This window comes from Lepidochelys kempii, chromosome 2, assembly GCF_965140285.1.
Source record: "Lepidochelys kempii isolate rLepKem1 chromosome 2, rLepKem1.hap1, whole genome shotgun sequence".
NCBI lineage: Eukaryota > Metazoa > Chordata > Testudines > Cheloniidae > Lepidochelys > Lepidochelys kempii.
In genome coordinates this window covers 49,355,414-49,477,309 of record NC_136381.1, presented here as the reverse complement: position 1 = coordinate 49,477,309, position 121,896 = coordinate 49,355,414, and the positions used below count along the sequence as shown (strand labels likewise).

The 121,896-nt window shown below is 41.9% G+C and overlaps 2 protein-coding genes and 1 pseudogene across 5 annotated transcripts; 2 read left to right on the top strand and 1 right to left on the bottom strand.

Moving 5' to 3' along the window:
* Positions 1-1,217: 1,217 nt before the first annotated feature.
* On the top strand, positions 1,218-43,961 carry LOC140906551 (uncharacterized). 2 transcript variants are annotated; one of them, XM_078851490.1, is made up of 3 exons: positions 1,218-10,463; positions 27,620-27,779; positions 29,355-43,961. In XM_078851490.1, exon 3 carries the CDS (start codon positions 34,284-34,286, stop codon positions 35,424-35,426), a length of 1,143 nt encoding a protein of 380 aa, XP_078707616.1. In that variant the 5' UTR covers positions 1,218-10,463; positions 27,620-27,779; positions 29,355-34,283; the 3' UTR covers positions 35,427-43,961. The 2 variants fall into 2 exon arrangements, with proteins under 2 accessions (XP_078707616.1, XP_078707617.1); XM_078851491.1 differs by lacking the exon at positions 1,218-10,463 and having other exon boundaries at positions 24,974-27,779.
* On the bottom strand, positions 27,034-83,056 carry LOC140906555 (carbonic anhydrase 1-like; annotated as a pseudogene). The gene is made up of 5 exons (XR_013635292.1): positions 78,847-83,056; positions 33,148-33,339; positions 31,901-32,019; positions 29,850-29,945; positions 27,034-27,936 (listed from the first exon to the last, which is right to left on the bottom strand). The product of XR_013635292.1 is annotated as a carbonic anhydrase 1-like (transcript).
* Positions 78,459-106,571, top strand: LOC140906553 (carbonic anhydrase 3). Of its 2 annotated transcripts, XM_073330665.1 has the most exons (7): positions 78,459-78,593; positions 79,168-79,365; positions 91,543-91,661; positions 94,028-94,120; positions 98,614-98,679; positions 99,439-99,594; positions 105,438-106,571. In XM_073330665.1, exons 1-7 carry the CDS (start codon positions 78,551-78,553, stop codon positions 105,555-105,557), a joined length of 795 nt encoding a protein of 264 aa, XP_073186766.1. In that variant the 5' UTR covers positions 78,459-78,550; the 3' UTR covers positions 105,558-106,571. The 2 variants fall into 2 exon arrangements, with proteins under 2 accessions (XP_073186766.1, XP_073186767.1); XM_073330666.1 differs by lacking the exon at positions 99,439-99,594 and having other exon boundaries at positions 78,460-78,593.
* The last annotated feature ends 15,325 nt before the right edge of the window (positions 106,572-121,896 follow it).

The window sequence follows — 121,896 nt, the reverse complement described above, 5'->3', positions numbered from 1 at the left end:
ACAGTGGCTGGTGAGGCAGCCAGGCAGAGCGTGTGCTCAGATGGTGGAGCAAGCCAGGTGCCTTCTTCTCTGGGTGGGATGTGAACTCACACAGATGCACCTCTGAACCCTGGGTCCTCACTGACCAAGGACAACCATTGTGAGTGGGATATGGTGAGGGAGCAGAGGAGGACACAGTAACGTAACTTTTGGTTGTAGAACTCAAGACCAGGAGGCAGAAGACACTTCCCCACACTCTTTGGGGTGGGTGTCCTGCTCATAGTTTTAGGTTTATGAATCCTGCTTGTGGCATTTACCCTAATTAATGTCAGGTGACTTCTCTCCAGGGCCGGCTCTAGGCACCATCAAAACAAGCCGGTGCTTGGGGTGGCACATTTCTAGGAGCAGCATTCTGGCACCGACCATGCAGCCCCTAGAAATGTGCCCGAGCTCGCCTCCGCTCCGCCTGTTCCCCTGAGCGCACCGCCGCCGCTCTGCTTCTCCCCGCTCCCTCCCAGGCTTGTTGCACACAAAACAGCTGTTTCGTGCGTCAAGCCTGGGAGGGAGAAGTCGAGTGGCGGCATGCCTGGGGGAGGAGGCGGGGCTGGGGATTTGGGGAAAAGGTTGGGAAAGGGTGGAGTTGGGGCAGAAAGAAAAGCGGGGGCCGCCAAAAATTTTTTTGCTTGGGGCGGCAAAAATCCTAGAGCCAGCCCTGCTTCTCTCCTTTCATTAAAAGTTACTGTTCTACACTCGGACTCCGTGCTTGCGAGTGGAGAAGTATTGCCTCTCAGAGGTGCCCAGGGATAGTGTGTAATTGTCCCAGGTCACTGGGTGGGGGTTTGAGCTGGTTCTATGTTGTATTGTTGAAAAGGAACCCCTAGATATTGAACCTGGACCTGGTTACTTCCGGCTCCACCTGGCAAAAGGGTTACATATTAATCAGGGGAACCACGCTAAAATCCCTGGTACCAACAATAGTTTAAATGCAGTTGTAGCTAATATAATTCTAATCACAGTTTTGGCACAGTCTAACCATTCTAGGAAGATGGTGTGTGTTGTGAAAACCTTAAATGGCACCCATTTTGTTCTGTCCGGTTTCAGAGTAACAGCCGTGTTCGTCTGTATTTGCAAAAAGAAAAGGAGTATTTGTGGCACCTTAGAGACTAACCAATTTATTTGAGCATAAGTTTTCGTGAGGATGAAGTGAGCTGTAGCTCACGAAAGCTTATGCTCAAATAAATTGGTTAGTCTCTAAGGTTCCACAAGTACTCCTTTTCTTTTTGTTCTGTCCAGCACTCTGAAATTTCATACATCAGTCATAATGTGCTGCTGATGGCGTATGCCACCTGGCAGGACTGGAGAGGAAGCACTAAACTAGCTTCAGTTATTCCTCTCAGATGGAACCCAGAAAATTGTGGTGGGCCACCACTCCTCTACACCAAGAACCCTATCATGGGGAATCCTGCGGGGCTCAATCCTGGCTCCTCTCTTTTTCAATATATATATGAGGCTTCTTGAAGAGGTTAGGAGATGCCACGGGCTCCAGTGCCACCAATATACTGATGACACCCAGTTTACATCTCCTTTTCAGCAGGCACAAATAACAGCAATTCCCAGATGCCAGAGTTCCTGCAATAGATAAGCATCTAGATGAAAAAGCTGCTGACTCAAATTTAATCCAGGTATGACAGAAGAGACACTGATGAGAAGAGTGGCACTTTCCTACATCCCTGCATATGACCTCTTATCCTTGGCTCCTGGCTTCTGTATGATCTGAGAAGAGGTAACAGTGGAATGGGTGAGGTGGAAAGAAGGCGAGGGAGAAAGGGGAGTCAAGGTGTCAAATCCTTGTTAGGGAAGCAAATAGGATTTTGTGCAGTATTTTGACCCCTCATTGAACCTTGGCAAACAGGGCAGAAGGTGATTGTGATGAGAGAAGTGCAGGGAGGAAGTCAGATTAAAGGCCTACAGCTTCAGTGTATCTGGTGGATGGATGAAGAGAGAGACAGTAGGTCAGGGTTAGTTATACTAGGGAAGGGATAAATGGTGGTTTTATTATCAATATGAATGTTTTGAATGTGTGATTGAAACAAGTGAGCTTTGGAAATGGTGAGAGTTGGGTGGAAATAAATTAAACATTTAGAAAAATGCAAGGGGAACATAAACATTATTATACAAAGTAACACTAAGTTAAAAGAACATGATCAAGGTTGCAAAATCAAGCACCTAAAAGTTAGGAAATGCCAGAATTAAGGCTGCACAGTCCCCTGGTGCATGTACATTATGATGACACAATCTTTAATCACATCAGCTCATATTGTGTTTTCCACAGGACTCCTTCCTCCCTCAGTTCACAGAATGGACTGTGCTAATTTAATGAGAAGCTATTCACTATTTTGTTTTATCCTCATTGTTTCATGTGTGGCCCTAGGCTGTGTTTCCTGTTCACTAGTCAAACCTTGCACTGAAGAAAGAATTAATTTCAGCATGGGCTTTTCTATAACACTCATCACCGCAATATCTAATTCACCTTTGTAACACCCCTGTGAGATGAGGGAGTCGTGGTATCCTTGCTTTACGTATGAGAAAATGAGGCACTGACAGATTAAAGTCAAAAGTATGCACTACTATTGTGTGCCAAATTTGAGGCCTATAGTACCTGACTTTTCAGAATCCTTAGCATTATATAGCTTTCTATGTTCAAAGCGCAGCTCCCATTGACTTCAACTGCAGCTGTGAGAACTCAGCACTTTGGTAAATCAGACCCCAGGGTTCCAAGTTGGACATCCGGAAATTGAGACGCACACAGTTCATGACCACCCGTGAAAAATTTGGTTTAAGTGACTCACCTAGGAACTCTGTGGCAGAGTCAGGGATAGAATCCAGTTCTCCAGAGCAGCACAGGACTGTCTTAAACACGAGGCCACCTTTTCTCCTCCAGCAATCCCCTGCCTGCCTCACTACATAACTTCCAACGTCTGCAAGAAATGAAGCAAGGATCCTTCTGACAGGCTATCTAGACCCCAACCCAGTCTGGAAGGGGTTAACTTGCAGCCAGAGGCTGCATCTGTACTGGCTGTTAGTCTTGGATGCACAACTTAAAAAGGAGAAAGCACAGCACTTGGGAGGAGGAAGGGTAAAATGCAAACAGATTTTTCTCTTGGGGCGAGCTGGAAGCCTGACTGGACAGGCCCTTTTGAGCTGTAGCCTGCCTGAACCCCTGGCTTAAGGGGAGGATTGTGCCAGCCCCTCGGCTGGGGGGTTGACTGAGGCACGGTAGCCTGTGGTTAGACAAGAAGAAGATATCTATAGCAGTGGAGGCATGCCTGCAATGAGGTGATAGACAGCTGAGCTGAGCCAGCTGGGGGGAAGGTTAGGTTGTTTACACATTTCTGCTGGACTTTGGTAAAGGACTCTGTGACACTGGAAGCGGTCTGGTCTCTTCAACCTGTCTTGGCCAGAGGGCCAGGTCACTCTATGACTGGAGTAGGCCAAAAGACAGTGGGGAAAACTGAGGCAGAGTTGCTGCATCACCTACATCTAGCCACAAGAGGGAAGATCTCATTCACCACACAATCTTGATTCCTCCCCAGATCAGGTCCATCTTGTGCAATGATGGATGCAGAGGGTCCTGTGGAAAGGATAGTATGTGATCATGTAATAGTGTGTCAAATGAATACTCGTAAGGGGGCTGAATTAAAGTTGCACAAGCAACCTTAATTTTGGCATTTCCTAATTTCTGAGTGTTTGACTTTGCCACCATAATTGTCTTTTAATGTAATTGTAATTTTCATGTGTAATTTTCTAGGTTTTTAAAAATAGCAAACTGATAAAACAGAAATTGCATCATGTGGCATATATTTGCACCTTTATCAATCATTAGCACTGACCTCTGCCACTTGAGCTAATGAACAACCAATAGCAGTAGTAGGATGTCATCCTCTAAGTGGACTAGCATGAAAGGAGAAAGAGACACATACTTTCCCAATGGGGTTTCATGGATATTTGCTGACAGAAGTGGAATGGTGAGAATTGGGAGTCTTGTGTTCCTTTCCAGGGTTTGGAGGGGTGTGCACTGTAGTGGACACAGATTCTTCTCCTGTTGCCCCAGGTTTGTCCCCTTCTGCCCCACCCAATCCTGTCTCTTCCCCACCCTGGCTCCTTGTCCCAATCCCATTCTCTTTATCCACTCAATCTCATTCTCCACTTCTCAGCCTTCTCGTCCCAGTCATATTGCCAGCCAATCCTTGTCTCTCCCTCTGGGCTTGCAGTCTGAGTCCCAATCTCCCCCTCCACTCCCATTCTCTCCTCCCTCCTGCCACCCAGGTCCAGCCACTTGGCCCAGCCATTCCCAGTTCTTCTCCCACACTGCAGGTCCTTGTGAAATCTGTCTGCCCCCCCGCACACTGCAGTTCCCTCCAACACTGGTTCCTAGTCCAAGTCTCCAGCCAGTCCCAGTCTCCCATCCCCCCTCTGCTTCTTATCTGATCTTGGTGGTCCCCTACACAGCCAACTGGCTGCCAGTCCCGCCTTCTCCTTCTGTTTCCTTTACTAGCTCCCAATCCTGAGCTCTCAGTCTCCATGTGTTTCGCCTCTCCCCTCAGGTCTCAGTCCCAGCCTCCCTTACTCCCAACTTCCCATCTCAGTCGTCTTGCCCAACCACTCCCAGTCTCCCCTCCCACTGCTAACTCCACGTCTCAGCCTCCCTTCCTCCATGGCTCCCAGTCCTATCATCTCATTTCTTTCAGTCCCAGGCTCCTCCGCCTGCTCCAGTCCCAGTCTCATCAGACTCATCCTAATCTACTCCTTTCCCTCCCCCTGGTCTAGCTCTCCTCCCTTCTGCATTCAGAATCAGGCAGTGTCCTCCTCCATGCTGCCTGAGTGCTAGCAGGGGTGCGGGAGGGGCATTGAGAAGCTCCCTGCTGTCAGTTCCAGTGTATGGGCCCAATCAGAATAAATTGCTGTTCTGGAGGGCAGGTGAATGTGTGGGTGATGACAGAGGCCCCACTTTTTTCAGATGACTTTAAGCACCAGGAGCACAGGCAGTATAGTTGCACACAGGAGCTGTGGAGGTGGGGAGGGGGAATGGAGCATACTTAGGCTAGGTCTACAATACTGCGGTAAGTTGACCTACACTCCTCAACTATGTTATGTTATGTGAATAACATAGCTGTAGTCCACATACCTTAGGTTTGGGGTCTACACCGCAGGGGGTCGATGGGAGAAACTCTCCCGTCAACTTATCTTACTCTTCTCGTCGGCGGTAGAGTACAGGGGTCGACTGGAGAGCGTTCTGCTGTCAATTTGGTGGGTCTTCACTAGACCCGCTAAATCGACCGCTGGTGGATCGATCTCAGAGCCTTGATCCTGGCTGTAGTGTAGACATAGCCTATGTCACTCTGTGGGACTGGCACACACACAGAGTCTGGTCAGTGCTAGGAGTTGTGAGAAGCGCAAGCATGCTCAGTAAGGTCAGAATCTTTGGAGATTTTTCACTGCTAAAATCAAAGTCTCTACCGAGCATGTACAAATTGCAATTTTGCAGAAATTTATCATTTGGCTTGGCAGAATTAAATTTTTATCTTTTTAAAATTTTGATGGATAATATTGATGCTTATTTTTAAGCATTTTTTATTTTTATCAATTTAAAATTTCACAGTAGCTTTTTATTGATTTAAATTTTCACAGGTCAGGAAGGAGTGGGAAGCTCAGACAATACTTATTAAATGACAGGATACACAGGTTCAAAAAGTTAAAACTATAACTGTTAAAACACAAATTGTTAATATCACGTGTAAAAATATATCAAGTAAATATCCTTAATCAACTCTAACAAGTTCTCAAGGAACATTTTTCTTACTTTGCCTATCTAAACATTTTTATTATTATCGGTGAAAATATTTTTTCATCAGTTGGTGGGTGTGTACAGTGATATCAACATTTTTTGACATTTACCAATAAAAATCTAATCCTTCGAAGCCTATCACTTGGCCAGATTTGGAAAGCGTTTCAGAGGGATGGCAAAAGGCACATCCCTGACACAAAGGCCACCCTCCTCTTCCATCCCTCTCCCTCAAATTCCCTGCTCCAAAGTATGGGGGTGCTAGAAAAGGTCACCAGATTTTTTTTTAACATGAGCAAAACAGTGTATTTTCCTATAGCCTTGTTCTTGGGAACCGCTGAAATTTTCAGAAAAGAATCAGACTGAGGCAGACTTCTGGCAACTGAAACAGTTTAAAGTTTGGCTAAGTTATAAGCAACTGAAAATAGGGTATTATAATGGGAAGCACTGGACAACATTAATAACTGGCAGGGCTTACTAGCCCTATTTATAATACTTTTCCTTTGGAGTGAGCGTATGTATGTGCATGTGCCCATGTGTGTGTGTATACACACAGAGAAAATGAAATTGAACTGGCAATAATAAAAATAGAAAATGAACTAGGAATTAATATGAGAGAAGTTACCATAAACTGAATTTAATGGTCAAGGACTAAGGTTACTGACTCTATCATTTACTCTTCTGGGAACTTTCCTTAGCAGGGATTGATCCTTTTTTCTCTGTAGAGACTTGTGCACATACAGCATTATTAGATTCCTGCAATTTGTCCTTTGACAGAATGTTTATTTGTAATTATCCTAAAGTTTTAATGGAAATAGTTTTTTAAAAAAGAGAGAAATGAGGGCTAAAAGGCTAAATCAACAAAAGAGGACAAAACATGGGACAAAACAACTGTTTCATCTTTCCTCCCATTCCTTTGTCTGTTTTTAGACTGTAAGCTCTCCAGGGCCGGACCACTCTTATATAGGCTGTGAATTGATTAGTGCACTTTTGGTAGTAAACTGAGTAATAATAGTTATTATTTATTATTGATATTTTGGTAGCATCTAGTAGTCCCAGTCATGGTCCAGTATCCCACTGTGCTAGGTGCTGTATGAACACAGGACAAAAAGATGGTCCCTAATCAGTTCTGAGTGTATTCTATGATTCCATGTCACATAATCTGCTCTGGATCCACCCCTTGCCTTGGTATCTAAGTGTTCATTTAAAAAAAATGCTTCTAGGCCTCATGACTGTGAAGAAAACCTTAAAAACAGGAAACACATGTAAACCAATGGAGTGTTGTGTTCCTGACTCTGCAAACAGAATGAGACAATAGCTCTGGGAGATGTGAACTGCCTTATTCCTCTCAGTGGGTGTTGACTCTGAAACCTAAAGATGATAATGTAAATGACAACTCAATTAACTATTTCACTGCTGATCACTTTAACAGAAATAGCCAACAAATATACTGTTGCACCCCACAATCCTAAACTGCCGCCCCAATTGGGTAGTTAAATGTCAAAGTAATACCACAGTTATTGAAGTAAGTTGATTATTCAGTATCATATTTAATTAGTCAAAACACTCCATTAAAATATTTAAATAAAGCTGCTGCAGAATTTCCAGTATATTGCGCCAGTGCCCTGCAGAAACCTAGGATCTTCCTGCATGATTTAGGTCCAGCTTGCCACAGAATACATGGGGCCTTGGTAATAACAAGAACAGAACCGAAGGCTAGGGTAGTTTGTATGGATGTCTGCTGTCGCATATTGAGTCCTTGTTTGAATACTACTCCATTGCAATTAGACTGAATGGATGGATGAATAAATAAACCTTTAGGCTGGAATGATGTAGGTGCACTAGGACATGGAATCAAAGTCATCCTCTCTCACTGCTGAATCAAAGCCAATGCAAAGAGGAGGTAGCCAACTTACTGGTAACACTGACTGGTGAAGCAGAGGCATTTGTTTTCAAAGTGAAAGATATTTATTCCCTGATAGCATTATATGCCTGTGACTTCCTTTCCACTTTACCTTCTGATTGAAATACCAATAGAAGAAACAGATAATTCAAGAACATGTTTGTTTTTCTGATCTGCATTAATACACTACAGTGACAATTACTGGGATTGGATTGATTGCGGAACAAATTTGTTTTGTGGTTAAGCCAATCAGAAAACACCTTATTTATCAAAATGATACTGTTTTAAATGGCTGTACTTTGACCAAAAGGCTCATTTCTAGTTGTCCAGTTATTTTGATTTGATTAGTAGGCAATGGTTGCAGGTTGTGTAATTGATACTTAATAATTGTTGTTAGTCTTTGAATAGTAGATAGTAAAAATAATACACAGTATTCTCATTAGCAAGGCAAGGCAAGTAATTGAAGTTTTCTGTTTGGTCTTCATACATTGACAACATTTGTATAGTTTGTCAGGCCAATAAAGTATTATAAAATTGAACTGAAATTGTACCCCATTGCTTGACCTCTGATGGCATGGGCCTCAGTCCCAGGGTGGGTTTTGGTGCCTGGATTCTAAATGATGGTTATGTTAGAATTCATAAGATTTCTTCGCCAGGCAGTGTGGAGAATGTTAGGATATGTGTTCTGTTTATATTATTTTAGGTGTGAGGTATGTGGGAAGTAAAATATATGGGTAGAGTTCAGGTAGTGGCTTGAAACCTAAAGACTCTGTGAGGCCCATTGGGTTGCTATGAGCCACTCCAGAATGTTGGTTCAAAAGTTCATTGGAGGAGTGAGTGTGGAGAATTGCCAGCTGTATGCGGTTTGGTCTGGGCTCATGGAAGTTGCCAAGAAAGTTCTCTGGCTCCTGAGACTGTCCATCGGGGATGATGGCGGTCTGGGCTGCTGAGAGGGTGGTGTGGAGACCAGATTAAGAGAACATTGGACTCTGTGGCTTATGGAAAGGAAGCCTAAACTAGGGTATGAAATAAGACTTTGCGGGGCTTGAAAAGGACAGTGGGCACTTTCAGATCAGTACCGGAGTTCATAGCTTTTAATGGAAAATAGCAAATTACAAGTTTACTAATTCAATCTGCAGTGGAGCTGTGTTGAAGGGTGATTTCTGCAGCGGCCTTTGAAGAACACTGACCATACCTATCAGAGACCCCTGCTCCTAAGGCCAAGATCCTTGTAAGAGGGAACAGAGGGAAGAGTGCCCTGAGGTAAAATTTCCAAGTAAGAAGCTTGATGATGGCTGCAGGTATCTGAGACTGTCTTGTAGGAAACCCAGGGTCATGACAATGTGGAATGTAAGTTCTTCAGGACAGAGAACATGTCTACTTGTTTGTGAGAAGTGCCTAGCATACTTTCAGGTATTCAAAATTATTATTACTAATAGAACAAGATTTTGCAATCACTCCACACATACACTTGTAGTGGCAGGGATCATCATTTTCTTCCATGATAAGGATGGTAATGAATCTGCAAAAAGCATAATAAATAGCTTTATATTAACTCAGTGAATGAGAGACTTCAACTGGGCACAAATGCTTGACAGAGGACTTGCCATGGAGAAGGAAGAAAAACAATAGGTAATGTGGTGAATAGAAGGGGCAGATCTTAGTCTTTGCCGCCTGTTTCTACCAGTAGGTGTCACTGCAAACAAAGCAGTGTTCAGTGTGTCAGACTCTTAACTTAATAGCTGGGAAAACATATATACTACATTAAGTTTAAACCCATGGGGGGGAAATGGTGTAAAATGATCTAAGGACTAAGGATGAACCAGTGGCTTATTTCCTTTCTAAAAGTGAACTGCAAGACCTTGTAAAAAGAAAGGAATGAATGAGATCTCAGATTGTTAGAAAAATATATGTGCAGGTTTGTTGGGCTGCATTTTGGGTGATTCTTTGTGCAGAATGCACATGCAACTGCTCACTTACTTTGCATGAGCAATTAGTATCAAATGTTTCGCCAAACAATAGCCCATTTAGATCCCTGACTAGCCCTTTGCTAGTGCAAATCCCCAATTGCAGTAAATGAACAAACACACAAAGTTAGGCAAACAATTGCACACACTTTTGTGTACATGAACCTCCAATCTCTCATTCACAGAATTTGACAGACATTCCAATATATTTCCTGACAAACCCTAGATAAATGATTCAGACACATCTGGGAGCCCCTACAAAATCATTCAGCTGGGGCGCACGTCTGCAAGACCCTAGATTCAGCGTGCGCATGTCTTTTCCATCTGCCACATGCTTATGCCATGCATTTTGCTTGAGCTTGGATACCGTTGCAGCTGAAGGTGGAAGAGAATAAATAATATATCCAAGCTGATACATGTGATTGTGGAGAGAATTAGTGAAATTGAGGATGGAGGTTTCATTTAAATAAACCTACCATCTTCCTCTGTCTCATGATAAAAAAGGCGCAATCCTACTTCATCAGGAGTCACAAGTTGTTATCTCAGCCAGCAGGAAACAGTGTATATCCAACACCACAAAACACTGGAATATGATTAGTAAACTTAACAGTAACATTTGTGTGTGTTCTTGACTTGCAGTTGCAGGTTTGACAGCATTAACTGCAATCCTGAACTCAGGGTTTCATGTTTCCTCTGCAACAGTTGTAAAACCTCAACCAACAAAATAAGAGCATAAAAGGAGACATAAAATCCTGAACTCCAGTATTGACAAGTAAGTGAAAGAAATATTTTCAGATTCTGGGTCTGGTTCTCCTCTTACAAAAGTGTAGCTCCATGGGCTACAGTGAGACTTCTCATGGAGTAAGGTAATGTTCAGAATAAGTAAGGGTGGCAGAATCAGGGCCTTTGAAAGCATACAAAGAGCCTCATTCTCCACTCAGTTACATCAATGTAAGTCAGAAATAACTCAATGGAAATCCATGAATTTCAAATGATGTAGAACTTGTTTATTGTGCTCAAAGTGTGTTGTTTTCTTAGACCCAAGTGAGCCATGTTCTCCGCATTTAACCATGAAACTTCATGCCCTAATACCTTGCTTACATCTGTGCAGACCTCTTCAATCAGGTGTCACAGTTATAAGTGGCAAGATGAGGATCTTTCAAGAGCTAATTGAGCAGGAGAAAGAGGGGGAAATTTTGTTTAAAATTTTATCCAGATTAGCAGAGGCATGATACAACACACCCTTTACAATCAGCAGAGAGCACTGAGACTTCTCTCTGTACTGTTCATGGTATCAAATACGTGCGGTGTACTCCCTGGAGCACTGCTCAGTCCTGATATCATGAGTGCTCCCACCCTGTAATTAGATGTCTAAGTTGCAAAGCTAGATTATTTCCTGGTTTTTGTAGTGTAGAAGTTTTTGGAAAGTAGGCAAAGGGGTATATTGTGCCTCCAATACCCACATGCAGCTGACATAAGGGACCATATCCTCAGCTGCTGTAAATCCATGTAGCTCCATTAACGTCAACAGAACACTGACTAAGGATCTGGCCCAAAGAATCTGATGAAGATATTCAGGTCTCCAACTCTTGATCCAAACAGGATGTTCTGTGTAAACGGGTTGGTCAGATGAAAATTGCTGAAAGGAAAAATCTTTACTGGTTCACACGACTCCTTTTTTGAAAGCAAACTGTCCACCTCTATTAACTGAAATGTGAACTGAATGCTTATGAAAGATAGGCAAATGTATTTGTACACAGCACACATCTCACTCTATTTGTCATGCCTTTTTTTTGTTTTTGTTTTTGTTTTTTGGTGGGTAAATAGAGAAATACAGGCATTTAAGCCTGGGATCTTTTCAGAGCATTACACTCACGTTACAATTAAGAAACCCCAGCTCACTTTTAAACCAGGAGTCAAATATGGACTGGTGAAGGTTTTTCCTCTCAACAGTGGACCTGACAGGGCTGATTATATAAACACCTGTGTGTTTGAATAGTAAAGAGCTAAGTTTGAGACCTGAATGTCTATTAGACACTGAAGGTAAAATTCAGATCCAACTGAAGTCATGGGGAGTTTTACCACTGACTTTAGTGGGGCCAGGATTTCACTCTTTATGTCAGCTTCATGTGAGTAGTGAGGGCATAATATGGCCAGTAGCCTACATTTGACAAAGCTCTACACTAGAATAATTAGGAACCAATCTGGCTTTGCAAGATGGACTTCTAATTGCAGGGCAGGAGCAATTGTGATATCAGGATTAAGAAGCACTCCAGTATGCATATTTTACTCCAGTATGTTCACTCCACATATCTGATATTGTTTTAAAAAATACAGAAGTCTCATGAGCATGCCTCAAGTGTTCTCTGTTTCCTGATGGGGGGCGGAGGGGGGAGCATTGCATCAGAATGCTGTATGCATTGTGATGGCTTCTATTGCCGCAATATCTATAACAGATGATGAACAAACTCCCCAAAGGCTGAAAATGCATCAGTATTAAGTCTCTGCTAAACTGACTACTGTTAAAAACAGAATCTTTCTCTCCAACATTATTTATGGATGGGCTTATGGAAGAAGGAAAATGTAATTGCCTCAAATTCTTTTGACTGAAATAGCGATGGCCCAGGCTCCGATTTATTTATACATGTGTACTGGATTTGGTCTCTTTGTTATAACTTATTCAGTGCTCTCTGGAGTCAGTGGTAATCTTTCCATCACTTTTAGTGGCCATTGGAACAGGTCTTTAATGCACAGCTGTCTGAGTGTCAGGAAGTTCTTCTGTACTCATTAACAAGTACTTAACACTCTTATAGTGCTCTAGTTTATAAAGCACCAGCCAAACCTATTCAGCCAAAACACAAAAGCCACTAAAATAAAATACAGGTTTCAGAGTAGCAGCCGTGTTAGTCTGTATTCGCAAAAAGAAAAGGAGTACTTGTGGCACCTTAAAATTTTACATGATTAAAAAAATTCCTGAGTTTTATATCCTTGTTGGTGCCATTTTCTATTGCATTTTCAGAGGTTACACAAAGCCACAGCCTACCATCCATTTTTTACTGGAAGTGCCCAGAGAATCTAGTGGAGAGTTCTTGTTAAAAACCGATGGTCCAGTATAGCCCTTAGAAAGAGATTGTATTCATAATAACACAAAGTTAGGATTCAAGAAAGAAAAATTGGGAGAAATTAGAAATCTGGGGCCAAATTCTGCATACAGTTACATTGATGTAAAATCACAGCAGTTCCATGGACTTCAGAGGAATTACTCCAGAGTTACACTTGTAACTTCTGTCCATGGGGCGCTCCAACCCTTGCAGAAGAGTTGGAAGAACTTTGGCCAACTAGGGCCCCATAAGACTAATGGGTGACTTCAGGTATGTTTAATGTGTATTTTAAATATGTTGATTGTTTTTTAATATGTGTTCTCTGTAATGCTTAAGAATAAATGTGCTTGCTTAGAAAGAGCTGTGGGTAACACGTAACTTTTGGCAATACACTGTTCATAGCCTTCAGCAGGAAAGCAATGTACAGGTGCTGGCCATTAGGCAGACTGGCTTGCTGGGGATATCAGTGTGTGGAAGGGGGCTGAGAAGATTTAAGGCCACTTGGTCAGTAGGGAGTGGGACAAGGGTCCCTGTCCAGAGACAGGTCATGGCTGAAGACCTGACTGTGAGCTCCTGGAGCGGACCATGGAGGTGGGGAATATAAGTGCAATTATCCTGAAACTGTGACACTGCCAACCTTAATAGTACCTGAATTCAGTTAAATTGAAATCAGTGGGACTAAAGGAGTAAGATACTACTCATTGTGAGTAAAAAGGTCAGAAAGTGATCCTAAATATTGAATTCATTACTTAAATCTGTCTTTAACAAGAAATAAAGGTGTGGCCCTTAGTGTGGATTTCACCATATACTGCTATGAACAAGTCTGCATTAACAGGTAGATAGGAAAAAATCCATCTCTAACTAGTATGATTTTATAAGTTGGCCCAGGACAGTGTGATAGCTGATGCCAACCAGCTGTCAGCTATGCTCTGAGTGAAATGAACACAGAGCCGCAAGACTAGGCTTTCTTCCGAGCTTTGCAACTGACTCTGTGGTGTTCACCAAGTCCCTCAGGGCCGACATTTTTAAACCTAGGTGCCCAAAGTTAAGCTTCTTAATCTGTATTTAGGCATTTGAATAGAAACAGCCTGACTTCCATGAGAGCTCAGCCCTACGTTTCGCATTGAAATCACAGGTTGCTGCAGGTGCTCAGCATTTCTGGGATCAAGATCATTTCTCTATAAATGACTAAATATAGACTTAGGAGCCTAGTGCTAGGCCCCCAGGTTTGAGAATGTTAGCTTCGCCTCTTGTGCCTTAGTTTTCCCATCTGTAAAGGTAGAATAACGACACATACCCACCTTTGTGCTTTAAGACCTACAAATTAAAAGAGCTGTATAGATGCTAAGTGTGTGATGCCTGTGACCATGGTATAAATACTAATCTGTATTATATAATATAACTACGTTGACCCATCTCTTCCAATCTAAGCTATATTGCTTTGGCAACTGGCCCCACCTGCTGTAGGCTCTTGGAACTGGAATTCCAGGGACCCTTCTAGAATTAGATCTTCAAGGATTCTGACTTCCTGAGCCAGACGTGTGATCTCCGTTCTCCTTTTCTAGATCACATATGCCCAAATGAGTTAAAATGTCACCTGAAGAGAGAATGTGCATGTAGCAAATGCATGGGGGCAGGACCATCACAAAAGGATGGGAGGATAGGTCCGGCAGCAGTCCTACCAGTAAAACTAGGAGGCCAGGCAGGATACAATGAGAGAAATAGGAAACAATTTTGTGTGGATTGGCAAGCCTTTCTGTTGCAATAAATATCTAAAGCGGGCTGGAGCCCCTCCGCTTGTGACATAGGAATCCAAATTGCAAGCTTTGCCCTGGGTGATGTAATGGAAACTGACCCAATTTGACATTATCTGGCAACCTAGTAAAGATCATAAGATAATAGTAACCACAAAGGGGAAGGCGTTACCCTTAATAATATAAGGAGAGTGACTCTGTTCCAGGTGTGATTGCATTTCTCCTGCATGCTTTCCCTTCAAATAGAAGATATAATTGAGCCATTGTGTAATCAAATTTGATCCCCTTGGGGAAGAAGTAGATAATTCAGCCCAATATGGCCCCTTAAGATAATTGGGAAATAAACTCTTTTCCCTGTCTGATGGTGTAAAGTTAGGCTACTTGTCAAAGCAACTAGAATCAGAGACAGAGAGCATGCTCCCATTAATAGGCCAGGGCAGTCGGGGAATGAGCTGATTCATTTTCCAGGAGAAGGGTGCCAGTGGAGCCTGATTATTATGGAAAGCTTTTCTCTCTCTCTCAGCTGAAAATTCAGAGGAAGGACAGCAGTGGTCTGTTCTTTCTCAGGATGAATCCCTCCTTTTAAGGTACAAGCGGCTTTGCTGGCCCACAGAGGTGTAATTTATTGCTCCTTGTGCCGCTGCCAGTGAAACTCACCTCACACATTTTTCAGGAATCAACTCTGAAAAGTTCCAGCCCAGGACACTGAACAAAGTTTTGTTTGCCATGTTGTGTTGCCTCCTTATGATTATAAGAAAGCGTTATTGTTTTAAAGGGAAATCAGATGAATAGATTCTGCAGCCCCTCTGCCCTCTCCTCTGGAAGCAAACTTGACTGTAGTGAAAGGGTCTTATCACAAGCCACATTACCTACCCATTTTTGTAGGTGTTTGTTAAAATATTGGCAGCCTGTCACTGTGCCTTTCGTAGTATTTTTTTATTATTTATTTTATACTAGTTATATTATTAATGAATACCGCAATGCTTTCCAGACAGAATAGGAAGTGAATCTAATAGGCATAAAAAGAGAGTCAGGTGTAGATAGTTTCACAGCGATGAAAGCTTTAGTTTCAGGATACAAGACCAGGAAGTGCTGCTGCTCTGACTGATTTCCAGATGTCATTAGCATTCTGAAATTTTGTTAGGTTATGGACTGTCTGGACAATGCTTGCAATGTGAGACCCAGTCGCTGGGTTGGGAGCTTGTTCTCTTTAGGCCCAATCCTGCCAGCTACTGAGTATCCTCGACTTTCACCAAAGTCAGTGGGAACTCAGGGCACTGAGCACCTTGCAGGATCAAGCCTTTTGTTGCCAGTGGGGTGATCTCTTTAACACTTTTCTGAACAGGAACCGTATTCCTTTGGCAGATTAAGTGTTGTAACTGATAGTCTCTAAAAAAGAGCGTCATCATACATTGGGGTGACATAAACTAAAGCATGTAGATTTATTTGTCCAGTGGATTTCTTATTTTAATACATTTGACTACAGTTACATCTAGTGAACCTGGTAGTACTATCTAGTTTGTGCTTTGAAGTGTTTGATATTATCTGGTATTTATTTACAGCACTGCAAAAGGACCATTAAGGGGAGGTGGGTGGGAGGCTGGTCACAAAACAGTGAATGACACTGTTTTTTGAGTGGTAATAGTCAGGCAGAAAGAATTGAATAACGTGTAAAGTGACACTTCTTTCTGAATCATTCTCCATAGGATCAGCTGTACCATGCCACATAGTTTTGTGTTAGGTGCTCTTCTCTGCAGGGTCCAAACATGGCTTGCTGAGTCTTTTTGCATCAGTGTTATCTAGGTTCTTAATGTGAAAAAAATAATAAATACAGGGGGTTAGAATACTGGTCATGTAAACTGGGGTTGTGAGTTCAAATCTCCCTGGTTTTGATTTAACCATTGGAAAAAACTACCAAGGGAAGTGGTGGAATCTCCGTCTGTTAAAGTCTTCAAATCAAGACTGGTGCCTTTTGGGAAGATATCCTTAGTCAAACACAAGTTACTGGGCTCAATACAAGAATATTTGGATGAAATTCTAAGTCTTGTGTTATACAGGAGATCAGACTAGATGATCTAATGGTCTCTTCTAGTTTAAAAATCTAGGAATAATAATAATTAGCCCTGCCTTGTGATTTTTGCTTCACATCAAAATGCAGACTGTATCCTGAATCCAAGATGTTTAACCTCAGAAATCACATAATTTTATTAAATTTAATTTGATCCAAACAGAGGTGCTGAGTAAAAATATGCATTTTATGAATTATTATTACTTATATCACATTAACATCCACAGTGTGTGAGGCACAGTACAGATGTATTAGAAGAAACAGTCTTTGTATGTTGCACCCTTTCCCGACACAGACTCTTTGTCTGTCTTTTTGCCACAAAGATCTTACAATCCAAAGTGGTGAAGGGGAGGACTGGCATAGGTTGTGATCATTTCATGTCTTTTAATACAGGGAATGGATCACTTGATGATTCCTGTTCACTTCATTCCCTCTGGAGAACCTGGCATTGGCCACTGTTGGAAGAAAGGATATTGGGCTAGATGAACCTTTGGTCTGACCCAGTATGGCTGTTCTTAAGTTCTTAACTCTCCCCAATCACCTCTTTACCTAATCTTGATTAGCTAATAATGTGTGGACATCACAGTAGAAGTAAATCTTATGTTGGGATTCAAATGAGGAGAGGTTGAATAATGATACCTACCTTGTAAGCTACGCTTAATGTGTTTTAACTCCTTCAAGTATCAGCAATCTTGGGGTTGTACATTATATGATTGTAAAATATATCTTTATACATCTTGCTAAGTTAATTTAATGTCTCAGAATATGATCCCTGGTTTCTGTACATTGCTTTCTTCCTTTGCTATAAAGATAACAGATTGTTATGTCACTGGTGATTGAGGTATTGAAACAGAGTGGTTTGCCATTTGCCAGGTGGATTACATTATCAAGTTCATTTAGTCTGCTTTACATTTTATGAGACCATGTGCTATAACAATTTTTCTGTGTCATTTTTGGTTGTCATCACTAGTTCCTTTGGTTTCCCATTTGGTATTTTCCATCTGTTTTCTTTTGGAAGAATTCACTTGAAGAATCTTAGTGTATGCGCAGTGTGCCTCAGGCAGCACATGACCAGGATTCATCACTGAATTTGGTTCACTGGTTGGATCATTAGCTTTCCTGGTTCAGGCCAGTTTCTGACTGGGAGTGTGATGTGAACACTTATTCATGTCCCCCTGCAGAAGAATAAAACCAAGAAAAGACCGGATCATGTGATTTGTGTTAGAGATAGGCCTGAAGTGAACAGTGGCTTGAATTTCTCCCCTGTTTATTATCACATATAGATACACACAGGTCCCCAGCCTGTAACTGGATCCATCTGAGTGGACCGTTGCACTTATGTAGAGCATCTGTGACTTCCATAGAACTCTATATTGTAAAGGTTCACCCACATGGATCCAGTTGCAGGATCAGAGCCAAACTTCAGCAAAAATTGGAATCTGGATATAGATCCAAACTTTACAGCTTGGGCATGTCTCTACCATGAGCCAGAATCACAAGTCCAAATACACCTACATTTTGGGAAAGTTTAAACTGTGATCCAAACTCCATGGCTCTGATCCACATTGAGTTTTTAAGAAGGTAGTCATGTTTATTTCAGGAAAATGGGTGGTAATTTGTAAACAGAGGATGATCAAAACCTCTTTTTATGGTGTGCATTAGGGTTATTTACTGGATTTTTGGATGTCTAAAATATACACCCAGCACAATCCCTGTGTGCATTTATAAGATATAATAAACACCACAAAGTTGTTTTACGATCATGATCCCTTCCCCAAAGGATCAGGTAGGTAATACAGTTAATATGATGGCCTTTCCAGTCTCATTTATTCTGTTAAACAAGCAGATTTATTTTTGGGAGAATTGAAGATGGTAAGCTAAAATGACATTTGGCTGCAAACCCCCCCCCCCCAAAGTAGGTAGAAATGGAGGGCATTATGTCCTACAGTGTTTGACATGCAGGCTGAGAACAGAGCTAGCAGTGCTTTCTTTTTCTCAGAAGAAGTATAATTCATATGACAGAAGAAAGCTTAGAGGAAGAGCCTTTCTGGTCTTAAGGCCAAGTGAACACGGTTCTTGGAGGTCAGGTCTAGCTAGGGTGATGTTGAAGTTGCTGCTGAATGTCAAAGTAACCAAACAGCAGAGCTACTGCCTTAGTTCAGACAGGAGCAGTCAATGGAAGATCTCTTACTGCAGCACCCGTGTTGAAAATGAAATAAGAAATTTACCTTCATCTCTGATCTATGTGCAGTTCACAGCTGTTTACTGAATTAAATAGTTATTTCCCTGAGGCAGTGACACACAGTGTGGTTTCAGTAACAGTCACTAAGCCACTTTGTTGTTGTTTATTCAGGTTTGTAGCCAGAAATCTTAGAGCCATAATGTCTTTGTTTCATTTACAGCAGCTAGTGAAAAGTTAGTAGAATTTGGTGCTGCTAATGAAGGTCATAGAACAATCTGACTGCATGCCAGTTAATCATGTAAAAAGAACAGGAGTACTTGTGGCACCTGAGAAACGAACGAATTTATTTGAGCATAAGCTTTCATGGGCTGCAGCCCACTTCATTGGATGCCACAAGTACTCCTGTTCTTTTTGCGGATACAGACTAACATGGCTGCTACTCTGAAACCAGTTAATCATGTGTTTTCTTACAGGACAAAATGTTGTTGATGAGTATAAACATCTACATCCCAAGAGGATTATTGATTTCCCCTTTTAGATATGTTTTCTGTATCAGGCAACTGATATTATTAGGTTTGTGGAAAGGGGGTTGTTATGGGGAGGCAGACATGCTTTTTGTTTTATGACTGGTGATAAAGGGCAGTTCTTATCTCCTAAGGTCTAAGTTGAAGGGTAACATTTTTGTAGTTAGGTGCTTATCCACAGGCTGTGCTCCTTCTTGTTGTTCTGAGCAGCAGGGTGAGCTCCTTGTTTCACTAGATTTAAGTTAAGAAGCTAAGGGCTGAAAAGTTTCAGAGTAGCGGCTGTGTTAGTCTGTATCTGCAAAAAGAACAGGAGTACTTGTGGCACCTTAGAGACTAACAAATTTATTAGAGCATAAGCTTTTGTGGGCTTCATCAGATGCATAGAATGGAACATATAGTAAGAAATATATATATATATATATGTGTGTGTGTGTGTGTATATATATATATACATACAGAGAAGGTGGAAGTTGCCATACAAACTGTGAGAGGCTAATTAGTTAAGATGAGCTATTATCAGCAGGGAAAAAAAACTTCAAAAACAGACTCCAAAGAGAAACTGCTGAGCTTGAATTAATATGCCAACTAGATACCATTAACTTGGGTTTGAATAAAGACTGGGAGTGGCTGGGTCATTACACAAATTGAATCTATTTCCCCATGTTAAGTATCTTCACACCTTCTTGTCAACTGTCTGAAATGGGTCATCTTGATTATCACTACAAAAGTTTTGTTTTCTCCTGCTGATAATAGCGCATCTTAATTAATTAGCCTCTCACAGTTTGTATGGCAACTTCCAACTTATCTGTATGTGTATATATATATATATATATATCTTACTATATGTTCCATTCTATGCATCTGATGAAGTGGGCTGTTGCTCACGAAAGCTTATGCTCAAATAAATTTGTTAGTCTCTAAGGTGCCACAAGTCCTCCTGTTCTTTTTTTAAGGGCTGAAAAGACTCTCCAGCCAGGAATGTGGAGCCCCTATTGGATGGAATAACAAAGTGCCTTGGCAGGGTTATTGCACTTCCAGGAATTGAGTTGGATTCAGTTAGGTGTGGAATCTTACCTCCTGCCAGACAAGCTCTAAAGCAGGGGTGGGCAAACTTTTTGGCCTGAGGGCCACATTGGGGTTGCGAAACTGTATGGAGGGCCGGGTAGGGAAGGCTGTGCCTCCCCAAACAGCCTGGCCCCGCCTCCTATCCTCCCCCTCCCACTTCCCGCCTCCTGACTGCCTCCCTCAGAACCCCTGACCCATCCAACCTCCTCCCCCCCCCGCTCCCTGTCCCCTGTCTACCCTGACCCTTATCCATACCCCCACCCCCTGATAGGCCCCCCCGGGACTCCCACGCCTATCCAACCCCCCCTGTTCCCCGTCCTCTGACTGCCCCCCCCAAACCTCTGCCCCATCCAACCGCCCCCTACTCCCTGTCCCCTGACTGCCCCCTGGGACCCCCTGCCCCTTATCCAACCCCTCCCTCCGGCCCCCCGCTCCCTTACCATGCCTCTCAGAGAAGCAGGACTGGCAGCCACGCCACAGAGCGCTGGCGGCACAGTGAGCTGAGGCTGCGGGGGAGGGGGGACAGTGGGGGGGGGGCTAGCCTCCCTGGCCAGGAGCTCAAGGGCCAGGCAGGATGGTCGCGTGGGCCGGATGTGGTCCGCGGGCCGTAGTTTGCTCACCTCTGCTCTAAAGTCTTAGAAGCAGTATTGAAGTAGTGCTTAGAACCCCAATCATAGACCTGGATCTCACTGTACCAGCTGTTAGGATATAGATATTCAGGCCTGTCTGTGAAGGCCTATACGCTAAGAATTTAGGTGTATTCTTATCACTTGGCTAGTTCTAGAGGTATAAAAGAAAGAATCAAAATCACTATCTGCCGGTGTAAGGTCCTTCTCTTACTGTGACAGTCTGAGGCCCTGTTCTTAGGCAGCCATAAGTTGGGAGCCATAAGCTGGGAAGCAAACGGTCACATCTCACATCCTCACATGCCAAACTAGTCACATTGAAATCAGGTGCTATTGGGCTGTTAGGAATACAATCCTGTCCTGATAATGCCTATTGCCTCCAGAGAAAGGGAAGTGCCTAGCAAATGTAAAAGGAAACCTAGTTTGATAGCATCCTGTCTGGCAAGAACTCGCTTATCAATAGCTGGGATGTGAAATCCTCATTTCTGTAAAAAGAAAAGGAGGACTTGTGGCACCTTAGAGACTAACACATTTATTTGAGCATAAGCTTTCGTGAGCTACAGTTCACCTCATTTCTGTGTTTGTTCTATCACTGTAGTCCCCATTTCACTATTGTTTGTCTGCATAATCTCTGTCTGGTTCTGTGATTGTTCCTGTCTGCTGTATAATTAATTTTGCTGGGTGTAAACTAATTAAGGTGGTGGGATATAATTGGTTAAATAATCATGTTACAATATGTTAGGATTGGTTAGTTAAACTTCAGTAAAATGATTGGTTAAGGTATAGCTAAGCAGAATTCATTTTACTATATAGTCTGCAGTCAATCAGGAAGTGGGTGGGTGGGTGGAGGGAATGGGGGTGGGGAAATTGGAATCATGTTTTGCTAAAAGGGGAAATGGGAACAGGGAATGGGGCTGGGGAAACTGGAATCATGTTTGGCTAAGGGCAGGAATGGGAACAGGGACACAGGTGTAAGGCTCTGTGGTGTCAGAGCTGGGAAGGGGGACACTAAGGAAGGAAACTGGAATCATGCTTGCTGGAAGTTCACCCCAATAAACATCGAATTGTTTGCACCTTTGGACTTTGGATATTGTTGCTCTCTGTTCATGTGAGAAGGACCAAGGAAGTAAGTGGGTGAGGGAATAAGCCCCCTAACACCAGCCTTTGGTATCTGGGTGCCCAGTGGTTAAGATACACACTTGCTAACCAAAAGAGAACAGATGGACCAAGGAATGTGGACAGTTTACTGACTTCATCATTTTGCCCAATATATACTCCTGGAGGAATTCTCCATTATTGCGCATGTGCAGAATTTGTGTCCCCCACAGATTTCTTTGCTTCCCTGCAAAAAATGACTTTCTGATGGGGAAGCAACAAAAGCAGCCAGGTACCCCTTCCCAGTAGTGCAGGAGCATCGTTTTGGGCACCCAGAGCAGCCGACGGAGAGGTAAATCACTGTGGGGTGGGGGAGCAGGGCTGGGGACACCCTGGCTGGTGTCTCCTACCCTGTGCCAGGGTCAGCTGCTAGTCCTGGCTTGGCTGGGCTGGGGGAGGGAGGACATAACTTCCTCTTCTCCTGCAAGGAGTGGCTGGGGCTGCGTCAGATTCACCCCGAGAAATCTCCCCCAGCTGTAGGAAACTCCGCACCCCCAGGCCCCCACTTTCTTCCACCATCGCTCCTTAGCCATGGGAAGAGGGGGTCACTGTACGGGGAGCTGTTCCCACATCTGCCCAACCCCTGTGCATCCAGAACTCCCCTGCATACAGATGCCCCTGCCAAGCCCCACATCCCAACATCCGGACCCAGCACCCAGACCACCCCTTGCTAAGCCCCCCACACTCGAGCCCCCACCACAATAGCCCCATTCCTCCTGCACCTGGACTACCCTGATGAGATGCTGCACCCAGACCTCCACACCTCTGAGCCTAACCAGCTGCACCCAGACCCCCACCCCACCAAACTCCATCCTCCCTCACCCAGGGTCCCCTGCTGAGCCCCAACCATCTTCACCTGGACCCCCTGACGAGTCCCATTGCCCTTCACCCAGAACCCCTCAATGAGCCCCTGTGCATCCAAATGCCCGCTGCACCCAGACCCTGCACTGAGACGCCCGCTTGTCCCACACAGAACCCTCTTATCCCACACCTGGATCCCACCCACACTAAGCCCCTCCACACTTGGATCCTGCCAGACCGAGCCTGCCTGCCCATACCTGGTGTGCCTGGTGCAGAGGTGCTAGGGTTGCCAACCCTCCTGGTTTCACCAGGATTCTCCCGGAATCGGGCTCTATCTCCCAGAGGCTGTTGCAGCCAATCTGGGAGATTTCAAAACACTAAAAGTCTGGCAGCACAGCAGGGCTAAGGCAGGCTCCCTGCCTGCCCTGGCCCCATATAGCTCCCAGAAGCAGCCCGCATGTCCCTGCAGCTCTTGGGGGGAGGGTAGTAGGAGGGTCTCCATGCACTGCCCTCCCCCAGAGCATCGACTCCGCAGCTCCCATTGGCTGGGAATGAGAGCTGTGGGGCTGTGCCTGTGGGCAGGGGCAGTGCACGGAGACCCCTTTGGCCCCTGCTACGTAGGAGCTGCTGTCAGAGGGATGTGCTGGTTGCTTTCAGGAGCCACCTGAGGTAAGCACCGCCTGGCCAGAGCTCGCACCCCTCCACCACTCCCACACCCCAACCCCTGCTGCAGCCCCAAACCATCACCTTGCACCTAAACTCCTTCCCAGAGCCCACACCCCACACCCCCTCCCACATCCCAACCCCTTGCCCCAGCCCAGAGTCTGCAGCCCGCAAGCAAGCTCCCTGCCAGAGCCCATACCCCAAACTCCCTCCCAGAGTCCACATCCCACCCCTACCCCAGCCTGCTGAAAGTGAGTGAAGGTGGGGGAGAGTGAGCAATGGAGGGAGGGAGGATGGAGTGAGTGGGGGACGTGGCCTCTGAAAAGGGATAGGGCAGGGCTGTGGCGTTAGGGGCAGGGAGCAGGGCAAGAGTGTTTGGGTTTGTGTGATTAAACAGTTGGCAACCTTAAGAGAGGCAGGGCCCCAGAGTGTTTCCGGGGCAGGGCCAGCCCTTGTTCTGTGTCAGGGTCAGGTGCAGCCTCACTGCTGAGTCCATGTCCTGGTGCTGGGAGAGGGCTGCAGGGTGATCTCCCACCTCTGTGCAGCCAGTGGCCTGTGCTCCCCATTGCCATGCTGGAGCCTCCACATATATTTATTGACAAATAAAATGTGCAGAATTTTAAAATATTGTGCACAGAATTTTTATTTTTTGCACAGAATTTTTAATTTTTTGGTACCGAAATTCCCTTAGGAATGGATCTAGCAGTTGTATTTAAAGTAATACTGCATTGGAATATGTTTTGAGAAAGTGGTTGAAGAAGACAAGACTATGAAACACATTCCTGTTAGCAGTTACAACTGTTTTTTATTGGTTTTGCTGTGTAATGAAACAAAGGAATACAAATGTTAAAGTAGTAGCTATACATACATTGATTTCTGCTTTAAATATTCTAAAAGATAATGGCTGATATTATGCGAGTCTTTAGCCAATTGTTTGTTATGGCTTAGCAAAACCTATTCAGTACAGTCCTGTTCCATATATGGTCCAAGGTGGATGGTACACAATTACCAATCAAAAGAAATGAGATTCTTGATAGGGGAGGGTTCAAAAATTAACCTATCCATGATTAAATTGAATTCTCTAGCTATTATTAGCACCCAGCAAGGTTTTCTTTATTACATATTTGTCTAGATTGGCCATTTATGAATATTACGGCAAGCAAGATTCACAGCTGGTGTAAGTTGACAAAACTCCACTGAATTTAATGAAGCTATGCCTATTCACACCAGCTGGATATCTGGCATCTGTTCTTAAGCATAACCCTGATCCTTCTACAGTCCCATCCTGTCCTGTTTGGGTCATATGTTGCTACCTTTACTATCGCGCAGCAGTATCTTACTGCAATAGTTTTACTGACTCCACTGGGGCTGTTTGCAGGGTAAAGTACTTGAGTAAAAGTAGCAAAATCTGGCCTTTATGATGAATTTAGTCTCAACTAGCCTGAGAAGCATGTGACTTAAATCTACACTTAAACTTAGATATTTACAGTGTGAAGGAGAGGTCTTTATCTCACTGACTGCCTTTTTGTTTCAATATTGTCATAATAAGACAAGTAAAAGTAAAGGAAATAAACAAGTGACATATTTTCCCTTGAAAATAGCAATATTTAGCACTTTTACGGTACTGTTGTTACAAAAAACTTTAATAATATCAATTAATAAAATAAAGCACCTACCAGGCAAAAAGGACAAATATATTAATTTTTATTGTGCAAACAATTTACAACAGCTAAAATTAGCATTAACAGAAGTGATGCCTTTGCAAAAATTAACACATATATTTACTATAGTTAAATGAAATCTTTGATTAGTTAGCTAAGCATGAACACTGACTGACTTATTTTATTATATTATTCAAAGCATTTCTTTTGCTATTTATCACCACAATATCTAGGTTATTTAATACATTTAGTAAAAATGTGATTATTCCAAAAATATTTTAAAATACTTAAGGTAAAAGCCACACATTAAAATGCATTTGCTTCACAATGCACAAGAAACATAGATTCATTTCAGTAAATACATTACAATCAATGGCAATAGCATCTGTCAGGATATGAGCATTGTATCTTAAACAGAGATTCACTTTTTAAAATAATTTTTGTGAATTCTTATATGGCCTTTTGTTTAGATATAGAGGTTTTGAGAAAATATTTTCACTTCTGACTAATTCTTAATTACCTGGAATTAGGTTCTCACTTTTCTGCCCTTCAATGGCTGGGGAAGCCGGTGATTGGTCAATATGAGGCTGTGGAATTGGGCCAGCTAAATGAGGGGGAAAGGGACACAGTTAGTTTCCAACTTAAATACCATATATTAAAAAGGAGAAGCAATATTTCTTAGGCTGGTTCTATAGTTAATATTTTTTGTGCATGCGCTTAATCCAAAATCTCATAATTAAAAATACCCTCAACAAATGGAAATAAAGAGTCCACTGCTATCAGTGGAATTGTGACACCATTAAATTGGAGTAACACAGTGATGGGTCAGGAGCTATACTTTTAGATGACTGTTCGAATGATCTGACCACTTTTTGCATTTTATCACCTTTGTCACTGGCAAGTACAAAAATCTATCAAATATTCAGTGATGACATTGATGCATTTGTGTAATAAATCAGTTTGATACAGAAAACAACTTTCTGTGAGTTCCCCTATCCCCCTTCCCCAATGTGGCAAGCATCCTTTAAAGTTTTAGTTTTAAAATGTTGGTAATTATTAGTTAAAACACAGAAGAGTGCTTTTAAGATCAACTTCCTTATTTAATTCAGATTTGGTTTACAAAACTGCTTTTTAGCCAAAATTGTTTGTACCAAGCTTCTATCAAGTGTACATTCTAATGGCCTAGATGTCAAGATCCCTTACCATTTATTAAGGGATTATTAATAAATGATGTCACAGTGCTTTTTATCTCAAAAGATCCAAAAGCTCTTTACAAAATCATATGCAAAACTTACACAGAAAGGACTTCATTCATACCAACATGTAGCCACCTCTAGAATGATAGATGGCAACAGTTTAATGGCATAAAATTATTAAAAAATGTAAGACATAGTGAAAAATACCTTACAAGGTTTTTTCATGTCTTATATGTTGAAAATGAGAAAAATAAACATAAAATAAATAAATCATAGTGCACAATAAAATTATATTGTTCTCCAGTTTCTCTGTGACGAACAGTCTTGTTTTCTTTGTGGTACTGTACCTGCTCTGAACTGATAGTAATGGGCTCCTTATAGATAATCCAGGTGATGCTCTCAAAAAGGGGAGGATGAGTCAGAGAACCATGATAGGTCCAGTAATCCAAGGATCCAGGAAGTAAGGTTGATGGGTCAAAATTGGTAAATGGAGCTTTTTTTACCCTGGGGAAAATGTGTTTCATTTAATGAGAATGATAGTGAGAGTATGCATCAGTCAGATATTGTTTATATAAAAGATGAGAATAAGTGTGGAAATTTTTTGCACCAGAATGAAGTACGGTTCATTTTAAAATACAGGTGTTTTCCTATGGGCTCAAACCTGCACGGCGCTGAACACTGTGATCCTGATCCAGCACTTAAGCACATACTTAACATTAAGCAGGAATATTCCTGTTGAATTTAACAGGACCAATCGTATGCTTAAGTGCTTTGCTTGGGACCTGACTGCTGAATTCCTCCCAGGATCAAATCCATAGCCCTTCGTAAATACTGTGTGGGAAATGTAGCCTGTATCTTAAATACAGAGTATTGAAATTCATAGCCTGTTTTACTTGAACATTTGGACAGGATGTATATATGTGATAGGCTGTAGAGATGAGGCAAAACTAAGACCAGTCAGTAGTTGGATATATGGTGATAAGTGCTAAAGATAAACTGTACATGGATGGATAGATACTTAAAATAACTTAAATTAATGGGAATTGAGAGCTCTTATCATTTTACAGGAGGCCCTGGCAGCTTAAGTGCTGAGAGTTAAGATTGTAAATTATTCTTTTGCACTTTTATAAAGGTCATAAAGTATACATCTACTCCTAGACTCAGAAAGGCAATTTAAGCAGGACGTTCAATATTGCCGCTACATGAGCAGCTTGAACCCTGGATTTCTATAACAAGTATACAGATGGAACTGCTATGCAATGCAATCTCATCACATTTCAAACTGGCATAAGGTAAGGAGCACAACTGAGAATTTCCAGAGTGAACTCACTAGATTCTAAATTAATACCCTACTCTAAAGTATTGTGACCGTGCTGTGATGTTTATCTTAGTCTTTATGGAACGTAATGCCTTCACAATTTCCTGCACATGTTCATTAGGGGGACCAACCTGCAAATATAAGCATAGTGAGAAAATTGTTGAATCATAAACATAAAAAATTAATTTATATTAACACTGAACCTTCTACTCCAAGATCTGAATATGGTTTAGAAATATAAATTAGTTTAGCCTCACAACCCCACTATAAATTAGCTAAGATTTAGAGCTAAGCAAATCATTCATAAAATCAGATTGACACCTATATTTGTGTGGGGTAAGTAATACTTTACCCCCCAAGTCGTGCCACTGAAATGAGTGGAGCTACTTGGTAGAATAAGCTATTACTCAACGTGAGTAACGGTGTTAGAATCTAGACTGTCATTAATAATTTATCTGACAAGCATAACCTCTTGTTATTGTGATTTCCTCAAATTTATTCTTTCTTTGAAAGTATTCAATAAAATGTTTTTCTAATTTATTTTTTGTGAACTGTTCTTTATGGGGTATTCAGTATTTAAACTGTGTTAATTGGTTGTGAGTGGCCAGATAAATCACACGGTATTGCTTCTTCACTTCAGGCATGGATGCCTATGCATATGAGTTTCATGTTTGTTTTCCAGTAATACCAGCAAGTGACTTTGAAAGTTACTTTCCATGAAAGTTCATGTCAGTAAAAGTTGATCACACAAGTCTGTGTGGGAAGGAAACACAAAACGGCGAGAATTTGACCAAAGTAAATCCTGTTAGCTCTACTAACTCTCCTTTTATTGTTGTATTGAAGTGTGCGGCTTCAAATGTAACTGAACTAATTCATGCTGTTAATCTAAAAAAATAACTGAGCCAAAGTTGTATTCAGCTTATATGGGAGGAGGCATCAGAAAACCAAGGTTCTGTTCCCAACTGTACCACAGACATTTTAGATCACCTTGAAAAAAATCTCTTAATTATGCCCTGCCTCAGTTTCCTTGACTGTGAAACGGGATATAATCCTACTGTCCTGTAGTAGGTGACTTCTGGGAACTATTTCCTATTTCCCTATCACCTATTTCCCCTTGTTTTTTCCTACCCCTCCCCTCCTCAGACGTTCTTATTAAACCCTGGATTTGTGCTGGAAATGGCCCACCTTGATTATCATACACATTATAAGGAGAGTGGTCACTTTAGATAAGCTATTACCAGCAGGAGAGTGGGTTTGTGTGTGTGGAGGGGGGTGGGGGTGAGAAAACCTGGATTTGTGCTGGAAATGGCCCAACTTGATTATCATACACATTGTAAGGAGAGTGATCACTTTAGATAAGCTATTACCAGCAGGAGAGTGGGGTGGGAGGAGGTATTTTTTCATGCTTTGTGTGTATATAAAAAGATCTTCTACACTTTCCACAGTATGCATCCGATGAAGTGAGCTGTAGCTCACGAAAGCTTAAGCTCAAATAAATTGGTTAGTCGCTAAGGTGCCACAAGTACTCCTTTTCTTTTTGCGAATACAGACTAATACAGCTGTTACTCTGAAACCTGTCAATACAACGTCTTCCCATGCTCTGGAAGAGAACATTTTGGAAAACAACAACAACATAGACTGCAATAATTTAGGTGTGTCTTGTGTAACTTTACAATAAAAACTATTTATAACTAAAGTAAAATAATAGTAATTAATTGGGAGTAGGCCAAACATTCCAACATATAAAATCAGAGACAATCCATTCAAAGATTCAGCAATATAAAATTGTTGTGGATTCTACAGAGGTAGCATGATAAAAATGAGTTTAATAATGACTTGACCATTTCACTGTTTGGGGTTGAAAAGGTAATCAGACTACTGAAATTGAAGACAAGTCAACAGAGATGTGTGTCTCTAAATACAGATAATGTTGTGTTGTCTAGTCTCCTTTACTGAATGGATTCTGTGGATAATAAATAGAACAGTTTTTAAAAGGGGAAGCAAAAGAGGTAAAAAGGGGATTTCACTATGTTGTGTAACTGACCTTCAGAAAAACAGCAATGACTGACAAACCATCAGGCTTATCTGAAGCCTCAGCAAAAATTGAATATTTCTCTGAATTCCAGTGAACCAGGTGAAGCTAAAAAGTAATCGACAGAGAAACAGTTATGAAAGCCAACAACATTAGAGACAAACCAAAGCTACATTCTTAGGGCTTGATTCTGCAATTGGCAGTGTGCACATGAACTTCTGTTCCATCACGGAGTGCCACTGACTTCACTGTGCTGTTTATTCATGCGTTTTTAACTGCAGGGTTGCGACCTTATATTGTAGGCTGCAGAGCTACAGGCTTTTCCTGTAAAATATAGGGGAATATAAATATCGATAAACCCCAAATAGAAAGGGTAGTTTTCTAACCCAGTCTCTAGCTGCCTTCTGAGAATGCCATTATTACTATTTTTCTTTAAACTTTATTCTTGGAAATACTACTTTCTGGGATGAAACCCTTAGTCATACAGGAGGTTCTTACTCAGAGGAGTATCCTATTTATTGCAATAGAGATAGTGGTGTGATTAACAGAGACAGGCCCTAAGCCTGTGATGTGAGCAGGCATATCTAGAGGACCATACATACTAGAAGTAGATATTTCAGTGGTTTTTCCTTTACATATCAGCTGTAAAGGGGCATGGTACTTTTTGTTCAGCACTAATGTTTTTGCCTATTATACCTTATTATTGAGCATTACACCTTAAAACACATGATGACAATATATTTAGAAATCTGGAAATCATATGCTGAAAGTCTTAATTCACCTGAAATTATTTTAGAAATTATTAATATTTAGAAACATTTAGAAGTTCCTCAAGTTAGCAACTATGTAACTATAGCAATCGAAACTAGTTTTATTGGTATAGCAGTTTCCATCAATAGATCAAGTGGTACAGCATATTAAAATGGCAATGGAAGATCACTAAAAGCAGGGGCACATTGCAGAAATTATCATGCAACGCACACAATTTTTAAAGAAGGTGGTTTAAAGAAGTAAAAACGGGAAAGATTTTCCCAGCTATGTTTTTTAAGCTAAATTGCAGTCTTTTTTCAACTGCAACAGCTTAATGTTTTAAAACTATTTTAAAGGGCTGATGCAAAGTGATCTGTAATACAAATTTTATTTCAGTGTTGTTCAAACGCAGTCCAAGTTCACTATCTAATTATAGCAGGAAGCAGTTCTAAAGGGAGGCCCCTTTCATATCTTGGCTGCATAAATTAGATAGCTCTAGCACCATCAACAGCGGAAAATTTCCTAATAGGAAGAGCCTGTTGGTTGTGACAGGCACTGCCTACAATACAGACAGATACGCCAGTCCATCTCATTAAATTCATATGCAATAATGTTCTAAAATATAAAGATTAGCCAAAGATAACATTGACTAAATTGTTCTTGATATGTTGATAGTGAAAAGCAAACAAAAGCAGTCAGTTCAGGAGTGGCTTTCATTTCTTGAAAAGTGGGTCTCAGTTAACAACCTTTCCTTCCTTCCTTTCCTTCCATTATTTTCTTCCAGCTTTGCCCGCTCATGGTTATTCTCCTTAAGAAGCAACAGAAAGCTACATTTCAGCAACAAGCATTAGGCTTGATACTACAAGGTGCTGAGCACCTTCAACTTCCACTGTCTTCAGTGGTGGGTAGGGGTGATCAGGCCCTCTGCAAAGCAGCCAGAGTCTGATTCTGTAAAGGGTTACACGTGTGAGTAGTTAGCTCCGTTAATGCCAGTACGACTACTCACAAGAGTGTACACACATGTGTTTTGAAGCATTGGGCCCTCTTTTGGTGCTTAAATATGGATTTAGGTGGAGTAAATTCAGGCAACCAAGTTTGAAAATGTTGGCTTCAAGTCCTAACTTTCTCCTGCAAAATCCCCTTTGCACATGCAGAGCAGGTTGTTGCTTGTGCAAACAGATGTAACTAACCAAGCAGTAAACACAGATACAGATGTTATGTGAAAATTTATATGTGCATATCCATTTTTGAGGGTGACATTTATGACTCAAGCTTTGAAAATGGGACCTTTACTTTTGTTTCATTGACTCTACCTCTGCGGCATATTTTGCTCCATCCACAGTGTGCTCAGAGCCATGGTCCTCAGTCTGGCCCCAGTGAAAGTGAAACTGATGCAGCCTGTAGTTTCCAGTCAGAGGTCCACTGGTCACCACTGCACAGAAATGAAATAACTTGTTGAAATCAAGTTCCGAGTCCAGCACAGGCATCATAACATCCCAAAACTTCCCTACCTACAGGTAGACAATTAGAATATTAGATCTATTATTAGTCTATTTTAACATGTAATTTTCATTTGTAAATTAAAAAAATAAGATTGTGCATGGATTAATACAAGCCCTTAGAAATAAAAATCTTGATATGTGCATCTTATGGCTTAGTTACAGTAAATCAGCATGCCTGTCAAATTCAGCCCTAAAATTTATGTCAACTCAACATGAACAGAGACTATTCATTACTTAAATGAGGAAACAAAAGACAGGGAAACATATAGTAGCAGCAGTTTATTGGATACGGGATTAGGATTCCAAGAGTGTCAGATGGAAACTACCTTTTAGAACACTGAGTTCATTCCGTTCCTAGGGCAGGAGAGAATCCACCACTAGAGGACACAATATTAGATCTTAAAATTGCTTTTCTGCTCAAGAAGAAAAATCAATAATATGTACAAGATATTCCGAGTCTAGTATATTAGTTTTTCTCATAATATTTTACAGCTAAGCTTAGATGTTCTTGTTAGTGATGTTGTAGGTCACCATCAATGATACATATATTTCTAACGTTGAGTTCAGTGTATTCAGTCCTCCTGGCAGATAGGGTCTGCATTTGCTTAACCATCACACTAAGAATTACTTGTCTGAAGATTCATGCAGAAGATGGTAGTAGTCTTTGCACATCAGAACAAGTAAACAGTGCCTCAGCCTCCCTTTTTAAAGCAAAGCTAAATCCATAACTCATATCTGAGTAGAGAATTGTTGCTAGGAAATCCACCAGAAAACAGTCATGATTGTGCATATTTTACTACCTGGAAATGTCCAGTAAATATGGCAAATTTTAAATTTTAAACAATGGAACACGTGCCAACAAATCCTAATTTTAAAATGACATATTTCAGATCTTACATGGAGTGTAAAGTTATATCACCACATGGTATAGCATGCTAAATCAGTGAGCACATTTGAATTGGTATTTATGCTGCTGAAAGTCCATTTGCCTTTGTTTCTAGTCAAAGGGGTCAGAAAAAAAAAGATTAAAATCAAACAAAAAAACTCTGCTCACTAACCTGATCGGTTATCCTTGTCCTCAAAGTTCACATGGAAGGAGTGTCCAACGTTGACAATCTCTTTGCAGGTGCTCAAATTCCAGGTGATCTTGAGATGCACCAGAGATGGATCTTTTTCTTGGTTTTAATGTCAATAGGGGACTGATGGTTTCCATTGGCAATAGGGTATAATTTTGTGCCACTGGTCAGGTCCTAGACAGATATAAATTTATGTTTCATTTAATTCTTAATTACTACTTTATTTTTATATGTTAATACTGAACTGTGGTGTTTTCTTCTTGTATAGCTGTAAAAATAATAGATTAGATCACTTTAAAATAGCAAGAAATATATCATTCTTATGGTTTGATCACTGATTTATGTCTCCTTTTATCAAAAAAGAAAAGAAAGATCCCATCTTGGTCAGTTAAACTAAGGAAAGTTGCTATTAAGGAAAGTTATGGTTACTATTGTTGCCTTGATAAGTCCAGTTCAGACTTGCCATGTTCATGCCGAGACTCATCAAGCCCTCGGATCGCTACCCCTTCCTGCTTCTCCACGTGGGCACCAATGATACTGCCAAGAATGACCTTGAGCGGATCACTGCAGACTACGTGGCTCTGGGAAGAAGGATAAAGGAGTTTGAGGCGCAAGTGGCCTTCTCGTTCATCCTCCCCTTGGAAGGAAAAGGCCTGGGTAGAGACCGTTGAATCGTGGAAGTCAACGTATAGCCGGTGGTGTCGGAGAGAAGGCTTTGGATTCTTTGACCATGGGATGGTGTTCCAAGAAGGAGTGCTAGGCAGAGACGGGCTCCACCTAACGAAGAGAGGGAAGAGCATCCTTGCAAGCAGGCTGGCTAACCTAGTGAGGAGGGCTTTAAACTAGGTTCACCGGGGGAAGGAGACCAAAGACCTGAGGTAAGTGTGGAAGTGGGATACCGGGAGGAAGCACGAGCAGGAGCGCGTGAGAGGGGAGGGCTCCTGCCTCATACTGAGAAAGAGGGGCGATCAGCGGGTTATCTCAAGTGCCTATACACAAATGCATGAAGCCTGGGAAACAAGCAGGGAGAACTGGAAGTCCTGGCACAGTCAAGGAATTTTGATGTGATTGGAATAACAGAGACTTGGTGGGATAACTCACATGACTGGAGTACTGTCATGGATGGATATAAGCTGTTCAGGAAGGACAGGCAGAGCAGAAAAGGTGGGGGAGTTGCACTGTATGTAAGAGATCAGTATGACTGCTCAGAGCTCAAGTATGAAACTGCAGAAAAACCTGAGAGTCTCTGGATTAAGTTTAGAAGTGTGAGCAACAAGGGTGATGTCGTGGTGGGAGTCTACTATAGACCACCGGACCAGGGGGAGGAGGTAGACGAGGCTTTCTTCTGGCAACTCACAGAAGTTACTAGATCGCACGCCCTTGTTCTCATGGGAGACTTCAATCACCCTGATATCTGCTGGGAGAGCAATACAGCAGTGCACAGACAATCCAGGAAGTTTTTGGAAAATGTAGGGGACAACTTCCTGGTGCAAGTGCTGGAGGAACCAACTAGGGGCAGAACTCTTCTTGACCTGCTGCTCACAAACCAGGAAGAATTAGTAGGGGAAGCTAAAGTGGATGGGATCCTGGGAGGCAGTGACCATGAGATGGTCGAGTTCAGGATCCTGACACAAGGAAGAAAGGAAAGCAGCAGAATATGGACCCTGGACTTCAGAAAAGCAGACTTTGACTCCCTCAGGGAACTGATGGGCAAGATCCCCTGGGAGAATAACATGAGGGGGGAAGGAGTCCAGGAGAGCTGGCTGTATTTTAAAGAATCCTTATTGAGGTTACAGAGACAAACCATCCAGATGTGCAGAAAGAATAGTAAATATGGCAGGCGACCAGCTTGGCTTAACAATGAAATCCTTGCTGATCTTAAATACAAAAAAGAAGCTTACAAGAAGTTGAAGATCGGACAAATGACCAGGGAAGAGTATAAAAATATTGCTTGGGCATGCAGGAGTGATATCAGGAAGGCCAAATCACACCTGGAGTTGCAGCTAGCAAGAGATGTTAAGAGTAACAAGAAGGGTTTCTTCAGGTATGTTAGCAACAAGAAGAAAGTCAAGGGAAGTGTGGGCCCCTTACTGAATGAGGGAGGCAACCTAGTGACAGAGGATGTGGAAAAAGCTAATGTACTCAATGCTTTTTTTGCCTGTCTTCACGAACAAGGTCCCAGACTACTGCACTGGGCAGCACAGCATGGGGAGGAGGTGACCAGCCCTCTGTGGAGAAAGAAGTGGTTTGGGACTGTTTAGAAAAGCTGGACAAGCACAAGTCCATGGGGCCGGATGCGTTGCATCCGAGAGTGCTAAAGGAGTTGGCGGACGTGATTGCAGAGCAATTGGCCATTATCTTTGAAAACTCATGGCATTTGGGGGAAGTCCCAGATGACTGGAAAAAGGCTATTGTAGTGCCCATCTTTAAATAAGAGAAGAAGGAGGATCCTGGGAACTACAGGCCAGTCAGCCTCACCTCAGTCCCCGGAAAAATCATGGAGCAGGTCCTCAAGGAATCAATCCTGAAGCACTTACATGAGAGGAAAGTGATCAGGAACAGTCAGCATGGATTCACCAAGGGAAGGTCATGCCTGACTAATCTAATTGCCTTCTATGATGAGATAACTGGTTCTGTGGATGAAGGGAAAGCAGGGGACGTGTTGTTCCTTGACTTTAGCAAAGCTTTTGACACGGTCTCCCACAGTATTCTTGTCAGCAAGTTAAAGAAGTATGGGCTGGATGAATGGACTATAAGGTGGATAGAAAGCTGGCTAGATTGTCGGGCTCAACGGGTAGTGATCAATGGCTCCATGTCTAGTTGGCAGCCGGTATCAAGTGGAGTGCCCCAAGGGTCGGTCCTGGGGCCAGTGTTGTTCAATATCTTCATAAATGATCTGGAGGATGGTGTGGATTGCACCCTCAGCAAGTTTGTGGATGACACTAAACTGAGAGGAGAGGTAGATACGCTGGAGGGTAGGGATAGGATACAGAGGGACCTAGACAAATTGGAGGATTGGGCCAAAAGAAATCTGATGTGGTTCAATAAGGACAAGTGCAGAGTCCTGCACTTAGGACGGAAGAATCCCATGCACTGCTACAGACTAGGGACCGAATGGCTTGGCAGCACTTCTGCAGAAAAGGACCTAGGCTGACAGTGGACGAGAAGCTGGATATGAGTCAACAGTGTGCCCTTGTTGCCAAGAAGGCCAATGGCATTTTGGAATGTATAAGTAGGGACATTGCCAGCAGATCGAGGGACGTGATCGTTCCCCTCTATTCGACACTGGTGAGGCCTCATCTGGAGAACTGTGTCCAGTTTTGGGCCCCACACTACAAGAAGGATGTGGAAAAATTGGAAAGAGTCCAGCGGAGGGCAACAAAAATGATTAGGGGACTGGAACACATGACTTATGAGGAGAGGCTGAGGGAACTGGGGATGTTTAGTCTACGGAAGAGAAGAATGAGGGGGGATTTGATAGCTGCTTTCAACTACCTGAAAGGGGGTTCCAAAGAGGATGGCTCTAGACTGTTCTCAGTGGTAGCAGATGACAGAACAAGGAGTAATGGTCTCAAGTTGGAGTGGGGGAGATTTAGGTTGGATATTAGGAAAAACTTTTTCATTAGGAGGGTGGTGAAACACTGGAATGCGTTACTTATGGAGGTGGTGGAATCTCCTTCCTTAGAAGTTTTTAAGGTCAGGCTTGACAAAGCCCTGGCTGGGATGATTTAATTGGGGATCAGTCCTGCTTTGAGCAGGGGGTTGGACTAGATGACCTCCTGAGGTCCCTTCCAACCCTGATATTCTATGATTCTATGATTCTGTGATTCTAATTGCAGGATCTTGTCTTCAAAAAGAAATTGGTGATGTCTGTAGTAGCTAATTCTGGGATGAGGTCAGCACTTTGCTTCACCACAGAATTTCTGCCTTACGCTAGGGAGTTTATATACGTCATCAAGTAAGGGATTTGGTAATACTTTATAATCAGATTTTAGGGAGTCACCTGATCTCATGACATGAGAAACGGTTAAAAAAAGAGAGGGGGGGGGTGAGAAGGTTGGAAGAAAAAAAAAGAAGTTTGCAGTCGATTTACCCTAACCATTTTGATTCAGTGAACATGTTTTGTACTGTAAGAATCAGATAAGATTTTAAAAGCCAGACCCTTTTATTTGTAGAAATGTTGGCAAAAGGTGTCTGCCACATTAAGCCTCCCCAGCCAAACTTTGCCTTTGAATTCAGTGGGAGCAGTGAGGTGCTCTTCACTTTTGAAAATCCAGGCCACTTATTTAGGTGCCTTACTAGTAACAACTTCAGGCATTCATTTTTAAAATGTTGGCCTTGGTACTTTTGGGTGATGTAAAATAAATACTACAAGCAGTTCTAATATTTTGATGTGTTAATTGTAAGGTTAAATACTGGCTTAATATTATTCACAACAATATTCTTCTTAGTAATAATTCAGGTCCAGACCATCCCTGAGGGATCCAAATGTGGCAGGGATGGTGCCAGGCTCCAGCAGATCTGGGGGGATCTGCTAGTTTTGGGGATAGGGTCTGTAGTGTTTTCCAGGGAGGGAAGATCCTCACCGAGATATCCTTCCCTAATCCCACTTTTGCATGGATTTTCTGAAAGAAAATCTGTGCCATAACAACCAAGATATTTCTCTGAAGCTTTCATCTAATCATTATGGTCCCAATTCAGCATCATATCCCTATTCAGGACAGCACTTAAGCAAACGTAGGCCTGAATCAGGATGGATTTTAAGTGCTTTCCTGAATAGGGGCCTACAGTGTCAACCCACAATTTATCAAGTGGTTTCAGATCCAATAAGAGTGACACTCTTTTTTCAATAATAAAATATTTGGGCCTGGCCCTGCTTTCCTTACTCAGGCTAAATCAGTTGGATTTTGCTTGAATAAAATTTGCAGAATCTGGCTCTTAAATCCTAGCAGTAGAATTTCATGTATAAGAACTTGAATTTCATAATACCACAATATCATTAAATAGTTGTGCAGTTTTTTTTGCCAGCTTTTATTAAGCATAGAAAATCAAGGTAACTATTTCTACGTAAAATAAGGGTTAACATAACATATTTAAGCATTGCCCTGTCATCCTGAGTTGCAAAAATATGAACCTGTTTACATTTTTCTGTTACTGCTGCAAACCGTTCTTGGTAGTAAACTGCTGATATCAGAATCATGCAGATGTTCACAGCTGAGGTCAGGCACATAAGATACTGCTGTGTTGTTTTCATTTCATAGCCTGCAGAATTTGTCACATTGATTCCAAGATTGACTATGTTGTATATTCTAATATGTGAAAATCAATATAATTCCCTGAGAATAATGGAAGGAATGAAAAAATTCTTCACTTGCACTGTAGCCATAGCGTATGATCTTGAAAACTGTATACCACAGTCAGTCAGTCAGATTCAGGGTCCATTGACTTCCATTTCACACTCAAACTCTTCCTCTGTCGCATGTCACCTGCATGGCAATGAGAATTAGGTATATGGAGAGATCTATAGAATCATAGAAGATTAGGGTTGGAAGAAATCTCAGGAGGTCATCTATTCCAACCCGCTGCTCAAAGTAGGACCAACTCCAACTAAATCATCCCAGGGCTTTGTCAAGCTAGGCCTTAAAATCCTCTAAGGATGGAGATTCCGCCACCTCCCTAGACAGGGCCGTCCATAGGGGGGTGCAGGGCCCGCGGTGGAAGTGACAGATTCGTATCTTCCAGACCATATGTGCTGGCCAATTGCACCAGCCCGCGAGGCCCCCCAAACCATGGGGCCCAGAGCAGTCTCCCTGATTCGCCCTAGCCAAAGGATGGCTCTGTCTCTAAGTAACCCATTCCAGTGCTTCACCACCCTCTTAGTGAAATAGTTTTTCCTAATATTCAACCTAGACCTCCCCCACTGCAACTTGAGACCGTTGCTCCTTGTTCTGTTATCTGCCACCACTGAGAACAGCATAGCTCCATCCTCTTTGTAATCCCCCATTAGGTAGTTGAAGGCTGCTATCAAATCACCCTTCAGTCTTCTCTTCTGCAGACTAAATAAGCCCAGTTCCCTCAGCCTCGCCTCATAAGTCATGTGTCCAAGCCCCCCTGATAATTTTTGTTGCCCTCCGCTGGACTCTCTCCAGTTTGTCCACATCCTTTGTATAGTGGGGGGCCCAAAACTGGATGCAATACTCCAGGTGTGGCCTCACCAGTGCCAAATAGAGGGGAATAATCACTTCCCTCTATCTGCTGGTAATGCTCCTCCTGTGGTGACCAGATGTCCCAATTTTATAGGGACAGTCCTGATATTTGGGACTTTTTCTTATATATGCACCTATTACCCCCCACCCCCGTCCCGATTTTCAGATTTGCTATCTGGTCACCCTAGCTTCTACTAATGCAGCCCAATATGCCGTTAGCCTACTTGGCAACAAGGGCACACTGCTGGCTCATATCCAGCTTCTCGTCCACTGTAATCCCCAGATCCTTTTCTGCTGAACTGCTGCTTAGCCAGTCAGTCCCCAACCTGTAGCAGTGCATATAGCAAAGCCACTGTACCAAAGGCTGAAAACAAGAACCTCACTAATAACCTGGTAAGCCATTGAAAAAGCAGACAACCAATTGTATCGTATTCTCTGATCTATCAGTTTCTATGGATGTATCAATGAAATAGGTCCTCTGCTCCAAGCAGACATCAGGACAATAAGATATTAAGAAATGAAATAATTAAGAACAGAAGAGATTTGGGTGAAATTATTTGTAATTCCTTAATAGATAAAGAAACAAAATTATTAGGAATAAGAGCAAATAGAAACATAAATCTTACCCTGATTGACAGATACAGGGGAAATACAACCTGGAAAAGCATGTTAAGGTATCTTTTACTATATCAGATAATTAACGACAATTTTCTGGCTATGAAAAATATTCTTTCTGTGCGAGGTGAGCATGGCAGAGACTCAGTAAAAAGATCTCCTTAGTGGAGCAGCCGATTTTCAGAGGTATGATCTTTCCATGTCTCATCTGCCAACCTTTGAAGTAATCCTAGAACACCCATTTAATGCCATGGGCCATTCATGACTGACAGGACAACTGGTTTGTCTGTTGAAATCCAAAACAACTGGTTCATATTCCCCCAATTGGTTGACACCCTTTTACACCCTCTCAGTGAACTTCAAAACTTAACTCTAACTCTAGCAGTGTTGTCAACCCTTGCGATTTTATCAGGAGTCTTGTGATATTTGGCATTCATATTAACCTCCCCTTTGTCCTCCCCCAGTTGCTGGGAATCTCAGCTTTTTTTTTTTTTTAAGTAAGTTTCTAGCCCTTATAACTAGAGAAAAAACCTTTGAAATTTGAAGCAAGTACACACTTAAGTCTCAGAAACCAGAAAGCAAACAACCTCCCTCCCCTCATTTATTATTTTAAAAGAAACTCATGATTTTTAAGCCAACCTCATGATTTTGGGGGATCTCATTAATGATTTTTTAACTCTTGAGGTTGGCGATACTGACCTGCAGCCAAAATGTCGACAAACTGTATTTGATTTAAATCAAAGCCATGGTAATTGTGGAGATGTTGTTAAAGAATTGTTTAAAGACAGGGACTGGTAACAAATTGTTGCTTTTAATTTTATCAAGTTTTCCTGTTTGTTTATTTGTTGGTGATTTTTCCTTATTAGGTAGCCAAAGTACACATAAGAATGCCTGATAACAAACAATAGAGAATACTTTCTGATAGGTTATTCGCACCACCATGTTCCCTTAGGAAAATCTATGGCAAAGGGTCTACAAAAAATAACGACAAATGAAGCTTTTTTGCAGACAGATGCACTACCTTGGAACACAGATAACTAACAACTAGAGTAAGTGTAGCTCTGCCACAAGCCATGTGTATGTGATGCACCAGGAACAGTGCAGGGAAAAAACTGCCTGAAAGGCACATTTCCCTCCCTGCTTCCACCTTGCTCTGGGCAGAGGGTAGTAATTTTCTCCTGGCCTTTCTCCAAGAATTTAATGATGACACCATCCCAAAACAGCCTGTGTTAGCCCATATGTCAGGGAGGGAGAACCAAAGTTCTACTCTTTCCCTTGTGCTTTTCACCCACCTGCTCCAGGGAGAGAAAGTAGCAGAAACAGTTTCTGCTTACCCGTGCACATGTGGACCCATGGTCCATTTAGCTTACACAGGAGTACAAGGGGAGTTCTTATTCTCTGAGAAGCCCTGAGTAGGTACACAGTCTAACTCACAATCTAAGCCAAAGACTATTTATAATAATGATGACAGTGATGTGAGTAATGAGATTTGAATTAAAGGGACAGTGCCACATACTTTACCCCAAATTAAAAAGGTTTTACAAAAGTTAATATTGATTGAAATAATAATTTTGTAAAAATTACATAATTTAAATAATATACCTTTAAACATATATTTTTTTAAAGAAGCTGTTTTGTGTTTTCACATGTTATCCTGCAGTGTTCGCTGTCCAAATGTTGCAGTATTGTACTATTACATGAAAATCAGAAAAAGAAATTGAGAAGAAACTGGTTACAAATAAATGGAGAACTACAAAGAGTACAAGCAGCATAAATAGTGAAAAGTGCATTCAATTTTGTAACTTCTTTCAAAGTATAGAATCTATGGTAACTTCAATGAGGACTGGGTCAGATCTGCAGGATTTTGTCTATTGTTTTTATAACCTGATAATAATGATAATTTATGGAGCAACTGAAAGCCACTTACAATTCCACTAGGAAAAATAGCCAGCAGTAGGACAAGAAGAAAAATAATAGAAAAAATAGCATTTGTGAAAATGGTTCTCTCTCTTAATGCAGACAAGTCATCAGGTGTTTAAAGGCAATCTTTGAAAAAGGTATGGGGCACAAAAAGCTAAGAACCACTATTCCTAGGGAGCTTTCTAGAACACAAGCTTAGATTCCCTCCACACAAATTAATACCTCAACATTTGGGCCTATTTCTACTGTCCAGGGAACCTGTTAGCACCTTTCCAGCAAACTATGATTTAAGAAATATGACATCTTGGCAAAAAAACCATTGATAGCAGCAGAAGCAGACCCATGCTACCCAGACCAGTGTGGACAAGGTCTTAATGGCTAAGACCTTGCCATGATGGACTTAAACATTTACATATGTGCTTTTCTGAATTGGGGCCCATATGAATAACCTCCACCTTTGTTCATTGACATTTCATGGGCATGGACTAAGGTACATGAAAGTACTGGATCTAAAACCCAAGTTAATTCTGGAAGGACTGAAGTTAGATGTGTCTCGTTCTCACACCTCTAATACCTGCTTCAGCATCAGTGAACCACAACTCCTTTGAAAGCAAGAGGAGAAATTTCACCAGACACACAAGTTAGGCTAAGAACAGAAAGATGATCCTCAGACAGAAGCAAGATTTTCAGGCCCAACTTGAAGATACTGATTACATCATTTCCCTTATCTCTGACTCTGTAGCACTCAGCACTAAGAATTTTATTTTGAGAACAGCTTCTAAGAAAAGAATCTCTCACTTTTCTCCTTTGCTCTTCCCATTTGTCATTAATTCAGTTCCTTTTATTGTGTGTCATATTACAGACCTGGTCCATAGTTTGGAAGTTTTGTCTAAAATTTTACTATTCTTTTCCTTGTCATCAAGAAAAATATTAATTCTAGGTAAGAATTATATTGGGATCCCAAAAGTATCTAGATTTCAGTTCACCAATATCCCATAGTTGCTTATTTCCTGTACTTCTTATTTGTATTTGTTTTCTGTAACCAGGCATAAAAGTTGACAAATTCAGATATATGATTCAAAGCCATAGGCACCATCTGTGGAGCTTTGGAGTTGTTGCAGGATAGCTAGCAGATTTTGCAAGATTTTAATTAAAGCATACATGCACAGATTGTGAGGATGGTTGCATTTTCTAAGGCTACTCTCTGAACAACTGTCCATGGTGGAGTCAATAAATAGAATAAAACCGCAAATGGTCCAGAATTTATGTCTTTGCTTTTTAAGAGTAATGAGTGGTATTGAGGACTATAGATGTAACCAAAACAGGGAATCCAAGAAGTAAATATATTAGATTTCACAGAACAAAGGGAAATCTCAAATATTTACAAAATAGGGCTAATTTTGAATTAAGAGGGACTTTGTAGGCTGTAATCAGCTGATGCTTCCTACAAAGCACAATCATATTGTTACTTTATTCCATTCCTCAGTCCAACACCAGAGTGAGCTCTTATGTCATGTAATTTATATTAGTACAAATAAGGATATAAAACTTAAAACCAAACAGTGTGCTCTGGTGTTATTTTAGATTGGCATTTTTGTTGGTTGACTGAAACAAAGAATCTTCTTTTAACAATGCCTTGATTTATGCGGGATTGTTTACCTCTGCACTTGGAATAGAATAATGACTTGGCACGGAAATGTTTGTTTTCTGCTTATATTATTTTTATATACATGTTTGCAGATGATACTTTTTTATTAAATGTTTCAACCTGTATGGTGAGTTACTAAAAACAGCTTAATCTGAAAGTACAGTGATTGCTTAAGAAGACAGTTCTCTGACTCTTTTATTTAAAAAAGAGATTTATCAGCCCTCTCAGAGATGGTCTCTTTCTGTTTCATTATTATTTACTATTTATTATTTATCATAATTATTATTTTCTATTTGATGGCGGCTGGCTGTGTAGTTGGCGCTGCACAGATAACTGGAGAGACATCATCCCTGTCCCCAAGGAGCTTCCAATCTAAACAGACAAACAACTGACATTGTGAACAAAGGGTAGGTTGGATTCATTACATAAAGGTCCAGCAGGCTTGTGGTGTGGCAACTGACAGGCATTTCTTTGAATGGTGGATTAACCCTGAGAGGCCTCACAGAAGAAGTACTGATATTCATAATGAGGTATTACAGAAGATCAGATAGATGCCTGCCAAACAAGGATAGGGAGCTTGTTCCAGCTGTCAAGGACAGCATGAAAGAATTCACCAATATGAAAGTGGGAGAAGAATAGAGAGGGAGCAATTAGCTATGAGCAGGGATCCTAGAAATCCTTTTGCAATGGAAAAACATGGAATTTACGTTTTTACAGAGAATCTTTAGTTTTTACATTTTGTGAAAAAATAAAAACACATATTAGCTATTAATTAAATTTTACAGGTTTCAGAGTAACAGCCGTGTTAGTCTGTATTCGCAAAAAGAAAAGGAGTACTTGTGGCACCTTAGAGACTAACCAATTTATTAGAGCATAAGCTTTCGTGAGCTACAGCTCACTTCCTCAGATGCATATCGTGGAAACTGCAGCAGGCTTTATATATACACAGAGAATATGAAACAATACCTACTCCCACCCCACTGTCCTGCTGGTAATAGCTTATCTAAAGTGATCATCAGGTGGGCCATTTCCAGCACAAATCCAGGTTTTCTCACCCTCCACCCCCCCACACAAATTCACTCTCCTGCTGGTGATAGCCCATCCAAAGTGACAACTCTTTACACAATGTGCATGACAATCAAGTTGGGCTATTTCCTGCACAAATCCAGGTTTTCTCACATCCCCCCCACCCCCATACACACACAAACTCACTCTCCTGCTGGTAATAGCTCATCCAAACTGACCACTCTTCAAGTTTAAATCCAAGTTAAACCAGAACATCTGGGGGGGGGGGGGGTAGGAAAAAACAAGAGGAAACAGGCTACCTTGCATAATGACTTAGCCACTCCCAGTCTCTATTTAAGCCTAAATTAATAGTATCCAATTTGCAAATGAATTCCAATTCAGCAGTTTCTCGCTGGAGTCTGGATTTGAAGTTTTTTTGTTTTAAGATAGCGACCTTCATGTCTGTGATTGCGTGACCAGAGAGATTGAAGTGTTCTCCGACTGGTTTATGAATGTTATAATTCTTGACATCTGATTTGTGTCCCTTTATTCTTTTACGTAGAGACTGTCCAGTTTGACCAATGTATATGGCAGAGGGGCATTGCTGGCACATGATGGCATATATCACATTGGTGGATGTGCAGGTGAACGAGCCTCTGATAGTGTGTCTGATGTTATTAGGCCCTGTGATGGTGTCCCCTGAATAGATATGTGGGCACAATTGGCAACGGGCTTTGTTGCAAGGATAAGTTCCTGGGTTAGTGGTTCTGTTGTGTGGTATGTGGTTGTTGGTGAGTATTTGCTTCAGGTTGCGGGGCTGTCTGTAGGCAAGGACTGGCCTGTCTCCCAAGATTTGTGAGAGTGTTGGGTCATCCTTTAGGATAGGTTGTAGATCCTTGTCACTTATTCAATGTGCGCAACTGCCCCTTCTCATGGTTAATTTTTGAATGCATTTTAAATTTACATAGCTAAACATACTCCTATAAACTGCTTCTGGCGTATAAAGGTTACTAACTGGTGTATAGGGATTCGTGTTTTAATGCATCTTAAGTTTCACTTCAGCCTCCACTTGTGAGCGATTAAAGTTATGAAAAGATGCCGACAACTTTAAAAATCACCCCTAAAGACTGTGTCACTGATTTTGCCAAGGACAAATTTCACATTGATGGTAATGTGCTGTTCTGTACCATATGCAGCAAGGCTGTCGATTACTTTTGAAGATAGACAGTTGTAGAATACATGAAAAGTGCTAAACACTGGTAGACTTTGAACTTGCTTAAAAATTGTAAATTTATCAATAAAACATTGTGTTCAACTGATTACTATGTATATATATATATTATGCCTCGGGAAACTAAAGTTCAGTGTTTCATTTTAATCACAGAAAAACGCAGATTTTTGTCTTTTTTATTGGAGAATTTTAGTTTTTTTTAATCACAGAAAACTAGGATAGCCGGTCATGAGGTATGTATGGAGTGAAGAGTGTTAGCTTAGGATGGACCAGGATGGGTTCTCAGGAAATAATTTTTTGCACCAAATGATTTTCTTCATAATCTTGTAATTTAACTTTCTATTCAGTAAACAAAGCAAAAATATTGTTGGTACAATACGTTGTGGGACATGATTGCATAGGAATCATTAACACAGTGATTGATCCAGCCATTTACAACTAGCTTAGTACTGTTCAAATATTTTCAGTCTTTCTTCTTTTAAAGAAGAAACTGGGAAACCTTAAATAGAACTGAAAAGGGGAGCCAAAAAAGCAGGACTTTGATAAGAGAGAAAATTATATAGTATTTGTAGGCCACTGAGTATGACAATAAGAACTAAGGATAAAATTCTCCTTTCAGATTCTGATGGCTGATATGAACTCCAATGTTCTGCACTTCCTTCATGGGCAGAACAGAGTCTATCAGAGTCAGGATCTCCTTTTTGGATCAGAGAGGAGATTTTGCCTTCTGGGAGGTAGAGTACAGCTAGAGGGATTGTCTGGAGGGTCTGGGTGAGATGTTCTTTATCCTCTAGGGCACAAGTAGATGAATAAAGGGCATCAATACTGTATTTAAGAGAGATACACTGGTAGCCATTTCAAATGTTGTAAAGGATTCCGGGACTTTTTTTGGCTAACAATATATTTTGAGGCCCTGTCTAAGCTGCAAATACAATAATGGCCAAGGACTTGTCTAGAACTCAGTTGCCCTCTAACTTGATTACAGACATGATTCTTATTTGTAGTGTAGATTGGACCTTAATTGTGTTTTGTAAAAAGACTAAAGCTTTGAACTGACATGTCTTGAAATTAGTACAATAATTGACTTGTCCTAGAAGTAGCTTTCCAGGTATCCTGTGATTAGGCAGCGTTGAAATTTTCTCCTGTGTTTATATATGCTTTATATTTACATGTATTTCACCCTTTCCTTTCCATTTGATGGCTACTCACTTCTACAACAGAAGTGAAGTGGAGCTAGCGAACGGGAGCGGCTAACAGGGGAGTTTTGCGAGGGAGTTCTCCAGGGGAGAGTGTGAGCAGGGGTCAGAACTCAACATTCTTTAAACTTAAAAGCCAAAAACACCCCATTGATATAAACAAAACAACAACAAAAGAACCAGCTGCAGGAATAAAAAGAGAATGCAGGCAGAAGTCCAGCAACACAGTGGGGGCTACCCAGTTTATTGCACCCAATGCAGCATGTATGATTACCTGGCCGGTGGGCAGGTGGCATATGTGTGCATTTGGTGCAAGTTGCTCCTGGCTCTCAGAGACTGTGTACGGGCTTTGGAGACCAGAGTGGCTGAACTGGAGAAGCTGAGGGAGACAGAGAGGTACATAGATGGGACTTTCCAGGACACAGTAGAATGATCCCACCCCCGGTCTGACAGCCTCTGTGCTGTTGAGGAGGATGAAAGTTCCAGGGAAGGAAAACATCCAACTGGAGCAGAAGGAAATGATCCCACAGTTGGGACCCTCTTTCCAGATGATGTTGAGGTATCCTCTTGCACTGAGGATACCTCTCCAGGGGAGGGAATTCCAGTTATTACAAAGAGATAGCTATTAATCCTTCAGTCCCTGGAAAAATCATGGAGCAGGTCCTCAAGGAATCAATTTTGAAGCACTTAGAGGAGAGGAAAATGATCAGGAACAGTCAGCATGGATTCACCAAGGGCAAGTCATGCCTGACTAACCAAATTTCCTTCTATGATGAGATAACTGGCTCTGTGGATGAGGGGACTTTAGCAAAGCAAAGCTTTTGATACGGTCTCCCCCAGTATTCTTGCCAGCAAGTTAAAGAACTATGGACTGGATGAATGGACTATAAGGTAGATAGAAAGCTGGCTATATCATCAGGCTCAAAGAGTAGTGATCAATGGCTCCATGTCCTAGTTGGCAGCCAGTATCAAGTGGAGTGCCCCAAGGGTTGGTCCTGGGGCTGATTTTGTTCAATACCTTCATCTGGAGGATGGTGTGGATTGCACCCTCAGCAAGTTTGCAGCTGACACTAAACTGGGAGGAGTGGTAGATAACTCTGGAGGATAGGGATAGGATACAGAGGGACCTAGACAAATTGGAGGATTGGGCCAAAAGAAATCTGATGAGGTTCAACAAGGACAAGTGCAGAGTCTGCATTTAGGACAGAAGAATCCCATGCACCGCTACAGACTAGGGACCGAATGGCTAGTCAGCAGTTCCGCGGGAAAGGACCTAGGAGTTACAGTGGACAAGAAGCTAGATATGAGTTAATTGTGTGCCCTTGTTGCCATGAAGGCTAACAGCATTTTGCGCTGTACAAGTAGGAGCATTGCCAGCAGATCGAGGGATGTGATCATTCCCCTCTATTTGGCATTGGTGAGGCCTCATCTGGAGTAGTGTGTCCAGTTTTTGGCCCCACACTACAAAAAGGATGTGGAAAAATTGGAAAGAGTCCAGCGGAGGACAACAAAAATGATTAGGGGTCTGGAGCACATGATTTATGAGGAGAGGCTGAGGGAACTGGGATTATTTAGTCTGCAGAAGAGAAGAATGAGGGGGGATTTGATAGCTGCTTTCAACTACCTGAAAGGGGGTTCCAAAGAGGATGGATCTAGACTGTTCTCAGTGGTAGCAGATAACAGAACAAGGAGTAATGGTCTCAAGTTGCAGTGGGGGAGGTTTAGGTTGGATATTAGGAAAAACTTTTTCACTAGGAGGGTGGTGAAACACTGGAATGCGTTATCTAGGAAGGTGATGGAATCACCTTTCTTAGAAGTTTTTAAGGTCAGGCTTGACAAAGCCCTGGCTGGGATGATTTAGTGGGGGACTGGTCCTGCTTTGAGCAGGGGGTTGGACTAGTTGCCTCCTGAGGTCCCTCGCAACCCTGATATTATATGATTCTATGATTAGTAACGGGTGATTTGATCATTAGAAACATAGATAGCTGGGTTTGAAATGACTGGGAGAGCTGCATGGTGACTTGCCTGCCTGGTGCGAAGATTGTGGATCTCTCGAGACATCTAGATAGACTTATGTGTAGTGCTGGGAAGAAGCCGGTGGTCGTGGTACTTGTAGGTACCAATGACATAGGGAAGGATATGAGAAAGGTCCTGGAGGGCAAATTTAGGCTGCTAGGTAAGAGATTGAAGTCCAGGACCTCCATGGTAGCATTCTCTGAGATGCTCCCAGTTCCATGCACAGGGCCAGTTAGACTGGCAGAACTGCAGGGTCTCAATCCGTGGATGAGATGATGGTGCAGAGAGGAAGGTTTTAGATTTATTAGGAACTGGGGAAACTTTTGGGAAAGGGGAAGCCTATACAGGAAGGATGGGCTCCACCTAAACCTAAATGGAACCAAATTGCTGGCACTTAACATTAAAAAGGTCGTAGAGCAGTTTTTAAACTAAGGGCTGGGGGAAGCCAACAGGTGCAGAAGACCACATGGTTTCTACATCCCTTAGAGGAGGATCTATTAATAGAGAATCTCTATGTCCTAGTGAGGACAAGAGGATGGAAAATGATAAAATACAGGCAGGGTCTGATCAGAAACAGTCAAATAAAAAAGAATCCCATTCAATTATATCATGTAATGGCAGACAGCTAAAAGGAGACAAGTTTTTAAAGTGTTTATATACCAACGCTAGAAGTCTAAATAATAAAATGGGTGAACTAGAGTGCCTCATATTAAATGAGGATATCGATATAATAGGCATCACAGAAACTTGGTGGAATGAGGATAATCAAAGGGATACAGTAATACCAGGGTACAAAATATATCGGAAGGACAGAACAGGTTGTGCTCGTGGGGGAGTGGCATTATATGTGAAAGAAAGTGTAGAATCAAATGAAGTAAAAATCGTAAATGAATCAAACTGTACCATAGAATCTCTATGGATAGAAATTCCATGCTCTAATAATAAGAATATAGCGGTAGGGATATATTACCGACCACCTGACCAGGATGGTGATAGTGACTGTGAAATGCTCAGGGAAATTAGAGAGGCTATTAAAATAAAAAACTTAATAATAGTAATGGGGGATTTCAATTATCCCCATATTGACTAGATTCATCTCACCTCAGGAGGGGATGCAGAGATAAAGTTTCTTGGCACTTTAAATGACTGCTTCTTGGAGCAGCTGGTCCTGGAACCCACCAGAGGAGAGGCAATTCTTGATTTAGTCCTAAGTGGAGCACAGGATCTGGTCCAAGAGGTGAATATAGCTGGACCTCTTGGTAATAGTGACCATAATATAATTAAATTTAATATCCCTGTGGCAGGAAAAACACCACAGCAGCTCAACAATGTAGCATTTAATTTCAGAAAGGGGAACTACACAAAAATGAGGAGGTTAGTTAAACAGAAATTGAAGGGTATTGTGCCAAAAGTTAAATCTCTGCAAGTTGTGTGGAAATTTTTAGCACCATAATAGAGACTCAACTTAAAATGTACACCCCAAATTAAAAAACATAGTAAGAGAACCAAAAAAGAGCCACCATGGCTAAACAACAAAGTAAAAGAAGCAGTGAGAGGCAAAAAGGCATCCTTTAAAAAGTGGAAGTTAAATCCTAGTGAGGAAAATAGAAAGGAGTATAAACACTGGCAAATGAAGTATAAAAATACAATTAGGAAGGCCAAAAAAAGAATTTGAGGAACAGTTAGCCAAAGACTCAAAAAGTGGTAGCAATTTTTTTTTAAGTACATCAGAAGCAGAAAGCCTGCTAAACAACCAGTGGAGCCAATGGATGATTGAGGTGTTAAAGCAGCACTTAAGGTCATTGCAGAGAAACCAAATGAATTCTTTGCATCGGTCTTCATGGCTGAGGATGTGAGGGAGATTCCCAAACCTGAGCCATTCTTTTTAGATGACAGATCTGAGGAACTGTCCCAGACTGAGGTATCATTAGAAGAGGTTTTGGAACAAATTGATAAATTAAACAGCAATAAGTCAACAGGACCAGATGGTATTCACCCAAGAGTTCTGAAGGAACTCAAATGTGGAATGGCAGAACTACTAACTGTTGTCTGTAACCTATCATTTAAATCAGCTTCTGTACCAGATGACTGGAGGATAGCTAATGTGATGCCAATTTTTAAAAAGGGCTCCAGAGATGATTCCAGCAATTACAGGCCTGTAAGCCTGAGTTCAGTACTGGACATACTGGTTGAAACTATAATAAAGAACTATATTGTCAGGCACATAGATGAACATAATTTGTTGGGGAAGAGTCAACATGGTTTTAGTAGAGGGAAATCATGCCTTACCAATCCACTAGAATTCTTTGAGGGGGTCAGCAAGTATGTGGACCAAGGGGATCCAGTGGATATAGTGTACTTAGATTTTCAGAAAGCCTTAAACAAGGTCCATCACCAAAGGGCCTTATGCAGAGTAAGCTGCCAAAGGATCAGAGGGAAGGTGCTCTCCTGGATTGGTAACTGGTTAAAAGATAGGAAACAAAGGGTAGGTATAAATGGTCAGTTTTCAGAATGGAGAGAGGTAAATAGTGGTGTCCCCCAGGGGACTGTACTGGGCCCAGTACTATTCAATATATTCATAAAATGATCTGGAAAAAAGGGTAAACAGTGAGGTGGCAAATTTTGCAGATAATACAAAATAACTAAGACAGTTAAGACCCAGGCAGACTGCGAAGAGCTACAAAAAGATTTCTCAAAACTGTGTGATTGGGCAACAGAATGGCAGATGAAATTAAATATTGATAAATGCAAAGTAATGCACATTGGAAAGCATATTCCCAACTATACATATACAAAGATGGGGTCTAAATTAGCTGTTACCACTCAAGAAAGAGATCTTGGAGTCATTGTGGATTGTTCTCTGAAAACATCCACTCAATATGCAGCGACAGTCAAAAAAGTGAACAGAATGCTGGGAATAATTAAGAAAGAGATAGGTAATAGGACAGAAAATATCATGTAGATATCACCTAAAGAAAGTTCTGGTCTGTCCTCCATTGGAGTTGGTCACGATAACCTCAGATGCATCAGACAGTAGATGGGGAACTCACTTGGGGTCTCTGACAGTTCAAGATTAGGAAAGTCAGTCCATCTTGGACACTGTCTAATGCAGTGGTTCTCAAAGCCAGTCTGCCGCTTGTTCCGGGAAAGCCCCTGGCACGCCGGACAGGTATGTTTACCTGCCGCATCCGCAGGTTCGGCTGATCGCGGCTCCCGCTGGCCGCGGTTTGCCGCTCCAGGCCAATGGGGGCTGCGGGAAGGGCGGCCAGCATGTTCTTTGGCCTGCGCCACTTCCAGCAGCCCCCATTGGCCTGGAGCGGTGAACTGCGGCCAGTGGGAGCCGCGATCAGCTGAACCTGAGGACTCGGCAGGTAAACAAACCAGCACGCCAGGGGCTTTCCCTGAACAAGTGGTGGATTGGCTTTGAGAACCACTGATCTAATGCATTAGTGAGAGGGCCTTCTGTATACTTTCCCTCCTTTACCATTAATTCGAAGGTGGTGAGGAAGATAAGACAGGACAAGGTAAGGCTGATTCTGGTTGCAACATCCGGGTGAGAAAGCAATGGTATATGGACCTGCTTCAGCTTAGGGTTGTACAAACTGCTTCCCTTGTCTCTGGACCTGTTGCCTTAGCAACATGACAGAATTCTTCATCCAGACCCCCACTCTCTTCATCTGACAGTCTGGGCTATCGGACTCTGACTAACACTGAATGGTTCTGTTCTTTGTTGGTTCAGAATGTATGGCTTAACTCTCGAAAACATTACAAGGAAATGTTAACAATGACTAGATTTTTGGATTCTGGGAAAATCTGAGTCACAAGATACAGCTTCTATTCCTTGTGTTTTGGAATATTTGATGTATCTAAAGTCTGAGAGGTTATATAATTCCTCTCTGACAACTCTCTCAGCTTATTTCATTTTGACTGATGGCAGATCATTATTTGTGCATCTCATGGTTGAAAGCTTTCTGAAGGGTGTAATGGGGGTGCACCTTTGCTCCTGTTTTCTTTTCCTGCAGAAACTGCACGGATTCTGCTAGTTGTGCATTCACAATGTCATTTATTTTGAATTCCCTCCACCAATATCACTGGAGTCCCCATGCAACAGTCTATTTATAATATCTTCTGTGCTTTTGGCCCTCTCATCAGGACCTGAGGGGAACAGAGATCTCCCTTCCCTGTGTGACCGGATTCAACTAGCCCTGTTTCTTTTTTTCTGTCTGTCTCTCTCCCATGACAACTTCCTTCCTGTACCCCCATATCAGATTTATTTTGATAGCTATTTGGCTCTTTATTCCACCAAACCCAACAGCCTGATTATCTAATTACCTCAATCAGCTTTCTCTGGGGAACTAATTGGCCTCCAAGTGATCACCATACATGCTCACCTGTTCACTCCGTGCACTATCTAACACAGGGGTTCTTAACCTTTTTCGTTCTGAGGCTCTCCTGCCACCCCTTCCCACCCCCCCCCGCCCCCCGTGATGGGTTGGATCACAGAAATCTCATGGGATCTGCCACCTGATGTGCCAAGACTACTTCTGCTCCTGCTTTCCTGCCCTTGCAGCTTAGGACTTCAGTGCCCTGCCTGGTTTGAGCCAGAACCGCCAGCCTGCTGCAAACCCAGACCCAGGTCTGAACCACATCACCTGACAGCTGTAGGCTTAACTGAAAGCAATTTAAGAAGTGTTCCTGCCTTTAACACTAAAATGCCCAACTCCCAGTGGGGTCCAAAGCCTAAATAAATCTATTTTACCCTGTAGAAGTTTTATAAACTCATAAATTGTTCACCCTCTGTAACACTGACAGAGAGATATGCACAGCTGTTTACCCCCCCCCCACCCAGTTATTAATACATACTCTGGGTTAATTAATAAGTAAAAAGTGATTTTATTAAATACAGAAGGTAGGATTTAAGTGGTTCCAGGAAGTAACAGACAGAGCAAAGTGAATTACCAAGCAAAATAAAATAAAACATGCAAGTCTATGTCTAATCAAACTGAATACAGATAAAACCTCACCAGTTCCAGTAAGTTCTCTTTTACAGACTAGTCTCCTTCTAGTCTGGGTCCAGCAATCACTCACATCCCCTGTAGTTACTATCCTTTGTTCCAGTTTCTTTCAGATATCTTTGGGGGTGGAGACGCTCTCTCTTTAGCCAGCTGAAGACAAAATGGAGGGGGTCTCCCAGGGGTTCAAACAGACTTTATCTTGTGGGTGGAGACCCCCTCCTCTCTCCTATGCAAAGTCGAGCTACAAAATGGAGGTTTGGAGTCACCTGGACAAGTCACATGTCCACGCATGACTGAGCTCCTTACCAGCCAAACCACATTCCTGGGAAAGCCCAGATGTGGATTGGCATCTCCAAGTTCATTGTTGGCTTAAGGGCTTCTTGACTGGGCACTAACTGAGAATAGTCTTTTCTCAGGAAGCTGATCAACTGCTTCACTAAAACCTACTCAGAATCTAACAAGTATGCAGCCAATATTCGTAACTTTGAATACAAAAATGATACATGCATACAAATAGGATTAATAGATTCAGTAGATCATAACCTTTACAGAGATATGTTACATGGCATATGTAGCATAAAACACATTCTAGTTATGTCGTATATACATTCATAAGTATATGCATACTTAAAGTCTTTTGGGGGGCACCATCATCCCCCCCCCGCACTTGCAATAAAAAATCCACAGCCCCCCTGTGCCACAACAACTGCTTTTCTGCACACAAGAGCCAGGGCTGGCACTGGGGATAGCAAGCAGTTGCCTGGGGCCCCATGTCACAGGAGCCCCCACAAAGCTACATTGCTCAGGTTTTGGCTTCAACCCCAGGTGGTGGGGCTTTGGCTTTCTGCCCTGGGCCCCAGCGAGTCTAATTCTGGCCCTGCTTGATGGACCCCCTGAAAACTGCTTGTGGCCCCCTAGGGGGCCCCGGACCCTTGGTTGAGAACTACTGACCCCGGACCCTGGTTGAGAACATACATTCTCCCCTGCTTAAGAGATCCAGTTCCAGTGAGTGATCTTAATTTGGTTTTATCTATGTTTATGAAGCCACCTTTTGAATCATTGGCATAGCATACTTTATTTTAATAATCTATTAAGACTGTGATTATTGTAGTCATCAAATAGCCAGAAGACTGAGTGATTTGTATGCATTTATGGAAGACCAGCCTTTTGCTATTTTTTTCAAAAAATAAGGGGGTTCTCAGACCTAATCCCAGGTTTTTACCCAAAAGAGTGTCTGTGTTTCACATCAGCCAAACAATAACTTTACCAGTGTTCTTTCCAAAGTCACATGCTAATAAAGGGGAATCTGCTTTCCATACTTTATTTGCTAGAAGGGTTTTAGCATATTATTCAAATCAAACTAAAGATTTTAGGAAGTCTTCAAGGTTATTTGTTTGTTATACTAAGAATCATATGGGTTATAATGTACCTGCTCATGTTATTTACGGATGGGTAAAACAATATATCCTTGAATGTTATAAATTAGCAGCAGTCCTTGTACCTACTGGCTTAAGATCTCATTCCTTTAGGGCAGTGTCAGTGTCTTTGACTTGTCTTAAACATATTCCTACTGGGGAAATCTGAAAGGCTGCTTGGAAGTCACTGTATGTTTACTAAATATATGCTTTGGATTTGGCTTCTAGAGGGGATGCTAGGTTTGGTAGAGTTGTGTTTAAGTCACTGTTTGATTAGGAGCCTGTTTCCAACTCCTGAGTTTTTCAGAACTGCTTGCCAAACTGGCTGTAAATTGGAATATGTAAAGCAACTTGAAGACAAAATGAAGGTTACTTACTTATAGCTGGAGTTCTTCAAGGTGGTACTGCATATTCGCACCCACCCGCTCTCCCCTCTTTCTCAGAGTCCTATCTTAGTTTTCTTTGGGTCAGCTTTGAAAGGAACTGAGGCAGCAGAAGGCATACAACCCCCTTATACTTTGCCATCAGAGCATTTATGAATACTGAGGGGCTGGTGTGCGCTCTCCAATGGGCACTGCTTGGAGACAGTTCCTTTGTTAGTCAACACTGGTCAGTGCATTACCCATAAGTGTGATTATGCAGAGTCATCTGGAAGGACTCTGGTCACAGGTAAGTAGCCTTCATATTTGAAAGATGGAGCTTTGAGGCAGAGATATACACAAAAGTTGTTCAGATGCCCAAAGCTGCAGAGAAGAACACTCACCAGCAGTTGTGAAATTGTCTGCAGGGCTGGCAAGTATTGTGCATCTGGTGTGAGACTCATACATTAAGCAGCCCTGTCGCACCTGCCCACATCCCATCTGCAAGCACTTGCATTAAGCAGAACTGTGGGTCAGCAGCTTCTCCTAGCCACCATAAGCCACCATGGGGCCAGACTAAAAGTGGCCTCAGCTTCCCTTGCTGCCAGAAAAGCTCAACTGTAATGCAACATTTGTTTGTAGGGGTTGTACCTAATTTTACGCTTGATATCTAAGATCCTCAGATTTAATGTTTTGTTTGAACACAAGTCTCATATCCATTTGCATGCAGAAAGAACTATATTTTCCTCACACACTTGTCTGCAGCTGCCCAAGTGGCTTTTGGATGTGCAAATTTATGTTGCTAGAGCCTGAAGGATGGTCCAGCTGGGGTCCTGGGTGCTGTTCTTATAGAATCATAGTATAAAGTGATAGAAGCTAGAGATGGAAAAGTCATCTAGTTCATCTCTCTGCCAATGCAGGATTATTCCCTATTGTATTTCTACTAGTGCTTTGTTCAGCCTAACATTAAATGTCAAAGGGAGAAGGGACACATGTTACTTAACCACCATTTTATTCCTAAATATCCTTCTTCTCCATTCAGGTAGCATTTTTTTGGCTAGCGTCATAAGACTGAAGTTAATGCCCCTGTGTAATTTGTAGACAAGGAAAGATATTAAAGTACCATGTACCTCTCTTCTTTCATAGCCCAAGTGTTTTTTTCTTTTTAATGGTCCTGGCTTCCACATGTAAATCCCAAACGTTATAAGCTTTTATTCTGTAAAGTTTCCTGTCTCTCCAATGAGAGAGTATCAACAAAGCAAATATTTTCCTCAGTCTCAGCGGAGCTCAACATGGCTATATGCATCTACAGCATCTCTAAATTTATAGCTAAACAAATGCTACTGGCCCTGGAAAAAACAAAGGAAAGTTGCTGACTTGTTGCCCAACAATTTGTGTAAGATCTATAATTGAAACACTGATTTCATGGCAGCTGTAGTAAAAGGTACAGTGGTGTAAGATCAGAAAGAATGCTTTCTATGCCTAATGTCATGGAATACTTTGCTGTACTTTCTGCTAAGTAGCTATATAAAAAAGTCATGCAGCTAAAGCCTATTGCATATGAAATTGAGGGTTTAGAAAATGGCCAGTTAGAAGTGCACAGATGAAAAATTATTAGTGAAGATGGTTATGCAAAATCAAAGACTAAGACTTGTCAACACAGAAGTACCAGTATATATTTCAGGTTTGTGCCAATGTAATGAAATAGCTACTTTTAACTACAACCCAGCACATGATCTGTAGACCATTGCACCACAAGAAAACAATGAGCTATTTGAGAGTTAATGAACACTTGTAGATTTTTATAGTTGATCAACTTTAAGTCCTGCCATATGGGTGTTCCAGTACTAAATAATTGATACTTAGCACTTATGCATCTCCTGTCATGTGTAAAGCAGTTTTACAGCTGTTATCTAATTAATTCACAATGGTCCTGTGAAATAGGTGAAAAATTATTATCTTCCTTCTACAGGTAGAGGATCTGAGGCACAAAAGAGATTGAGTGATTTGCCCAAATCCTCAAAGGATGTCAGTGTTGGAACTAGGAGTACTTGTGGCACCTTAGAGACTAACAAATTTATTTGGGCATAAGCTTTCGTGGGCTAAAATCCACTTCATCGGATACATGCAGTGGAAAATACAGAAGGAAAATATATATACACAGAGAACATGAACAAATGGGTGTTGCCATTCCAACTATAACGAGACTAATCAATTAAGATGAGCTATTATCATCAGGAGAAAAAAAACTGTAGTAGCGATAATCAGGATGGCCCATTTCAAACAGTTGACAAGAAGGTGTGAGTAACAGTAGGGGAAAAATAGCATGGGAAATAGTTTTTACTTTGTGTAATGACCACTGGGATTAGAAGTGAGGGATGCTGGTTTTCTGATCATGCCCAAATCACTAGCTTGTTCCTTTCTGTATAATTATGATGTACTGGGGGAAATCATTGACATCTGCATGGGGTGTTGCTGAAGTGTGAGTAATATATTCTGCAGTAGTCTAAAGGTATTAGCTTTGATTGCTTTAAGATTTTTTACAGGTTTTTCCTCCTTCAGGATTCTTAATTTGTTTGTATGTGGTTTTTTTTTTATTTCTCCATTCCAATTTAGCACATTTTTAAAGTAGTGAAACAAGAATCAGTAAGGTCTTGTCTAGATTACATTTTATTCAGTTTCTAACTAGTTTTAAAATGGTCAACTCAATGCATAACTCATGTCCTCAAAACTCCCATCCATAACAGTGAAGCTGATCTTACTGTAGGGCAGGGCATGATTGTCAGAAACAGTCTAGAATGGGTATTTTACTGTGTAGAAAGCAGTGTCTAGCCATGTTCATGTAACTGTGTGAGCCAGTCCTCCTGCTTCCCAGATCTCTCTGGCAGGTCATCAGAAAGTGTATTGTGTCATCAGCTGTACAAAGTAATCTGTATTCAGGTCCTTCTAAAACTCTAACTCCTCCCAACTATCCCATGGCATAATACTGCCTATGTAACAAGGAAGTGGGGGGTTGATTCAAAATGCCAACAACTTGTTTCTGACAGCCATAGCAAGGCACAGGGAGCACCTGAGTATCCATTTTTGCTGGTAGATGAACTGTTGTGCTAGCAACTATCTGGAACCACCTGTCTAAAAATGTCTAAGCCATCAGTGTGCACCAAGTCTGATAGTATCACGAGCACCTTGCTTGCTTTCCAGATCAAGGAGAGTAACAAGCAGATCTGAGCTCCACAAAGTGAAATCAGCAGCAGATTTCTGTCACCAAATGTGACTTTAACTGAAGTATCAACCAGTGCCTCATCAAAATCAACATAATTCAAGTTCAGTATCATTGAGTGAAAGAACACAGCCAAGGGTTCAGCTAGGGACCATTTGCCCCTTTTATGAAGAACTGAGCAGGATCCTCTGCACCAGATTTACCTCTGACACTCTTTACACTGTCAAGGGTTTTGTTCCCCTTCTCCTCTAATAAGGGGGATGATGATGATGATGATTGGGAGGAAGAAAAGGTGTCCGCAGCCATAACAGATATCATGATGTTTATTATGGCTGTGAGTGGGGAGGTATAGGAACTGGGGTGTGGAGTGCTGAAGTTTGGGGTTTGTGATAGCTCTTGGGACTATCGATAGAGGCACTCACAGGACAACAAGGTAAGTACCTAGTCTGACATATTCATTGCTCATTAATATTGCATTACCACATCCAAACTCTAAGTCCTGTCACTGTTGCCATTGCACAAGTAGAAGCATCAGCTAATAACAGAGGCACTGTGTTGATGTCATTCCTTGGCATGCTGCTGCCTATTCTAATTTTCCTATTTCTGTAACTCTGTACAAATGCAGCACAAAGAGTAACACCAGTCCCTGCCCCCAGCTACAGTGTCTAGCACAAATTTCCTAGCTCCACATTGATTCAGCACATCAAGACCATCCATACTGTTTGTTCTTATGGTGAAGCAACCTGCAATTAGGAAGTGTGGTGATGTACTCAGAAAATACTCACTTCCCGTTTCCTGGAACAACTATGATGGCATCCAAATCCGACAAATTTAAAATCACTGAAGTGTCAAAAAGTTAATCAGTATCCTTATGCCTTCCGGGCTCAATCCTGTAAGGTTCTGAGTACTTTGATCCACTCCCCAAAGTACTTCACACCCTTCACTTTAAGCATGTGGGTAGTCCCATTGAAATTGCAATATGTACAGTGACAGACTGAGTTTGAATGACAGGTGTCCACTGAAACTTGCTGCCCAGAGAGGTGACAGGGAAATAAACATGTATGAAAATGATTGAATGTAGGTGTCTGCCTCTTGTGTCTGATATGTCAGGGTCACATCTGAGGTTAGATAAAGGTCAAAGACAATGTTGATAGACTTTTCCCCTTCTCAGTCAAATTAGTAGGGCTGCTTGTTTTTGGTGTGTTGCAAACTTCCATTGAACATGTGTTGCATATTGTTATCTTGTTCCACCCAAAATTCTGCAACCTTCACAGAAAGAGAAATGCACTGATAGGCTGGTAGGCATCTAAGACAAACCTGCATTGGCAGCTGGTAGCCAGGAGCAAGTGCCAAGCCCCAATCCTTTGTGTGTTTGTGTGTATGGTGCTCTAAATAATCTTTCGGGAAAGAAAAACTCAAGATGGAAGGAGTTTTTCCAGGATAATCGATATAAAAGGAGGGGCTGGAAGGATGACAAAATGGTGTCCTTCACAGAACAAGAGGATAAAATGTGCAGAAAGGAGAAGTAAGCTGAGGAAATGTGGATAGAAGAAAAAAAACCTAGGAGGATAGAGATGAGGGAGAGAACAGACAGCAAAAACGGCTGTGCTCGACAAGTCAAACCATGTTAATTGTTATTCCAGTGGCATGTAATAAGACAGTTACATTAGACATGGCTACATATATAATGCAGATATGCCCTAAAATCCACAACCTAATCCTGCTCTCAGTTACATTGGAATAAATTGGTAGTAATTCCTTTGACATCAGTGTATTTACACAAATGTAAACTCTGCAGAAACTAGGAGAATGATCTTTGCAACAGCATTATGAATGGATATCAGAGGAGCAAGATTACATTTAGACATAACCTGAATGTGAGGATTTTGAGAAAAGTATGAAGTAAAGATGATGCCCAGATTATGGGGCTGGGTGAGCAGCAGGAATGGAGATTTTGTCCACAGTAATCAAGAAAGGAGGCTGGGAGGATGCTTTAAGAGGTGGGGGGAGGGGGGAGAGAGGTGAAGATTAAGAACTCTGAATTAACCATGTTGAGCTTGAGACATCCATAGGTCATCCATGGGAATGTGTCAGAGATAAGCAGAGATTTAGTCTAGACAGAAAGAGACACGTCTGGAGGAGAGAGAGAGAGATGCGAGTTGTCAGCATAGAGTTGAATTTGTGTTTGCGGATGAGATTACCCAGAGATAAAGTGTAGAGGAGGAAGAAAACATGACCAAGGACAGAGCCATGTGCAGCCCGCACAGAAAGTTAGAGGGGGAATGAGGAGTATCCTCTAAAGGACATGGTGAAGAAGTGATTAGAGATGCACTGGTCTCCAGCTGAATCTGGAGACAGACATTTGTGGATATCGGTTAAGGGAAAATATCTCATGTGCATGTCTGGGGTGTCAGGCATTTCATGGGAAAGGGGTGTCCCATAAATAGGGAGCATGTATGGAGTGTGAATCTCTTAAAGGTTACTCATTGAGGAGCATTTGTCTCCCAGGGAGAATGTATAGGAAGTGTGTCTCCTAGAAGGAAATTTTAGTGGACCACAACTGACCTTCCAACCATAATATTGTTCTCTCTAGAGAGCATGGTGACAGCCAGCCACCATCAGCCTCCCCATATATATTTTAGCTAGAGCAGAAGCTGGGGTTTGCTTCACCTCACATGTATCTCATTTGGATTTTGTTGTGATACACTTTGTACAACCTTCCCTTTATTGAGGTACTCCCTTTTCATTTACCATCCCCTTATTGAGGTGGTTGGCAAAGGCAAAAGTTTCTAATCTGCTGTATCAGTAGATATGCTGCAAAGTAAGATTTTTTCCCTATATTTCCACATGGATAATGTCATCAGTGTGTTTTGACAGCTCTGTCTCCATATTTTATTAGTCTTTCTGGCCTTAGTTGAATGTGATTTGATTTGAACTATTCTCACTTATTTGAATGTTCTTGTCAGACTGTAGTGTTCAAGGTCAATAAGAGACATAAAGTTGTACCTTGCGAGAGAAGAGTTGCCAGTCTGCTGGAATTTCAGAGCAGACGCCTGGAGCTTATAAAAGGTCAGATTTTCATTCTTGGATTATTTGGAGTCAGACTGTGCCAGAGTGTATAAAAGTAGATAGCTCAGCTCGGATTTTCATTCTTGAATAGAGATTTGGATTTCAGTGTGTGTGTCATGCAAGCAAATCCCAATGACAAATGTATAATAGTCACCTACTTACAGAGATTATGCTGTTCAATGTATCAAATCTGGAAGCTGTGCCTTAAATGGATAAAAATGTTATGCTGTAGAAGTCCCATATGTATTAACTGATTCATTGATTAGATGTATACATTAATTCTGATGTTCTCGTTATTATATGCTCATTTAATCAAATTTCACCAGGAAAACTCTCTTATTTTGCCTCCTAGTTGATCATGCTAAATAAACTCTGCAGTTTATTTTTTTCATGCTAGTTTACATTTCATTGAGTACAAATTAATGTAGGTGATGGACTGGTTACTGAACTATAGCATAACTATGATGGGATTTGGCATGTCCGCTGCTGTGTACTGGGTTGACAGTATATCACTATATGCCTACTGAAATAAAAAGGGATAGAAAAGGTTTGTCTAAGCTTTGTCTACGTGTGGTAGATTCTGCTGTTTGTCAAAAAATGTAAATTAGCTGGCAAATCTCTGTGTGTTATGAAGGCGGCAGAACCTATCCCCATATACTGCCCTTTTTGGTTTGGCAGCTCTTCCTACAAAGATCTGACTGTTAATGGGATTTCCATTCACGCCTACCATGCTTTCCATATCCAGGCATGCATCTCAGTGAAGTGAAAGACAGTGACAATCTTGCTCTTTGGCTGTGACATGCCTCCTAACTATGGCATTCCTCAATCAAAAACACAATGTGACATGCCTTTCTCAAACTGCCAGGCATGCTGTGTGCAACATGCCACGAACTGTTGCAGTCCCACTCCTATTTTGCGTAATCATTCTCCATTCTGTTGTATTCTTTTCTCTTACAAAAGCTGTTACATAAAAAGGATATTTTATATTTGCAATGTGTTTTGAATAATTATGCCCGGATTATTTTATAAGAATATTGGGCTATCTTCTGCACTGTAGTACAGTCACTTTGCACCAGTTAATGGTGCAAAATAGCCTTAAAACTAGTATGGCTGATCATGCAAGGCAAGCTCACACCAGTGTAAAGGGATCCTCAAAGGGTATACAGGCAGTGTAGTAACACTTATGCCTCCCCTCTCCTTGCTGCTACAAGGGGTGTAGCCAAGACTTCTCTGTAAATCAACCATCCTCAGCTGCCATGTTGGCCCCTGGAAGGTGTTGGCAATTGACATAAATTTGATCCGGGCAGCCTTTCTTCTGTTTTAATTTATGCCCAGGGACTGGCGCAGCATGCAATTGGCTCATAATTGGTGGAGTGTTAAAGCCACCTTTGCACATCCCCTCTTCTCTAGTTGCACTGTGTTCCTTTTGGGTGTAGCCAAGAATCAAGGCCAATATCCATTTTGTGTCAAATCCTGTTCACTTTACTCAAGTGAAAAGCCCCACTGTCCTCAGTTGGGCTACTTGCATAAGAAAGGTGAGCAGGATTTTGCCTATTGCATCTCTCCTAGAGGAGAAAGTTGCATGTTGATTCAAAATCCACCAGCAAGTGTTTCACATCCATGCACTGTTAACTAGTGCTGGCTCTTCTGTTTGGATTTTTCACTTAGATGACAGTTGTGCAAAATCCCTTTTTGACTAGGAGTGTGAGGAGGCAACCATGTGTTATTTATTCCAATAAGCTTTTGAAATATTTTGCAGTCCTGAAATGGATTCCTCATATTGAGCCATAAGTGTATATACAACTAGAATGTAGCTAAAACCTCTCCACTTTGGCCAAACTATACCCCATCTTGTTTTTCCTGAAACACAGGAGTGGATGATGTGTGTATTTGTCTGACCTACTGTATCACACTTTATGGGTGACTGTAGTATTGTAGCAGAGAAGCAGTTTAGCATGAAGGCTTGTGTTAGCATCTAATAATGTACCCGGATTATTCTACCTATCTATGTTTACATGTACAGATACGAGAGCAGATACGAGAGCAGCATCTGTCAATAATCTTCTCAGAGACAGTACATAATTAGCTTTCTTTTTAAAAATATCAGTTTCCATGTCATGTCACCTGTAGTTGGAATATTTTATTAAATTAAGTCTTTCAACTAAAAATGGAGAGCAGATTTATTGACTTGTTAACTCATATTTATATTTTATTATCATTGTACTCACTGTGTTTTGCAGTAATTATGTAAAGATGGGTTATAAGAAGCTATATATTCTATATTTAGCATTTATTCATCCTACAATTTATCTGGTACCCTGTTTGTTTCTTATTTTAAAAACAAAATAGAAATAAGTAGAGCATTCTCCTCTCAGCAAGTAAAATCATAGATAACAACCTTGCCAACATTCTTTAAACCTCATCAGTAATAATACTGCTGAAATATGTGATAGTCTTGGCTCTATTTAATTACTTCCACAGTTTTCCTCTCCTACTTCCACTTTCCTGCTTCCAATCCCATTTTGTCATTGTAGCAAATTTGATCTTTCTGGTGAAACAGAAGTTTATCTGTGACAAAAGTCCATCTGTTACAGTGCTATCATTCAGCATTACTGTATGCAGATATCTCTGTGGAGATAGAGGCGGTTAGGGACTATTTAGAAAAGCTGGATGTGCACAAGTCCATGGGGCCGGACGAGTTGCATCCGAGAGTGCTGAAGGAATTGGCGGCTGTGATTGCAGAGCCACTGGCCATTATCTTTGTAAACTCGTGGCGAACCGGGGAAGTCCCGGATGACTGGAAAAAGGCTAATGTAGTGCCAATCTTTAAAAAAGGGAAGAAGGAAGATCCTGGGAACTACAGGCCAGTCAGCCTCACCTCAGTCCCTGGAAAAATCATGGAGCAGGTCCTCAAAGAATCAATCCTGAAGCACTTGCATGAGAGGAAAGTGATCAGGAACAGCCAGCATGGATTCACCAAGGGAAGGTCATGCCTGACTAATCTAATCGCCTTTTATGATGAGATTACTGGTTCTGTGGATGAAGGGAAAGCAGTGGATGTATTGTTTCTTGACTTTAGCAAAGCTTTTGACACGGTCTCCCATAGTATTCTTGTCAGCAAGTTAAGGAAGTCTGGGCTGGATGAATGCACTATAAGGTGGGTAGAAAGCTGGCTAAATTGTCGGGCTCAACGGGTAGTGATCAATGGCTCCATGTCTAGTTGGCAGCCGGTATCAAGTGGAGTGCCCCAAGGGTCGGTCCTGGGGCCGGTTTTATTCAATATCTTCATAAATGATCTGGAGGATGGTGTGGATTGCACTCTCAGCAAGTTTGCGGATGATACTAAACTGGGAGGAGTGGTAGATACGCTGGAGGGGAGGGATAGGATACAGAAGGACCTAAACCAATTGGAAGATTGGGCCAAAAGGAATCTGATGAGGTTCAATAAGGATAAGTGCAGGGTCCTGCACTTAGGACGGAAGAACCCAATGCACAGCTACAGACTAGGGACCGAATGGCTAGGCAGCAGTTCTGCAGAAAAGGACCTAGGGGTGACAGTGGACGAGAAGCTGGATATGAGTCAGCAGTGTGCCCTTGTTGCCAAGAAGGCCAATGGCATTTTGGGATGTATAAGTAGGGGCATAGCGAGCAGATCGAGGGACGTGATCGTTCCCCTCTATTCGACATTGGTGAGGCCTCATCTGGAGTACTGTGTCCAGTTTTGGGCCCCACACTTCAAGAAGGATGTGGATAAATTGGAGAGAGTCCAGCGAAGGGCAACAAAAATGATTAGGGGACTGGAACACATGAGTTATGAGGAGAGGCTGAGGGAGCTGGGATTGTTTAGCCTGCAGAAGAGAAGAATGAGGGGGGATTTGATAGCTGCTTTCAACTACCTGAAAGGGGGTTCCAAAGAGGATGGCTCTAGACTGTTCTCAATGGTAGCAGATGACAGAACGAGGAGTAATGGTCTCAAGTTGCAGTGGGGGAGGTTTAGATTGGATATTAGGAAAAACTTTTTCACTAAGAGGGTGGTGAAACACTGGAATGCGTTACCTAGGGAGGTGGTAGAATCTCCTTCCTTAGAGGTTTTTAAGGTCAGGCTTGACAAAGCCCTGGCTGGGATGATTTAACTGGGAATTGGTCCTGCTTTGAGCAGGGGGTTGGACTAGATGACCTTCTGGGGTCCCTTCCAACCCTGATATTCTATGATTCTATGATTCTATGTTCTCTAGGAGTAAACATGGCTTTCTAATTAAGGCACTGGACTGGGACTCAGGAGATCTGCATTTGGTAACCTGCTCTTCCACAGACTTCCTGTGTAACTGTGGGCAAATTCATATTTTCAAAAGCACCTAAGTGATTTAGGTATTTAGGTACACAAATCTCATTAGGCATTTTTAAAAATCCCACCTTTAACCTTTCTGTGTCTTATTTCCCCATCCATAAAATGGTCCATTTACTAATGGTTGTGATATGCCCAGATACTTCAGTGATTTAGGAGTGTGAGGTGGTTTTCATATACCTACATAGTTACAGGTTCTTAAGTCACTTGGCGGTGATTTAAGCTTGTTTTGCTGACTGTTGATATTTTATTTCTTCTGGAAACTGCCCTGTTGGATAGTGCATTGATGTAAGCACTGGAGCGGTTTAACAGAATAAATATTTGCTGCACACAGTTGTAAATTCATTAGGTATTTATCTTTTGCTTAAGCTTTCAAGGCTGGTCATTTCTTAACCAAACAATGATGGCTGCTGGAATATCTTAATTTCATGACTTGCAGAAAATGTTTGCCTGCAAGAAAAAGGGGAAGGGGACAGGATGGATCTTGAGTTGACAAATAATCTATGACAAGTTTGTGAACCAAAAAGGTCCTTTGTTGCCAATATCCAAAGAAGGGATATTTGGAGAGAGGGCCAAAAACATTTTAGTATGACCATTTGTTGAGCCAACTAAAGGTATCACATTCTCTAGTTTGCCCAATTTGTTTCATGATGCAATGTAAAGGCAAAAGGGTGACAAAAATAAGTCAAAACTATACAATTTGAGACAGCTTACCGGTTGTGACTGATTCCACATAACTTTTTTTTTATTCATGCTACATTTGTAACTAACCTGTGCTGAAAGATTACAGTCTTCTGTAGTTCACAGTGAATTTATTTTGTTTGTGCAATGGAATCAGGTAGAGTTCACTAGAAAGCTATAATCGTGAAGGTTTTCCTGTGGTTTGTAGGAATTCTTAATGGAAGTGATTGCTCTTTTTTTTTTAAAATGAAATGGAAGAAAACAATTCAGAAAAAGAGTTGGTGTGACTCTTCTTTTTGTAGTAAAAACGTATCCCTTATTTCCATAAATGGCTCCATTATATGTTCTTTTTCTGTGTGAAGTAGATTAAATGTGCCTCTCAGCAAGACTGCTAAAGCCACCTGTTTATAATGACCAAACAACTATGAGCTGCTCCAAATGGAATTTGATGATCTCATAAATGTTTCTGTCTCTCAGTAGGTGAGGAAGAAACCATTTCTGAGGGATTAACGCCTGTGCTAAGATTTATGAATTAAAATTGCAGTAGGGGTCAGTTTTATATGCATGTGCTAAAAACAACATTAACTGATGGCATGTAATAAAGGGTAAGATTATACCAGTGATTCCTTTGTGAAACTGAAAACATGTATTTCTCTTTTTCAATACTGAGTTTTCAAATCATTGCCATATATTTTGCTGAATCTAGTACTGTTAAAGGAATACACAAAGAATGAGATTCTTTAGAGGCCACTCCTACAATGATCTGATCTTTCTAGCTCAATAGTACCAGGAGTTGATGCTTCTCCTGTGACATTTTCATAATAGGAATCACCAAAGCAGTATAAATTGTCAGCAGAGGACCAAATCCCAGCAATGTGAAATGTATGAAGTGAAGGTAGTAATACATTTATATCAGGACAACTATCCTTTACTAATTAATAAAAGTAATGTGAGGACTCCTAGGTTAATGCTCATGCACAGTCTGAGTGAGGAATTGGGATGAATTTATATAGCCACATGATCCCATGTTAAAACTCTTTACAGGCTGCAATTTGACCCTCCAACCTGGCTGAACAATGCTTTGATAGCCTCTTACTCATGTTCTCAATCAAACATAGTAGTGGGAAAATTCTGAGGCCAGAGATGAAAGGGTCTGAGCAGCTGTTTTGTTGGGCTCATTTCTGATCTCTGTGAGAAAAAAAGTGAGTAACTTGGAATATTACGTGAATCTTTGCACTCTATAAGGACAACATAACTTACACATACTCCTTTGTTTGTTTTGGCAGCCGGGTGGGTGAAGATCTGGCTGTGAACAGGGTTTCCATGTCTTTGCTACTGCTAAATATAATCCTCATATACCTAGGAAAATATATGGGTTTCTACTTAGGCATTTTTGGGCTTGCTTCACTTAGGTGCCTAATTGATATTTTATGTGCCTGAATCCCAGAATCAGGTCCCACTGGGATTCACAAGACCCTCACTTAGCTATTGCCGTACCTTGTTGGTGCTTAAATTCACTCAGTACCTACATTTCTGCAATAAAAGTTCCCTAGGCACCTATGTTTCTGCTTCCGCTGATGCATGCTTTAGCCTTAGTCTACATGTCTGGAAGCCAGAACCCGCAGGTGATGTGCAAACTGGGGGAAGATAGGCATTCCTAACTCACCCTGCAAGGCCCAATCCACTAGGTGTGCTGAGAGCTACTGCCACCTCTCAGGTGAGTGCCCTAACCAGTAGGCTATGGGATAGTCTGATATCAGGCTACTCTGTTAAAGTTCTTCCCCTGTGACTAAATAATGAAAGAGTCATTGGAGCAGGGGAACTGGATCCCAGGTTTCCCACATGTAGGGTGACCAGATGTCCCGATTTTATTTGGACTGTCCTAATTTTTGGGTCTTTTTCTTATATAGGCTCCTATTATCCCCCACTGACTGTCCCGATTTTTCACATTTGCTGTCTGGTCACCCTACCCACATGCATGCTCTAATGATAGAGTCATTCGCATGCTCGCTCACTGTGGCCTCCTCCTCATTTCCCCAGCTTCTTTCAGAAACAGTGTAGTCACCTAATGCCAAGAGAGGGTTTGCAGCTGAGAATCTCAGGCAGAGAGAGGTGCCTCCCTGCAGCCCAGACTTGGGCACTGAAGTGCCTGAGATGGGCAGGTCTTAGGACATACTCTTGGCTTTGGCATAGCCCACGGGCTAACTTAGGCAGAAAGCCACTTGGGTTACTGGGTTTTGTGAATCTCTCCCCATTCGTTACACCGGGAGCCTAGGCGCCTAACTCAGTCTTTGTGAATCTAGCCATTTGTGCCTACTCTGTGTCTTTTTCTCACTGGCCAATCTGGTATGAGCTTTCTGGCTCTTTTTCATGGTTCTGTCACAGTCCTCATTCTAACAGTGATTAGCATTACTGAGAAAAATATCTATCCACAACGGTAGAGTCTAAACAGCACATGTGTGAGAAGGAAATACACCCTTCCAACTTTGATCTCTTAGCCAGCAATATCCCTTGGTCACTTGCATTGGAATTGTTAGTGTACTTGTCCAAATTAGACCACTGGCTCCTGGATTAGGGATCTTGTCTTTCATGTGTCTGTACAGGGAGGTGTATATTTATGGTGTACTTTAAATAATGAAGAAGAGAGGCAACATTCAGAAATGATATTCTGCTAATCAATCAATGACAGTACTAATTTTGGGTCCCCTGAGCAAAGTGCAAATAAAAGGATTTTTGCAGAGGTGCTATGTAAGGGTTGATATGAATGGAATCCTCCTCTGCTGTCTGGTGGCCGTCTGTGAAACATAAGCAGTCTCTGTACCCACTGACCCCATCACCACCAACATGACAGGGGTTTTAGTCAGTGGATCTTCATAGCTGTAGATCCAATCTCCTGCCACACCCCCATACTCAGACTGTCCTGTGCACTGCTATGGAGGGTGCCTCTGTTGAGCACTTCTTATGGACATGTAAGGGCTGTGAATTCCTTCTGTGAAGCCTCTTCACAGCCTGCCCCATCACTCCCCATGGCAGTCAGTTCTAATACTTTGTGGTCCTTGTGTGGCTGCACAAGATAGGAGCAGGATATGTCTCATAGATCTGAAAGCACGCAGATTAACAGTATATTTGCATGTAAACATCTATTCCCAAGGTACCTTCTAATAAAGACCATGCCCAACATGATCAAGTGAGCTCACCTCAAAAGGAAGTGTGAACATTGTAAGAGATACAAATAGATTGGGAGTTGGGACCATTGTTATGGTTTATATAGGGAGATTTCTCCATTAGTTTCAGCTTTTATGTATGGTTTCAGAGTGGTAGCCATATTAGTCTGTATCAGCAAAAACAACGAGGAGTCCTTGTGGCACCTTAGAGACTAACCAATTTATTTGGGCATACACTTTTGTGGGCTAAAACCCACTTCATCAGATGCATGGAGTGAAAAATACAGTAAGCAGTATATATATTACAGCACATGAAAAGATGGAAGTTGCCTTACCAAGTGGCAGGTCATTGCTAACGAGCCCAACCTTTATTGAATTGACCTCATTATCACTGACACCTGACTTGGTAAGGCAACTCCCATCTTTTCATGTGCTGTAATATATATACTGCTTACTGTATTTTTCACTTCATTCATCTGATGAAGTCAGTTTTAGCCCATGAAAGCTTATGCCCAAATAATTTTTTTAGTCTCTAAGGTGCCACAAGGACTCCTCGTTGTTTTAACTTTTGTGCATGTATATTTTGGTACTCACCTTAATATTTCTGGCAAGGCAATTAGGGTTGATGGCTAGGGAAAAATACTGGCTTTCCCTGTAGTCAGCTGCACTTTATTCCAAACTGTTCTGATACTCTTCAGTTTTGTCTGTTCCCAGTTGACTGAATACTCACCTTAAACTGTACAATTCAAGGTCAACGTGAGACACAAAGCTCTACCTTTGCAGAGAAGAGCTGCCAATATGCTGGAATTTAAGAGCAGACACATCCAAAGTTTATAAAAGCAAACAGCTTAGATCAGATTTTCATTCCTGGATTATTCTGAGTCAAACTGTGCCAGAGTTTATAAAAGCAGATAGCTCAGCTCACATTTTCATTCTTGTATTGAGACTTGGATTTCAGTGTGCGTGCCATGTCAGTGAATGCCTATTGCAAAAATACAGTAGTCAACTAGTTAGAGAAATTATGGGGTGCAATGTGTTGAATTCCTATGTGGTTGTTTTAAAGGGCAGAAATGACCTGTAATGTTTTTTTTAACTTCACCTTTGGTATAGGGATCCAGACTCCACAGGAAAGATACAGAGCTGAATATTTGTCTCACTGAAATTGCAACAAAATTGCAACACTGAGGGGAAAATATCTAGGCAGTGACTTGTGTTGAGCTCAATGCCAAAAACGTTGTATTGTGTGCATAGACTGATAGACTTGAAGGCCAGAAGGGATGCATCTATCTAATCTAATTTATCAATATTTATAGAGCCCCATTCCCATGTTATTTATGGGCTTGATCCAAAACTCATTAATATCCCAGGGAATCTTTCTGTTGACTTCAATGGGCTTTGTATCATGCCCTAGGTGTTACACGTGGCAGAATCTGATCCTTAGTAACTATTGATATCCATAAGATACTGGGATTTTCTTTTCTGATGTGTGTTTCTTTCCAGATTGTTTTTCATTTTACCTTTGTACTTATTTTTTTTAAAAATACCCCTTTTCAGGCATTGTTTAATATTTAGCAATGAACAGGCTTAATTGATTCTCGGTGGGCTTTTTAACACTATTGATACCTTAGTATTATCCCAAACAATAGTTAAAGGGTCAACTTTTATGAACCTTTGTCTCGCTATGTGCCATCAGTATAACATCCTGCCTCAACTACTGCATTCTCCAGCTTCACGCTCTCTCTCATCTGTCTTTCTTCTGAGTCATTTATGCTTCTGGCAAGCTTATATTGGTCTCCTATTGTTCTATGTCTTCTTCCTTCTTCTTAACTTCCAAAGCACTCTATAACTTAGGCCCTGCCTACTTTTTCACTCTTTGTTTTCTTCTAAACCACTTTCCACTCCATGTGGTCCATCCCACCATCTCTCCTGATTGCTCCCTTTGGGTGACATTTTCAAAAATACTTAAAGGCCAGACATTCAAAGATATTTAGGCACTTAAAAATGCAGATCAGCACCTCATGAGATATTCAAAAGCATATATGAAGGTTAGGCACCTAAATCCCATTAATTTCAATATTTAAGTGCTTTTTCAATATCTCACAAGATGTCTATCTGCATCTTTAGGAGCCTAGATAAGTTTGATCTAGCCCTAAGTGATTTAGGTGCCTGTGTCCTGATTTCAAACGTGACTTAGGAACCTAAGTCCCATTGACTTTGACTTTCAGTGAGACTTAGGGCATATCCAGTGCATGACTCTTTTATGTGGGGAGGCTTGCGTGAGTGCTGGAAGCCCCCTAGAAGTAGGGGGGAACCAACACCTGGACTGTGGTCCCATCCCCACCCTGCCTCTTCCCCTGAGGCCTGCCCCCACCCGGCCTCTTCCCCGAGGCCCCACCCTCACTTCACCTATTCCCCCGAGGCACCACCCTCAATCTGCCTCTTTCCCAGAGGCCCCCTGCCCACCGCTCGCTCCTCTCCATCCCTTATCTCCCAGTCACTCACCCTTAAGACAGGAAAAAGGGGGGAGGGCTCTGGTACCACTTAGCTGAGTTGTTCTGGCATCAGCATGCACAGCCTCTCACTGGCTGGCCCAGCTGTGGGACTCCTTTTCCTGCTGTGCGTGCTGATGCCAGAGACACTCAGCTAAGGGGTGCCAGAACAGGGGAGGGCATGGCTATCCCACTTTTAAATGCTATTCCATTTTTTTCCTGACTTAAGGGCAAGTGACAGGAGGGGGAGGGGGTGGAGAGGAGCAAGCAATGAGCCTCAGGGGAAGAGGCGGAGCATAGGAGGGGCCTTGAGGCAGAGCACAGGCAGGGCCACAGTTTGGGCACCAGTGGCCTTCCCACTTCTAGGGAGCTTCCAGCAGCGGGGTTCCAAAGGCAGTGGGCTGGCATGCCTCCATAAGGCAGTAACCCATGCCCGCATCTGGCATTTCTTGCCCCCTGCATGGCCAGCCTTTTATGGGGAGGCTAAGCCTCCCCAAGCCTCTTATACATGCCACTCACAACTTAGAGTATGTCTACACATGGGTAAACAATCTGTGGTTGTCCAAAGTCAGCTGACTTGGGCTCACACGGCTCAGGCTCCAGGGCTGAAAAAGCCCTGTGTAGACATTCGGGCTTGGATTGAAGCTTGAGCTCTGAGACCCTGCATGAGTGGAGGGTCCCAGAGGTCAGGATCCTGCCCAAGCCCAAACATCTAAACAGCAATTTTTAGGCCCACAGCCTGAGCCCAGCGACTCCAAGTCAGCTGACCCATGCCAGCCCGTGTAGATGTACTCTTAGAGCCTAAGTGCCCAAGTCACTTTTAAAAATGAGACTTAAGCTTCTAAGTCACTTAAATGCTTTTTAAAATAAAGCCTTTGTCTCTTTTTGTTATTCCTAATTCTGTACATTATTTCTTGCTACTCTTATGCTTGGGGCAGCTTTCTAAGTAGTGCATGTCATGTTCTCTTCCTCTTCTTCAACAAATTTGGGAAAATTAACCTGTACTGTGAAGCACTGTGGCTGTAAAGACCATCCACCTCTTTCTGTTTTTCCACTGTTGCATTTGTACTTTTAGACTGGAAAATATTTGAGAAAAGGTTCTGTCATTGTGTAGCATCAAGTAGTTGTAAAGCATTGTGGACATGCACGCTGCTGTATAGGTAGTATTAATAAATTCTCTATTAGGCATATTTTCTTTTTGAAAAAAAAATGCTTAATCTTATTAATTCTGAGAGGTACATGGAGGGTATACTTTCTCCAAAAGAAAAATCATCCATAAATGAAGAGCATATGTGCAGTACCATTTATGAGACACCTTTCCAATCCCCACTATCAGACATATTGCCTTTTATGGTGATCCACTGCTAATGAGTTCATTATATAAAAACAATATGGCCCTTGAAAGTAAGAGGCAACATATTGAAACTAGAAGGGAATCCTTTTTAATATAAGTATATATAAATTGTGAAATTTGCTTCTACACAATGTTACTTAGCCAAATAGCTTAGTAGGGCTTTCAAAAGGACTCTCATGAATAAACATAGCATCTGCTGTAATGTTATCTGGGATTTTTTTTAAGAGTATTTATTTTTATTTGTCAGTACCAATACAGAGCACCTGCCAAACAGCAGTAGGTGTTACACCATATAAAACCTATTTCAAATGCAAAACATACCAGAAGCCAGTACAATCAGCCCAGCCTCAGAAATAAATAAATCAGCCAGTCAGAGCAACTGAACAAACAAATCCACTCATCCCATATCAGAGTCCCTTCTTCATTTGTCCGCCCATGCTCCAAATCCCTGAGAAAACAGGTTTTGCAATGTGCCCTCAAGGCCAACAGATTTGGACTCTTTTAGGCTGTGAATGGTGGAGGAAATTAATTCCAAAGTCAAGGGCCCCGCTTGGAGAATAAATTAATATTTTAATTAAAGACAGAATGGATTATTGTGATTATGTAGTCTGACTTCCTGTATATCACAGGCTTCCATGAATTAATTCCTGTTTAAATTCAAACATCCAATCTTGATTTAAAAATTTTCAGAGACGGAGAATCCACTACAATTCCTGGTAAATTGTTCCAGTGATTAACTCTCACTCTTAAAAATTTACATCTTATTTTTAGTCTCAATTTGTATAGCTTCAACTTCCAGCCATTGGGTCTTCTTATTCCTTTGCCTGCTAGACTAAAGATCCCTCTATTATTAAATTTCTGCTCCTCATATAAACACTTATAGATTGTGATCACATAGCCCCTTAATCTTCCTTTGGTTAAACTAAACAGATTGAGCTCCGTGAATCTCTCACTATAAGGGAAGTTTTCCAGTCCTTTCATCATTCTCATGACTCTTCTCTGAACCCTCTCCAATTTATCAACATCTTCCCTGAACTGTGGAAACAGTACCGGACACAGTATTCTGGTAGTGGTCATACCAGTGCCAAATACAGAGTTCATATAACCTCCCTATTCCTATTCAACATTTCCCTGTTTACACATCTAAGGATCGCATTAGGCCTTCTGGCCGCAGTGTCATACTGAAAGAAAAGGAATACTTGTGGCACCTTAGAGACTAACCAATTTATTTGAGCATAAGCTTTCGTGAGCTACCGCTCACTTCATCGGATGCATACTGTGGAAAGTGTAGAAGATCTTTTTATATACACACAAAGCATGAAAAAAATACCTCCTCCCACCCCACTCTCCTGCTGCTAATAGCTTATCTAAAGTGATCACTCTCCTTACAATGTGTATGATAATCAAAGTGGGCCATTTCCAGCACAAATCCAGGGTTTAACAAGAACGTCTGGGGGGGTGGTAGGAAAAAACAAGGGGAAATAGGTTACCTTGCATAATAACTTAGCCACTCCCAGTCTCTATTCAAGCCTAAGTTAATTGTATCAAATTTGCAAATGAATTCCAATTCAACAGTTTCTCGCTGGAGGCTGGATTTGAAGTTTTTTCGTTGTAATATCACAACTTTCATAAACCCTGGATTTGTGCTGGAAATGGCCCACCTTGATTATCATACACATTGTAAGGAGAGTGGTCACTTTAGATAAGCTATTACCAGCAGGAGAGTGGGTTTGTGTGTGGTGGGGGGAGAGGGTGAGAAAACCTGGATTTGTGCTGGAAATGGCCCAACTTGATTATCATACACATTGCAAGGAGAGTGATCATTTTAGATAAGCTATTAGCAGCAGGAGAGTGGGGTGGGAGGCGGTATTTTTTCATCCTTTGTGTGTATATAAAAAGATCTTCTACACTTTCCACAGTATGCATCCGATGAAGTGAGCTGTAGCTCACGAAAGCTTATGTTCAGATAAATTGGTTAGTCTCTAAGGGGCCACAAGTACTCCTTTTCTTTTTGCGAATACAGACTAACACGGCTGTTACTCTGAAAAGTGTCATACTGAGAGCTCATGTTCAGCTGATTATCCACCATGACCACTTTTTAATCCATCTAATGCTTACCATAGTGATTTTGTATTGTTCCAGTTGCTTAATCAACATGTTGTGCAGTGCCAAATCAAATGCCTTACAGAAGTCTATGTACATCACATCAACACTAATTGTAATCAAACTTGTAATCTCCTCAAAATGATATCAAGTTACTTTGACAAGATCTATTTTCTATAAACCCAGGTTAATTGACATTAATTATATTACCTTCCTTTAATATAATATACAATAACTCCCTGCTTAGTGAAGTCAAAACGAACAAAACCAAATCTGCATTTGATTTGAGAGCAAGGATTTTCTTATTTGGAGTTCTTGGAGACTACCTTCGTATAGCATAATGATTTTGCAGTTTAATAGGATTCCTCTTTATCAGAAGTAGCTCCTTTAAAATAATCTGAGAAAGTGGATATTCACTCCCAATGTTGCCTTTGTGCAGTTAGGCTGTTTGTGAAGCCAATGGGATGCTGTAGAGTTTATGCAGGGATTAAAGCAAACTCATCCTTGGCGAAACTCCAAACCCAGAATTAAGTTGAACACAATGTGGGGAAAAAATGTTGCTGAATCTGTGTCTCCCTGAGGTACTATTCCCGTCTGGGCCCTCCTAATGTTGCAAACTGGCTCTCTAGGAGCCATCTTCATACTGCATATATCCATATTTTCTCCGGCTACCGGAACCCAGAGAGGAATGGGAGCAGCTGTCAAATATGATAAAACATGAGCAGTGGCACCCTAAGTTTTATGCTATGGAGAAGTTATTAGCATGGAGCAGCTTCTATATGTCAGCCTGCACAGCAGACAGCTGCAGTGCTGTGACAGTGTCTACTCAGTGTGACATATCAATAATCTGCATTTTTTCAACCTGGCCAAAGAATCTGACCAATTCACCTTGACAGCAGGGGTAGGGGTGGGAAGCAAGATTTTTTTTTTCAAGAATGGAAACCAATCAGTTTGTGCTTCCCATATATATTTTTAAATCCTTCAGTAATGAAAATGATTTCTACCATGTCACATGCATGCAGAGACAGCGGAAGGAGGCGACAGTAGCTTTGTTAAGAAGTCTGTTTCCTTTCTCAAATTCCCTCTGGCATTTTTTTCCACGATATCACTATAAGGAACAAATTTAGATTGTCCCTGATTCTAACAGACTATTCTCACCTGATGAATTTTAAAACAATTTTGGAAACTGATTGCTTTTTAAAAAAAAATGAACACAACATTTAATAATTAATGGTGAAATGTGAAACATTGACTAAGAACCATGAAATAGAGACTATCAGTTAAAACCCGTCTAATGAATTATGGGGGGCTCTGCACTGCCCCGGTGCATTTACTGAGATTTTAATTTATTTGTAGTATGGGTTTAATTGATTGGAATCACTAGGGTACAAAGGAGGAGAGCTGTACTTTTGAAATGTAAATAAATGCCACAGAGATTCCAGCCCAGTCCCCCTGTTTGCAATGCACTTCACATTTAAATAACTTGAAAAAACAAAAACCACCGCCACTATGGACAATTTTGTGACCGCCTTCTACTGCAAAGGAGTGGTATAAGATACATGGTTCAACATAAGTTAGTCTCTCTTCCCGGACACAGCCCTGTGCAATGATTTGTGTCACGCCCCGAAGTCACAAGTTTAACACGCCGTGAAGACCCAGCAAGGGGTGCGAGGCGCGGTACCGCCAGCACGCTGAGCCCGCCATTCCTGGCCCGGGCTACCAGCCCACCCTTTGTGGGGCACAGGGACAATTCCAAGTGAAAAATCGATCACAGGAGTCTGCTCAGCGGCCAGCGGGGTCCTTTGATGTCTCAGCACAGGGCAGCACGAAGAGTGTCTGGTTAGAATGTGACCCGCCGCTGAGCATCCGCTGTACCTGCCCCCCCTTCCCCAGACCCCCTCCCCCCGCACCCGAGTGGGGACAGGATCACAGCAGCTCCTCGTTCAATTACAAATACACACTAACGATCCCGGGGGGCTGCAGCCCCGAGCCGGGGCGGACGCAGCGGGAAGCGGCGCAGGCAGGGGACTAGCTCTGCGGGGGGCGAGCCTGCCAGGCGCGAAGCAGACGGGCAGGGGAGCGGGGCAGAGGCGGCGGAGGGCGCGGGGGGGGGGCAGCAGGGGAGTCCAGGGGATCGCTCTCTCCGCCCCCTGCGCGCCGGCCAGGCGCCCCCGCCCCCTCTGTCCCTCTCCCCCCCGCCCCCCCGACCGGCCTCAACGGGGGCTCGGAGTTGGCGGGAGCCTATAAAAGCCCCTGGCGGAGCCGGCGCCACCGTCCTGCAGGAGCCGGCCGGAGCAGCCCGGGCCCAGAGTGCGGAGACGCCGCGCCGAGAGCATGGCCCAGCAATCCTGTCAGTGGGGCTACGACAGTGACAACGGTGAGTGAGGGGCAGGGCGAGCCCCGCAGCCTCCCCGGGCGGGAGCCTGCAGCGCTCGCGGCCGGCCCGGGCTCCGCTGTCCGCGCATCTGTCCGGCACCGCCGCTCTGGCAGACGCTGTAAGGGCTGAGACTGGGGCGGGCTGGGTGGGGGCTGGCTCCCGGCTCCTGCAACTTCTGCTGCCATGATAATAAGTCTGGGCACCACTTTACCGCCAGGTCAACCCGCGTTCCCCGTCCGATCTCCACCCTCACCCGGAAAGTGGATCTTGGACAGCTCCTGGAGCGCGGCGATCCAGGCGGCTGACTCCAGCTCCCCGGCTGGGCGGGCGGGGCGGGCCTGTGGCTCAGCCGCATATTCACCTGCAAAAACAGTTTCTTAAAAGGAGTCCCGCCCAATGGTTCAAATGCCTCTGTCTGAAAACCAAAAGGAGGGGGAAAATCCACAGTGAATGGCACAGCTGTGAGGCGATGCATGAATAAAGTGTAACATTGATTGTATTTGTATTAAACAGATGTCAACTTTATGCCTAAATGGAAGCGATTTTCATGTCATTCCTTTGCATTTCTTCCTAGGACCTGAGCACTGGCACAAATATTACCCTATTGCCAAAGGAGACCACCAGTCACCTATTGAAATCAATTCCAAAGAGGTCCAGCATGACCCCTCTTTACCCCCTTGGTTTGTTGGTTATGATCCCGGTGCAGCGAAGACCATACTGAACAATGGGAGAACCTGCAGAGTTGTGTTTGATGACACCTTTGATAGATCAGGTTAGTTTTAGTTTTATCTTAAGAAGTTATTCGGAATTAGTTAATGGTTGGAAAGTGCTTGGAAGACAACCTATGCTCTGCTTTATTTATTACTGCTGAAGGATTTGGCCCTGCACACACCAGCACAGAATGCCACTTTAGGGATGGAATGGGGATAGACCATGATCTGCATTTGAGAGGATCCAGTTGCCCCAGTACTCAACACAACTCTGGCAGGGAGACTATGACTGCTATTGCAGCCCCCAGGTGCAGTCTCACATGGTGGGGGAGGGATGGAGGGAGAGGCTGCAGCAGACATGCAATCTTGGCCCTGGGCTGGAGGATGGATTTCACCTCCCCAGTCACACTGCACTCCACCTACACGGAGCTCAAATCCTCAGGCTTTCTGTGAGAGGAGTGAATTTTACGCAAAAGGCTTTGAGGTACACAGCTGGAATGTCTATGTAAAAGCAAGGTATCATTTCTGAAAAGTGTAATCATACTATTTTGGATAAAGCAATGTAGCTATATAGATAAACCCCAAATCCTGCTGTCCTTGCTCAAACAAAGCTCCCATTGACATTAATGAGATTTTTGACTAGGATTAGGCCTCTAATATTTCTGCTAAATGAGACCTCAGGTACAAAAGGCTGAGAAATTTCAGCTTAAAATGAGCTTCTTTAAAGCAAACATTAACTCTGTTATCATTACTCTTATTAACCTGTCCACCTACACTTCACAAATGCATGCACTATGCTGCGTACTTACTATGTGGCTCTTAAGGGTTAGAATGGCTAGACATTTTGACTAAATATACCGATGCTGCTTAGCAAGTGCTAGAAGTATTTAGCATCTGTTGACTTAACCACTGAAATTTCATACTGATACTGTTGGCTGCACTTCCTAGGAAAAAGTAATTGGCAAGAAGCTGTGAAATTTCTTCACTACTGCATTAAAAAGGAAATCAGATGAATAATATTGCAACTCTAATTCTTGCATCTCTAGAAATCAAATGATTCTAAACTTGCTTCCATCTTTGCAAAGCTTTTATTGCATAATCCTGAATGCAGACTAGCAATAATTGCCAAGATGCCTCAAGCAGCTTTGGAAAAGATATACAATATTTGGACCCAAGGCTACAGTCTTTGTACTTGTGTGTAAGGACTGCAGGATTTTGGCATATATTTGTAATATGTGCAGTGCCAAGCTACAGCAAGGAAAAACAAATGTGTACATTTTATGTAGTGAAAGACCAGTCAAAAAACACAACATATGGTGTTATTTCTAAACTACACAGGAAACTTCAACTATTACTGCTGCATTGTTAGTAGGGATAGTCATAATTTGTAAGAGTAATTTTGCTAATAGACTCAATGTTCTTGAATATTTAAGTGTGTGCATCTTAATTTTGATTTTTGTTCATTTTTGATGGGTTAATGAAAACAAATCCAAAGTCAAAATATGTACAAGCTGAGTTATCCAATAAAATAAAAAAAACCAAAACAGAAACACACAAAAGACTGGGAATAGTTGCCGGATTTTGATTCGTTCTCTCGCAAAATAGAAAACAAATCTACTTCCCTAAGATCACTTAGCATTTCTTTCTAATATGTTATTTATTTATTTGCATTAGATTAATTTTGGTGGCATTTGCATTGGAATTCTATTCTTGATAAACCACATCAAGTTACATCATTAAAGAGCTGTAGCTGGAGTATATTGAAAGATCTCCATAACTACTGCTGATCATGCTGATCATGTTTGTCTCATTTTTCCTTTTGCTTCCGATCCATATGTTGCATCCACTTGTTATTGTCTCTCATTTCATATTTGGATTACAAACTCTTCAGAGCTCTTTATTTATGTATTTGTACAGTGTCTAGTACTGCCAGGCCTTGATCCATTACTGAAGCCCATAGGCAATACTGTCATACAAATAAATACTATTAATAATAATTAACAATAACCTTAGGTAAAATATGAAATGCCTAACCAAAATCAATATATAGCATTGATGCCACACTTGGTGCCATGAAGTGCAGAAATGTTTGGGACAGTCTGAATTTTGCTCAGATTAACTGCTCACTAAGTGATTGATTCTGATCTGAGAGAGAAAAAGTGACTGGTGAAAGAAGGTGAACTTTATAATACGGTAGAGGCAGAAAAATGTTTTCATACTGCTCTGTCTCTTCTTATCAGTTCTGTGTTTGCAGATGCAGATATTAATAATGGGACAGATCCTGATGTCCTTATTCCCATTGACTTCAGCCTCCATTCTGAGTTCCTTAGAGCAGGAGTTGGGTCTTCATTCTCTCTGTAAATTACCACACACACCTATGGCACAATATATAAATGTTAAATAACAACAATAATAAATGAAGACTTCAGGATTTTTGCCCAAAATAATAATATGATATTTACACTATAAATAAATTCAAATAACAACATTTAGATATTATTCCATTTTCTTAAAGTTTCCAGCAAATATGACCATGCCTATATCTATGACCATTTATAGCCACACATAAGTGGTATGTGATGGAGCTATCTATGGTATACATTTCAGGACCATGCAATACATCGCAGAGACATGTAATAAAGTACATTTATGATGCATCTTTTAGCACCTCACCTGCATTATGCCATCTCTGCCAGCAATACTTCTAACATTCCAGTTTCTGAGCAGCTTCTTAAAAGCCCAAACTGCTAGAGACAGGCAGCTGTGGAAGATGCGTGTCCAGTAGTACTGATAGATTAACTAGATTCCTAGGCCAGAAGGGCCCACTGTGATCATCTAGTCTTACATGTTGTATATCATGGGCTATAGAACATCCCCAAAATAATTCCTAGAGCAGATCTTTTAGAAAAACATCCAGTCTGGATTTAAAAATTGTCAGTGGGGGAGACTCCACCAGGATCATTCATAAATTGCTCCAATAGTTAATTATCTTCACTGTTACAATTTACACCTTATTTCCAATCTGAATTTGTTTAGCTTCAACTCCCAGCCATTGGATCATGTTATACCTTTCTCTACTAGATTGAAGAGCCCATTATCAAGTATTTGTTTCCCATGTAGGTACATACAGACTGTGATCAAGTCACTCCTTAACCTTCTGTTTGTTAATCTTAATAATTTAGCTCCTGGAGTCTATCATTGTAAGGCATTTTTGCTAATCTTTTAATCATTCTCTGAGTCCTCTTCTTTGAACCCTCTCCAATTTATCAACATCCTTCTTGAACTGTGGACACCAGAACTGGACATGGTATTCCAGCAGTGGTTATATACATTTTCTTGGAAATAGACTCTGATTCTTCCAAGGTTGGAGGTATCCCAAGAAGGCACCAGTGTCTCTCCTCATGTGCAAATTCTCTGGCCATCTGCACTCCCACCCTCCTGCTGTTGACTTTCTGTCAGCTGCAGGAGAAGAGCATGGAGCTGCACAGTTAAGACACACTTTCCTGCAAACCTCCCCTGTGTTCATGCAGGACCTTCTTCTGCTGCATTACAGCCTTTCATAGGCATGTTTCTCTTTGGAAGTAGTCCATGCATAAACCTGATAACTGAATTTTAAAGTAAAAATTGTATATGCACGCATTTCACAAAGAACATTTTATTTATGAACTTTTGATGAATAAATGTTCATTTGTTAGCTTCTGAGATAGAAACAATGAGGACAAATAATAATTAAAAACTCTGCTTTTAACTGGAAAAAATGTCTAGCCTAAGCATGGCTTTTATTTTGGTCTAATCCTACTTAAATTTAGAGTGTTACACAAAGCCATCTGTAAGTTAGAGAGAACCAAAAATCCAAAAAATATTCTTTTTAAGTTCTGCACTCTATTCTAGACCCATACCTCACATTACAGGAAGACAGCATTGTCTGTTGTTAACTAGGAAACTGTGCTAGAAGACTTTCCAGCTCTGCCACTGATTTGATGTCTGACTTTAGGTAAGTCATTTAGCCTTTGCCTCAGTTTCCCCATAGGTAAAAGTGAAATAGGGGTCCTTCAGAGGATCCTTCTTATCTGCTTTCCAATTTTTGGTGGGTGTTCCACTGGCCTATGTCCTTGGTCCTCTTCTCTTCTCCTTCTACATCTTATCCACAGTTAATCTCATCAATAAACATCAATTCAACTTCCATCTCTATGCCGATGACTCACAGATCTTCTTCCCTTCTCCTGACCAGACGAAAATCTTGGCCTGTCTCTCTAACAACTCATGAATTCATATTCATTAGCTCAAACTCAACATGGCTAAAACAGAGCTACTAATCTCCCCCCCACCCCCATTCCCTATTACCTCCTTTCTCAATCAGTGTGGACAACATCATCATCTTGCCAGTCATTCAGACACATAACCTGGGCTTCATCTTTGATTCAGACCTCTGACTAGGTCTTCACATCCAGGCTAGGTCTAAATCTTGCCAGTTCTTCCTGCATAACATCTCTAAGATACAGTCTTTCTTATCCATCCACACAGCTAAAACACTCATCCAAGCTCTCATCATCTCATGTATCGATTACTGCAACATTCTTCTCTCTGGCCTTTACAAATGCACTCTTGCCCTACTCATATCCATTCAGAATGCTGCAGCAAAGATTGTTTTCCTAGACGGTTGCTTTAATCATGTCTCCCCTCTCTTTGTATCCTTTCACTGGCTCCCCCTTCTCTATCTCATTAAGACAATCTTGTTGTCTTAACTTTCAAGACCTTTCATGACCTAATCCCACTGTACCTATTGTAGTAGGAAAGAGCCTGAGACATAAACCCTTGTATCAGGTGCCTGGTATGAGGCAGGACCTGCTCACAGAATCTGGCAAGAACAGGGCTGATATTGCAGAAATACACACTCCTAAGAAGTGCTAGTCACAGAGTACTCACACAAACACATACGGATATCAAGTGGTATCAAAACATCCCAATATCAAGTATGGTACAAAAACATTCCCCAAGGATAACAGGAACACACTGATAAGGTCAGGATGCCAGTATGTAATAGAAATGTTTTGATAAAACCAACATGTACAAGATGATAAGTGATAAGTAGTCACGTCAGGGGGCAGTAACTGGAGTAACTATGTTAGAGGGACAATACTAACTTGTTTGTATTGGGATATAAAGATGTATCTCAGAGGGAGTATCTTTGTCTGGCCTAAGGAGGAATGGAAAGTCCCGCCATTCACTGAGCTGGTCCATTATTATGGGCATACATGTATTAGTGGTTTGGTAGAATCTGTGGGATACTAGTACTGTACTTCATTGACAATAAACCTGGCCGGGTGCCTTCATCCCTTAACGGATCTTGTGGTCATTGAGAGGTTCGCTCAAGGTCTGCCGTGCCAGCTGTCTGCACAGGGCTGGGGCAGCACACAGAGGGAACACACACACACAGCCAAACATCTATCAATATCTAACCACACCTATTATCTCTCTTTCACTATCAAGCTGTCGATACTTGCTACCAAATGGCTGAGACACCAGCCTCCATGTCCCTCTTGTTTAGTTTTTAAACAAGCACCTTCATACTTTCTCCCATGCTGCCCCTCATGCTTAAGAGGCGCTCCCCATAAACATTTGCAAAGCTAATTCATTATCCACCTTCAAAACACTCCTCCAAACTCTTCTTTGATGTGATGAGTACCAAAAATTTGACGCCGGTTAGTCTGCTGGTACGCTGACACCACTGTCTATCACCAATATTGTCTCATGGTTTCCTTGTATTCCCCCATCTGTCTGCATCTATCTGTTGTCTCTTGTCATACTTAGATTGAAAGCTCCTTGGGGGCAGGGACCATCTTTTTGTTCTGTGTTTGTACAGTGCTTAGCCAGGTGCATGAGTAGGGTTCCTAGTAATTATAGGTAAATACTTATTTATCTTTGCATAACACTTTGAGATTCTTCTATAAAAGGCTTTATCTAACTGCAAATTATTTATGATGATTTATTTATGTATTACTGAAGTCAATAAGACTTACAAGAATTACATAGCTAAAGCCCAGTACAATGCCTGCTTTATGTATGCCAGTGGATATGGCACATACCAACTAAAGACAAACAGCAAAGTTAAGCCTTTCACTTTGTGCTTGGCACATCTTTTATCCCTAGATCTTCCAGCATGTCTGGTATTTAGCATTAATTTGAGACCAGCAGTGCTTATGCACAAGAGGATTTAAGAATTGTATTAATGTTAACTTTGAACCTTTATGATATTGTTGGAGGTCAGAACTTCAGTGCTCTTCAGACCTAGTCTTCTGGAACTGCGATAGTGGTTTGGGTTATCAGCTTTCTGCCTCTGGAGTCATGGGCTGCATTCTTCATTTAGGTCAAACATGAAAATGAATTTGGGAGCTTATTTTATACCAGTGTCTGTTCAAAACAGGCCCAGAATTGAAAGACTAGGGTGGTTTGTGTAGTAAGTCAGGATTGATGTATGCTGGAAAATGGTATGAGAGGCCCACTCTTTATTCTTCTGTATAGACAGTGCCATTTGTTCCTAAAGAACACCAAATTCACATACAAATAAACCCCTTATTTCTTTTGAGTGTTATCTTCTCCTTTTAACAGTTATTTAGATAGAGAATTCCATTTTAAAATGTCAACAATGTAACCATGTGTTGAAGGCCTTTCAGAAAAGTGCTTACCTGACTTAATTAGCCACAATGACTGTGGATATACTGATATCTTCTGTTGAGCAATTGCTTATTTATTTATGGATTTTATAATGTATCATTGACATAATGAGCTGTAACATTTGCTCACGATATTGTCTCTTTGTTTTCTTGTAAAGCAACATTTTCTATCTCAGGGAATAATGCCCCATTATGTTCCCCTGTGGGTTATCACTTGGCCTTGTAGATCAGGCAACAGGTGAGTGTTTTAAGACATGTTTGCAAGGACAAACCCTCCTTATGTCTATAAACAGCGCTGACCTTCTGTGCCAAACTGATTTTTGTCACCTGACCCTCAGTGAGACAAGCCGCATGGAGGAGTCTCTGCTCACCTTAGTTGCATCCGCGTACGCAGCATTGACCTTCACTGGCTATGCCTGCCTCACTGACTTCACTGAAAACTGAAAAACTGCACTGTTTTGATCCAAGCTCAGCCTCTTGCTAGTCAGAAAACAATTCCATGATGGATAAGCATGAGGAGTGCAGGCCACTCTATCAGGCGTCTATCTCTGCACACCCAGTTACAGGCCCCACATTGTGACAGAGGCATCTTTTAAATAGGTGCTGCAAACACTAAATCTCAGGAAGTATCTTGGACTGTCTTCTCTCATTCATTGAATATTTATTCCTGTGGTGCCCAAAGGCCATATCCGAGATCAGGGCCGTACTTTGCTAGGCAGTTTACAAATATACAGAGTAAGAACCAGTCACTGACCAATGGGATGAGAGCTTGTTTTCACAAGGGTCCTCTCAGAACCAAAATGCTGCAAATACTTTCCCCACTGTTTCACCCCTAGAGAGGTGCACCCAAATGGCTTAGTCCATGTTGCTTGAGCCCAGCAACAGCAAACCTGAGGCTAAATAATGTGGCTAAAATGTTACTTCCTGAAGAATGGACTGTGGGAAATTTCCAGAATCCAAAACTGATACGTAAGGCCAAACACTCAGCTGCTTAAAGAGGGCAAGACACTCTTGAAGTGGACATCTCCACCAACAGAAATGCTGGACACCAAAACATCAAGAGAAAGCCTGTGAGCTACATCATTAAGCCTTTGCTTGCCATTTTCTGCAATCCCAACTCAGAGACCATTAAAAGAAGCTGAGAGATATTGTTGGGATTTCAATCTAGACTGTTCGGAGACCCTCAGTTTAGCTGAGGCTTTTGTCCAATTTTAATTTCCCAGAAAAGTGTTTCCCATTAGGACAAAATAAATTCAAAGCTTAGGGACAAAGGAATTGTGTGCATTATGTGCACTGAGGTGCAGAGGAATATTGTGGGTTCCCAGCTGTCCTTGCATTCAATATGACATTGCCCAGAGCTAGCACAGATGATGGGAAAGTGGGACATTCTCTTGGAAGAGGAGGCTCCATTACGTTAGCCCAACTAGCAGGCCAGACTCACTGCTGGGTTAATAGTGCCCATGTAGAGTAAATATTAGAGACCTCATAGGTAGGAAAAGTGCCGCCCAAACCACTTGTGGTCCCTAATTGGACCATGCAGTGTTCCTAAGGCATAGTAATAGTGAAGTTTAAGAACAGAGGAGACACCGTCAGCTCTTTGGCTGGGATAGTCAACCTCAAGACAAGCAGGAAGAAGACCAAGAGTATCCAGCCTGTAAAAGAATTTTCAGCTTTCACTTATCTGCTCCATCTCAAGGCAAGACTATTCACCAACTGGGAGATGTGAGATCTGGGAAGGGTAAGCAGAGTTTTCTTACTGACTTACAGGATAAGAGATTGAAACTGGCAGAGTCCTTTAAATGCAACCACTCTACATTTACTTGCAGAGATTCTTTTCAAAAACCAAAGCAGACATTATCAAAGGCAGGAATACTAGGGTTTTGTGTTTGAACTTGGAAAAGGTTCAATCTTCTCCTATTAATGCTGTGATAGACAACAGGCAGGCTAAAATTATAGTTCAGCTCTAATCCAGTGCAGGGGGACCCCATTTTATATATAAACGTAGAGCTATTACTCTAGTGTGGTGGGGTGTACTTGCCCTGCACTGGAAAAGAAGGGGTTAACCCCACACTCTGGGCAGAGGAAGCCATGCCTCCTCGCCCTTGCTGGGCATGCTCCAACTGCTGCTTCCGTATAAAAGGGAGCAGCCCAGCTCATTGTAGGCTGACCGTCAGAGAAGAATGACTGGTCTATTACTTAGAAATAGTAGAAACTGGATCAGCATGGATGACCACCATCCATAAAATCTGGAAATAAAATCTGGAAACTTTAACTGCTCAACATATTCCAGGGTCAGAGAATGTGGTGGTAAATCCTGTCTTTGGAAGGAAGCACCATTGGACCCTGAAACATTCCTCATCTATGGGAGACACAAAACTTTGAGATTCTGAAGATTCCAATGCAAAAATATAGGAAGCATGCATTCTCCATTCCTTGGACAGGCACAGAACTTCTCCACCTGTTTCCCCCACATTCCAGTACTCCAAAAAGTTAAGGATTCTCCATGATCACATACCTGCTGCCAGAGAATCATTGCATTCTGGAGGATTTCAGGTGCATGCCATCACATTCTTGCTTTCAGGTGGGAAAAGTGCAACCGACATAACCTAAAATAGGGATTTTGTTTTGTGGGCAAAATCAAACACAGAAGGTAAAAACACCCTTGTGATATTGTCTTATTAACTAGATATAGTCAGAAGGGACCTTTACTAGCACTGCCAAAATATGTACTGTTGCCTCTGTTTTCCCTGAAGTAAGTAGGACCAGAGAATTCGGAATGCTGACCTCCCAAACCAAATCAATACAGCTTAAATATAAATATTGTGGGGGATGCAAATGTTTTACTAAATCGCATAGCCTCTGTGGACAAATTCTAATGGAATATCAGAAACTCATCTGCAAAACTGCCATATCTCCTACTGTTGTATTTGTCTATCAGAGGGGTAGAATTGCATTTCCTAAAAATGAAGGCACCTTTGAAGAAGCAATATCTCAAAGGTTGTGAATTTCTTCAGTCTTGGAGATCTATGACACAGGAGGCTTGTTCTCCTGTTCTGCTTCATCTGATCATGGATGATAGAATTCAGAAGTCTCTGTCCTCTCCTGCTTAAAGAAGTACATTGGAAAGTCTCTGGATAGAAGGGATTGAGTAGACATCTTTTTTTGTTACAGTTGCAGGACCCTGAAAGCCAGTTTGGTCTAATGCAATCAAAGCTAGTCAAGAAAACCACAGACTTTGCTGTGTCTCCTTTTGGGCCCACTCCCAGAGAGGAACATCAGCAGCAGTGGGGATGTGACATCTCCAGAGAATTGTCCATAGCTCACTGGTTTGATGGCAGAACCTTTATAAAATATTACTGGAGACCTTCATATGTGAACATATTCAGCTTGGCAGTTTTGAATCTCAAGTACTAGAAAATTGAAATAATGTGGCATTATTCCATATGTATAAAAACAAGTTGCCTTTGATTTTAACAACAGGAAATTCTGTTTGAGGGGAATAGTAGCATATCATTTCCCCCACATCCCCAAATACTATATCAAGAGAGATGTGTATATGCTTCTTTCCCAACGTTTGGTCACATGCATTGTACTTAATCCTCTCATCCTTTCTGAGTGAAAGTAAACCTTACCCCTTTCATTTCTCCCTCTTCAAGAAGAGGACAGTTTCAAATAATTTTGTTCCAGTCCATAAGCTGAAACAAAATAAAGATGATTTTTTTATTACTTTTGAGCCATATCTCCTCTGTGGACTTCATCTTTATTTTTTAGCCCTTGGAATTTGGACCAAGTGTTTGAGAAAGGTATGTCTTATAGATTTCATCAATTTTTACCTAATTAGAATATGGAAGAGAGGTATTTACATCAGAGACCGTCTATAAATAAAGAGTCTGTTTATACCCTCATTATGTGCTTTTGTGTGTTTGTACCATATTTCTAAACAAACATAAAAGAAAAAGCCTTTCCCCTCATTGAGAGTATAGTCTTTCTGGTTCAAAATCAGTTATGGTCAAGTTAAGCCCTATTTACAGTTGAGAGAAGCAATGAGTTTTTTGGCATCAGGTTTTACAGCCTCACCTGGTGAAAGGATTACCACTGATTGGTGATCACTCACAAGTGAAAACAATGTAAGGTAGTGGGGCAGAAAAGTGTGTGAACAGTGTTCCCACACTTTTGACCTCACATGCATTGTATATGCAAAGTCACGCCACATGGAGGACGCCATTTTATACAGAAACGTGCAGAGATGGGGGGTTGATACTGGCGGGGCAGGATACACTGGTGGAGGTGGAGTACCTGCCCTTAAAAAATCAAGGTTGCACCCCATTGACCTTCAAACAGGATTACTGGTTTTATAAATCTGTTTTAGTGGAGAATTGGTAACCTTGACAGCTGCTACTGATCCCACTGACAAACTGCCTACAGTATTACATGTCTGAGAGACCACGTGAAAGGAAGATGGCCTTCTTCTGTATCCTTCAGATACTTTCTTTCTAGGACATTTCAGAAAAGAGCTGGGCATGGACTTACTCCTGGTCTTTTCAGATCCAGGAATGTAATTGTCTTTACCTGGTATGCCTTTACTATATGGACCCAATCCCATGATGTGTGGATCCCTTGCTGAAACTGTTTGAGCACCTTTAACTTCCATGAAAGTCAATGGCTATTGAGGATGCTCAGAGCCTGCAAGGATCAGTCCTAAGCTAATAGTCAGAAAGTGTGTAATTCATGATGCTATCATAAAATACACTTACCTTGTTCTTTGTGGTTTACAATGTAAAACCTTCCTATTGCTTGGAATAATGACTCATTAGTATGGCCCTGCTGGTGGCAATGTTGCCACGGGTATTACACATACTGAACTTTTTCAGAGAATAAGGTTTGTCTGAATGCTCAGTAACCACTTTTTAGCTCATCTGTTTTTACCTTTGTCTTCTGCTCTTTCTTCAGGAAATAGACCTTTCCCTAGAGATAACAGACTACACTGCAAACATTGCTTGCAACATAGTTTAAAAAGCAGTGACAGTACTGGATCATAGGCAGGGCTTGTAGCACTTTAGTACTACACCTACCCTACTAGTGCCATAAGCTTATGGCACTAGTAGGGTAGGTGTAGTACTGCGTGGCCCCTCTAGGCCAGTTTCACAGAGATTCCCATTAAATCCTCAGCATAAAATTGTGAATTCCATAACAGGACATTCACTGGCGAATGGTGAGCCATCCTGAGCACCCATCCTCCCCAAACTGTCATACATTCTGCCGTGCGGGGAATGGGATGTGTTCTACAACTGGCATCCCATTCTGTGGTTTTACCCTGATTCATGGTAATTTCTATAGCTCTGAAATCAAATAGTGCTATATAGCCCAGTGATAGGTAGATACAGGCCTAATCATGCAAGGTGCTGAGTGCCCTCAACTCCCACTGAAATCAGCTGGAATTGCTGTAGGTGCTCAACACCTTCAAAATGTTGGACTCCTCTGTGGTAATTGTATACGCTTATACTTTGAATCAAAGCTTCTTTGAAAAGGTCTGTAGCTAATGTTAATGTGGATTGTCAATTGCAGTGCTGCGAGGTGGACCACTCCCAGGACCCTACAGGCTGCGGCAGTTTCACTTTCATTGGGGTTCTTCTGATGACCATGGCTCTGAGCACATTGTAGATGGAGTGAAATGTGCAGCAGAGGTGGGACCAGTTTTTCTATATACTAGCGTACTGGGCAATTGGGCAACACTAATCGCTTCCTTTTCCAGTATTTATTTGAATTTATTGATTTTGTATGAACTATGTTATAGCTGTGACTATTCAAAAATGTGACCTGGGGTGAATCATTTCTGCCAACAAACACAGCTTTTCATAACAAAAATACAACTCCCCTGCCTGCCCCCTACCAAAACTATAAATTTTTGTAAATATGCCCAAACCTTAAATTCACCATTTTCAGTGAGATCTTTTTGCAGCAAACACAACTTTGGTTGCATTATTTTATTTTTTCTCAAACTTATTATAATATCATTTTTGCTGGTTTTATTGGTCATTAAGAGTTTTTCGTATATAATTAATTATTTATAAAAATAAAGTCCCAGGATTTATTTTTTTCACCTGCATTACCAGTGTGGGGAAAAAGGTTATTACAAGGACATTTCAATTAGTTTAAAACTATTGTGTTTGAGAATATCCTTTAGAGCAGTGTTTCCCAACCTTGGGACACTGCTTGTTCAGGGAAAGCCCTTGGCGGGCCGGGCCATTTTGTCTACCTGCTGCGTCCGCAGGTTTGGCCGATCGTGGCTCCCACTGGCTGCGGTTTACCGCTGCAGGCCAATGGGGGCTGCAGGAAGCGACGCCGGCCGGTACGTCCCTCAGCCCGTGCTGCTTCCCACAGCCCCCATTGGCCTGCAGCGGTGGGAGCCGCGATTGGCCGAACCTGCGGACGTGGCAGGTAAACAAACCAGCCTGGCCCGCCAGGGGCTTTCGCTGAACAAGCGGCATCCCAAGTTTGGGAAACACTGCTCTAGATTTTAAATATCTGTTTTTAAAAATCTATCAGTGTATTGTCAAGAATTGTTTTAAATAAATATTTGCTGCTTTTTTGATGTAAACGCACAAACTACTATGGGCCAAACTCTCTGTAGTTAATGGCTGAGTTTGACCCAGTGTGTATTCGGTGTGGGCTTAAGCTCTGATAGCAATAAATTAATAACAAATTCTGCCTTCTTTGCACATCCTACATGGGAGCAAGTGTAAATTTCAAACTACCATGGAAACACCATGTTTTCTCTCTATCAGGAGCCGTGCAGCAGCCTGCTAGTGTTCCTCCCAACTCTGCAAGCCCGTACATGTCACATGTACCTACTGTACAGAGATATACCATGGCTTTGCACCAACTCCCATCCAGAAGAAATGCTGGCAGACAAGATGCATATCAGAGATGCCCTGGCCCAAAACTTTGTGTGGGGGCTGTGGGTGATTTTCCTCTTTCCTCCCTTTGCCTAGTAGCATCTACCATGGTCCAGCTCCATGGGTATCCCAGTTTCTACTAGTGGATTGAGTGGGAGCATTCTGTCCCCCAAACCTCTGTTTTTAGTTCCATCAAGAAAAGTCTTTTTACTTTGCCTTTGTTTGCGGGACTAAGATTTAACCCCTAGGCCTTTATACAGAGGAGAAACAATATATGGAGTGAATAATGCTTTGCTAGAATACAAGTGGAGGCTGTGGGCCATGTTGCTTTTATCCTAAACAATGATGCACGTAACAACAGAGGAGTAAATAAAGAGCAATATATTATATGCCGCATTCAGGAAGAGTGCTATTTTTTAAAATATGAGTGTACATGAGCTAAATTTAATGAAACTGCTGGATAATCTCATTGTGAATGAAGTTATACCACATTCGTATTATATGAAGATATGTCCAGATTCTGCATATATTCAGATACCATGGTGATGGCCATGTTATTAGAAGCTAAATAAATAGATAGCAGTCCTCTGAAAGAATAAATAAAACATTATGAAAAATTTCCTGAACATTTAGTATTGTAGACAGTAGAGATGAGAAAGAACTACAGGGTCACCTGGTCCATTCACTACCAGGTCAGGGGAGTGGGATGGAGAGTAGAGCAAGAACAGCAGAACCATGGTTTATAAAGCACAAATATATTTCAGTTTTTTAAAAGAATTTCTTTAACCTGAAAATACAATTGAGATTAAACACATCAATGGATAACTTCTGCATTGCATGTGTGCATGTTACATGCATTTGTAAGCATCTCCTCTATTACGTTATTTGATTAATTTCAAGCAAGTTTTGTATTTTTATGCTTCATTTAAAACCAAAGTAGTTGACAAGCAGTTGTTGCAAAAAACACAAGCATGTGGAAGAGCTGTAGAAGCAATAGGACATATTTATACATATTTTCATTTGGAGGCCAAGTTCTGCATTCCCTGTGCATTCAAAACTCTTTCAGCAGGATGCACAAGGAATGCAGGACCTGGCCTGTGATGGCATTTTATTGCATAACAGTATTTGTAACATTTACATTTCTTTGGTTCAAGCTTCATATGGTACACTGGAATCCGAAATATAGTAATTTTGCTGAAGCTTTGAAACAACCTGATGGCGTGGCTGTTGTGGGCATTTTTCTGAAAGTAAGTTTGGAAGTGTTCATTCTTTATACTGTTGCATACCTGTATTCTTCTGCTAATTGCAGGAAAAAAAGTTCCTGTTGTACTTACTTCTCAGCCATATATCTCATTAGAGAATAATATTCAGAATGATGCATACATTGGGATTAGGATAGGCCTGGATCCATAGAAATTTATTGCACTCACACCCATAAAACAGACTTTTAGCACCATCCCTAACATTCAGTAGTGTGTGTCATACATGTACCTGAATAGGAGTCATTTTATCTGCAGTCTGTACCTGTTGCTACATCCACAACACTGAGACTATGTTTTGATGGGGAGTGAGGGAACCCAGGTTGCATTTTCTCCTCCTCTCTGGGTGCCGTATCAATGGCAGGTATCTGCTCAGTAGCAATCAGCTGTGCAGTGTTACTCACTGAATGATTTCCATGACAGAGATCTCTCTCAAAGAATCTGCCTTAATCTTACCCTGACAAAAAACAGGGTCACTTCTTCCACTGTTCATGGCAGCCTGTCCCACAGCCACCCCCATCAACAGAGCTTTTCATCCTATCTCAGCAATATACACAATGATTTCTCATTAAGTTTATATAGGGATCATGAGAAAAACTTTCTCACTGTTCAGGTCCAAAGTTTTAGTCATAGATTCTAAGCCTAGAAGGGACCACTGTGATTATGTAGTCTCGCCTCCTTTGTAACATAGGCCAGAAAACTTCCCTGAAATAGTTCCTGTTCGAACTAGAACATATATTTTAGGGAAAAAATCTAATCGAGATTTTAAAATTGCCTGTGATGAAGAATTTGCCACAACCTTTGCTAAATTGTTTCAATGGTTAATCACCCTCACTGTTAAAAATGTATGCCTTATTATTTGTAGTCTGATTTTCTCTAGCTTCAACTTCCAACCATTCAAACTTGTTGTGCCTTTGTCTGCTAGACTGAGGATCCCATTCTCAAATATTTGTTCCTCATGTAGATACTTGTAGTCTATAATCAAGTCACCCCTTCATTTTCTGTTTGTTAAACTAAATAGATTGAGCTCCTTGGATCTACCACTATAAAGCAAGTTTTCCAATCGTTTAATCATTCTTGTGGCTTTTCTCTGAACCCTCTTCAATTCATCGACAACCTTCTTGAATTGTGAATACCAGACACAGTATTCTAGCAGCAGTCTCACGAGTGCTAAATACAGAGGTAATATAACCTCCCTTTGACTACGTGAGATCGTTCTGTTTATGCATTAAAGGATTGCATTAGCCCTTTTGGTCAGAGAGTCACCCTCTTGTTTAGCTGATTATCAGCCATGCCCCACAAATATTTCTCAGGATAGAGGTCTGTAAACATGGCCTACATTCTTTGTTTCTAGATGTATGACTTTGCATTTGGATATTAGAGTAACAGCCGTGTTAGTCTGTCTTCGCAAAAAGAAAAGGAGTACTTGTGGCACCTTAAAGACTAACCAATTTATTTGAGCATGAGCTTTCGTGAGCTACAGCTCAAAGCTGTAGCTCACGAAAGCTCATGCTCAAATAAATTGGTTAGTCTCTAAGGTGCCACAAGTACTCCTTTTCATTTGGATATTGTTTGCTTGTGCCCAATTTAGCAAGCGATCCAGATTACTCTTTATCAGTGACCTGTCCTCTTCTTTATTTTCCACTCTTCCTGTGTTTGTGCAAACTCTAAATTTTATCACTGATGATTTTATGTTTTCTTCCAGGTCATTGATACAAATTTTAAATAGTGTGGGGCCAAGAACGAATCCCTGCAGTACCCCACTAGAAATACACCTGTTTGATGATAGGTTTCAGAGTAGCAGCCGTGTTAGCCTGGGAATGGATGTGTCATTACACAAAGTAAAACTATTTCCCCATGCTTATTCCCCCCCCCCCAACTGCTCCTTGGATTTTCCTGTTAACTGCTGGAAATGGCCCACCTTGATTATCACTACAAAAGGTTTTCTCTCCCCCGCTCTCCTGCTGGTAATAGCTCATCTTAAGTGATCACTCTCCTTCCACGGCATGCATCCGATGAAGTGAGCTGTAGCTCACGAAAGCTCATGCTCAAATAAATTGGTTAGTCTCTAAGGTGCCACAAGTACTCCTTTTCTCCTTACAGTGTGTATGATAACACCCATTTTTTCATGTTCTGTGTGTATATAAATCTCCTCATTGTATTTTCCACTGAATGCATCCGATGAAGTGAGCTGTAGCTCACGAAAGCTTATGCTCTAATAAATTTGTTAGTCTCTAAGGTACCACAAGTACTCCTTTTCTTTTTATTTTGAGACCTGTCAGTTAGCCAGCTTTTAATCCATTTATTATACACTGTGTTGGTTTTGTATCATTTTAGTATCTTAATCAAATTCCCATGGGGAACCAAGTTCAATGCTTTGCAGAAGTCCAAGTATGTTACATCAACTCCATTACTTTTACCAGCCAAACTTGTAATATTATCAAAAAAGATATCAAGTTAGTTTGACAGGATCTATTTTCCATAAACCCATGTTGATGGTCTTAATTATATTAATTTCCCTAAGTCTTTATTAATCAAGTTCCATATCAGCTGTTCCATTATTTTGCTCGGGATCAATGCCAGGCTAACAGGCCTATCATCACCTGGGTTGTCCTGTTTATCCTTTTTAAATATTGGCACAACACTAGTTCAGCCCAATGCAGAAATGGGATCCCACCATGAAGGTTGGATTTGGTCCAGATTCAAACTATCTTCAAATTCTGGAATTAGATCCAGCATTTTGGTTTAGGCACTTCTCTAATACTAATAGACACAAGCTCAAAGTCCTTACTGAAGTGTCTTTAACCAGGCAAAACTCAGTTGGTATGTCTACACTGCAATATAAAACCAGGGTCTGAACTCATGCTGAATCCTAATCCCCCTACACGCAAATTGTGCCAACCTAGGGCTCAGACCCAAGATCCCTGGATGGAGGGTCTGAGCCTGATTCAAGGTGGGACCCAAGTTTGAGCCCTATTGTTTTTCAGTGTAGATGCCGCCCCACTGGACTTGTGCTCTGGGAGTCTGCCAGAAGTATTCCACAATCCCAATGGCTGGCTGACTTTGTCCTCGGGACAGTCAAGTTTTCCCACACTGCACCACAAACAAAGGACCAGAGTGGCCACATTTTGGGAAGGCGCTGGGAAGTCTGGAATATGTGTGGTTGGACTCGTATCCACATGATGCAGTGTAGACACTGGAGCTCCAGGTTGAGACCCAGAGTTCAACAATTCCTGTCCTGGGGTTACAAATGAGTGTAGATGCTCAAGACCTACGTTAACAATCCCAGGGTCTGCTAACTAGAATTCTGCTAACACTGGGCTTACATTGCAGTGTAGAAATAACTTAGTGGGTTGAATAGTAGTTGAGTAGTGAAAATTCCTCAGATATTTTACGTCTGTCATGATTTTTCTTTCTCATTTGGCTGTCAGTGTCCGTGGTGAGAATGAGCACTGGTTATTAGCAGAGGTCGTAGTAGTACCGCGTGCAGTTCTCCACACATCTCTGGAAATGCACCTTGAGTCCGACCATCAGCAACGCTCACATATGAGAAGGCTGAGACGCTTTTCATTATTTCATTTTGGTGCTATCAAAACATTTTGAGTTTTTCAGTTCAGTCAAAACTATTCAGCAATTCACTGAAGATATTTCATTCAGTTCTAGTGATACTAGAGTGAGTCATGGTGTCTTCTCTGATGCTGTACTTCAATGGATGTTTGGTTTATGTGAAGCCTGCAGAACAAGGCCCAAGAGGAGGTAGTTTAAGAAGGGCAAATTTACATTACTGGTGACATGAACCATGTTATAACCCATTCTTCCAGAGATGAGAAGCTTCTTTAGTGTTAGACTCTGCTGCTATCCTCTTCTGAAGTATCAGAAGGCATAATGTAGTATTTCTTTACACTTCTTTACGTGAGATCAGATCCTTTGCAAAGATATCAGCTTTCCACTTCTATTTTCCCTGCGTACTCAGTTTAGCATGTAGTTTTATTCTTTACTAAAGTCAGGCTACTGCATAAGGGCTAAAGCATGCATTTGGTAGGAAAATTACCACCAACTTGTATATATATATATGCTAAAGAAACTATACATTTTCTCTTTGTTATAAGTAAAAATTGTGTGAGATGTGAAACTAATTTAGTTCTAATCATCAGAATTTCTTCTTTTGCATCCCATCCTGTCCCCACTCAAATCAGTGGGAATTATACTAGCCACTTCAACTGGAGCATGACTGAGCTTTGTAGGTAGTTTTAGCAAACACTACTGTAATGAAAAATCAAGTAATTTATTCTTATATTATTCTGGGTGTTTTTTCCCTCCATCAGGAGTAACGTTTTGTTGTTTTTCAGTACAAAATGGTCAGAGAATGTTAATTGGCAGAGGGATGGGTCAAGTAGCATTTTTCATGCAGTTGTGAGATATGAAGGAAAACAAATTCAGCTGGCATATCTACTGTTCAATTTATGCTTTCTGCATTACAGGTTGGAAAAACTCCCAAACCAGAGATGAAGAGAATTCTTGAAGAAATAGATAATATTAAGACAAAGGTAACAAAATAGTTTTTATTTTATTAAGTTAACTGGGTAGCTTCAGTAGCAAGAACCAGAAGGCCAGATTTGCTAGTCTGCTCTGGCTGCTTTGCATTGTTCCAGCAACACATAGCAGCCAGAGCATTCTGGTGACTATGGCCCAGAATATCTTCTCTTCTTTAAGGAGAAATATAATTCCTCCTCTCACTTCTCTAAGGTCCCCCATTGACTTCAATGGGCTTTCCATCAGCCCCTAAATACACGGTTGCCAGGCAGCCCTCACTGATATCAGCACAAATATCATTGCAAATCCTATCCTAAACTGTTTTTCAAATTAATTAATTACCTAAGGGCTTATATAGACAGAACTCCCACAGAAGGGATCTTAGTTTGCATAAGAATTACAGTATCAGAAAGCTTATGCTCAAATAAATCTGTTAATCTTTAAGGTGCCACCAGACTCCTTGTTAGTCACAATTGTTAGGTAACAGTACATTATGGTGACAAGAGTTTCTGAGAAGTTACAATACTTAGTTACATCAGTGGACTCTTTGATAAAGTGCATCTTATTTTATTTCTTTGGGAAATCTCAGCCTCGGACTAGTGGTCATTTCTAGAAAAGTAAGTTACAGGGCAAATATTTGAAAGGAGGAGGTCAGCCTCTTACATGATATTGGACATTTCATTAATTTTTCCATGGAAACTCGACTCTCATTTTAAGCAAGCTCGGTGTCTCCATTAGTGTTATTAAAGAGATTTCTGTTTTGTTTATTTAAGGGGAAAGAGGCTCCTTTTCCAAACTTTGATCCATCAATTCTTTTCCCTAAATCTCGGGACTATTGGACCTACCATGGCTCCTTCACTACACCTCCTTGTGAAGAGTGCATTACCTGGATTCTTCTGAGGGAGCCTATTGAAGTCAGCCCAGACCAGGTAAACTTCAGCTGGACATTAACCCCCTATTGTCATCGTTCTTTCACAATTTGAGATTATTTATTTACACATCATCCTGACCTTACTCTTTCAATAAGGAAAACTCCCACTGGAATCAGTGGGAAATTGCATGAATAAAGACTGAGTTAAAACAGAGTGAAAGCTGAATTTCAGGATTGGGCCCTTCTATTAGAAACTACTCAGTTGGCTTCATTAGGAACACCATTGGAACTCTGAAAATTGCTGCATAGGACTCCAGGTTTCCCTGGGCCTGCCACCAAATATAGCCACCCAACCCACGAGCCCCACATCCCAGTCTCTATATAATTCTAGTGCCAGCAGGTGGCAGCAGAGACTGAAATCCCTAGCTGTCTTCCTCATTTGGAAAATTGTTTGTTCCTCCTTTTGGCTTCCTACACCATGTCAGTGGGAGGATTCAGGTCACCAGACACCATAGAGTTTCATAAATCAGGCTGGGGGATGGGGGTGCTCACAGGGAGGCAGTGGGTGACTAGGAAATGAATGTGAGAGTTTGGGGCTATGTGGAGGTGATCTGATTGTAGGCAGGGTACAAGGGAGTTCTCACCACATTGGCCAAGGAGGAGTGGTAGCTCTCCCTTTCCTCTCTGTCTGCTCTCTCCTTACTTTAACCCATGAGTGTAGAAGATGGAGCTGGATGTGACACGCACACATTACTTCACATAGGAACTTAGAATCATAGAATAGAATATCAGGGTTGGAAGGGACCTCAGGAGGTCATCTAGTCCAACCCCCTGCTCAAAGCAGGACCAGTCCCCAACTAAATCATCCCAGCCAGGGCTTTGTCAAGCCTGATCTTGAAAACCTCCAAGGAAGGAGATTCCACCACCTCCCTAGGTAACCCATTCCAGTGCTTCACCACCCTCCTAGTGAAATAGTTTTTCCTAATATCCAACCTAAACTTCCCAGACTGCAACTTGAGACCGTTGCTCCTTGTTCTGTCATCTGCTACCACTGAGAACAGTCTAGATCCATCCTCTTTGGAACCCCCTTTCAGGTAGTTGAAAGCAGTTATCAAATCCCCGCTCATTCTTCTCTTCTGCAGACTAAAATATCCCAGTCCTCTCAGCCTCTCCTCATAAATCATGTGTCCAGCCCCCTAATCATTTTTGTTACCCTCCGCTGGACTCTTTCCGGTTTTTCCACATCCTTCTTGTAGTATGGGGCCCAAAACTGCACACAGTACTCCAGATGAGGCCTCACCAATGCCAAATAGAGGGGAATGATCACATCCCTCATCTGCTGGCAATGCTCCTACTTATACAGCCCAAAATGCTGTTAGCCTTCTTGGCAAAAAGGGCACACTGTTGACTCATATCCAGCTTCTTGTCCACTGTAACCCCTAGGTCCATTTCTGTGGAACTGCTGCCTAGCCACTGGGTCCCTAGTCTGGAGCAGTGCATGGGAGTCTTCTGTCCTTGCAAAACCAAAACCTGCGCTGCTCATACACCAAGCTTATCAAAATTTAAGCCACTAACCTAGATACTTCTGTGGTGTGATAAATCAGCGGAACGTTTGATGCATGTAACAAAAGTTATAGTTACGTATGTTTAAACCATTTAAATTCTAAGGGGTTTTTCAGTTAGAGCTGGTTGGAAAAAATGCAATGAAACTTTTTATTGGAATTTGCCATTTTTTTGAAATCTAAACAAATGGCAGAGACGGTTTGATTTTGATGAAGTTTTGACAGAACCCAGGCAGGGTTCCCATGGAATCCTGCCTGCCTCACAGGTTTCAAACCCTGCTTGGTTTTCAGCCAGATTGCCTGCCTGGCTTTTTGGCAGCCTGCCTGGCTACCTGCTGGAGAGCCAAGTTCCTCAGTAACCTGCCTAGAGGGCCTTACTGGGAACTGAGAGCCTGGGATAAGACCTGGCTTGCAGCCCACAGCTCCTCGAAAGCCCAGGGTCCTCTGCTCTGGGACAGCCCAACAAATAGATCACCTCAGGATCTGTGGCCCCTGGGCAGCATCCCAAAGGGACAGCCTCAGAGCCTGTGCTCCATTCCCTTTCTCAGAGAATTTTTAAATTTTTGGTTTTCATTCCAAATTTGAACTAAACCAATTTCAAAATATCTCCATGAAATGCCCACCTCTATAACTCCCTCTAACTTCCATCTTTCAGGCAGAAAATTTCCCAGGTCTGATGTCTATTTGTGTTGATTTTTTTTTCCTTTTGAAAATTTGAGCAAAATCACCAATTATACTTGAATGAAGACTGAGTAAAAAAAAAAATTTTTACTGTGGAGTGCAATGAATGAGGCACGATGAGCGAGACTAATAATAAATAGTCAACCAATGGCTCATGCAGTATGCACTGAATGAAGCAGGGGTTCCTATGATCATCTAATTGAAAACTGTATCATAATGCGACCTTATGTTTGGCATTTCTTAGGGATTCATTTTACAGCCATAATGTTCTTTTAATTTAGCTTTTATGTAATATTTCAAAAGATTCTTCCCTAAAATCCATTTTATTTGAAATACTAATTTCAAAAGTACAGTGACCTGCCCCACACATTCTAGGTGGCAGTGTGTAACAAAGGTGATTGCAAAACTTGCATTAATTTCTATGTAAAAAGTACATTTCTGGAAATGTTCTTGGCTAAATTTTAGTAGACAGAAGTGGTAACTTTGGGTGACCTTCATTTCTCTGAGCTGAAGGCTTCATACCCAAGATGATGGTCTTTGAGGAGAAATAAATATATTTGTACATTTCCATCCCCTGCCCCAGCACTTAAATGGTAGAAATCTGATAAAATTGACCAATGATCATTTTGGTGATCTCACATTTAAAGATCAGTTTTCTAATCTAGGATTGTTCCTACACTCAGCAGTCCACAATGTATGAGTGTCCCAAATTTCAAGACTCTAGCTAAATAGGAAAATGAAAATTCAAGGAGTCAGTGAGTGACATGTTACACAGGTACGTATTAGATTATACATATGTATTTACATATGTATAACTTCTCATCCTAGAATCTCAAGGTGCTTTTTTAATATGGTACAAATAAGCCAGTGCCGGCATCTTTGACACTGCATATAGATTCTGGTTGGTATTAGCATATCACACAACAATTTGATTTCCAAATTCTGACCTGATACTTTTGTGGCTGCTTATTATACGAAAAATGGACTAAGCGGAGTACAGTGAGATTGCGAGAACTGAGGGGCTGACTTGAACCTTAGTCCCAAAGGTTAAAGCTAACATAAGCTCCTGCATGACTATATTAACATAGCTCATCGCTGCATTTTCATAGCTCATTCAAATACAGAGCTGATCTGGAGGTCACTTCCCTATTTTTCCCTATTTATACCAAAATATAAAGGTATTAGATATTTGAGAGCTTCTCCTTGCATGCAAAATGCAAATTGGCTCTGGTCAGCTTTCCTGGCTCAACAACACAAGTTTGGTTAGAGCCTCATTACTGACTCAGGTATTTACAGTACATTTATTTGGAACTCCGATGAAGGCATAGCTATTAGTGAACAGCTCTGTGTTGCATCAGCAATAAAAATATCAACTTTCTCTTCTTCCCCCACTTTAAGGGTCGATCTTAGTGTGAAATTCATTTAGAATGCAACAACTATGTGCTGAATCATTGATCCAGCTCCATCTGATGTGTTTCTGATCACTGCTGTATTCAGACAACACTCTTCTTTCTAAATAGTGCCAGTAGCAGGTTTTAGGCATGGCATTAATTGTTCTCCCAGTAGCCAGCAGGGCCTGTGTGTAACCTGCAAGGGAGCACCTTGATCGGTTCATCCAGAGAGTCTGATCATTTCAAAACATGGATAATTAGTACTTGTAGCCATGCTTTGTTGCTTATTTGGGGTTATGCTGTTTTACAGACGGAATTATTAGTAGTAATATTTGTAGTCATGCCAAGGAGCCCCAGTCTTGGACCAAGGCCCCACTGTGCTGGGCACAGTACTAACACTGAACAAAATGAAAATCCCTGCCCCAAAGAGCTGACAGTATAAGTGACCATCACCTGAGAGAAGTTCACAGGATCAGACCCTTAAAGATCTCTAATCCTAGAAGCCTGCTAACATTCAGACTTGCTGACAGTAATGTTGTAAGTGCTAATCCCTTTGACAGAGTGGCCAAGATTGTTCTCCTTCTGTATGGCTGGGACACTGAGGGCCGAATTGTCCAGTGTGCAACTGGTGCACCTGGAAAGATGTGCTCACTCCACACGCATTAGGCTGTGAGCCATTACCCAGTCCACTCTTTGTTATTATATTATTTCTACAACACTCCTGGCATGCATGGAACTTTACAGAAAATGCACATACAAACATCCATTGGTGCACTCCAGTGTGGCGGGGGAGGTACAGCAGGAGCGAGTTCCTTTGGAAGTAGGGCCCTCTGGCTGCAGAGCAAGAGAACGTCATCAAGTCCTGAAGAGCACTTGGAAAATGCAGCTTGTGGCATCACAGAAAGAGAGGTTAACCCTGGATTTTTAATTTTTTCAGCAGAAAAGAAACAAACTGAAGGTCCTGCTCCTAACCCATTCAAAGCATTGCAGGAGGCAGCATCCTACTTAACAATATTGCTGCCACTAGTACCGGGTCTTCCTACTATACCACAACAGGATATAGCCTGTGCCTCAGCTTGTTATTGAAGCAAAGGATTTGTTGGAAAATCCAGCCCTAAGGGCTTCTCACAAGGGACCAAATCCTGACACATCCCTCGCAACCGCTGAGAGCTCTATTGCTAGGACAAAATGGTGCAGTTCTTGTGCTGAAAGGGAGGGGCTAGGATTTGGAGCCCCTGCATAGGTGGTCCACACCCCTTGCATGTCATAGTACTCTGCAAAACCAGTGCTCCCTGCACCCCATCACATTGAGCCTGGCGGCAAGACTGAGCTGGAGAATACAGACGTGGAACTGGATTTATCCACTGTATCTGTCTGTCTGTCCATCTATCTACAGTCAATATTTATATAGTTTTGCTGTAGTATCTAGGCAATGGGTCCCCAGGCTATTTTATCCCATTAAATGGTTCCCAAACTTGGTTCGCGGCTAGTGCAGGGTAAGCCCCTGGCAAGCCACGAGACACTTTGTTTACCTGAGCGTCCGCAGGTACTCAGTGGCCGCGGTTCACTGTTCCTGGCCAATGGGAACTGTGGGAAGTGGCACAGGCTGGGCTGGGCAGATTTCTCATGGAATGCAAAACACATGCCTCTGTTCTCTAAAATAGAATTACATTCCTTCATTGGAACAAAACCTTGTTAAACCACTCTTGCTTTTTTGCCAGCTTAAAAGACAGCCTTACATTCTGAACACAGGATACAGTGAGCCATGAGGCCCATGATGCATTTGTTATTATGTTTCAGATTAAAAATCCAGCTGATGAACTTTTCACTGCCTTTTGAAAATATTAACTAAATACTCTGCAGGCAAGCTGTCACCATGATTTCTGTCATCCTTTATACTCTTACTCTGCCTCCCTGATCATGAAGGGTAATTTCCACTGCAGTTCTACAGCACAAGGGGCACACAAGGGCTGCCTATCCATTGCGCACCACAGAGCTCCTCAGTGCGAGGATGTGTGGAGATGGGGCATAAAGAGGCAAGGCATGCTCAGAGGATCCTCTGCTATAGAGATTGACTGTGTAAGGATCCCCAGAGGCTATTCCAGCCATTAGGCTGCAGTAGTCTCCATGCAGTGGCTCCTGTGACTTTGTAGGGAGATTCCTCCCCAACACCCAGTGGTTGGCCCAGCTTGTTGGTCTAGGCCTTACGCCCTGAATTTACCCCTAAGTGGATTCCATGTTGACATTTTAATTTTGCTTTCTTGCAGATGGCAAAGCTTCGTAGCCTTTCCATCAATGCTGAGACAGAACCTGCTCGCCCAATGGTGGATAACTGGCGCCCTCCTCAGCCTGTGAAAGGAAGGGTGGTGAAAGCCTCTTTCCAATAAAATCTGTACTAAAACTGGGTGTCTTCGAGTGAGGAAATTCCTACATCTCAAAGCCTAGTTAGCTTTGTGCTCTCTACTGCTCTTCCTCTGGAGGCAGATCTGTTTCTGATTCTGAAATGCTGAGTAATGAAATGTCGTGGATCAATTAATCTAATTTTGAGAGGTCAAAAATTACGTGAGGCAAACTCTAACTTTAACGTGAAAATGTGGAATCTGTGTTTGGATCTCAATAACAACTGTGTTAGCTTTGGCAGTAGTATTTTTATGGATATTTCTAAGGGAGAAAAATGGTATAATTACCAATGGCTAGAAAAGGCCTTTTCCCACTATCCTTATGTTCTTTAGTGCTCACCTTTTTCAAGACCATAGAGGTTTCCAACTAAGAAACAATGTCATCTGAATTTAAAATGGGCAATATGATCAAATTCTATTATCAGTTGTACTAATATAATCCAGTGGGAACTCCTGTGTGTAACTGAGGGCAGAGTTTTGGCCTTTGTATTCATATAGAACTGTTGAGAGTACAAAGACTCACTAAATTCCCATAGATAATTAAAGCAAGTTAAGATTTTAACAAACTGAAAGGTTAATATTGTACAATTTCATTTTGAAAATTGAAATCCAGGTGTTAGATCAAACTAAGAGTAGAGAATTTGTAGGCCTTCTTGATGGATGAAACTGGATAGATTCTGTAGAAAGCCCTTTAGCATCCTAAGTGTTATTTCACTTCCATTTTTAATACTATAACATTTTACTTATATGTCTCAAGGCCAAATTTTATCCTCATGCATATATGCATTTGAGCCTGATGTCACTGACATTTGTGTGCAAGTATCTGAGACCAGAATTTAATTGAATATCTAAAAGCAATTGACTGCTATGTTCTCCTCCTTTGCTGTTGGACTCATCTTATGGTAGCAAAAGCAATGAAACAGGACTGCATGACTGCAATTAAAGTAACAGCACCACTTCTGTCTGAGGACAACCAACACAAATAAATACTCTTAAATAAGAGATCCTGGTTTTGGTTTTATTTCTAATGTTGGGTGACAGGAAAAATAACAGACACAAATTTAACAGGAAGACTTGGTAATGTCTTCCATAACACATTTGTTATGGGTTCATGTGAGCCACTGGAGCAACTCACAAGCAAACTCTTTGTAATTTTACATCAGTCAAATTGATATTCAACTCAGGGTGGCCATCTGGGCTTTACATTCCACAAAGTAAACAAAAATAGGCTTTGGCTGAACAAGCTGGCTTTTGGAGTTAAGATAGGAAAGATAATTCCTCCAGCTTCAGACAGAATTGCCTCTTGGATGAAGTAGCCAAGCCAGTTTACAGTGCCATCAGGCCTGATTGGCTTTTGTCTGCTCCCAGTCCTTCCAGCTGATGGAGGATCAGTTCTCATTGGTTCCCTCCATGGCTGATGCTGGATGGCCTCCCTAGGAAGTTCCTGGAGATCTAACTTCTCTGCCATTATTTTCCCCAAAAGAATACTTTCTCCTTTGGGCATGGCCTCCAGCAGAGGGTAGCAAAAGCCTGGTACAACCCCTCACAACATTTCTGTATAACTTAGAAATGGATGAAGACTGTAGTACCCAACCCATTTAGCTATTTGCTTGAACTGGAAGATACAGACATGTATCTTTATGACTCCCGATAGCATCTCAAAGATGTGGTACTTCATCAGGGCATCACTAATTGGTACTTGCCCCACACTGATATCATTTGGGGATCTCTGCTTCCAAGAAAATCCTCATTCCTAATAAAATTTACTTCTCGTTTGGACGTGTACTATCCTTGATCCTACCTAACTCATATATTAAGAAGTATTCTGCCTGAACTTTTCTGAACTGATCTGGTTCATTTCTAATAATGTACATGAACTCTAGTTTCCTGCAAGGAAACACATAGTACAGTTGGGTCACTTTGAAATTTCCTCTTATTCATTACTTCACCTCTGTACTTTGCAGTACAATAACCTGAAAGTTTAAGAATGGAATTAGCAGCTTCATTGCCCTGAGGACTTAGAATGATATTCAGTAGTCCTGTGAAGTGGAAGTCCTGAGGACATAGAATGGTATTCAGTAGTCTGTGAGGTGGAAGTCAAGTCAGGTAATAGATTCCAATGAGCCTGAAGAAAAGGTGGTTGGTCTGTGCTAATTACGTCTCTTGGAACCAATAGGACCGGAACTTCCATTATTAGTGCTAATGCAAAATGCCTTTTTCTGTCCTCACACCCCATACCTGCAGGGGTAATAGAACAGTGCAGGATATATTTTCACTTTGTTAGCATCCATTTAGATGCACTATTGTGCATCTGTGTAGTTGTGCAATTCACTATAACAAGGAAACATTCAACAATGTTAGGGTGGAACAAGCCAGCATGAGCCAAGAAAGTCTCATAGGAATAACATGAATCTGTCTTTATTTAATTCATGATATTGTGAAGAAAGGATCATTTTGGGCAGAGTAGGTCAACTTAGCAGTGACCTTAATGTCAGGGTCCAAAGAAATTTGGGGTACCATTAGCAATTGGCTGAAATTTTCACTCCAGTACACCATGCACTTTGCTTCTATATTGATTATCTGACCAGAACTGGAGTAGACCATTTTAAGTGAATGACCTTTCTCGTCAGCAGTGAGATTGTGCGAATGTTTATAGAGAAGGGTATGTCATTCCTGGCAGAAGCTTCCTCAAGTGTGATGGCTTTGGCTTCCATTGCAGCTCTGCAGTGGGCATGTATTGTTATATTATGAGCAACATTCAGCTTATGATTCATGGCTATATCATCTCTCAAATGAGCTGTGCAACCCTCCTTCCTTTCTTTCTTGTATCCCGAGCACTGTGACAATTCTAACATTTTGATTCAACTGAATTTGGCTCAGTCATGCATTTTGCTGTGGCCTTCTGAATGTTGTCACATAACTTGTAAACAATGGATCGCTGAATACACAATGTTTATTCATTTGCTGAAAGTAACACGCATGACTTAGTAAGTTTGTACTTCCTGCCTTTACATGCAGTGGCCTTTTGGGGAAGGGGATCAAAATTGAAACTCTTAACCCCTATCAATAAAAAGGGTTAAACCATCACTGTTTAAGGCCAGTGTGATTTCTGTTGCAAAGGCAGAAATGCCAAATATACATAGCCTTTCAGTGGTCTATATCAGGAAGCCGTATATCCAGCTATGCTGATCTTCCCTTAAAAGATGGATCTGTGGTGCACAGTGCAGTCTCTTGTGTTTTGACACTTTAAACAAATGTAAAGGAAGAGCCTTGCCCTTGTCAAATTCACTTGCATTCCTCTCCATGTGCAGAGGCTTACATGTGAGATAAGGAACCAAGACGCAGCCTGAAATGATGCAGGATTACTTCTTTAAGACAAATAATACTTACTATAACCTCAGTGTCATTTATCAGTAATAAAAGCCAATCAAACACCCAGTTTGTATGGGATGGACTGGTCAAAATTTAGTCCAGACTGAAAGAACTGAGTAGAATAGTAAAGCAATGAATAATAAATTTGCCAAAAAATGCATTTTTCAGAGCACCGAAACAGTTCATGAATTCAGGTAACAAAACTGGAAAAAAGATTTGGAAATGTCTTAATATTTTGTTTCGTTTCAGTATTCAGTTTTGAACTGACATTTTTCAATGTAAAGTAATTTCAGATGGATATTTCTGAAATGAAATGGTGTTTCAAATTATCATTCTAAATGTTTTGTTTGATCTGCATGAAAAAAATTGGGGTTTTGCATTTTGGTAAGAAAAGACTGAGAACATTCAGTTTCAGTTCAAAATGAAGCAATTTTTCCCCCAGAGTGTTCAGTTCAGCCACCAAACCAAAACAATCAATTATTAGCTCAACTCTAGTTTATTTCCCTCCCATACCCGTCATACCCTCAGAGCCGCAGTACTGTGATTAAATACACTAGCATACAGTTGGCCCTGTAAAAAAACAAAACTTTTATGTGCTATTTGGTTGAATTTTACCCGCAGTGCCTGTGTTTTTCAGCATTCAGGGAACATAGCAGAGTTGGTCACTAGTTTTGATATTAGCAGTATCTGATCTTATTGAATTTTGTAGTTCATGGACATGAAAAACTGTATTCAACAAGTAGTTATCAATGGTTTGCTGTCCGACTGGGAGGATGTAACTTGTGGGGTCCTGCCAGAGTGTACTCTGGGTCAGATACTACTCAGTATTTTTATTAATGGCTTGGATGATGGAGTAGAGAGTACACTTATAAAATGTGTGGATGACACCAAGCTGGGAGGGATTTCAAGGACAGAATTAGAATTCAAAATGACCTTGATAAATTGGAAACTTAGTCTGAAAACATGATAAAATTCAACAAAGACAAATTGGAGAATTGGTCTGAATTCAGTAAGATGAAATTCAGTAAAGACAAGTGTAAGGTACCATGTTTGGGAAGGAAAAAGCAAATGCAGAAATTAAAAAACAGGGAACAACTGGCTAGGCATCGGTACTGCAGAAAAGGAACTTGGGGTTATAGCCGTGCATCTAAAGAAGTGGTATTTTACCCACAAAAACTTCTGCCCAAATAAATCTGTTAGTCTTTAAGGTGCCACCAGACTCCTTGTTTTTGTGGATACAGACTAACATGGCTGACCCTCCGATACTTGGGGTTATAGTGGATCACAAGTTGAAAATGAGTCAAAAATGTGATGCACTTGCAAAAATGACAAATATCATTCTGGAGTTTATTAAGAGTAGTGTTGTAAGACCTGAGCAGTAATTGTCCCAGTATACTTGGCAATGGTGATGCTTCAGCTGGAGTCCTGTGTTCAGTTTTGGGTAACACACTTTAAGAAAGATGTGAATTGTGATAAGGTGTGTACCCCACAGTCTCTGAAAGTGTTAATGTGGTCCTGAGAGTCAATTATGCTACCTGGCTGCACCTGAAGAGTGGGCCAGGCTTAATTAAAGATCAGTCCAAGCTGGGAGAGGAGCTGGGTGATTAATTTAAACTGGAGAAGTTTGGAGCAGAAGGGGACTGCAGAGAAGACAGAAAGGGACTGTAGGACTAGAGAGTGAAGAGACTGGGAGGGTCAAGGAGGAAGCTCAGGGGAGAGTAAACCCTGAGATCCTTGTCTGAGTAGACAAGACTGGCAAGCAGATAGGAGAGACACAGAGCATTCACTGGAGTGGAGTATAATCTGGGGGTGTGCCCTGGCAAAGACCCTTAGGAGGCATTTAACTGGTGAGCAGAGTAGGAGAAAGTAGAGAGAGATGAAAGGTCAAGCCCCAAGGGGGCAGAAGTTTGTACTTGTTGGTTTTGGGATTTTGTTGGGGGATTACAGGAGAGGGCCCTGAGAGTACTGGATCTAAAAGAAGGGTGAACCTAGAGAGATTGTGAGTGGAGAAGGCCTGGGAAAAGCTGGGTAGGAAGAAGTCCTGTGATGTGGCAACAAGAATTCTTGTGGCGTAAACCTCAATTGCCTGTACTGGCATCCCTGGACAGGAACCCATTGGAGTGGGAGGGCCTGGGTTGCCTTAGCAGCCCCTGGTATGAGGTGTAAGGCCCTGAGTAGGGACCAGAATGAGAAAGTCCTGAGAGAAGGGAGTGAGGATCCTGGTGCCCTGACTTAGGGCTGAAGACCCTTTTTGTAAGGATTTTGTGACTCATTTGTTGGCCTTTGTGACACCAAAAGTGGTGGGATTAAACTGTGACCTGGACGGAGGGCTGAGTTACAAGAAGAGAGAGAACCACTGGGCCAGAGTAGCAGTCAGCAGGATGTGTCATATGTGAAAAGAGCCTGCTATGCCAGACCAAGCCACCAGGGAGCACCTTAGAGGTGAGTGCACTTTTTTACATGGACAAATTGGAGAGAGTTTAGAGGAGAAGAACAAAAATGATAAAAGGTTTAGAGAACCTATGACCAAAGGTTAAAAAACCAGGGATGTTTAATCCTGAGATACGAATACTGAGTGGGGAACCTGATAAAAGTCTTCAAATATGTTAAGGACTGTTATAAAAAGGGTGGTCCCACAAACATAGGACAAGAAGTAATGGTCTTAATGTGCAGTAAGGAGATTTAGGTTAGACATTAAGAAAAAACATACTAACTATAAGGATAGTTAAGCTCTGGAATAGGTTTCCAAGGGAGGTTGTGGATATTCCTGTCATCAGAAGTTTTAAGAACAGGTTAGACAAACATCTGTCATAGATGGTCTAGATTTACTTGGCTCTCTCTGTGTGGGAGGATGACCTGTCAAGGTCCCTTCCAATCCTACATCTTTGTGATTCTTTGTGCATAAAGACAGGGAGGAAGCTCCCTGCAAATAGGCAGGTGGATGGATAGGAGGGGGTATGAGGGGAGATACTTAGACTCGGGAGGATAAGGGTGGGCAGGAGGGTCTAGAGGATTCCTTCTTGCTCCAGGTCCTGTTATCTACTCCTTGGCCTAATTCTGGTCCCTAAGGCAGCTGCTCCACCCCTCTGTGTCCCACTCTCGCCAACACACACACACATCCAGCATGTGCAGGAGTTTGTGGGAGGTGGAGCCAACACAAATTTTACGTTGTGGAGGTGCTAGCCCTCCCCCCCAAAATTCCCTCTGGTTCTGCTGCCTCTGCTTAGAGGTGCATTTTTATAAACTGGAAGAATAAACAAATCCCCACTAGTTGATAGTTCTAGTCTATTAACAAAAACTCAATCTTAGCAAGTTTGTGTCAAAAGAAGTTTGACTGGCACTAGTTGCATACATCTTAAGGAAAGGGATAAACTTTGTTTTTCTGAATTGCAAATGATGATGCTAATTTACTCTGAGCACAGCAGATGGCATGAATACACTGTGTCCATTTAATTCAATGGGGTTATTCATGTGTATAAAGTCACTCATGTGCAGGAACATTTGCATAATTAGGGTTCATAACCAGGAATAAGATTGCACTTTTCAATCGGTCTTTTCTAAACTTTCATTCTGCTGTTTCATACCACATAGTTAAGATTAGATTTCCTTTTTTCCAGTTTTATCCCTAACACTTTTTAAACTTCACTGGTCTTTTTTTTTTTTTTTGGTTATTGTGTTTCTCACACGATGTTGGGTGCATGAACTGATTCTACCACTTCCCTTTAAAAAGGATAAGATTCAGACCTTCTTTTGGATATCTGTGCAGATATATCTTGTAGCCATTCGAACTTCTTATGTCATTGTAGAACTCATTTGTAAGGGTTATTGCTTTAAGTGCAGTTGAAAGGCTTTAACTCCTGCCTCCATATTTAACTCCTGCCTCCTGTCTTTGCTAGCTGCTAGTATCTGAAACATAAATCAAAGGTGAAAACCTGTAGATCCAGGGGACTGACTATTCGTCTCATCAAGCACATTAGATATGAAAACTGAAATGTGAGCAGGATGGGTTGACTTAAAATCACTGACTTTAAGAGCAATTTTAATCGGCAAGTAGGAAACCATTGATTTAAATATTCTATTGTTTTTTTTACACTTTTTAGTTATTTTCTTTAAAAGTGGATTACTGTTGGTTGGTAACCTTTAAAGCATGTTGATTTGTAACCTCTATTCTAAATTTGGTACTTTGTGCTGACCAGGACAATGTGCTATGTAGCAGAGAGACCACATCTATACACATTTATTTAAGCAATTATATACCTTAACATATTTATTCAGATTCTTAATTCATTTTAGTATGTTAGAAAATGGTGAATGAGTCATTTCTTATGATATCATTAATATTTGTTTTATTTGCATCGAGCTCTGTGGATCGAATTTAGAATTCAATTAAAAATCCATTAACAATATTTTTAATTTTTTAGTTAAATAAAATGACCATAAGTATGCTGGATACAGAAGAAAAATGTTTATAAAACATCTCTTGCAATTACAAGTAACCAATTTATTAAACAAAAGTATTATCTGGAGTTAGTGAATTTAACTGTTTCTGGTCACCAGGTCCGTCAAGATTTTAGAACTTGTAGATCTCATCCTCTCACATGTAGTTTTTTTATTCATAGATTGGAAGGTGAAAACACACTTTCCTGCATTTTTCAACTCACTTATTTTTTTAAATTTTGAATTAACTTGTCATTGAACTGAACTAGCTGAATAAATTGAAATGAGAAAAATTCTCTAGGCACTTGCAGAAGAGGCCACTGCCGTCAAAAGCTGGCTCTGCACTTCAACAAACTCCAGTTCCTGAGGCTTAGCTAGTGACTTCCACCAGTTCAGTGATTTTTACTTTCTTTAAAGCATCGGAAATATGTAATGCTTAATACATTTTTTATAATTTTATTTAAACTATTTTAGATTATATGTTTAGGCCTTAACAGTTGTCATAATTTCAAAATTAATTTTAAATAGGTTTATTTTTAAAACCAAATGTGTTTAATTTAAATTTAAAAAATCTTATTTTAAAAAATCAAGTTTTATTCATTCTGGACCTGATGCAGTGTATAGACAGGAATAATTGCTTACCTAATTCTAGGGCCTGACACTGCACTGTTTGCCCAGACTACTCCTCACTACTTTTAATGGGGTTTGGGCAATAGGGGATCTATCAAGGTTCCTTCCCCACTCTGAACTCTAGGGTACAGATGTGGGGACCTGCATGAAAGACCCCCTAAACTTATTCTTACCAGCTTAGGTTAAGAGCTGCTCCCACCAAAGTGTTACACAAAGAACAGGGGAAGTGCCCACTTGGAAACGTCTCCCCCTCCCCCCCCAAAATATCCCCCCAAGCACCACATGCACCTCTAAATAGACTATCAAGTATATAAAGACTAACAATATTTTTCACAACTCAAGGATGATTTTAACCAGCTGATTCTGGGAATCTTTCACAGGGGAGTGCATCAGCCACTTTATTAGAAGCTCCTGAGATGTGTTGGATGTCGAAATCAAAATCATGGAGAGCTAAACTCCACCGAAGAAGTTTTTTGTTATTTCCCGTGGTGGTATGAAGCCACTGTAGCGCAGCATGGTCGGTTTGTAGGTGGAAACACCGTCCCCAAACATATGGGCGTAGCTTTTCCAGAACATAGACAATGGCGTAACATTCTTTTTCACTGACTGACCAGTTGCTTTCCCTCTCAGACAGCTTCTTGCTAAGAAACACGACAGGATGGAATTCTTGATCCAGTCCTTTCTGCATTAAAACTGCTCCCACACCACACTTGGACGCATCTGTGGTTACTAGGAACGGTTTGTCAAAGTCTGGGGCCCTTAGCACGGGGTCAGACATAAGTGTCGCTTTAAGCTGGTTAAATGCCTTCTGACACTCTTCGGTCCACTGAATGGCATTTGGCTGTTTTTTTGGTTAGGTCTGTCAGTGGGGTGGCGATCTGGCTGTATTGCAGTACAAATCACCTGTAATATCCGGCCAAGCCTAAGAAGGATCGGACCTGTTTTTTTGAGTTTGGGACAGGTCACTTTTGGATAGCATCCACTTTGGCCTGTAGGTGGTTGATAGTTCCTTGACCCACCTGGTGTCCAAAGTAAGTCACTCTGTTTAGGCCTATTTGACACTTCTTAGCCTTAACAGTTAGTCCTGCCTCCCTTTTGTGCTGGAAGACTTTTTGTAGATGTTCCAGGTGTTCTGCCCAGGAATCCGAAAATATGGCCACATCGTCAAAGTAGGCGACTGCATATTCTCCCAATCTTGCTAGGAGACCATCTACTAGTCTTTGGAAGGTGGCGGGTGCATTCTGCAGCCCGAAAGGGAGTACATTAAATTCATAAAGCCTGATGTGTGGTGAAGCATGTGGTGCGTGGGGGGATATTTTGGGGGGGAGACGTTTCCTTGGCAGATTCATATAGCGGTACCTGCCAGTACCCCTTGGTTAAGTCCAAGGTAGAGAAAACTGGGCCCGTCCCAGTTTCTCTAATAGTTCACCTGTGCGTGGCATTGGATAGTTGTCTGGGCTAGTCACAGCATTTAGCTTACAGAAGTCCACGCAAAAACATATCTCCCCATCTGGTTTGGGAACTAGAACCACTGGAGATGCCCATGCACTGCCAGAAGGGCGGATTACCCCCCTCTGTAGCATATCCTGGATCTCCCGTTCTATAGCAGTTTTAGCTTGAGGAGACACCCAGTAAGGTTGGGCTTTAATTGGGTGAACATTACCTATGTCAATGGAGTGGTATGCCGTTCAGTCAGTCCTGGGGTGGCTGAGAATGTCAGCGTGTAGCTAGTGCACAGCTCCTTGATCTGCTGTCGCTGCATACGCCCAAGGGTCATAGAGAGGTTCACCTCTTCCACGCCACCATCACTTTTCCCTTCATAGTAGACACCTTCAGGTCACTCAGTGTCATCTCCTCCCTGGGCTGTAAACTGACAAAACTTTAATTCTCTGGAATGAAAGGGCTTTAGAGAATTAATATGGTACACCTTAGGCTTTTGGTTGGAGGTGGGGAATGCTATGAGATATTAACAGCTCCCAGGCGCTCTGGGACCATGAATGGCCCTTCCCACGATGCTTCCATTTTATGGGCCTGGAGCGCCTTTAAGACCATGACCTGGTCCCCTACTTTGAAGGAACACTCTCTGGCATGTTTATCATACCAGGCTTTTTGTTCTTTTTGAGCATCCTGTAAGTCGTCTTTAGCAAGGGCTAAAGAGGTTCGGAGGGTGTTTTGTAGGTTGGTTACAAAGTCCAGAATGTTAGTTCCTGGAGAAGGTGTAAATCCCCCCCATTGCTGCTTCACCAACTGTAATGGCCCCTTAACCTTGCGGCCATATACAAATTCAAATGGTGAAAACCCTAAACTGGGATGTGGTACAGCTCTGTAGGCAAAGAGCCACTGCTTCAACACTAGGTCCCAATCATTGGAGTGCTCATTTACAAATTTACTTATCCTGGCCCCTAAAGTCCCATTAAATTTCTCCACCAGGCCATTTGTTTGATGGTAAGGGGTGGCAACCAAGTGATTCACCCCATGAGCTTCCCAAAGGCTTTCCATAGTTCCTGCCAGGAAATTATTTCCTGCATCTGTGAGGATGTCGGAGGGCCAAACTACCCTGGCAAAAATGTCTGCTAGTGCCTGGCACACACTTTTAGCCCTGGGGTTGCTTAGAGCTACTGCTTCCGGCCATCGGGTGGCAAAATCCATGAAAGTCAGTATGTACTGCTTTCCTCTGGGTGTCTTTTTTCGGAAAAGGATCCAGAATATCCACAGCTACTCACTAAAATGGAACCTCAATGATGTGGAGTGGCTGGAGAGGGGCTTTGACCTGGTCTTGGGGTTTTCCCACTCTTTGGCATACCTCACAAGACCGGACATAAGTAGAAATATCCTTGCCCATTCCCTCCCAGTGGAATGACCTCCCCAAACGGTCTCTGGTCCTGTTCACCCCAGCATAGCCATTAGGATGATCGTGAGCTAAGCTCAAGAGCTTGACCCGGTACTTAGTTGGAACCACCACCTGTCTCTGATGATGCCAGTCTTCCTGGTGTCCTCCAGAAAGAGTTTCCTTGTATAAAAGTCCTCTTTCTACAACAAACCTGGATTGATTAGAAGAGCTGAGAGGCAGTGGGTTGCTCCATGCCACCGTCCAAGCTCTCTGGAGGCTTTCATCTGCTTCCTGCTTGGCCTGGAACTGCTCCCTTTATGCTGGAGACATCAGTTCCTCATTGGATTGTGGACCTAGGCTTGGTCCCTCTGGAAGCGATGTAGGGGATGGAGCTGTTTCCGTTGACTGTGAACTGCTTTCCGCTGGTGCACGATGTTTGGGTTCAGGCTTGGTGGAGCCCTCTGGTGTTGGGGTTGCAAGTACTGGATTCAGTGCTGGCAATGGGTCTGGTGCTGGTTCTTCTGGTTCTGGGCCTGGCTCTGTCTGGGTCTCTGGGACTGGATCCACTGCTGTTGCAGATGTTGGCATGGGGTCCAGTTCCATCACCTCTGACCGGGTCCTGGTAGAAGTTTCCGGAACAGAGCTAGGCATGACTACTTGCTTAGCCTGGCTGCGGGTGACCATTCCCACCCTCTTGGCTAGCTTCGCATGGTTGGCCAAGTCTTCCCCCAACAGCATGGGGATTGAATAATCCTCATAGACTGCAAATGTCCACATTCCTGACCAGCCCTTGTACTAGACAGGCAACTTGGCTGTAGGCAAATTGAAAGAGTTGGACTTGAAGGGTTGAATTGTCACTTGGATCTCTGGGTCGATTAAATTGGGGTCCACTAAGGTCTGCTATCCATGCTTCACTTGTGCTCTGGTGTCCCTCCATGTGGTTACCTTCTTCCTGCCCACACTCACAGTTCCCCTTCGTTCCGAGGGTATCTGGGAGGCATCTGGGCCTGAGGACCTCTGGTGTGATTCCGATGCAATGAACTGTAATCTGTTGGTTCTTGGGGCAGTTGGCCTTTACGTGCCCCGGTTCAGTACATTTAAAACATCGTCCAGCTGATGGGTCACTGGGGCGAGGTGGGTTGCTGGAGAACAGTGTGGTGGGATGATAAGATGTCTGGAGTGTTCCTTGGGGTGTAGTTGGGGCCCTGGGCTGCCCCCAGTAGTAGGGTGTGGTCTGAGGTTGTCCCTTCTGGTATCCACTCCAACTGCGACCAGGTTTGTTCCCCTCTCCTCCCTCCACCCATTTTGTTCCAATTTACCCCTTCTGATATTCACCCCAACTGCTGCTCGTCTTTTTCTTTTCTGCCACCTCCACCCATTTGGCTCCAATCTCCCCTACCTCAATTACAGTTGTGGGCTTCCCATCTAGGATGTATCTTTCTATTGCCTCAGGAACACCCTCTAAGAGCTGCTCCATTTGCATTAGGAAGGGCAACTCTTCTGAAGATTTAACACTTACTCCTGATATCCAGGCATCCCAATGTTTCACAGTGTGGTAGGCATGTCGAGTAAATAACATGTCTGGTTTCCACCTTAGGGCTCTGAACCGCCAACAGGAATGCTCGGGTGTTAACCCCATTCTGACTCTCACCTGGGTTTTAAACAGTTTATACTTGTTCATGTGTTCCTTAGGCATTTCAGCCACCACCTCAGTTAAGGGTCCACTGAGCTGCGGCCTCAGCTCTACCATGTATTGGCCTGTAGAGATGCTGTACCCAAAGCAGGCCCTTTTGAAGGCTTCTAAGAAGGCCTTGATATCATCGCCTGCCTTGTAGGTGGGGAACTTCCTGGGATGTGAAGCGGTACCTGGAGAAGGATTGCTATTCTGCTGAGCCTTTGCCTTCTCCGTCTCCAGTGCATACTTCCTCTCTGCCTCAGCATGCTTCCTCTTTTTCCTTTTCCTCCATTTCTTTTTCCTTTGTCTCCATAGCTCTCCTGTGGGCAGCCTCTTGGGCTGTTTCTGCCTTAGGCTCTGTCATGTTTGCCTCTCTGTTTTTAACTAATTTTACACCTGAGAATTAGAAATAAAACAAACAAACAAAACTTGGCTTGTCAAAAAAAAAAAGATTGTGCTGTAACCGGATACCTAGGTTCTCAGATAGTGATTGTCAGCACACCGAAAAATCCTGTTTTTTTTAAAAAAAAAAACAAAAAACTAACACCTTTGTCTCCAGGCAAATAGACAGAAAAACCCTCTAGTTGCTCTTAGCTAAAAGAAACACCTCTTCAGGTCTGAAGAACTTGTGAATTTCCCTGCAGGAGGTTAACTACCCTGCCTTTAGGTAGAGAAACTCCAGCTCACAGAAGCGAGCTCCCTTTTTTCTCTGCTCTGGCCCCCAGGCAGAGACAAAAAAAACCTCTAACTGCTTTCAGCTTAAAACCTGTTTCCAAGCAGCTCAAAGGGGGGAAAAATATTTCCTTTTAAAATCTGTACTTCTGGTTCAAAAAAAATCTCAATGATTTCAGATTAATCCCACCACTCTGCCATCATGTCAATATTCCTTCCCCACTCTGAACTCTAGGGTACACATGTGGGGACCTGCATGAAAGACTCCCTAAGCTTATTCTTACCAGCTTAGGTTAAGAGCTGCCACCACCAAAGTGTTACACAAAGAACAGGGGAAGTGCCCACTTGGAAACATCTCCCCCCCCACAAAAAAAAATATCCCCCCCAAGCACTACACCCCCTTTCCTGGGGAAGGCTTGATTAAAAATCCTCACCAATTTCCATAGGTGAACACAGACCCAAACCCTTGGATCTTAAGAACAATGAAAAAAAAATCAGGTTCTTAAAAAAGAATATTAAAGTAAAAGAATCACCTCTGTAAAATCAGGATGGTAAATACCTTACCGGGTAATCAGATTCAAAACATAGAGAATCCCTCTAGGCAAAACCTTAAGTTACAAAAAGACACAAAAACAGGAATATACATTCCATTCAGCACAGCTTATTTTATCAGCCATTTAAACAAAAGAAAATGTAATGCATTTCTAACTAGATTGCTTACTAACTCTTTACAGGAGTTCTGACCTGCATTCCTGCTCTGGTCCCAGCAAAAGCATCACACAGACAGAGAGGACCCTTTGTTTCCCCCCCACCTCCAGCTTTGAAAGTATCTTGTCTCCTCATTGGTCATTTTGGTCAGGTGCCAGCGAGGTTATCTTAGCTTGTTAACCCTTTACAGGTGAAAGGGTTTTTCCTCTGGCCAAGAGGGATTCAAAGGTGTTTACCCTTCCCTTTATTTATGACAGGATCTGATTTCCCTTCTTGTTTGAACTGCTACACAATCGTTATGTAACCCTTCTGCCCATCAGAGTTGGCAGCAACAAGGGCCAGGTTCAGTATCTAGGGGTTCCATTCCAATAACACAATGTAAAACCAGCTAGAGCCCCCACCCAGTGACCTGAGACAAATATACCATGCCCGCTGGGCGCCTCCAAGAGGCCATACTTTCCCTCTCACAAGCAAAGAGTCTGAATGTAGCAAGGCCTTTTAATAACAGAGAAACAACGTGGCATTATGTTGGGGAAACACCACCAACAGGATTCATAACACAACCCATGAGCAAAAAACCCACCCCAAGCAAATTGGGGCATATCTTTTCCCTTTGGTTCTTGAGTCCAGCAACCCAAAGTCCCAAAAGTCCAATACCCCAAAAGTCTCTGTCTCTGGTCAGTGTTCAAAAGTTTATCTGCAGTTTTACCTCCCAACCTGGGTGGAGATGGGGAGGGGGGTTAAGGGGCACCTTACGTGGTCCAAAGCCGATTGCCCCACCTCTTCATGGGGCTCTGCTCCACCAGCCATCCCATGAATCATTCTGCTCTGTTAGCCACCCCCATGAGCTGCTCCAGCCATCCCACGAACTGCTCTGCTCCAAGAGCCACTCTGCTCTGCCAGACATCCTGAAAACTGCTCCGCAATATAACTTCAGGCTCCCCCACTAGTTAACACAACACCCAGTGATTTCAGCTCTTAGTAAGTTTAGCTCTTTTGTGATTTCAGCTTGTAGTAGGGGAGCCTCACTGCTAGTGCACCATTGGCCCAAAGCGAATTCAGCTTAGCAGTCTTGAACTAGATTCCTAATGGAATCAAAATTAGCTCTGATAGTCTACAATGGAGAGAAGAGGAAGCATAATTAGCATGTAACAGCCTCACTATGGGGCCCATACCACCAAGTATTAATACCTATCCCCAGCCTCTCTCTATTCACTGGGTTTTGGAACCCATGACCCTTGCCTAGCAAGTGCTGCTTCATTGATGGTGAGTCCCTCCATCATAACAAAAGGCCAAGTACAGTTCCACTGTCCTTGATTCACATAATCAGGATAATAACAGTTTATTCCTGCCCCAATAACAGAGAAACTGGGGCTCCTACAGCAGCCAAAGTGACCATCTAGGTGGGGTGGGTGTGCCTATGCAAATGAGATCAGCCCCTGAAGTTCTTTTCCACAACCCACCATGACTCGCCACCAGATCTCAGGGTAGAGCTCATCCTGACTCTGCTTACAGTTACAAAACTCGTGGAAACAAAGTAGAAACTAGAAGATGTTCCTGTCTAGCCTAAATGTTAGAGAAACTTAATTGCAAATGACTGAGACACCCTAGGCTGAATTCTCCAATGGTTTGGGAAAATAACTCCTAATTATGTTCAGCAGAACTTGATTTTTTTATAATTTTGATGGATAATATTTTTAAGCAATGATTTATTTTTATCACTTATGGTGGGGTCAGACAATAATTATTTAATGATAGTCATTGAGATTCAAAAAGTTTTAAAGCTTTATAACCATTAAAACACAAATTGTCAACGTCATATGTCAAAATATACAAAGTAAACATCCTTAAACAAACTCTAAGTTCTCAGGCAAAAAAAAAAAATTAAAAAAATGCTGCTTATCTGTACGTTTCAATGATTCTCAATGGAAATAATTCTGTCAGTTTATGTAAATATGGTGAAGTCGATTGTTACATTGCTGGTGCTCCCTGTTGGGAGCTGA

Excerpts from the sequence above, each read along its gene's own strand:
- LOC140906551 (XM_078851490.1), top strand. The coding sequence starts at position 34,284 with ATGGATGGATATAAGCTGTTCAGGAAGGACAGGCAGAGCAGAAAAGGT.
- LOC140906553 (XM_073330665.1), top strand. The coding sequence starts at position 78,551 with ATGGCCCAGCAATCCTGTCAGTGGGGCTACGACAGTGACAACG. Across the intron at positions 79,366-91,542 it reads TGACACCTTTGATAGATCAG|TGCTGCGAGGTGGACCACTC; the intron begins GTTAGTTTTAGT and ends TGTCAATTGCAG. Across the intron at positions 99,595-105,437 it reads TTGAAGTCAGCCCAGACCAG|ATGGCAAAGCTTCGTAGCCT; the intron begins GTAAACTTCAGC and ends GCTTTCTTGCAG.